Source organism: Falco biarmicus, chromosome 2, assembly GCF_023638135.1.
Source record: "Falco biarmicus isolate bFalBia1 chromosome 2, bFalBia1.pri, whole genome shotgun sequence".
NCBI classification, from domain to species: Eukaryota; Metazoa; Chordata; class Aves; order Falconiformes; family Falconidae; genus Falco; species Falco biarmicus.
This window is the reverse complement of record NC_079289.1, coordinates 81,839,702-81,983,880: the sequence shown is the minus strand read 5'-3', so window position 1 is coordinate 81,983,880 and position 144,179 is coordinate 81,839,702. Positions and strand designations below refer to the sequence as shown.

At 42.4% G+C, this 144,179-nt stretch overlaps 2 protein-coding genes across 5 annotated transcripts; one reads left to right on the top strand and one right to left on the bottom strand.

Moving 5' to 3' along the window:
* The first annotated feature begins 36,981 nt into the window (after positions 1-36,981).
* LOC130145133 (amine oxidase [flavin-containing] A-like) lies at positions 36,982-74,716 on the top strand. The gene is made up of 15 exons (XM_056329694.1): positions 36,982-37,138; positions 48,522-48,616; positions 49,879-50,016; positions 57,509-57,613; positions 58,617-58,708; positions 61,704-61,845; positions 63,679-63,828; positions 65,108-65,267; positions 66,573-66,669; positions 68,219-68,272; positions 69,183-69,240; positions 69,671-69,768; positions 71,230-71,341; positions 72,806-72,868; positions 73,350-74,716. Exons 1-15 carry the CDS (start codon positions 37,093-37,095, stop codon positions 73,503-73,505), a joined length of 1,566 nt encoding a protein of 521 aa, XP_056185669.1. The 5' UTR covers positions 36,982-37,092; the 3' UTR covers positions 73,506-74,716.
* A 9,110-nt stretch (positions 74,717-83,826) lies between these two features.
* LOC130145132 (amine oxidase [flavin-containing] B-like) lies at positions 83,827-139,094 on the bottom strand. Of its 4 annotated transcripts, none has more exons than XM_056329691.1 (16): positions 138,931-139,094; positions 118,941-119,035; positions 117,834-117,971; positions 105,437-105,541; positions 104,604-104,695; positions 101,676-101,817; positions 100,222-100,371; positions 99,419-99,578; positions 97,905-98,001; positions 97,080-97,133; positions 92,792-92,849; positions 91,725-91,822; positions 90,512-90,623; positions 88,827-88,889; positions 88,254-88,414; positions 83,827-85,331 (listed from the first exon to the last, which is right to left on the bottom strand). In XM_056329691.1, exons 1-15 carry the CDS (start codon positions 138,974-138,976, stop codon positions 88,259-88,261), a joined length of 1,566 nt encoding a protein of 521 aa, XP_056185666.1. In that variant the 5' UTR covers positions 138,977-139,094; the 3' UTR covers positions 83,827-85,331; positions 88,254-88,258. The 4 variants fall into 4 exon arrangements, with proteins under 4 accessions (XP_056185666.1, XP_056185667.1, XP_056185665.1 ...); XM_056329692.1 differs by having other exon boundaries at positions 83,827-85,292; XM_056329690.1 differs by having other exon boundaries at positions 83,827-88,414.
* Positions 139,095-144,179: the final 5,085 nt, after the last annotated feature.

Genomic DNA, 144,179 nt, shown 5'->3' with positions numbered 1-144,179 from the left:
AAGCCTTTTTGCTAGAGCTGCTGTTTGTTCAGAGGCTGCTTTGCAGCTCACTGATCAATTCTTGTTTGTTCTGTGTGTGCATACTATAATTTGTACAGGTATCATGCCTTGGTAAAGGTATGATACAGCTCGTGTCAAAATACCAAGAGTATGTGCACATTTACTTGCAGAGTAATGTATGCACAACTATGAGACCTCTTGATTACCATCAGTGTCTGTATGCTGCAAGCATTACTTATCCTTTTATGTTTGTAATTCTGTATGTTCAATGTATAGAACAACTGCGTGCTAACATCTGTTTCACTAACTATCTGTTGATAATTAAGAAAAGTTGAACCTTAAAGTAGTTGTGTGCCTAAACTTCCTTCTTTCCTAAAGAAGAAAACTGTTTAAAAAGGAAATATATTTTAAGATACATTTCTTTGGTGGATTTAAAGATGTGAAAGATTTCCAAGGCTTGGGAAAAGGCTTACAAAACAATAGGCTACCACTGCTCATCCACTGTCTTGTAGATGTTCAGCTTTCTGAAGCCCATAAGTAAATGCATACTTTTTCTCCTTAAGGTAGTGAGTTCAAAGTCATGAAATCAGAATTTGTCACAGTTCATAAACATAAATATCATTGCCATTCACTGTTAATGTTGGCATTTGAACTTTCCATCCATAATTGCATATTTCTGTTTATATATTAGGGAAACATTATTTTGTGGAGTACAGAGAAGATAACTTGCAAGCAGGAAGGAAAGAGGATTCTTCACAGTTCCTGATCTGAGCAGGGTGACTTTCCAGCGATGAAACAGCCTGTAAAAAAACATATCACTGAACAGGCAGGATCAAAAAGCTGGCTCCAACCAGTGAGTCCACCCCTCCCAGCTTCAGCCTTGAACACCACAGAGCTCATGGTTGTGCACACTCAGATTAGAAGAGAAGCTAAAAACATAAAGGACAAGCCCAACTATGCAAGGTAATTAATGCGCAAACTCTTCTTCATTCACACCGACCCCTTGCTGAAAGAAGTGGGACTACTTCAGGTGAAATGTAATTGCTCTAAATGAGCAACTGCTGTAATTTTCCAGCCCTTTCTACACTGCAAAAATAGCCCTGACTATTATACAGATATATAAATGGATTGCTAAGAGTGAAGGGATTCACCAGCAGGGATCTGGTTCTGCAGTAGGAAGCTAGAGGACCTAAAGATATATGTACATGCACTCCTCAGCACCAGTTAGATTTAAGTAAAATCAGTCCCGTGAGTAGGGGCTGTGCTTTAACAAATGGCGTCACTTCTCTACCCTGGGTCCCACCCTGTGAATAATGGAAGAGTTATGGTGGATATGCATAGAGCAGCCTAGCAAAGCATGTTTGCTTTAAAACACTACTATGTCTGTGTGTGTGTGTCCTGCAGAAGCACAGGGATAGCGCACGCTGCAAGTTGAATTCCACACAATAAAAAATGTGCCAGGTAATGCCTAGGTTCCAGCTTACAATAAAGGAGGCGCAGGTTAAGTCCAAGCTCTGGCAGATTCAAGCAAGAGCTTTTCATAGCTGTGTGATCCAAGCCACACAAAGTTAAACTTAAGCACTCAAGCGAGATTCAAGTGATCTCACTGCAGGGAGCAGAACTGTGCTCTCTGACAGAAAGTATAGTAATACAATTCTGGAAAGTTTTCTGTTGCTGGAAGTGTTACAGCTAGCTCTAGTCTACATTTAAAATGCAACTATGCATGCACAGCTACCCATCAGCTGGTTCTCCCCATGGGAAGTAAGGTTTCTGTGCTAACCTGCTTCTTACAATGTGTCAGAGAAGGAGTCTGCATTCATGAGGTCACAGATGCCACGCCAGTACCCATGGTGAAAGGCAGGGGAAGTCCCACATGACCTTATCAGGACTGCAAAGTCAAGAGCCTTGGGTTTCAATCTGTAAAAACTGTGATTCTGAAATATCTAGAATAATTTTTATTATTCTTTCTGGCAGAAAATAAAACCAGAGAAACAGCCTGCAGTGGAGGTTTTTTTCCTTAGGACTTCCTTGTCTACATTTCTGAGGAATGAAAGAGGTGGACTCATCAGTGGGAAAGGCAGACACATCCTAAGGGGGAGAAAGCAGCAAAACAACACATACAAGAGAGGAGAACAAGCATGGAAGCAGAGGTCCAGGTCTCCAAGAAAACCCATCATTAGAGAAGTTGTAGGCTGCAGAACAGGAAGGCTGCATTGCTGATTAAAACACCAGTGCTGCCAAATAAGACCAAATAGCTGTCAGAAGAAGAAATCAAAAGTGTAGCAGCAAGTGACAATGAAACACTTGAGGAGACTTAGGGCCTTGGAAAAGATCCAGTGCTGCATATCAACACCAAAAGAGCCAGAGAGGCATGGAGCAAGGATGCAGAGACTTCTGGGGAGAGAAGAGGAATCATCAGGCAATAAAGCAAGAGGAATCAGGCTGAGCAGTTGGAGAAGAAATGGAAGGTAACCAAAAGAAAGACAAGGTGGAGTGCAGGTCAAAGAAAAAAGTGTTGGCAAACGAAGAGCAGGACACTCTCAGCACAACACTGAACTGGTTCACCAGATTATTACAGACAATGGAGATTGTTTCAAGCCAGGGCTCCTGTCAGATGTTGCTGTAATTTGGGTTAGTCAATCAGCCTAGCCAGGGGCTGCCAGGCATAATATCAGAGTGCAAAGAAAGAGGTTGGATTCATGTTACTGAAATGAAATAAAATTTTAAAAATCCTGCTACAGGGGCTGATTCATTAGAGTAATTTTCCATTAAACAGTCAATATTCTCTGTTAGTTCCTTAGTGTTTTATTAGGCATAAAAATTGGAGACTGAAGAAACATATCAGACTCAGACAGGGAAAGCAAGGTTTACCATCACAGGCATAAAATACCTGCACAGGCTGGAAAAATAGGTAGATCCACCTGCATCTAGGTGTATCATTTAGGTTATCCCATGTGAGTGCTAAAAGTCTTCTATCACATTTAATTTTAAAAGTAATGATAAAAAGCAATGGAAGTATGTGTATACTGCCTTTCTATCTCATCACTTCTATCTCTCACCTTTCTTTGGAGTATGACCTTAGACAGAAAAATAATAACTATTTCATTTTAGAAACATCTGTAATAGACATCAATTTCCACACACACCACACACACACACACACCCCCCCCCAAATGCATTAGGTTTTTAATGGTAAGAGACTCTGGATGACTGAGGAGATACTGGACTTTAACTTTTGAAGAGTGCTAGTAGTATCGAGCCTAATGGCTCTGTAATTTTAGCAGAATACATCCACATGGGTGGGAAATGAAGAAGAGATTTTTTTTATTAAGGAGATGAAATGCAAGGTGTAATCCTACAGCAGATTAAAACTGGAGGTATCAAAGGTATTTCAAATTATCAAATATGGCTGTAGTTTACCACAGGGATACTACCATCATGAATGCAATATATATCAGTGTAATTTCACTGGGAAACTTTTGAGACTTTTAAGCTTTACTTAAATAGTTTTGCTTTCTGTTAAATGCCACTCTTCAGAAGTTAAGCCAAATCTGAATTAATTCCATGAACTTTTCATAGGGGACTGTGGCCTCCACATCAGCGTAAGTGAAAATAACTGACTGTTCACACTATCAGTGTGTTAATGACGGCAGCAGAGCTACTGTTTCATAAGAAGTATTACAAAAATGACATACGCTCCCAAGAACCAAAAAAAGGAGTGAGGAGCTATGCCAAAAGGTTTTGGAATGAGTATTCATATGCTGAGCACTTTCACTGCATAATGGCTTTCCTTCACTGCCAACTTTCATATTTTGATGAAATAGCACTTCATCCTTATTATCTGTGAGATGAGTTTTGTGAGACGTTCATAGGCTGAAGTCTGCAGGCAGAATCATTCAAGATTTTCTGTGGGACTGATTCTGCACCAGGAAAGTTGATGTGAATTTTATTGCTGATTTGTCAGGACATCTAATGCTTTTATCTTAGAAAATGTTCATATGAAACAAAGTTTAAAGTACTTCTGATATTACATTCCATTCTTCTAATATGCTAACAGAAATTAAATGAACCAGTGTTGATATAGGTTTAGATGGTATGGACTGTATAAAATTGGAAGTTCTGAAGAGCAGCCTCCAAGTAGCAGGCAAAAGTAACAACAAGTAGCAACCAAAACTGATCTTTTAAATACATTAATTTTTATCAAAGAAGATTGTGCTGGTAACACACTGGACACTTTTAGAGTATGGGAGGCAAATTGCTGAAGTGTTCCCTGAAAAATATGGAAATGCAAAAGGTCTGACCAATCTGTCCCTCCTTCCCTGCCCAAGAAAAAGTGATAAATAACACTGAGAGTTTCTATACTTTCCTGGTCAGAATGTAGTTTTCAGCTGACACTTTGATGTGATATGCAGATTTTAAAGACAAAATATTTGTCTTTTGATGTAGATTGAATAGTAACTGTAAAATGGGCTATTTCCTATAATTTCAGATGTGCTGTTCCCTTTTGTCATCTAAGTCTGTTCTGCCAATTTCTGGGGAGACAGGCTGAGAAGCCACTCACTGGACTATACAAAATGAGTCAGGATATTGCTCTGTCTTCAGAGATCATCCTTTCTATCACTAAGGTTTGTATTATATTATATTACATTATGTTATATTAAGTTCTCATTTCTGGTGCTGTATCTATTAGAGTGTTATGGGTAAGCTGAAAAAGCACCTGTTTACTGCTGCCAGTGTTTGTGACAATTATTAAAAACACAAATCTCTGCACTTCTGAAACTGCATTTCAAAGGTTCCTGCTGTGCACAAAAAAAGGAGGCTTGTCATGGTGACACAGTGCCGTAGACCAGACCTTGCAATAGGTCCTTGCTACAGCACAGACTACGGGAAGGGCTGGAGGAGCAGTGAGCAGGGCATCAGCCCCGGGCTCCCCCACAACGGTCTGCCTGACAGTGCTTCAGCAGAGTTTCCCTGGGTCCTGCACAGTGTCAGCAGCCCTGACCTCCCCAGCGCTCAGACACCGTGGAAAAAAAGCTAAGTGTCAGCAGCTGACTGGCTCTGGTCACCCTTAAGAAGTCCCTCTGTAGGCCATGGAGATGGGTTTTATCAGCCAGGAGTGTCCATTGGTACTCACCGGCAACCCTCTTACTAGCCTTGATAAATATAGAATAGTGAGTAACTCTAGAGATGCTAGCAGCTTGTATTGAGACTGATTGTGTTTCAATGAGGAAAATTAAATGTTCAGAGTTACTTATTCATTACGTGGAGAACCTTGGTTTGAACCAGGTGCCCATGAGACATTCATTTCACATCCCAAGGTTTCCCAAATACACAGTCTGCTAGTGAAGGCAGTACATGATTAAGGGTCTCTCTCTCTCTAAAAAACCCAAACCAAAACAACAACAACAACAACAACAACAAAAAAAACCAAACCCAAACCAAAACAAAACCGAAACACTCCCCCCTGCCCCCCCCCCCCCAAAAAAAAAACAAACCCACAACCAAAACAGATACAGATCTCACTTTTTATCTTCAGTGCACACACACTTCATGGTCTGACAAAGATGGTCTGAAGAGTTATCAGGTCCTTACACAGCTAAAGGCTTTAAGCATGAAAAACTGAACCTGACTATTTTAACATGGTCCACAGATATCTGCAGTTTTCCAGAAAGCAAGGACCCTAGATACAGTTTTAATAGCTTCCAAAATGGATGCCATCAACAATCCCTGACAGGTTTCCAGTACCAAATACATGTAATTTTACTCACATAAAAGTATACCATTCAAGGAGCTTGTGCCATTTTCTGATGGACATCTATATAGGACCAACCCAGTCTGTTTCATGTGAGCTCTGCAATGGTGTTGAGGAACCAGAGTTCCAGCAACACTACGCATTAGTGTTTCAGATAAAAAAAAGTCCTATTGCAATGAAGAAGAAAGAGATTAGGCAACAAAATCCTTGTAAAACCAGCACATTGTCCATGTGGGGAACTGCAGTGGCAATGGCAGGGTATTTTAGTCTGGGAAGGTAATTTAGACAGTATCAATAATGCTCCTTGCTAATGCAAGCAAATCCCAAGTGACAAAACAAGACTGAATTCGCCCACATCAGAAGCAGGTGCCAATCCATTGACTGCAGGCTCCAAGCCAGCCTACATTTAGCTCGTCTCATCTCTCATAAGACGACGGGGTATTGCTGACAGATCCTTTTATACACCTCTCTTTTTACATGCAGAAGATCCCCCCTTTCCATATACAGGAAAATCCGTATCAAGATCAGCAGACACTGGCCAAGATCTCTGGTTAGTTTGACTTCATTTCCCTGAATCACAGTATAGCACCATAATTAACCCTTCAGTCTGCTGAAACCCAGAGTCACATACTGGGCTTGGTGTCACTCAAACTGGTATCGTAAAGTCAGTCATGGAGAAAAAAACCCTCTAACACTAGATCTGAAGTTTTAGATGGCAGGCATTCTTTATTACAGTGCTGGGAGCACTGGGGGAATGTTTCCTCCGAGCTTGCTCACCAAGTTACTCAAGGGTACACATTATATACAGCAGAGTACTTGCACATTTTAGTGTATTACAGATTCATTTTCATTCACATGCAGGATTGGTAAGAGTTTCTGGCTTCTAATGCAAACTAGAACTCATCCTCTGTTAGCACTACTGAAGTTTTTTACTAACTACACATGGACCCCAAGGGGGGTTGCCCTGTGTCAGGGGGGCTGTTCGAGTCAGAGGTGATGATCTCTCACTGCTGCAATTACCTTTGTCCTACTTTCTACCAACTTTCTGCGGATTGCAACACTTTATCCATTTGTCTCCTCTTGCAGACAGGACTTCCTCGCTTGGAGGCTTCATTCTGCATAACTTAAGATAATGGTGTTCTTTTCACCATCCATTCTTTGCTTCCCATCCTTCCCAAGACTGACTCCCTTGATCAGAAATCCCTTCATTCGCCACCTTTAACAACTTTAGAGACAACTTGGCCTAAACTTTGTGCACAGACTTCTTTAACATACAGCTAAATGCTGTATCAGAGTTTGGTAATTCGAGAGTTTAGACGTCTTGTCCCTTTGCTGAGCCAGCAACCTGCCCTTAACAGACTAGTTTGACAGAACCATCCCAGCAGGCGCCTGTCGGAGCACCGCTTCCTCCTGTGTCTCCCTATTACCTTCAGCTCTCTAAGGCAGGTGTTTCCAGCTTAGTGTTTGTGATCTGTGGAGAGGTTAAAGCAAGCTAATGCAATCTGGTTCCAGTTCAGCAGAGCTTATAAGCACATAGCTTAATTGGATTGGAGTCCCTGGGACTATTACGTTGTGTGTTATTAGCCATGGCTTACATGCTTTGCTAGCTTGGGAAAGTGCTTCCCAATTTTGTAGATCTCTAATAGACAGCAGGACTGTCTAGACAATGCCCAAAATAACTATCATTTTTCAGGAGTTGTTTGGTAGGAGTCTTTCCTCCTCCATGCATTTTGTAATGAGGCTTTGCCTGAATATTGCAGTGAGCCCAAGAACCTGGGGTCTGCAGTCACAGAATTTATGCAAGTCACATCACTGGATCCTGAAGTCCCAAGCTCTGTTAAGAGAAGTTTCAGAGGAGGCTGATTATATAGCTTTTTCAATCAGTCAGCTGTGTTGTGTTCCCTTTTTGCTGCTCCTTATTGCATCACACCACTGAAGTGAACTACTATAAGACTCTGAGAAAAATTGTGTTGCCTATGTATTTTTTATCAGCTGGTCAATAGCTTACTTTTCTTAACCTCACAAGGTCAAGACTGAAGATGGCCAGTCCTTTAGTCAACAGATGTGATCTGCCCAAGAACTGGTCTAAATTTTACCTTCTTTTCAGTTTTCAACTATTTCTTTCATGCATAAAAGATGACAGGGGGCTGGGCAATTGTAGTCATGGAAGAGCAGCTCTTGTACCTTCACAGGACATTCCTTTGTGCTGAGCTTTGAGGTGCCAGGCCTCCCTATCCACTTGTTGAATGCTTTTCATCAGGGATGCCTCAAAAGCACCATGATGCCTACGATGAGGTAGGCAGGTGCTACTACCACATATGTACCTCCAATGAACGTCTAAATTAACGAAGCATAAAAATATCCACAGTTCCTTGAAATCAATCACTGACTTTAATGGTACGAAACCCTAATGTCAGAGTCTTTCCATGGAAAATGAAATTTCTTCCAAGAGAACAGATATTAACATCATAAATTAAAACATACTGAAGACATAAATCTCTGTCAAAGAAACTGATCATAAAGCTGCTCTGCTAGAACACTATCCTGTAAACTGGACAAGAGAGAGATATAGCATTTAGAATTATTAGTTGTAACATTTAAGAAAAGCAGTGCATTTTTCTCTTCTATGTATCATAAATTGAACAAATCAGTGTTCATTCCCTGGTTGTTTGTGCCATTTCAAAAGAGCAGTTGCAATTAAATAACATATGACCTTCTTTTGTCCTTGAAGGAGACTCACATAGTGCTTTGGTGTAATGCAGCTGGGTGCAGCAAATAAAAACTTGTAAGCCATTTATCTGAGCATAATGGTGTTATACTAAACCAAAGAAAACTTCCTCTAACCATGTGTGCCAATGCTGAACACAGGGATCGTGTGGCAACATCAGATGACCCATAACAAAACTCATGCGGTTCACAACAAAAATGGAAGGTAGCAAAAACCTGTGGATATCTTTCTACACTTCAGACATGGTTTCCAATTCATGTTTTTCCCTGGCATTGATCTATCTAAGTCTTTGATGAACATATCCCTGATTTCCCACAGATACAAAAGACTATAAAGCTTAGTTCTTAGGTCAGCACACCATTTGCCTCCCAAAATATAAAAATTAAAGCGTGTAAAAATGACCTGGGGTATGTGCATGGATGTGTGTTTACACAGAGGTGCACTATAGATTGTCAAGTGATTCTTTGCACTAGGATCACACACTAGTAGTTCACTACCTAAACTAGACGGTCAAGCATTTTTTAATGCCTAATTTGGGGGGATGAGGCCACAAAAAAAAGGTAGGAAACAATGTAAGAGTTTGAGAATATATGAATTATAGAAATATAGAAATATAGAAACTAAAATAGGCAACTAAAATAAAATCACATGCTTCTGAACTGATGCAGAAGGGCTGCACTTCCAGGGAGTGTTGTGGAAATGCTATAAGGTTATGGAAATAGGAGAGCTGGCACAGCTGCAGGGAGAAAAGAAATAAAAATGGGTCCCCATGTCAGGCACACACCACATAGATTCAGGCAACCCCTCTTCAAAAGAGAGGGAAGGATTCTACTGTTACATAAAAAAACAAGCCCCAGAGCAGTGAGGTCCCAACCCTGAGTCAGCCAGTTCTTGTCCTAGTACACAGAACAATCAGAAGTGATGAAAAAGATTTGTGAGACTTTGTCTTTAGTTTGCCCTTCTACATCAGGAGAAAAATGTGAATTGCCTCTTATTTAGTGGGTTTTTAGATGGAATTAGCTGAGACTGGAGCTCTTTCCTTGTAAAGACAGAACCATCAAGGGGCAGCTGTCCGTGGAAAAGCAAATGGTTCCCATTGTCTTTCCTGAGGGAATAACAAAATGGGGATAGTTCCGTTTCTCTTTTCTTGCCACAGGAGAGGGGTAAAAAACCCCCATGAAACCCAACAGTAGGGATTCCTAAGTGAAAAAAAGGCACAGCGAAAGTATCATCTGATTTACATTTTATGGCAAATTCTGCATGTTTGAATTTCCAATGAGCTCACGGTGCAGCTGGATGAAACTAATGCAACACGCCTGCTGGGGGCGGCCGGCTCTAAGCAAACCCTGCTGTAAACCAAATAATGCAAAGGGTGTGCAAACCGGGATGCCAGGGGCCCTCGGCGCCGCGGCGGTACAGGAGCATCCTCCTGTCAGCCTCCGGCAGCAAGAGCCGCGGTTGCCATGGGAGCACGGATGCTTTCCATTGCATCGGTACAAAACCCAGTGCTCTGCCCTTACAACCGTGTGGTCCTTTTCTCTGCAAATGCAGGTGACCTGACAGACTTCGGGAGTTTTCCGTGTTTGGTGAAAAGACGGTCGACAGTTAAGCTCTGAAATGATTTTCTGCACGGCTGGATTTTTTTTTTTTTTCTGGGGGGTGGGTGGAGGGGGGGAGAAGTAGGGGCCATGCAGTGTCCTCTGTCATTTCAGCATAACGCTGCATGCAAAGGGCTCTGTAAACAGCCGGCGCTCGATGCCAGGCAGGGACGCACGGAGATGCAGGGGGCGGGCGGCGGAGGCGCGGAGCTGCGGCGGGCAGCCCAGCTCAGCTCAGCGCAACCCAGTCCAGTTCAGCCCAGTCCGGCCCGGCCCGGCCCGGCCCAGCCCAGCCCAGCCCAGCCCCGCTCCCGCTCCAGCCCCGCTCCCGGGTGCGGGGCAGTGGGGAGCTCCCGGCGGCTTTCCCGAGCCGATGCCGCCCTCTCGCGGGCTGCAGGGCCGGGGAGCCGGTGCTGGGGAGATCCAGGCAACCTTATTTCTGTGGAGGAAGAAGAAAAAATTAAAAAAAATCCGGTTACCCCCTGCTCTCCGGGCAAACAGACTTTTCCAAACTCAGGGCACACGCACGTAGACTTAGCAGAAGCAGCACTTTCTTTTTCTTTTTTTCCCCTTCTTTTTCTTTTTCTTTTTTTTTTTTTCCCTCTCTGGTTTTCTTCCTCCATTATACCTTCATTTATGTATTTATAGATCTATTTGTATGCGTCTCCCACCGCTGGGATACATGGGTATCATAACAACTGCTAGCACAGACAGAAAGCTCCGGGCAGAGGCAATCAGCACAGGCAAACCAATTGTGGGTTTGCTGTGTTGTTTAATTAGAGGTCTGCCAAAGCAAACACGCTGTCCTTTCAAATCAAACACACATCAGGCACTGGGTTTCCCAGGCAGCTTGGTGAAGAAAGCACCATGTGTGAGAGCTTTCCCATGACAGTACGTTATCACTGGTTTCAGACACCAAAAAGCCCTGCAAAAGCCGCCCTGCAGACCTGCCTTGCATGCGCTGTTTAGAAATTCTTACGATAAAGAAATTCTCCCTGTGGTAGCAAAGGTCCAAGAAGGAAGGCAATCTGGAGCCAGTCTGAGATTTCAGACTCTGGTTTAAATCATCTGGTCAAAGGTAGATGGTGTCCCTGCCCTGCCAAAGAGTTTTTCTGTTGCCTTAAGCAAGACTCATGTTGCTGGGACTTGACCTGGGTGCCCGAACACCGCTGAGATGCTGATCTGGGGGCCTCGGGTTCTCACTTGGAAAACAGGTAAGATCGTACCTCTCTGCTCTGCTTGCACATACAGGAAAGAGAGAAGACTTGGCTAGTGCAAGACAGGAGATATGAAAACTACTGTCACACAGCTTCAAGCATCACAGACTGAAGCATCTCCAGAAGGAAACACACTGACTACCTGAGCTCTGCCTGCACTGTGCGGCCCTCTCAGGGTCCATAACTGGTGGGTTTGCACTGGAAGGGAGGGTTTATGTCTTCTGAACTCCCTTGGGCAAAGATGATTCATTCCCATTATCTGAGAATCTAGGATAAACATGAACTCCACTCCATTTATTTGTAAGTTGGATGTACATATTCCAACACTGTAACACTGGATGGTCTGAGATGTTTTCAGGTTGCTGTGCTCTGTAGGCATTTCTTGGTTAGCAGTGGGCTCCAGCAACATAAAAGGCTGCAAGCCAGCAGCAACAAGGAAGTCCATGCTTGCACCCCACCTGGCCCCAGACTGCAAGGGGACCAAGGAGCATGGAGCAGCAAGGGGAGTGGATAACACTTTTTCCATTAAATTAAGCTTTCCATGGAAATGGAGTGCAGGAAATCCCAAGACTTCATCTCAACAGGAGATTCTGTTTATTTGCTACGTTATTCATGAAAACTTTGGATCAATGGTGCCCAGCTTTCCAGCTCCCAGCACATCTTTGTGTACCTGGGAGCCTGGCTGCAGTTTGGACACCACAAGGGAACAGCACTGCAAGTTGCTTGTCTTGGAAGGTTTATAGCAAAAAAATATAAGCATTAGTACAAAAGGTCTGGAGGATATAGCCATGGCATCAGAGGGACGTGTAAGCATTTTACACTAAGTGATTTTCCCTGAAATGTGAAGGGTAAGAAGACATCACAGAAACAGCTCCAGTACAAACACTCACTTGCCAGTGTTGAAAACCCTCCACAAGTGTGGAGGCTCTTCCCAGGTCTTTATTGCTTATCATAGGCAATAACAATTTATTTCAGTGTCTTCACTGTTAGGTATAATAGCCAAACAGAGTTATGAAAGACCCGAGCTGACACTCTGGTTGAAATCTATTGCTCTGCCTAATCATTGTATAACTTAGTCACGGCTAAACAACAAATCACCAGTGTGGTTATAAATTGTGTATTTGCATAAATAAATAAACAGGTAGTCTTCTTGCGTGTTCAGCTTTCCCATTGCATAATGTGGTTTCTCTAAGACACTTTTGGGTCCTCCTAAGTATTGCTTCTTAAGCTCCCAATTCTTCAGCAACATCAGGACTGTCAGTTTTTCACCAAGATGAAAGGCACCAACATCTTGTTTTGCTGAGTCTACCGAACTTGGGTGCATTTGGGCTGCATCCATTTTGGAGAAAGGGATCCAAACCACACAGAAGAGGAAAGATTTTGAATGAAAAATAGAAGAGAAGTCCTGGCCATCTATTGCCATGAAATAATCAATTACCCTCCTTTACGAAGTTAGGAAGACTTATCATACTGTTCTGGGCACTGCCCAATCCTGCCTCCGAACTGAAATCTTCCCTACAGCTTTACTGTTCTGCGTGGCTAAAATGCTCCTGCTTTCCAGCCCACTGTGTACATAATTATTGCTATATATTCTCATTCGTAGCACAGTTTGGTATCTTTGGGAAACAAAAGACAACAAATGCATGCAGAATTTGATGATTATCCATAGATTTCATATTTTCTGGATGAATGGACAGAGCAGCAGGATACTAATCACATCTGTATCAACCTTTACATTGTGTTTTCTCCATCTCAGTCTCTTTGGTGTTCATTATTGTTTTCCATTTCTGCTGCTTGATACAGTGAAGTACACTTGGACACTTTGCAGTTCCTTTAATAGGCTCAGTGCAGCAAAGTGCTTTCAGCTCATGCGTGCTTCTGTTGATTTCAGGGAAAGAAAAGCAAAGTTAAGAGTGCCTGCACTAGTGATTGCTGACTCAGTCCTTCATATTTTGCTCCAAATCCTTGTAAGAGTTCATTTACTTGCATTTAATGTAGGTCTGTAACCATCTCCTCCCCTTAAAAATGGTCCTTTGCCACAGCTTGTATCTACAAGTACATGGTTTGTTTTCCCCATCTTCTTTCATACACTCAGTGCCAAGATCTGCACTTTAAACAAAAACACAAAATAACAGGAGAGGAAGGGAGGCGTGGGAGGTCACCATAAGAAAGACAATATGACAAAAGGATGAAAGACTTGGCAGATCTGAATAATTTTTTTTTGGTTGTTTTAAATCTGATCATCATAGCTCTGTTCAGGTATTTGTGTGTGTACTGAACATGTGGTTTACTTTTTCATGTTGTTAATGATATTAAATATAAATTAATAAACCCATCTGAAATAATGAAATTTGGCATTTAAAAGACATCTAATTTAAGTTATTCTATTTCTGTGGACACACTACGGCCCAAGAAAAGGCTCAGTTTGCCTCACTGGTTTAGCAATGGGCTTTTCAAACTGTCTAGTTCTCTGATCTGTGACCTGTTCCAGCTGCTTCAGTGCCTGGGAGCCCTGAGACCCACCAGCCACAAAAGCCCTGCAGAGCTTTAAATCCAAGGTTAAAGAAAGTAAGTGAGGGGGATCGTGGTATTGCCTGATCCATGTTAAAGACATGTTTGTGTGCTGAGCCTCAGACGTATTGAAGGAAATGTAATTCTTTTACACAGCTGAAAATCTCAGTAAGAGATATTTACCAACAAGCTGTTATCTCTAAGGTTCCCTAAATAATTTATTATAAGCAAGTTTTTCTAGACAGCTCTAGGCAGGTGCTGCCTTGGACCTGTGTGATATCCATAGCAAAACCCCAGAAGAAAGCAACGATGGTCTGACTCCTGTAACAAAGGTGTGAGCTCCTACCCTCCTAGCCTCCGCAACATGGGGGCATTAATAGCACACACCAGGACTCTGCAGAGGTTATTGTAATCAAAATACTAAAACAACCGTTTAACCAATCATAGAATCACAGAAGGGTTTGGGTTGGAAGGGACCTCAAAGATTACCTAGTTCCAACCCCTGCCATGGGCAGGGACACCTTCCACTAGACCACGTTGCTCAAAGCCCCATCCAGCCTGGCCTTGAGCGCTGCCAGGGATGGGGCATCCACAGCTGCTCTGGGCAGCCTGTGCCCCTGTCTCACCACCCTCAGAGTGAAGAATATTTTCCTTATATCTAATCTAGATCTACCTTCTTTTAGTTTGGCAAAAGCCAAAAAAAGGCCTCAGGTAGCTTCCTGAGATCACACCGTGGTGATGAACCTCTCCATGGCCAGCCATTTGCTTTACAAATGGCTGTAGGCCTCTTTGCCAGCACACTGTATGGCTCTGATCTTGTTTTAACAGCTTAGCGTGTCTTCTGCTAACACAGATAAAATATCTCACCTTGTTCCTTTCTATTTTAGAAAAAGACTCCACTAGCAACCCTGTCAGATTATGACTTTTCTTGACCTGGCTTATTTTTCCTCTATTTCTACCCATGTACCTGCCACATGTAGTCTGGTTAAAGGAAGACCGAGCCATTCTGGCAAAGTCCAGATTTTTAATTCCAACATAAAAATTTAGAAAACAATGCCAAACAAATTTTACATTAGCTAGCCATGTCTCCTGAGTTCTTGTCACCCTTTAACTCTGTCCTATCTTAATTTCTCCTTTCACAACTCCTTCCATTTGGGGTCAATCATCAAACAAGACCAACTAATCTTCAGTAGATCATCTGCAATAAACATACTAGTGCTCATTTGGCCAATACAAAGCACCTCCACACTTACTGATGCTGACATAATTTTTGTTGGGGTTTCTCGTCATTACATTGCACTCAATCAATTAAACAAGGAATCTTGATTGTTACTTGAGCCACAGTTTGGCTATGGTCTCTGACTTGAATCATCCACATGCGACATACCCACTGAAACAGAGCATCTGTTGTAAATGAAAAGAACAAAAATCACAAAAAAATAGAAAGCCCATAGCATTATGTATCACTCTGAAAGAAACCAAAGACTGAGTGATAAACCTGCCTCTTCTTTGTAGGGATGTCATCTTAAAACACCTTCTTCAGAGGCACATTTTCCAACCCTGGGAGCAGATTTCAATGGAAGTTACTCACATTCTTGCTTTGTCAGGAGCTTACAGGTTCAGGGCAATATTCTCAGCTGGTACCAGTGAGCATCACTTCTCTAGAGCCAGGCCCAGGCAATGACACCTAGATGTGGTCCAGTGGCTCCTCTCAGATGTTTATTTTTTTCCCACTAACTCACTAACCCACTAAAAGCCCATACAGCTTTCTTATCACTATTTGAGAAAGGACAGTATGGGTCCCTCATCTCAGATGTCCTTCGTACTCTTTCCAGTATCTACTGGATATTTCTTCCAGACAGCCCTATCAGGTAGACTTAAACAAGATCCACCAAAGAGAAAATTGTTATCAGAAGTGGAATATTTTATTGATCCCTGCATTCATTTGCCACATAGACATTTGGGCTTTGGGCAAAGACAATCAGAGGTTTTGGCTTCTCCTACATTACTCCCTTTTCTGGTTATCCAAGTCATGCATGAGAAATAGGGGTTAGCAGTACAGTTTTGTGCCTAACGAAGCTTGAAATTATCGGTGGTGTCCACTGGCACATTAATAGTGGACATTGACCCAAATCTCATGCAGTTTAAGCCTTTTTAGTTCAGCAGCTCATTAGCAACCATCAGCATACAGCATGTGGGACATCAGGCGTTCTTCACCACAGCAGTCGGTGAACTTTCTGTGAGCCTGCCAAACCAGTCATCTCAGGGTGTAGCTCTGACAGCACGGGCTGGGGCTGGTCCATGCGTGAGCACAAACCAGAAGAGCTGAGGAGGGGAGGGCGTGCGCAAGAAGATAATCCTGCCTTAATGACAGCATTGCTACGCAGCCATCACTTTTGTCACTGATGAGGGCTACATCTAATCCACATCACCCTGGGCATGTCTTTCCTTAGCCTCTTCTTCTCCCTGGGCTGTCATGAGCTAGTAAGTGACATCCTGGGGTTTGCTGGGTGGGGCGTCAGTGCGGAGGCCCAGCTGGGCTTTCACCCTCAGCAGAGGTGTCCCCCCAGGCTCACAGGTCAGCACAGCCCGATCTGCACGCTCAATGCTGGAGCTAGGAAAATGAGAGGACCCAGCTTTTCTTCAGTTCAACAGCTACGAGAGCAACTATTCGCCGAAGTGTCTCAACAGTGTTGAAGCGTTTGAGGTGTGCATGCCAGCTCATACGTCAGTGCTTTTTCTAAACTCTTCCCTGGGAAGCTCCTTTTCTTCAACCAAGCTCTATGCATCTTGCTGTCCTCCTCCATGAACAACTTGTTCTGTTGGAAATGTAGGACTGCATTTTGTTTCACAGCATACTTATTCTCAGTCAGCTAGGAGCTTGACTTAGCACAGCATCTGGCCGTTCTGCAGCAGTAGACAGTCATACCACAGAGTGTATGTTGGAAAAATGCCCATTTCCAATGCTTATACCTGATAATCCCAAATGGAGCTACTCACACAAAGCAAATATTACCAAGAACCTTAAAACATGAAATGGGACCAGGCTGATTAGACCATGCATGAAATACAGAAATCTGGTCGGTGAAAAGTAGTTCTTTGTTGCCTCCCAAGGGGAGCCACTATCTTCTCTCAGCACCGAAAGCCAAACAGGCAGAAATGACCAGGCAGCTCCCAGTGCATGCCCACAACTCATTCTCCAGACCCTTCTCCTTCCCCTTGCCTCTCTCCATGTGCCTCTTGCACCCTGCCCCAGGCTCTCTGGAGTCTCCTGCTGGAGACCGGCCCTGCCTGGGCCTCCTGCCTGGACCATGCGATTCCCCTGCAAGCAGAAGTGCTGTGGCTCAGGGCCAGAGCCCAGCTCCAGCCCAGCTACCTGCTTCTCATATGCAGTGTTCATGGTCCTGGAGCATCAATTAGTAGGAGTGCACAGATCTCACAGCATCAGCCTACCAGATCCCCAGACAATCTCTAGCAATATTAAACAAGCTGCACGGAGGTTTTCTTAGAGCACGTCCAAGTGCCAAAACAACGTCCAATGTAGAAACAACATTTTTTTTATCTGCAGGAATTAACTATTCAATTAAGACAGAGTGGGGCTGAGTCCATGATGCTGGAGGCTGGTCAGGCCTAACCTTTGAGAGAATATTCTGCTCGGGATGCTGCAGACCATGGGCTAGGTGGGACGCAGGATGAAGAAAGGTCACCAGAGTGGCTTTTGCTGTCCCTGTAGAGGGTTGTCCGGTGGAAGCCTTGAAAATATAGCTTTCCAGAGACTGTTCAAGAGAGGAAAGATCACCAGATCTTTCAAAAGACACAAACACATCCAAAGTTCTTATGGCATCAGAAGTTGTACCATCATTTGAAAGACATGGTGACATTTTGTGTTTCATCACATGTGTTTATCTCATTTGGTTCTGTACAGGAGCTCAGTTGGGAAGGCAGTTTGGTTATGTTAACAGTATAATTTGGGGGGGCGGGGATGGGGAGAAAAAAAGAAGCAAAGAAAAACATCATGTCTTTAAATGTCTAAAATCTTAGTTTGAGTTCAAAGACCAGGAGAGTTGAAGATCCAGTACAGTTCTGGAGGTTTGCTTTTCTGGCAGGCAGCCGGGCATAGAGGAAGATACCAGTGCCTTTACTGAAGTTTCTGATGCTTTCAGAGAATCATACTTTATCTCCTGAACATGTGAAATACAAGACATTGGGTAGCAAAGGCTATTGCAGCAGCAGCGTGTGGCAGCTTTTTAAAAGCCTCGTTATAAAGCCTCATTCCTTAACCATCAGCCAAGGGTTTGCATGCTCCTATGTCAGAGGACATCTCTCACAACTGAGAAGTGACCCATCGGGAAAGCAAATGCCTTGGCTTGTCCAGCCAGCCCATCAGAGGTGGCACGGGGCCTGGCAGCAGCCTGCTCAGCAGCTGGGTACTGCAGGAGGCAGTTCCCCCAAACCTGACTTGCCTTCTTCTCTTGGAGAGGCTTTCCACACAGTTTGGAGGCAGAGTGCTCAGGGCATCCTATGGACTGCCCTCCCATCTGGGACAGCGCCCTCCTTGCTCACAGCCTACTCACCCCTCAACAAGTTGCACCCCTAAGGCTGTTCAAGGAGTCTACTCAGCAGGAGTGGGGATGGTCTAATCCATCCCTGATGCAGTTTGTGAATACACACAGTAACAAAAACCAGCAATCAGAAAAAGCACCCCCAATCAGTCTGACAAAAGGTGTGGGGGCAGGGGAAGAGGCAAAGGGAGGTATCCAAAGGCGTTGGCACCAGAGGAGTCTCACTGTTAGCATGTTGCAAGTGTCTCTGGGAAAAGCAACCGGTTATTATCAGAAGTGGAATATTTTATTGATCCCTGCATTCATTTGCCACATAGACATTTGGGCTTTGGGCAAAGACAATCAGAGGTTTTGGCTTCTCCTACATTACTCCCTTTTCTGGTTATCCAAGTCATGCATGAGAAATAGGGGTTAGCAGTACAGTTTTGTGCCTAACGAAGCTTGAAATTATCGGTGGTGTCCACTGGCGCATTAATAGTGGACATTGACCCAAATCTCATGCAGTTTAAGCCTTTTTAGTTCAGCAGCTCATTAGCAACCATCAGCATACAGCATGTGGGACATCAGGCGTTCTTCACCACAGCAGTCGGTGAACTTTCTGTGCAGCCTGCCAAACCAGTCATCTCAGGGTGTAGCTCTGACAGCACGGGCTGGGGCTGGTCCATGCGTGAGCACAAACCAGAAGAGCTGAGGAGGGGAGGGCGTGCGCAAGAAGATAATCCTGCCTTAATGACAGCATTGCTGCGCAGCCATCACTTTTGTCACTGATGAGGGCTACATCTAATCCACATCACCCTGGGCATGTCTTTCCTTAGCCTCTTCTTCTCCCTGGGCTGTCATGAGCTAGTAAGTGACATCCTGGGGTTTGCTGGGTGGGGAGTCAGTGCAGAGGCCCAGCTGGGCTTTCACCCTCAGCAGAGGTGTCCCCCCAGGCTCACAGGTCAGCACAGCCCAATCTGCACGCTCAATGCTGGAGCTAGGAAAATGAGAGGACCCAGCTTTTCTTCAGTTCAACAGCTACGAGAGCAACTATTTGCCGAAGTGTCTCAACAGTACTGAAGCATTTGAGGTCACTGAGGAGTCACCATGAGTGTCTTGCAAGTGTCTCTGGAAGAGCAGCTGTTAGGGCAGGAACAGGAGGCTGCTGAGGTGCAGGTACAGTGCTTACCCTGCTGATGGGATGTAAGTCCATTACAAATGGCAGACAGGCTACGTAAGCTAAAGGAAACTCTGGTAATTGGGAAGGCAGGGTCAGGAAGCTCCAAGGATGGGAAATTCATCTAAAATATTGCCTTTCCATTTCGTACCTCACAGCCCCCTCCCAGAGAGTGAAATACTCAACCAAAATTAAGTTGCAATGAAAAACATCCTTTGCTTTCCCAGAATGTGTATTTTCTTTTCATTTTACTGCATTTAAAGAGAAGCCACCTGACTCCAAAAACCAGGGCCTATCTTTTACTTTTCCAGAGCTATCCAGCATTAGCATTGCTATGCTTCTACTCTGCATGTCTACCAGCAGGCAGGTGGGGCAATGTCAGGATGTGACTCCTTACCCACCAAGCTGGCAAGTCACATAGTCCAGGATGATCATAGAATCATAGATTCATACAATAGTTTTGGTTGGAAGGGACCTTTCAAGGTCATCTAGTACAACCCCCCTGCAATAAGCAGGGACATCTTCAGCTAGATCAGGTTGCTCAGAGCCCCATCCAACCTGGCCTTGAATGTTTCCAAGGATGACGCATCTACCACCTCTCTGGGCAACCTGCTCCAGTGTTTCAACACCTTCACAGTAAAAAAAATTCTTACTTGTACCTAATCTGAATCCACTGTATGTTAGTTTAAAACCATTACTCCTTGTCTATCACTACAGGCCCTATTAAGTTTGTCCCCAAATGGGGTGGTCAAGTAACCAGAAGCTTGAAAGAAAGAGGTAATGGAGTCCCATCAACCTATGACTGTGTAACTCTCTATTGTCACTCTTTTGGCTTACATACCTTCCTTACTATTAATTAGTGGCTAGGGTTTATCACTGAGGTTTTTATTCATGTTCTGGAAGTGGGACACTGATTCAAGCCATCTATGTTGGACCACAGGCATGTTATTTTTTCTTTGCCTGTGAGATATCTGTAATTCACTATTCAAGGTCTGTTACAAGAAGCACCCATAGCTCCTGATCTTAATTATTTTAATAATAACAAATCTTAATAATAATGATCTATAATTATTTTATAGTTTATTGTTATTAATATTAAAACAGTAATAATTCAAATAATAAAATAATAAAAGTATGGAATAATTAATAAATAGTAAGTTTAACTTAGCCAGCTTATGATTTTAATTCTGAATGTCTACATATAAGCCACTGGTGTCTCAGCTGGGATGGTGGCTGTCACACAAGCACATACCTTGCTGTCTTTCTGTTTCCAGATACAACTGAGGTTGTACACTCCCTTGGGAAATGTCATGATGCAGGCTAAATCTTTGTAATGACAGCCCTTTTCAGTACGTTTAAGAATAAGAAGTCTGTCACATTCCTGCTCGTTGCCATGTTTTCACAATGTCTCAGTTACACGCCACTGAAGTGAAGGAGGTGAACATCATTATTTCAATTAAAAAGTTATGTGAAAGACCAGCAATGTTCTCTGCTGTCAGTAAGATCACCAGCTTCAGAAAGCCTGTTCCACTTCTGTGGCTCTTAATGTCCTGAATTTAAACAGAAGCAAAAGTGAAGCTCCCCCTACCTCTGGGTCACTTTCCCCAGCAGCATTTCTCCGACACCTGGGCCACCACCTCTGTCCTGAATGCTGGAACACCCTGAGGAAGGGACTTTGGTGGCTGTGGCACTTTCCTCCTCAGGTCTATGCATTGATCATGAGGCTGGGGAAGGGAAGTCCTGCAGCTTAGCAGGGTCCAACCCATGGTGACAGCACTTCAGGGGGTAGCATCAGTGTAGGTGAGCATGTCCTTTACCCCAGCCTCATGGCTTCTGAACAGGAATGCGTCATGTTTTGGCCTCCATCATGGTGCTCTGGGAGAGGAGTGTGGAACCTGGCAGGGGTGGCTCGGGCAGGCTCCTGGCCACCAGCGCTGTGGGAGGAGCAGACAAGGGACAAGGAGACAAGTGAACACAGCAATGTATTCAGTGTCCAGGCAGCCTGGGAGCCTGCTCTTGCTGCAGTCCCTGGGAGATAACCTGCCGTTTGTTGTGCCAGCTGTCTCTGTCCCTGCCTGCAAAGCAACACCTGGTTTATACCACATGTCTTATAGTGCTAACATCATGCATTAAGTGTATTTTGCATAACTTATTTGCAAATGTTGTATAAATATTTCACATGTCATCCAGCCTGTGTTTTGGTCTGGAAAGAAAGAAGGAAAGCATTTATTACAGCTAAATGTTAGTACAAGTGCTGTTGGTAAGTGTGGAAGGAGATCTGTATTTCTAATCGTCATAAAACATCTTGTCTCCAGAAGCTTGCTCCTGAGGGTGCCATTAGTTTTTATATAAATCATTATACTTGGACAGAAATCATAATTGCACTACTTGGAAGTGCTGTATTTTTATATCAGCTACCTTGGGCCTGACTATAGAGAAAAAGGAATAAAGAAAACAACCCTCGAAAGCTCAGGATTTCTCTTCTAAGAGCCATGCCAAAAGTTTGGGGTGTTTTCTCAAAGTTTCTACAGCTGTTGGATTCTCCATACAACTGAGATGCAAAGCAAGTACTGCCAATTTTTGTGACTCCACCAAAAATCTTGCAGTTATGAAACTTTGTCTTTACAGCTTTGGATTCCAGGTTCTTAGGATTATATGAAACTCTTGAACTATGCGGTTTTTAAAGAAGCAAGCTTCTGCTGTCCACAGCTGCAGAGAACTGTAGCTGTAACATTGGTATAAGTTAACAATGCAAAAGAAACAGTAGAAATACCTCTTTTCTTTCTGGGTTTTTCCTTTTTTCTAAATCTCAGCACCTAGCAGGGCCTGTATGATAGTGCTTGGACATAGGCCACCCACAATCCTGGAAACTTTGTAAGAATAAGATCATGATTTGGGAGCAACCACTGCCCATGTGGTTCCTTTCTGTCACCTGCTTAACTCTCTGGTCATCAGGCTTTATACATCTCAGCTTTGTCTTTATGGGTAGCTGGAGAAGGACTGCTCAGCCACAGAGAGGTCATGATGTTGTGGATGCCCGATCCCTGGAAGTGTTCAAGCCAGGCTGGATGGGGCTTTGAGCAACCTGGTCTAGTGGAAGGTGTCCCTGCTTGTGGCAGGAGGGTTGGAATTAGATGACCTTTAAGGTCCCTTATAACCCTCTGTGATTTCTCACAGCTTACATATTATCAGATGGGCTGGAATAGTTGGGCAAGGAGAACATCACACCCACAGGCTGTTTGGCTTCAAAAATGCTCCTTAAACCACTTCCATGACGAGAAAGAGTTACGAGAGGATGCAGTCTGAGGAGTGAGGTCTCTGATGGTCACCCTCATCCTCCTCCCCAGCACACAGTGGGACCAAACCCATTGCTTGGAGCCACTAATCCTCTGGAAGGAAAAGTGCATTCTGACTCCTTTAAGACGAGCCATCTTTGTAGTATCTCAGCTTTTATATTCTGTCTTAATTAGATGGAGCATTGCTAGAGATGCATGAAAATGCAAAATAAGTGGGGAGAACTATGGCCTTTATTAGCCTAGGAGGTTGAAATGATCTTAGCCTAGCTTTTTGGAAGCTGGAACAGGTTCAGCATCAGCGTTTCACCCACATGTGCATCAGAGTTGCACATCTGCTTCTGCAACAGGTGCTGTGAGCGTGGCAGCGTGCAGTTGCAGCAATGGCCACAGGCTGCCTTCAAGTCAGGCCAGTTTTAACAGTAGATAAAAGTCTATGCCATGAACTGTGTATGCCAAATGTCACAAGAAAAAGCGTTGCCTTATGGCACTGCATCATTTTAATTACAGCTTTGCATCACCAACTTGATGATTAGGTTTTAGCTCTGCCTATGCCTATGTAATCTTCAGAAATCAGGAAGGTTTAAGAAGCAGATTTTTTTTCTTGCTTGCCTGCTTTTACAGTAGGTGTTGCAGGCACCTACCTGCTATTCATAGAAATGAGAGAAAAGTTCATCAATCTGCTACATTCTCTATACTACAAAAAAGTTCCGCAGCTGCTAACAAAAATTCAGAAATTAGTTACTTTTAGGAAATGAAATTATCAATTAATGTTTAACAGATACTCCAGGATTTTGATGTTTTCTACATTCACACCACCACAGCTGCAATCCTGGACAAGAGAAAAGCATCCTCATTCCTTTTTCTTTTACAGGTGCTTAAAAATATGTGCTGCCTTCTGAAACGGCTTTCTGCTAGATCGCCAGAAAACACATTTGTTAACTACCCAAATATTCTCTTTGTTAATGCATTTGTTTATTTATAATGGGCTTTTCCTTTTCTGAATTAGCATTTTAATTTTTAAAAGCTTTGTCAGCTTCTGGTATAATGTATTGTGGAAGTAATCTTACCATGTAGACTTTTGTTTATTCTAAATTCCTTCAGACTAGTGCTGAGCAGAGGCTAATGTGTGCTTGAGCCTTAAGGATTTTGTGTGTTTATGTGTGTACAAATACATGTATGAACAATAAATTTTACACGCACACAGCTCCTTTGTTACAAGGATCTGGGAACAAGTATGAGATTTTGGCTACAGTCACCACTGCCAAGTGTTTGCTGGAAAATCTCTTGCCTGACAGATTCTGTACTGCAATATTAGCAGGTTGATGGCTGACAACTATCAAAAGGCAGGTAAAACTAGAAGCATGAAAGCACTAAATTTAGGAGCACTAAAAATGAAAGCTGGATAGTTACCTGAGCTGTCCACACATCTCAAACTAAAAACCAGTACGTCTTTATTTATTTAGACAAACTTGGTGATGGGCTCAATAAGAAATTCCCCCGAGGGAGAATATAAAGTCAGCACATCTACCTTGGGGATGATAAAATGGGAAATTTTTCACTTGGGATCTCAGCACTTTCCTTTCCAGTCTCAGCCATGCCAAAGTACTGAAGTACACAAAAATATAGGAAGTAGGAACCCTGATCCTGTCTCTTGAGCTCATGCATCTCATCACTGTACATGCACAACATGACTGTGAACCTGGAGGCAGCATCCCTACATGCTGTGCAGGGACTCATCAGGTCCATGTCATTTCCTTTCCAGTTCTATTTGATGTTGGAAGGAAAGTTTTTATTTTTCGGAAGGATCTTTGTTTTCTTTACAAGAATGTATTTCTATTGCCTACAACTGTCACACGTTTACCTGTACATATAATTCAGGCAGGATAAATTGTGCATGTGAAATACACCCCTCTCTCTATGAACTGTACAGACAGCCTAGATGTCTTCTTGTTAGATGAAATCAGGAGAGATTAATTGATCTCACAGTTACTCTCTCCTTATTTGGCCTGACAATAAGGGATGGTTTTAGTTATGGGTATCCTCGAAATAAATCCACATACAGGTGGCTTGAAACTTTTAGTCCACCTGAGTGCTTAAGCAGAAGTCATGCAAGCAGGTAATCCAACTTCTCCAGGCTTTGGGAGGAGAAGCCAGGCAGCCAGCACCCTGCAGGTCAGCAGCTGGGCTGTTAGCAACTGCGCCATCGCACTTGCTTGCAACCCGTTTTCTTGCCCTTGGCTACTAGACTGTGGCTTTTTTTCCCAGCCAGAGGGAAAGCCCCATGCTAAGCATGGGCTGAAGGCCTGGGACCTCCCTGTGGGGCGTTAATGTGGCACTGGCAGGGGACACAGCTGCTGCAAGGTGCTAGAGACATGGGCAACCAGATTATCACCCCCACAGCACCCCGCAAGCTCTGTCACTGAATAGGTCCAAGTCTGTAGCAAGTTAACTGGGAACAAGCGGCTCAGCTGCCCAGCCAGGCATCCAGGAGGACCAGAAACACCATACCCTGCCTGGGGCGGTGGGTGGGGGGCAAAGCAACAAGGAAGACTGCATCAGTCCTTGCGCCTCGAAGTTGTTCCTCTGCTCAAGTCTCCCAGTGCAGCCTGTCCCTGGATGGCCAGAATGCCCCCTCCTCTCCCCTGGCTGTGGAAGATCACTGCAATGTGTTTCTCAAGACACCAGGTCAGGGCTGCTCCACCCAGATGGCCATTTGCTCTCGGACCATATTAACCTGTCAGCTCCGCGTGTGCACTGATTGCTGACTGCAGCAGGCAGGACAGCCAAAGCTTTTGTATCAAGGATTTTCTACTTTATTGCATAGCACTGAATGATACGTAAAAAAAGACCCCACATGCAGATAATCAATATATTTTACTCCATAAGTATCCGAATTACATGGCAGAATACATGAACAGATACTTTTCTTCTGTGGAAAATAAGATAAAAAGATCTAGCATAGTCCTGATAGGGGAATATTTAATAAATGGGATTATTTCCAATCAGATTAGTCACCAAGGGATCTGAACGTGAGCAGTACACCCCGGACAAACAAGGAGTCTGAGAGATGGCAAGCATGAACTAGAAAAAGAGTAGCTACTGAAATGAAAACAAGCATAGCTCTTCCACAAGGTTGTGGTTCAAATAGGCACAGAAAAACATACAACAAAGTGTTCTGGGGGTCGCTCATGCTAACACCCATGTCCTAGACCCCCCCCCACACACACACTGCAATCGTAGACCTAACACTTTATGGTAATGTTTCTTTCCAGGAATCTCCTGTCAGTAGTCATTCCCTCATCACATAACTGTTTTCTCAGGAAAAAATTTATAACTGGGTATAATCTCTTTAGAAATAAATTTGAAAGCCAGTCAAACTGCAGAGGAAGAAAAATTCTCCCTTCAAAAGCCTCAGTGATTCACCACTGTGTAACCTTCAACACCTGCAAACACAAAACCTCCCGCAGGTAAGAAGTTCAGGCAGATATAAAACCTCACATACAGGAGGTTCCCACAGTTCAGAAAGCGTACCTTCACACTGAAGAGCAAACACATTGAATTGTTTACTGCTGTAGGCTCCTTGTAATAGCTCTGTGACATTCAAGATAATAAAACTAAAATTTGCCAGGAGTCAAAATCCAAAAAGCACCAAATAAGATATATGCTTCCTTAAGCACTGTACAGTTGATACACAGAAATAGTCTTCACACTGAGGCATTGCACCCCACATCACTAGAGGCTAGCAAAGCTGCAGGAACTGGTTTCAGGTGGCTCTGTCATGCAGACAAGAAAAAAAGTACAGAAAGGGAAATTAGGGTACAGAAAAATACCATGAGATCAGTAGTCAGACCACTTGGTAATGGTGTTTGCACCTCCTGCTTGGCTGGGCACTTCAGCCTGTGCTGTCACCCCCAGCCTCTACAACCTGTGCAAGCTTCTTCAGAAGGGGCAGAAAGCAGTCCTTGGAGCCACCAGCTTCCTTCCAGTGCCTTCTCAATGCATTGCAAATGCGCAGGAGAAGGTGCTGTGAATCACTTCTCCCAGCCGGATGCCTCCACTTCCAAACCCTGGTGTAGGCATCGTATCACCCTGGGCTGATGGTGCAGTCCCCTGTCCCTGCTGCCTCCCCTGGGTGGTGGGCAGAGGGTTTCACCATGAAAAGTAGCCCTGGTGGACACTGCTGATGGAGCCATGCCCATGCCTGTCCAGACTAGCATTGGGTGACTGTTCCTCTCCGGCTGTGAACTAAAAGTAAGCGTACACTCCTATGTGTGGTTTTCCCTCAGTCCTCTTTTCACAGGTGTAAGATGGACATCGAACTCATAATGATGCCTGTCTCTTATAACACTGCTCACAAGAATGAAAACCGCTTTACAGTTCTTTAAGAAATACCCCCAAATACCTAGAAAACCTGCACCAATTGCCCTATCTCTTAAACAACTTACTAAGAAGAGACAGCCGGCAAGGCGTTTTTCTAATGACTCAGGAGCACAAGGTACCCTGCAAAGCTTCCTGCTTCCTTGCTCATTTCCAGCTCTATGGATAGATGCACAGCTTCATGGTCTGGTCAGACAGTGACAGCAAGGGCTTTGCCACCCTGACCAGGCACCTGTGCTGGCAGTAAAAGTACTGTACTTGTAGTCTGTGGCAAAGGCGTAAGCAGAATATAAATACAGCTACCTCCCGCTGCTGTAAATTATCCTCACATCTGTGCTCGGCATTTTGGCTCTAGGTAAATCAGCGCCACTGAGGCAGGCAGCGAGCACTCAAGAACAGTTTTCCTGTCCTCCCTCTCTGTTGCCCTGACACTACAAATTGAGCTCTGATTGCTTTGCTCTGCCCGTGCTATACATCACCCCGTGAGGCTCTGCAGACTCGCACTGCTTGCCATGTACAGCCAACCGCAGCAGACCCACATACCTACTGATTAATCGAGAAGGTGTGTGCAGCCAGGCACCTCCGTTTGCCCTCTGGGGCTACCTTGTGAAGGTGGCAGTGACTACTGCTAAAGAGAGCTCTGAGAAACTGCGTAAGGTGCTGTCGATGGAAATCATCACAGGGTACATTCAATTTTTTCTTTTCTTTTACTGGAAGAACATTGCCCGACTTACCTTGACCAGAGATTAATTTCAGGTTTGCTTTTTTTTTAATCTAGAGCCAGGTTAAGACATTTTTTTTCTCTGAAGCAGTCAAAAAGTTTAATATGTTACTAAGTTGCATGAAGCAGAAGTAATCAATAGTATTCTAGAGCATGTTTTGATATCACCAGATAAGTAATAGTGACTATCATAAATACTGCTGAGATAATATAGTTACGCCAGAGGTGAATAAACATTACGAATAATTCTCATGATTTTAACTTTAACCAATTTATTCACAGTTCTTAGTTACAAACTCTGCTAATTAATTTCTTTGGCCAATTTCTAATAATTTATTATCTAAATTTGAGTTATTGCACAAGGCATAAGGATACACTACTAAATGCACTACTACTTAGGAACGAGCATGATGTTGAGATCTCAGATTCTCTATCTGGGTTTGAAAAAAAGGAAAACAGGCAATTAATTTTATTTACTCAATACAAGAATGTGATTCCTTGGGTCACGCTAGAAAGTGTGCTGCAGCTACACGGTAACTTGCAGTCAAGGACTTTCAAGAAAAGAAGAAACGTCACTCTGGAAATTACTTTTTCTCTCCTTCTCAGCTCAGCTGCCAGACAGGGATGGGGAAATGTGCTGTGTGACTGATTTCTACCTGGTGGTATTTGAGGCTGGGTCCAATTGCAAAGTGCCAGGGTCACTGCACAGGGAGAGGAGGGCTGGCAGAAAGGTTGTTCATATCCCAAACCCCGCAGTAAATTTGCTTCTTGGGAGGGGTTCTGATGGTTTTAGGTATTCAGTGAAGTAGCCATTAATCTAGAAAAGAGATGAAGCTCTCCACATGGCTTCAGCTGACTGCATCCCATACAGGATTTGCAGAGGAGAACAGTCTTTATTTCCTTTTGGATGCTTTCTATAGGTTTCCAATGCTGTTTTACCTGATAGACAGTGTGAGGGCATGACAAATTGCTCTGACCTACTTTTAGAAAAGCTTTTTGATATTTTTTGTTGTTGTTGTTGTTGTATCAAAGGCTGGAGTTCAATGGCTAACTGGATTCTTTATTCTGGCTGGTGTTTCTACCATGTTTTTTTTTTACTCTCAGATCAAACCTTATTGCACTTCCTTGGTATTTAACTGTCTCCACTAATGATCTCCACTGATCTCCCCGTATTCCTATAATGGCTGCTGTACTTCTAAAATCCTGTTCAAACTGCAGCCAGGCTTTGTGATCTATAACGAATCCTTGTTCTCTGAATGTACTACCATGTTCAGCTTGTTGTTATCTCTTATACAAGCTTTGATCTAATCTCAAATGATACCAGAAATCCATAAGCTATATACAAACCACTTTTTAATGGAGCTGGTAATTAAAGGAACATTTTGCTAATATCACTGAAAGCGCATTGTAAAACATGACGCATAAAAATTATCTGATAGTGTGACAGTGGTGAAGGGCACAAAGAAAACTTGATAGCAGCAATGACACTTCACAGTATAAATCTGTTTCAGGTGCCTTAAAGAACGTGAGCAAAGTTCAGGTCTTCGCATAAAGTCCTCTCCCCCAGCTGGAGCATACGTTGTGCAATGCCAAAACTCTCCCCTCCAAAGGTCAGAAGGCACTTGCACTCATCTGGTATCTAAAGCCTAAAAAGCAAGCCTGAAAAGTGTGCCTGGGCAAATCAGCAGGAGCTGCTAAACTAAGAATGGGATTAAGTCCATTTAATAAGCCCTCAGAAATACTGTAGTGTAAGTCTGGGACACAGTGACAGAAGAGACCTGAGATGAAGAGGTTGAATGTTAAACCCATGCCTGCTGAGGGGCTGAGCCCAGGAGGAAAGACTCAGAACTTTCTCCTTCTTTCCAGAGGCCAAGCCTGCTCCATCATGGCTGCTCCTTGCTGTCACCTGCATGTCTGCTTGGAGTCTTTTGTGCCTTTTGGCCAAAACTCTTGCAGATATCTCCCACCACCAGCTATTTGGTCAGCTCCTTTTGAACATGACCTCATGCTCTGAACTGCTTGCATGGCCACTTTGCCTCCAGCTTGCTCCTTCTTTTGTGCAATGAAAGCATCATTTGTGCTGCCTAGCAAGGTCTTAACCTGTGAAGATGAAAGGAAGGAGCTCCAGAGGTCTGAGCAGTACCTGAAGTCCTTCTTCTAGGCCTCCTTTGCAGTTTGTCCCATCTACTGACTTCCTATTGGAGCTTATACTGGAGCTGAACAGTGTTAGTAGCATCCTGAAGGGTTTATTTAGTTTAAGCTTGTTGAAATAATTCCAGTGCTTCTTTTATTTGAAAGCAAATGAAGGCATACACATGTATTTGAAATCCTCATTACTACGGTCAGTGAGTATATTTTATCTCATAGTTATTAAAATAAACTCCCTTTATACACAAATGAGTCATGAAGGTAAATTAGAAAGACTTCATGTCTGTCTTAACACTGGCAGTTGAACTAATGCACGTAATTAAAGACAAAGCCTAGTGAGCTAGAGATTAAGAATGAGTTACCAGCATAATCTTTTTAGTTATACATGCTGACTTTAACTTGAATTGCCTCTATTTGTTTTATTAGTGTGAGTCATATATCTGAAGCTGTTTCTTTCACATCTTATGTAAAAAGCCCACACACACAGCGGTGTGTGCTTGCGTTGTAAATTTTTAAAGGTGACAATAATATGTTGTGATCACCTAGCACAGCCCCCAGAAGATGTTTATCAAGAGGTGGTTTGGAATCTGCTGATGCTACTGTGGTGGAACTTAACTAGCTATGACATTACAAAGATATCTAAAAATCATTGCTTGCTTTCAGAAAAGATCTGTATGGGAGAAGGCTAAGTTCTGAGAAAAATGAATCTTGCCGCACTTCAGCTACTTCTTCCTGAAGCGCTGTGTCATGTCTTGTAGTCCCAGGAAGAGAACTCTCCTCTCTCTGCCTATGGCAATGCCACACAACCACTCCTCTGTGCCAGAGCCGCCTGGGCATATCTGACTTCTGGTACATGGAGATATGTGCCTTATTTCACCCACTGATGAGCCTGCCTGCCCAATGGTCATTAATATGATGCTCAAATTTTCAAGATCTACTTCATTAAAAAATATTTGACGATTTTGAGACTTATACAAAGGGGAGCGTTTGACGCTGTTAAAAGATCTGTAGCTGTTTCAGTCAGCCTGCAAAATCATGCAGGGAAGTTACCTTAAAAATGTTTAATGAGGTAATTCAGTTTCCTTCCCAAACTATCTTCTGAATTTTTGCACTCCACATGCAAAAATATGTTGTATTATAAAATGAAATCAAGAGTTGGAAATGTTTCACAACATGAAATTATTGATGGTATTCTACACAGAAAGAAAACATTTACCAAACTCTTTGGTGGCTACAAATACTTAAAAATTTTATTCCATATCTCTGTAGAGTCAAAACAACTTTTGGTGGCCTGCGGTAGCGAGACTTTATCCAGTGAGTATGTAACAGGTTTCTCTGGGGGAACAGAAAACTTCATTGTGTGTAGCTGAAGGCATTCCCCTTTAGGGAGTAAGTCTCAGCTTCTCTTTTATTTTCCTGTTTCCAGGTGTAGAGGAGAACTTTGAAATTTGGATGAATGGTTTAAATATAGTCCAGTAGATTTACCTAGGACATTAAACTCATAGTAGTTGACCTTTTCCTCATGGCTTTAAGAAAACTCCTTACATGCATTTGCTTATTTTCCCCATTCTTATCAAAATTTTCCCAACCCCCAAATGCAGCGCAGTCACATGAATGATGCCTTCTGCATCCAGCACTGCCAAGGGAACCAATGTCTATGGAGTGCTGCAGGGGAGGGAAAGCGAATCAGTAGGTCTAGTGTTGATCGGTCACTGAAGAGCAGAAACCCTGCCAGTGATGGGGGCTGGCTCACAGCACCCCACTCCTCATGTGCCTCTCCACATCCCACTGCCACCATCTTGCACTGAGGACAGGTACCGCACCAGAAGGTCTGTTGGACGCTCAGTAATTGAGGGAGTGGGAAACATGGGTCAAGGAGAGGGTGAACAGTGAGGTTTTATTGCCTGTGTTTATATTTCAGAAGACTCCTGGTTGGGGTTATATGGTAAAATGAACTAATCAAATGTTAATAGCCATGAGTGATGATAACTTGCTTCAAGGTGATTATTCATTGATTAGAGTTTAGTGTGGTGCCTGAAATAGAGCTAGCCAGGAAGCATGAAGTTGCTATAGTTGTTGAAAACACACCAGTAAAAATTAATAGCGATGAATAAAAATGTCACATCCATCTTTGTGTACAAAAGCATTTTTCATACAAGCAAAGACTCTTTCATAATACCAGACTGGTGATTGTTTTCTGATATTTTTGGATACACACCTAAGTAAGAAAGTGGACTTTCTTAGTCAATTAAAATATCCATTAATACTGTACAATACCATTCACAGCTTACCAATTTGATTCTTACCGATTTTTACCAACATGTTGTACAATTTCCTAATGAGTCCCCTGCTGGGACCATTCCAGTTAGTCTAGATAACTACCTACTTGATGGACCAGAGAAAGGCAGAGAGGTTGTATGAACATCCCCTAGGGGACTCAGTGAGGACATGGGATCATGATGGTTTATGTTTAAGATCTATTGTATAGTGTCATGTTTTTAATGCTTCTTGAAATACCTCCAACGGAAGACGGTGAGAAAGATTTGTTCCAAAAGAGGAAAGCATCCAGGGTGCCCTGCAATGGGAGAAGGGCAACCGGTACAACCTGGAGGCATGCAAAATTCCAGCCCAATATCAGGAAAAAAAGGTCCACTGCAAGGGTAGTCAAAGCCTGCAGCCTAGGCAGGTTATGGAATCTCCATCCTTGAATGTATTCAAACTAGACAAGCCCTGGATCTGCCTTGGGCAGGAGGCTGGACTACCCCTTCCTTGCTGTTTGGGAACACGAGTTTTCTCTCTTTCCTCTTTCTAAAAACCCTTGGGGACACTATGATCTGGGGTTGGTTGTTTGGAATTTGTTTCAGAGGAAAGTGCTCTAAAGCCCAAAACATTTTACAGAACATTTCATTTTTATTATACTCATGGTGTACAACATTGTCTATTTCCATGTGTTACATGGTCTTCTATCATTTCCACTACTGATAAAGTTCTGGGGAGTAAAAAAACCCTAACCAACCACTCTGTAAACATCATTAACATTGTAAATTAATTGATGACCCCAGATTTAGCATAAGATAGTCTAAGATACTGATCCAAAATAGAAAACTGTCCTTAGGAAATACACCTACAGCTGAGGTTTGAAGTTACTCCATACCATGCACACTGTTGCCCAAGAAAGGGGCTCCCAACAGAAGTACCGTGTCTGATGTTTGGAAGAGTTTGAGTTATTTTTCAGTTTTTCATATTTCAGCTGGATGTAACCCAGAGTACTAAACATATAATTACCAGAATTAAAATGTGTGTGAATGTAAATTTATGTGAATCAAGCTTTGCAAAAGGCTCTGATACTCTCTGGAAAGCTCATCTTTGTGCCTGCAGAGTAGAGTGCTAATCAACACAGATGATGAGTTAATGGCAAAAATTTCAGCTGGCAGTAACTCTTGAGATGGCATGTTCTAGGATATTTCAGATAAGCTCTGTTGATATCATTAAGATACAAAAATGATATGACTTGAGAGGTCGTTAAGTGGTGGTAATTATGACCTTAGTAATGATAATCAGTCTTCTAGCAATAATGCATTCTTGCCTTACAGCACTTAGGTTCTATTTACCTGTCAAAAGACATTCATAAAACAAATAACTAAAAAATTATACTGTATACATGAACAATAGATAATGTTTTTTTCTTTTGACAAAAACATTTTATTTTACTGCCAGGGTGCTGGGGTTTTTTCTTTTGTGTTCCAGTTTTTGGATGCATTGGCAAAACAGCTAACAGTGAAAACAGGAAGGAATGTAAAACATCTGTGTCTTCCACAATTATTATGACTGATTTTACTCATCATTTGGGGTAGTGATCAGACATAAAATAACACGTAACTGTGACTACTGATGACATGACCTGAGAAGTTTGACTTCCTTACATCAGCAGCTGGCAAAGCTGAAAGCAAAACACTTGTAGTACCATGAAGGACTCGGTGATGACACTTACCTTTGGTTATTTTTCTTCACATCCTTTGATCAAGAAATTGATGCATTTTTGCCCATTCTTGGAGCTACCTGACAATTTTTATTGCTGCTGACACAGCTGTGATCTCAACTGAAAGCCTTGCTCTGGATGTTTCACTGTATTTCTCAGCAACTTTCAGTGCTTTTTTCCTGGTAAATGCAAAAGTCAGTGTCAGTCCTGTGACCTTCTATACCTTCACATTAATGATCACGCACATTCTGCAAGCTCAGCAAATTACTAGTACAACTCATTCACTGAATTATTTTTATTTATTATTTTCTTTATTTTCTGCTGATTTCTAAACATATTTCAAATTTCTTTTTGAAAACATGGTCAAAACATTTAGGAAAGAAGGATCACTCTCAATATGACACACCCCTTCCTTCCTTCCCTGCTTCTTCCATTTTCAGCAAGTCCTCAGCAAGCAAACCCCAATGGACCCAGCTGAGAGGTTAACAAGATCTCCTTGACTATCTCCCATTGGATTCAGCCCATTGTTCTCAAGCAAGGTTTTGGCATCTGCTTGGGCTTTTTCCTAAATCCTCAGTGTCTGCAGGTCTATACAAGTTGAGGCAGAATTATTCTGAAGCCTCTTATTTGTATCATACAGATGGTAAGGGCTTAGCAGTTACGTGGTTCTGACAGCCATTGCTACCCCTGGAGGCTGCTAAGTAGCCCCTTAGATACTATTTCCATCCTTACTTCAAGAGCTGAGGATGCCACAATTTGTACAATTCACACTTCGACATCATCTCCCATGGTTAGAGCTGCTCTAGGTAAAACCACTTCAATTTCCATTGCTCTTTAACAAGCCTGTTGCAGCTTTAAGCACTAGAGATTTTTTGGCAAGCTTATCTACCAGCAAGTTATCTAGAGAGACGCAAGTTTCCTGTTCTTATCACAGAGGATGTTTTTGTTGTTTTCCTCCAAACTTGGCTTCTGGATTATGAGGGAGGTGCTGCCTGGTGAAGCTTTTTATTTGGCAGATTCCCTGTGACCTGCTCACTGAGGCCAGCAGAGCTGTGGGAGCCGGTATCTTTATACACCCTCAAGAGGCAAAGACTTTTTTTCCCCATAAGCACCAATGGCTGGTGGTACATTGCATTTTCTGTTTTGGAATCCATATCGCTCTCACAGTCTTGGACTGTCCCCTTTTTGCTCACTTGCAAGCAGCAGCAATCTTGGTGATAATGAGCTTCTATGTCAGCAGACAATCTCTCAGAGCAGTAGAGATCTTGTTCTTATTATGCTAAAGCACCTGGCACTTGTGTGTCTGCAGCTAGTACAACACACTTGATTAGCACTGCACATGTACTTTACTTTTTTAGAGTACCTGGGTTCATTTTTGAAGAAGGTCCATTATTCTGCCTCTCATATAGTTGCTTAGGGATTTCACAGATGTTTTTGCACTCAGTCATTGCGGTCATAGAACCATAGAATGGTTTGGGTTGGAAGGGATCTTTAAAGGTCCTCTACTCCAGCCCCCCTGCAGTAAGCAGGGACATCTTCAACTAGATGAGGTTGCTTAGAGCCCCATCCAACCTGACCTTGAATGTTTCCAAGGATGACGCATCTACCACATCTTCGGGCAACCTGCTCCAGGGTTTCACCACCCTCATGGTAAAAAAATTCTTATTTACATCTAGTCTGAATCTATCTTTGTTTAGTTTAAAGCCATCACTGCCTGCCCTGTTGCTTAGGCTCTTTTAAAAAGTCTGTCCCCATCCTTCTTATAAGCCCCCTTTAAGTACTGAAAGGCTGCAATAAGATGTCCCCAGAGCCTTCACCTTTCCAGGCTGAACAACCCCAACTCTCTCAGCCTGTCCTCATAGGAGAGGTGCTCCAGTCCTCTGATAATCACTGCACTTGATGATCTTAAAGTTTTCCAACCTAAATGATTCTATGATAATTTTTATGGCTCTCCCCTGAACCCACTTCAACAGGTCCATGTCTTGCTTATTTGGCACAATTAGCACAAATGAAAAGTCTTAATTTTTCCCACTGTAAGAGAGCCAAGGCATTTCCAAGGACACTGAGTGTGTATTATTGCACTCTCATTGAGTTCTTTGGTCCTACCCAGGTATGGCATATGATTGCAGAACTGGGCAACTCTCAGAACTTGTATCAATATTTACACGAAGTAGCATTAGGTTTTTCTGTAATAGTGTGAATCGTAAAGGTCTTCTGTGCTTACTTGGAAGGGGATGGACAGGCTCTCTGTTTTTTCTACTTAGCTTCACAAAGGTGACATTTACACTTTGGCAATAAAAATTGTATGAGCTGTAAAATGCATGAAAAAATCACAACCGCCATGTATTTCAGAGCAGTAATAGCAGCTAAGTACAAACAAAATTGGTATTTTGGCAAGCAGTTATTATCCCAGGCATCATCTCTGGGAAGCTACTTTCATGCAAAGGTTAACCCTTCATTCCCTGGCTCACTGACCAAGTGCAGTTTGATCCTAGTCCAAGGTGAGGCTTGTATACTGCTGCAACCTGTGACACTCCAGCTCCACCGCTCTCCTCCCACACTCGGTGCTAGCAGACTTGCTAAATAATAGCAAATGAAAAGGGGTTGGTGAGCGCAGGCTGGTAGAGCTGCTGCATCCTGCAACCGGCACGCTGTCGCCTCTGTGCCCCCAGCCCTTCCGTCGCACCGGGGACGGGCTGGTGCAAATCCGAGCCGGCACCGAGCCGGGCCCAGGCCAAACGCGCGCTCGGAAGCAGCGTCTGGCGGCGCTTTGTCCCGAGCGGCCCCCGCCGCCCTCCTGCTCCGCCGCGGCCTCGCACCGCCCCGTCGGGCCGCCCCGGGCGTGGGCGGAGGGTCGGGGGCGTGGCGAAGCGAGGCCCCGCCCCCCTCAGAGCGTCCATTGGTGGAGGTGGTGTGGGGTCCCGCCCAGGGGCGGGCCCGGGGCGGGTGGGACGGCGCGGGACGGCGCTGTCCGCCCGTCAGAACCGGGTGGGGGCCGCCGCCGCCGGCACCGGAGGGAGAGAGCGGACGGGACGGGGGGCAGCGACATGGCTGAGAAATACGATGTGGTCGTGGTCGGAGGCGGCATCTCAGGTGGGTCCGGTAGCGGCGCGGCCACCGCGCAGCCGCCGGCCTTCGCCGGGGCATCACCGCAGAGCGGTCCCAGAGCCTGTCCCGCGCTGCGGGGGGCGGCGGGGCCGGGGCGCGCCCGGCTGGGCAGCGCGGGGCCTGGCGCGGCGGGGCCGGCGGCGGCTTGTCCCCGCGGCTGGCCTTGAGGCTCGGGCGGTGGTTCACGAGAGCGCCAGGTCTCCAGGGGCAGCAGACTTGGGGGAAAAACCGGGGGAAGTTATCCGGGTCGGCGGTTTGGGGCGTTTTTGCTGGTGCTGGCGCGGTTTGTGCGGCCGGCCCGTCTGGGGGCTGCGGGAGCACTGGCGGTGTGAGCCCGCAGGTGCTGGAGAGTGCAGGGGTACAGCCTGGGATCTTTGCATCCCAATAAAGACAGGGTTTTGAAGTTCTGGTTTCTTTAGGTTGGCCTTGCAATTGTATTCTTTTGATAAATACTGCAGAAACGTATCTGGAAATAATCTGGAAAAACAGGTTAAATCTTCTTACTATGAGAAGAGCTGTACTACAGCCAGCCAGATGCCCCCAGTGCGATGGACTTATCACACCTTACTAGGAAATACTTCCCCAAATACTCTTCAGATCTACTTTAACACTAGCAAGTGCACTGTGGCCTCTGGTCCTCATGCTTAGAAAAGAGAAGTAATGATTCTTATGGCACCTGATGGTACCTAAGGTGAGAACGTTGCAATGTCAGAGGAAATCTGTATTTGGTTTGTTTATCAGATAAATTCTGTGCTAACAGCTCTGGCCAGGTTTCAGTTTTCAGGGATTCTTTACTTCGCTGGTGATTCAGAAAAGGCGAGTTACGTGACCGATTGACTTCAGTGATACTACAACCAATATTGCTATAGGTAAAACTAGCTTTTATTCAAATTAAGAAGGAATCAGAGTTTCCTTTCTTTAATCTGCAGTGAATGAATGCACAAAACAGCAAATTGTTTACTTAATTACATTATTTTATTTGCTAAAACAACAGGAATTGTTTAAATAATTATTTGTGACAATGTAATTATGTAAATAATCTGTAGTATCACTGAACAGAAGGAAGGAGTTTGAACCTAGTTTTGCTTGCTTTTTAGTTTTACCACATGCCTGGGTATTTTCCTGCTAGCACAAGTCATTTGGTCTTCATTCTTAACGTTCCTGTAATGCACGGAACGTCCTTAGGGAATTACCACCTGTACTGTGTGCAGCTGATGGTGATGTGATCCTAATATGTTTTTTAGGGCTCTGAAAGGCTCTTCTTCCCTTGAAGGTACTTTGCTTCTCTGGCTTTCCAACCTGTAGAAGTGTTTTGGAAAACGCATCAAGCATTTCTAAGTGGTAGCCTCACTAGTACAAGAATCAGTAAGTTACTTCAGAACACTTAGGCCTTGGACTAAAGCCTGGTGTGGAGGCTGAAATGGAGCCAAGCAGGAAACTTCAAGGCGTTACAGTCCCTGAAAATTTGTCAGTGGCATTAGGAAGACAAATAAACATGTCACAGCACTCTTGGGGTACAGGAATGTTTTTCTTGCCAATGGAAACCTTTACGTCAGTGACATAGAAATTGGTGTTTGCCTGTTATGAATTAGAACAGGCATCATTTTAAGAAAGCAGCCTTAGAAAAACTGACAATAAATGCCTTACTTCCTAATTAATCCATCTTTAACATACAGTACCGTTCATAGCTGGGCACTCTAATTCCTATGAGCTCCTGGTTTGTTTTGCTTTTCACACAGCTTCTCTGTGGCTGCTGTTCCTGTACCAATATACCTACACTCAGTTCTGTAAGAGGTTAGACAGTGCTGCTTTCTGGTCTTAAAAAAGTAATCTGTATCTAGAATTTTTCTTCTAGTGAGATAAATAGTAAGACATGCTCCAGTATGGACAGGGTTTCCCTCAACATCTCTATGACACCAGTCTTGACTTGCTGCTGCTTCTTCTCTGAAGATACATTTGCAGTTGCCTCATCTGGTAAGGTCCTCACTCCTCCTACTGTATTTGAAATGCTCACTACAGAATGCTTGCAAGAAAGGATAGGAAACTAGTTCTTTACCAGTAATACATGAAATGTGTGTCAGGTATAAGCAAGGTGCGTATTACGTAGTGTGAGCTTCACAGCAGTGAGATTGTGGCTTTTAAAAATATTTGTACAATATTTGCAAAATGAAGCTCACGTCCTGACTGGCATCTCTGGAGTTATCTGTTCCTCAAAGTGAAGCGTGGTATTGAGAGTCAGTTTCTGTACAATCTAACACACTCTTCTTATCTGTGCTCCTGGCCTCTGCCTGCACATGGCTGTACGTGGTCATTCACAGGGACACAGAATCAACCCTGCCTGTAGGAAGCTGCAGTCTAGGGACGGAGGGAGATTCTGCAAAGAGTGCTTCACAGTGGGGAAGCTCTTGGAAGAGCAGCTCGGCTCTGGTGGCCTCAATCACTGAGATTTTCTTGCTGTACCCCATAGAATCGTGTTCAAACTGTCCAGATTGCATCAGCAAGTACATTTAAGCCCCCACAGAAAGAGCAAGCAGAGCCGGGGCTAGATTCCTCTTTTTCACATGGGCATGTACGTTAAACATGTGAATCATGGCCTGGAAAGGCCCCAGGCACAAGTTTGTATCATTCTTAATGGATAATGCCCCCTGTAATACAGTTAATATTAATTATAACATTTTCTGCTTGAGCATATTAAACAAAATGATGCCTGAAGTTAAATACTTTCCCCATACCCAGAGGGAGTTCTTATTTATATCCCTGGAGTAATGCTCCCATTTTCTATTTATAGAGTTTTCTACAGAACTGAAGAGGGTGTTCTAGGTTGAATTGATTTTGAACTTTTGCTTGTGCATTTTGGTTTAGGCTATGTAATTCCCTCACTTGTTAAACACAGCAAGCTGACAGCACATAATCTGCCATGGATGCATGTCTGATTAATCGGCAGGTTCGTAACTCTGACGTCCCATCAGAGTGTCCTCTGCTGCCTGGGTCAAGGGCAACACTAGTTGAGGACTAGGAGATGTCATCTTCTGTGTGGACTAACTACTACTGTATTGATGGCATGCAAAAGTTGTCCCTTTTATGCAGCAAGTCACTGCCGTACCTCTCCTGACACGCTGTCCCCATCCCAGCTCCATTAACTGCTGTGCATACTAAGGCCATAGTTACAAGGAGATTCAGGTTTTGGTTCCATAGCCCTAGGATGCAGCCTGCACAGGTGCTCTGAGATACAAAGAGGTCCAGGATGCTCAGTCCTCATTCCTTGAGGACTGCTCGATAATGACTGGGCAGCTTTAAGTGCTCTGAGAGTTTTGATAGAAACCTCAGATATTTGAGCTTTTCAGATCTAGAAGATGGCTGCTGCCTATGTGTGACCTGTAGTCCCTCAAAACTTTCTTAACTGACCTTATTGGGACATATTTTCACAACGATAACAAAATGTGCTATGTTGACTCAAAGGCTGCCTCCTTGCCAGATTTCAAGGGGCTGCTAAAACTTCCAAAATAGGAATAAAAAAAAAAAGCCAGGAGTTTTCAAAATTGAAGAATGTTTGTTTCCTAGAGGCCAGCCAGTTGTGACCAAGATTTCCCAGCAACAAAAAATCAGCCTGCAAACCACACCCTGAAAATTCAAGCTTAAATAGTTCATAAATTGGCAAAAAAAGAGCATAAGCAAGATAACCCAAATTTTTTCAGCAGGAAGTTTGGGGTATTTTCATGTGCAAGCCTCATCTTACTTACATGTGATGTTTGGGCACTGGAAGCCAAGTTTATCAAAAGAAAGTATGGAGAATTGAGATTGTTTGTTTACGTAATGCAGACATTTTTGTCTACATGGTGCATAAGATACGGATAAATATGTCCAGAAGCAGGCAAGTCCAAGAAAACTTGTACACAAATATCTTTTGGAGGAAATTTCAACACATCGTGTTACAAGCACAAAGCACAAGGGAAAAACAACACAGCCATAACTGAAACTTACACAGAAGATTATAATTCTTTGATGTGGATAGTTCCAGATAGTTCTCCTCTTCTTTCACATAAAACCCACATTTGTTCTTACCTAGAAACAAGGAGATCTCGTGGCTCAACAAAACAGACACTTTGATTTGCTAGCCACGTGCAGGAAACAGCACTGTTTTCTGTTGCACTTACGAAGGAGTCCAAGGGCCACAAACTGCAGAAGCTGGGATGTAAAAATAGTAGTAATTAGTCTTTATATTGAAATAAAACATACGATACACTATCAAGGCTTTTTTTTTTTTTTTTCCTCTGCATGGAAGAGCATGTTGGCATTTCCTGCTCCACAGTGTGTGATTGGTAACCTTACCCCTTGAGCTACCTACGCATTGACTGTGGTCTCTGAGTGAAAGACTGAATGATGAGGAAATGCAGATTTTCCTTGCTTGCTATAATGGCAGCACAACTTACGTTGTATACTGCTCTGTTTGTTTTGACAGCATGCCAAGCTGCTGGTGGGTGGTAGTGTCAGATAAACTGTCAAATACACAGTTACTCATAGAAGATACAATCAGTCCCACCTGTGTAAAGCTGGAGTCATTTTCAGTAGATTTTTTTTTCAACTGATACTTCTAAATTTACCCAGAATTTGAACTATGGGAATGCAACAGCTGGTTCCTAAAATGTGTCCTGTGTTTTACATCTGCTCTGTGCTGCACCCCAGCTATCCCATTTCTTCCCACTTTCTTTCTGGATCCAACAGGGAAGCTGATAATCCGTGATATTTTCACTTAGTACCAGAAATTCCTAAAGATCATTTTTTGGCATGCAGAAATAAACAGCAATATTTCATAGAGCTCTCCGTTCCCCATGTACTGATAGCAATCTGTCACAATGAGAAAAAATTGGCATCAGGAACAGGACTATCAGAATGCCCTCACATAAAGTGTAATGGTTATTTTATACAATACTTGCAAATAAGCAGAAACACAGTTTTCCATTTACCTCCTTCATAATATGTTCTAATGTTTTGGTGCTAAAGATGCAAAACTTTATGATGTGGGGCATGAGTTTTAAGACACTCCTTTGTGTTATGCTTACTGCTAGATATTCAGTTTTGGCCAAAATATGATTGTGACATGTTCGTTACATAACCAGATGTAGAAATATTGTTATTTTTTTCATCTTTCAATAGTTTTCATGTGTTTTTTTATGGTAAATGCATGATTTATAAACGTTGTCTAACCCAGGGGCTAAGCTAAGTAGTCACAGCTGGTTCTGCTCCTGAATGAAGAATATGTGAGATTTGTTTCTGGCAAAAACACCAACACGAGTCATAGGTTAGGAAATTTAGAGCTCCTAAGAGAGCACTGTAAATCTATGGTTTGTCCTTGAGGAGCAGATTTTGCATCATGCCTCAGGTTTAGGTGAAAGGTGTTGAAAGGTAGGAAAGAGTATGCCTGTTAGCTGGGTAACACCTGAAGTCTTAAGAGCACAAGAAATAGCCAGGTAGTTAGGACAATCTCTAAATATCCTAGCATAACAAAAATGGGCATGGGACAGGCATCATGTGTTTCCTGGGAACACCAGTGCTGATGTTCATGATATTTGTGGCAATGACATTGATCAGAGTTTAGCAGCAACATTTTTTCACGTACTTATTCAGTGGAAGATCACCATTTAGCTAACAGGAATCTATTCTGCATACTGACCCAAACGATTATCTGTAGTTAGAAAATGTGTGCAATTACCTTAGATGTTTGTGTTAACTAGATGGTACCAAACCATTGTTATCTTAACTGGTGCTACACATTTTAATATGTAAGGAGAAGGATGCTGCTGAATTTCTAACCCCATGCTTATACCAATTACCTTTTTTCTGCCTTTGTTTTTGGGGGAAGGTGTTATTCTGGGGAAGAGATGTTCACTGCAATGGGGTTTGGACTTGAAAATTCCAGTGGGTGTGTATGGAGGAGTGGATTCATCCTGAATACAATTCCCTGTTCCTGCCCACTCTGTTTCTCTTAACACGGTCTGTGAGAACTGTCTTTGTACCCTTCAGAACAAGACTTGCATCTGTTGAAAGTGTTTAGACAGTAGTACCATTGAAACCGGTCAGAATGACTTGATCTCAATTGGACAATGTGGTCTGTAATAGAAAATATTTGTCCTCTTTTGGTTGAAATCTTTGCTGAATCAACTGGATTATTCTTGCTAGAGATGAAAAAAGACCTGATGAAAAAGAAATGTAAAACATTTTCCTGAAAATAACAAAATAAATAAATGCAACCTTATTCCCAGTGTCAAGTAATCTACACCAAGGATTTTGAAAGAACATATGCAAAGATAAAATACAATCTTTGACAAACAGGAAGTTAGTGATGTTATGGTAGTAGGCAACGCTGAATAAGAATTGAATGTAGACTTGTGATCCACACTGTGTATTCTTGCTGTTTTGTGCAAATGTAAGGGGCTGTAATTTAATTAATACTTTTTTCTATTTTCAGTGACTATGTAAAATATTAAAATCCTTAGTCTGTGAATGAAAGCAGCTCTTTCATTCTCATCCTTCTTTAAGTTGTTGCCCATTAGTGATTTCTCTGGTCAGTCTGATATAACTGAGTGCTTTTAAGCTATATTTTTAAATTTATTTAAATATCATGGTGTGCACAAAAAATCCAATGAAAAGAAAACCAGGAAGGAGGGAGAAGAAGAAGGAGGTGAGGAAGGGAGATCTTACCCTGTGGTTATGGCAGAAATGTTTTGCATCTCTTAATGACAGGTTAGTGTTTACTTGTCAAAGAAACTTCTAAGCTGAATAATGAAGGCTGATTCTATGTGTGCCATTGCCAGATTTAATTACTCGATTTTGTTTGCAAAAAGTTAAGTTTTCCATCAGTGAAAGAGTAAAAATAATCACAGCATTAGCAAGCTGTTACAATGAGGATATATTGGCAATTGTCTTACTTTACTGATGTACATTGGAATAATGAGCAAAAAAAATGTAAAATTATTCTCCTGCCTAAGTTCTGAAAAATGGAAAGATTTTCCATAAATATTTTTTCTGTATGTTGCTCAATTAAAGCCTGCTAGAACACTACAGTAATGGATTAGTCATCTTTCACAAGATGTAATTATCCCATGCCATGTACTGTAGGTTGGCTTAACAAGGATTTATGTAGGTACGTTGTATTAAGTTGGTTTTGGTAAACTTTCAACCTGATAGTGGATCTATAAAAGGCAAAGAAACTTGTCAGAGAAGCTAGCAAGTAGGCAAACAATGCATATAGAAAACCAGCAGTTACCTTTTCAGTAGTAACAGGTAACTTTCTCTGCTGTTGTTTCGGTATTCTCAGTATGGCACATACATAGTGGCCTCAGTTTGAAAGGTTAATGGTTTCATACTGTCATCGCTCCCCTTCGTGCCCTTGCATGTTTTGGAGATGCTCAGCATGCACCAGGTAAGAAGTGCTGTCTCTTGGAAAGATGCTGGTGGTTTTTGCTTCTGATCATGGTGTTTCAGTGGATCTGTTTGATGTGGATTTACAGAGCCTCGATTTTGAAAAGTAGAATTACTATACTGTCACTACAGAATTACTATCGCATTTCTAGTAAAGTAACTTTTTAAAAACTCCCACCATTTGTGCTACAGACCTCTTACCTGTTCATATGCCTTGTACTAACACTGGTATTGAGGCAACTTGGAATTCTTGTAAATGCTTCCCTGAAAAATATGGAAACATTCCCACATTATGGGGCTCAGCTGGGAATCAAGCTGAGGTCTCCTGAGTCCCAATCTTGTGTACTACTTCTAGAGCTGAACCTTTCTGTCTTGTGAGGTAGAGCCATGTTTTGTTGTCTTTACCATCAGGCTACATGCAAAAATCAGTATCTCTATGTTTCAGCCATGGTGTATGTCTTGTAGTCTGCAGATTGGCATAAATTCATCTTAATTTCTTTCTTTTTTTGTTTTGTTTTGTTTTTTTTTAACTGTGTATCCAGTGTTTTGATGCACTTGAAACTGCTTTGCTTGATAGGATTATGACAATTTTCTGAAATGAAAGCAGCGGCAGTACGTTCTGTGGCAGCAGCAATTCCAAGTCCTTAATAGCACTGCAAAATCAATAGGAGTAGAGCTTTCCTGCATGGCATCTTCACATAGGGGGAGCTTGTTGTGAGATTGCCATAGAAACCCTTCTGGAAGATGTATAAGTCATCTCGCCTTGTTTATTCTCATCTAATAACAAGTGAATTTCTGCAGCCAGATACTTGAAATGAGGCATGGTTTTGGAAGGCTCCTTTCATCTCTCTGAGGCAAGAAATATATTTCTAATTCATAGGATTAGAGCGGTATTGGGAAGGAGTGCGGCCAGTGATTTGGGCTGCTTGGCAGCTTTCCCCCTCAGCTGCGCTGGGAGGAGATGGAGGCGGCCATGGGGCACCGCAGCGGCCTGGGCTGTGGCAGGTGTGTCTGTGCTGCAGTCGTACAGCCGTTCAGGTCTGTTTTAAAATACCTGAGTCTTGGCTGTGGCCCGAGCGGTCACAGCCCAGGGCTCGGTTTGGCCCGGTACAGCATGCTTGCAGGACACCGTGGATATCTGCAATATCCCAGGACTCTGTGGCTGGGGTCAGAGCCCACGCATGGCGGAGGGCCATGGCTCTAGAGCAGCGCTGGTGTTGTGGGAGGCCCTTGTGGTGTGAAGGTCCTGCCCTCTCCCTTGATGGCTCTGGGAAGATGTGGGATGTCCTCTGGGGAAGTGGCAGAGATGCCGGAGAGGAGGTGAGAGGCTCTGCAGCCTGAGGGAGGCTGAGCAGGCAGAGGTGGGGCAAGGAGCTGGGAAGGAGAAGGCCTGGTTCCTTCCTTCTCTCATTCTCAGCCCGTCAATCAAACAGAAATAAATGGTCATTCTCTGATGTCCAGTCCTGTAGAGGGTACTGAGACAGCAACAAAAGTCTTGATAATTCAAGTTATGGAAAAGGTAAAGGGAAAATGTGCAATCTATTTGGAGGTTAATTGTGTGTCAAAAGCATGCAGGCTCCATGACCTGTGGGGTGAAGACGTGCCTGTGGAAACACGTCTATTTGGTGCACTTTGGTCACACCAGAATGGAGCTGAAGAGTTGGGTGCAATAGACAACTACATTGAGATACCTCATGTGTGGGTGTTGTTGCTAGTCCTCCATTTTGAAAGCAAACTCTTTCCGTGCTTTAAACAAATAAATTTGTAGTAACAATCTTTAATCAACATATTTTTGCATTGTTTGTATTTCTGAGTCAGGCTCTCCCAGCTGCCAGTAAGCCATCGCTGTCCCAATGTATCTCTTACCCTTTCCCAGCCTGTGTAGCTCCAAAGCCTGTTCCTGGTTTTTTTGGATCCGTGTCTTAAGGTGACACTCGGGTTAACAATAATGAAACTGAAGCCTGTAAGGCTGGAGTGCAAGAAGTACAGTTTAACAAGTAAACAGGCTAGAGAACCTCAGTCATATTTACCACGTGTTCTTCATCCCTTAGCAGTCCTTCTTCATTTGGATATGGGATATAATTAACCTATAAACAAGTAGTAAGCTTAACTTCCAACCCAGTCCAGTGCAACCATTATTCTTCCTAAACAGCTGTGGTGTGAATATAGCTATCATATACAGCATGAAGTGATGGTTTTACGCACTGAAGGTTTGCATACAATGTTTTTTTCATACCAAGGCAAGATTTTTTGCTGCTTCTTGTTCTATAGAGCAACGCAGAATGTGCTGTGCATTTTTTCAATACTTGTATATCTACAGTAAACTTTCTTACAAAAGAATTTCCCACTTGTGCCCGAGTGATATTTATGCAGAATAGAGAAATTGAACCTTTTATTATCTATATGTAGGAAATTCACTTTTTTTCCTGACAAAACCCACTGTATATTTTGAAAAATCTTTTTTCCTCATATGAAAAATATAAATACTTGTAAGAAAATACTGCAGTTTGTGTTTCCAGTTATAGGCTTGTGTCTTCTATGTTTATGTTGAGGAAGAAGGGAACGCCATCACCGAAAGGATTAAAGCATTAGCTATTAGAAGCCTGTAAAATACTCTCTATAGACTTCCATGCAGGAAAAAAAATGATCAAAAACTACTGAAAGAAGTCGGGTTGATTTATCAGATGTTCACTCCACTGACAAATGGCTTGCATTTTTAAAAATTCGTTTATTAAATTGACAGAATTAAGTATACTTCTGCTCTAGCAGCAATCTAGAGAATATAGTGTAAGGACATAGTTATTTTTAGAGGAGTATGGAAATTGTATATATAACTTTTGTCAATGTAAGTAATTTGAACTTCCTCAGTTCTGGTTTCCAGTGAATGTTGTTCCGCTTCCCCATTAAAAGATTATGCACACAGAAGTTTATGGGCAATTCTGTATTGTCCTCAGAATAAATGAGTACACTTGATGCTGCCCAGAATGATTCCTCTCCTCTGGTCTTTTCAGACCAGACATGCATTCTTTGTAGGCTCATGAACAGTTGTTTTTAATCGCATTTCGAGGTAGTATAATAAACATGAATATAATATTATTATTCCTTACTGCAGGGTATCTTGGAAGTTCTGATCAATAAGGCTGGCTTTTGTATACTCAAGGAGGGGAAACAATGCCAAAGAAACAATGCTTCAGTACCAAATTGGCCTGCAGGCCAATGAGATAATCTGATTTCAAAAACTCTTGATTGCTTTTTACATTTTCAGCTCGCATTTGTCAGAAGCAAAGAGGACTCCTGTCCTGTTGAATTTTCAGTTGTCTCTAGTGCCTCCATCACAAAGTCCCATAATTAGATGATTTTTTCTGAGACCATAATTCCTTTTATAGAGTATCTTCATACTGCCTGTTTGATTGCCATGGTCAGACTCCATTGCTTGAAATGAATCTTGACAGTGTAGCGGCTTTACTTTCTGCATGTGAATGAGGACAATGGATAGCAATAGAGTCGAGAGTTGACGAGTGAGAGAAGTTGGAAGCCTACCTTGCTAGAACATGCCTATTTAGTTTAATATTATCTCTATCACTTCAGCGCTGCAAGCCCCACAAGCTGGGTTCTGCCTTTCTATGGACTGCACAAACGAAGAGTAAGACGCCTGTCCCTTAATAACTGAGATTTTAAATTGCCAGTTGAAGTTTTTAAAATGCCAAAATGCTAACCTGAAGGAGGAAACGTCAGTCTGTGAATGCTATTTATAGAGATGATTATAACATGCAACTCAGCAGCAGCCACGATTTCTGTGGTAAGACACCACGAAAAGTTTTTGACTTCTCTCAGGAATTTTTGAAAACAGTATTGAAATCTCTGATTTTGAAGCTTTGGTTGAGGTTTTGACCATTAACGTGGCTGATTGTTATCACTTGCTTTAAAGCACTTTCTGTTCTAATGGTAGGTTTGTCGGCCGCCAAATTGCTCTCTGAGTCTGGGGTCAGTGTGGTGGTTCTTGAGGCCCGGAACAGAGTTGGAGGAAGGACATTCACTGTCAGGGTAAGTTCTACATGAGATGCTGGACTCTCACTTGTGCTGGTCTACAGTGTGGCAAATACCACTCCTAACTTCAAGAAGGATAAGGAGGACCCTACCCTTTGTCCACGGCAGGATCTACTCTGCCTTCAGCATTCCAGAGGGAAATTATCATCTGAAACCATGAGTATCAAAGCATTTCTCCTCATTCCCATCTCACTTTGCATACTGTAGCAGGTATGATAACTAAGAGCCTATAAGAAGCAGCCTGAGCAGGGCCAGACATCACTACAGCTCAGACATACATTTTAACACAGCTTAAAATTATCTGAAATAACACTCCTGCTTCTCAAAATGGACCTCGTCTTGATTGCCATTAAAAAGAAACTGAAAGAAATGATGAGTCACCTGTGGCGCAGGGTAATGTAATACAGACATCACCTCGGCTTCCCACCCTGGAAGTAAGAGAGGTTTAAATTATGTCAGATGCCATTGCTGGGGAACCACAGATAAACAGTAGTGTTTCAGCAGAAATCATTGTGTGTGAAACATGAAGCATAAACACCATCCTTCTGTGATAGTGAGAATGCCTAGTTTAAAATGCTCACCATAAACAGTGTTAAAAAGAGTTACTGTCTTGGGAAATGAGCCTGCTTGTAATAGTATGCTCCCCTGAAAAGTTTTGCTTTCTTCCTGCTTCCCAAGTGAGAGCGATGCTGGTCTGAGGGGTGTGTGGAGCACCTTTGGAGGCAAGCATGGCTGGGGGCTGCTAACCAGGGCACACCGAGCTAGAGCCAAGGTGTGCCATGCTGGAAAGGAGATTACCCTCCTTGAGTACTGCAGTGCAGTGCTCAGCATCTACAGCATTAAGTCTAGGCAGATATCTACAGAAAGAAAACAAGCCTTGGTGCTGGAGGTGAATTCAACTTAAAAATGTTTTTGCAATGACAAGAAAAGAAACATGAATTCTGAAAAAGCGTGGTTAGACTTAACCAGAGTATTGGTTTGGTTGGATATTTCACCGTATTTTCATGTCTTTTGTGAGACTAAAAAATCAGTACTGAAAATTAGTGAAATTTAAGCAAGAGTTAAACTCAATTGCGTACATGTGCATGGCAGAGTGAAGGCACTGAGTGATCTCTGTGTGTCATGACAGAGCTCAATACTGCCTGCTTTTAAGTCAATTGCAGTGCTAGTCAGTATGGAATAATTTTTTCTACTTCTAGATGCGTGTATTGAGGAGCTTCCTGCACAGCTTCTGATTCCTGTATTCTTTCTTTTGACAGAACAATCAGGTTAATTACGTAGATGTGGGTGGATCATATGTGGGACCTACCCAAAACCGGATTCTCCGACTGGCAAAAGAACTGGGTGTTGAGACCTATAAAGTGAATGTCGAAGGCGATATGATCCATTATAAGGGGGTAAGTACTGCATGTTTCATGTTGAGATACCTAAAGGTATCACTGAGCTTTGGAAATTACTGACAGTCATTGAGTTTCATTTGAAGCTCACTTTCAGTAATCCAGTCAGCACCTGTTTGAAGTGTTGTTATTCTATTTTAACTTACTGGGAGTGGGATCAATGGTTCTCATTTTCTTTTGAAAAGTGTTCAGAAAATAGGACTGACAGCCCTTAAAAAATTTGGAATACATTTGGCACCTGATTATTTTTGAACATATCCTCTAAAGAATTTTTTCCTGAAATTCAGTAAATACTTGTTTGGAAATAAAAGCCAAATTTAATTAAGAAAGAATTAATAATACTGTTGGATACTATTGAATGATGACACCGGACAACAGTATCATGGGACTAGTCTGGGAATAGTATAATGTATTTACCCCACTTACATAACTGGATTCACATGAGATCCCTCCCAATAACGTAGCATGGGATTACTTACAAATGGATCTCTGGAAGCTGGGTGTTTAATTTGAGACTCGCTGAGATTCCCTCACTAGCTAATGGTGAGAAACAAGCCCCTCCCAAAGCTTGCTGTAAGCTTCATGTCTGAGATGTGTCTGGGGCAGCGGGAGTCCCAGTGGCCCCTCTTTGAGTAGGTACTGGTGTAGCTAAAGTGAACTAGAATTGAACCTGTCTTCAGAGCAGATATCCAGCCCTTGTCTTAGATCTTTAGCCCATGACTTCTTATTCAAGTCCTAGTCAGGACCTACTGCCAAAACCAGTGCAGAGGAAGAGTGGTAGGAAGAGGGACAAAGGCCTAAGATTCATAGGTATGGGGTACAATCTCATATCTATCTCCATAACTCACAACCTACTTTCTTTCCAAAGATCACTGCTTCTTAATCTTTTTAATACTCCTTAGTTTTGGTACTCCCCAGACTCTGGCACAACAAGGCTTGAAGCCTGTGTGAGTCAGAGTTGGCATACTTGATAGAGGCAAGGCTATGTGATGGATCTGGTTTCATTTCTGTTATCTTCCCAGGTTTTCTTCCAAGAATTGGAGCAATGTGTTCACATTGCAAAGTTTTATCATTGGGTTCTGTAACCTCTCTTTACTGGGCAGATTCATGCCATAGTCATAAAATAGTCACATCTGAAATAATTGCATAGCCACTCCATAATAGTAGAAAAGTTATTTTACACTACCTGGTATAAAACTGGTGTAGTTCTACAGCAAGAGGGCTGGGCTGATTTGTACCAGCTGAGTGTTTGGAGCTCTCTATTTAATTTAAGCTCAGACATGGATCTCTTAGCATCCTAAAAGGCACTGATCTTCGGTATGTTAAATAAAAGGCTCTAATGGGTTACATGAATTTGAGCCCTTAATCCATTTTGACACTGAAACTGCAGCTTTTTTTTGTCCCACATTACATTATGCATGTCCTTGCTAATAAGCATGTAATTTTGTAAGATTTCTTTGAAGTGAAAGCATGTTTCTAAGCAGGAGGCAGCATTACAAGCTGTTCTGCTGGATCACAGGCTATGGATCCATCAATCCTAGGTTTGGCATTGTGGTCCTGCTGAGCTAACCAGGGTCCTCAAGGGAGCCGTAGTTGTTGGACCAGGGTGGCAGTAAAGGGGCTTTAAGATCTCCCAGCATGGACAGACTTAAGCACTGGATAAATAATAATAATGCCTTTCCTCCAGTAGGTCTTATGTCTCCCACATCTTTTTCCCATGAATTGCAGGCTTTTTGTTTTCTTTCCCTAAGGTTTTCCACAGCTGCTTCTCCTTACACTTTCCTTGAGGCATTGTGTAGTCACCATGCCCTTTGTTTTAGGGATCTGTTGTTGGAAGGCTTTCTTGCATCCCACTTCTAGAACAAACCTATTGAAAACCCTCTGTTCAGTCCTGGCTCTTGTCTGGGTTGGTGGGTGCTCGGGGCCCTTAGGGCTTGTACATTTTACCTAACTGCTGCGCACTGTTATTACAGTGTGATGGTGAGCTGGCCAAGTTGGGATTTGTGCTCTCCTGGCTATAGATGTGCCCCTCATATTCAATAAAGATTCTTCAGGAACCTGCACGTTTGTGGTGTTTCCTAAGTGATAGAAAATGTTTTAGCAAAGAGGTGATTTGGTATTAAAGGATCATTGCCCCAGAAATTAAATATTAATCTGAAAGATGGTTGTGTTGAGCTTCTTGGGCTAATATGCTGTCAGCCGTGGGCTAGCTGCTGCCTTTCAAGTTTGAAAAGTATGTCTAAAACTTTTGTCCTTGTGTCTTATCTGCTGTTTCTGTCGGCTGATGGCTGTTGGGGAGCATGTAGCTGGGGCCAGACAGGAAGGTCTTTTCCCAAGGGCATTTCTCCAAAGTCTGCAACACTGTGTGGTTTTGTCAGAGGCGAGAGGGAAGGGATTTTGAGGAATGACTAGACACAACTTTAGATTTTATTGTGACAGTCCTTTGACTTTATATAATCTCCAGCATCCTCAGATTAACAGATTTTTGGGTTTTTGTTTACCATACTAATCAGTTCAGTTTTGCTCTTTCTGAAGATTTCCAGAATACTGCTTGGATTGAGTTAGGAGAAAGTGAGGAAATGGTTTATCCTAGCAGCAGAAGCAACCAAGGGAAAGTGGAAATCCCCAGAGGGATTTCATGAGTTTCTCTGCTCTGACGGGAATTTTTCCCATATGTCTGTGGAAAAATTCCATGTACTGCAAGCTTTAAAAACCATGTTGCTGCATGTGGGCAGGTTTCCTTTATAGTTACGGTTTATTTGAAAAATCCAAATATGTAACTGTTGTTTATTTTTGCTTGTTCATTCTTTCCCATCAGTTAGCATGGTAACATGGACTGCTTTGATATCAATCAGGAATTTGTATCCTTTCATTGTAAATCTGTACCTTCAAACTGAAGATCCTGTAACCCGGACTTTCTTTCCAGCCAAATTGTTCTGTGGCTACTGTCCCATAATTCATCAAGAATGCTTTAGGATTGAGAAAAGGCAGATGTTCTGGAGAGTACCTTCCCAAAAGAGGTGGATAGCTTTAACTTTTACAGAAGTCCTTGAAGGTCACACTGTGCTCTGTTTTCACCTTCTTTTTAGTAGAAGACCCCAGAAGGTAAAGGCATTAGAGCTTTGGTGTGGTATTAATCTTGTGTAACTGCAGTCCTCTAATATCTGGTAGCAGCACCCAGCTCCAGTATATATACATAACATCATTAAATAAGGACTGATATTGCTTATTTGTTTGCTTATGATTTTCAGAGCAAGGTAACACTTGACAAAAGATGAGTGTTTCTATGCAATGCTTCACATTGGCCATCTAGTCTTTTCTTTCCCTTATCTAGCCTTAAGATTGAGAGGTGAGGGCTCAGCAAGTAAGTCTGTGCAGATTGCTGTAAATCTGCAGTTCAGACACAGGAATCGCAGGCAGTACAAGGCGCTGCAATGCTTGCAAGGCTAGACCTGCTGGAGATCCTGAGTAATGAAGGATGCCCCACCTGAGGGCTCACACCATAGGGAACTGCTGCTCTACCTGTGTGCCCTGTACATGGCCCAAGGGCAATAGCAGTCGCTGCTCTGGGGCACAAGGGATGCCTCTCCCGACATGTAGCTTGTCCACAGCACAGCAGGCAGGAGCTAGACTCACCTTTCTCAAGACTGGCAAAGCTGTCTGCTTCTCTTACACAAACTGGAACTTGGGGTGGTGTCACAGCTGGGGTGGCTGGGGCTTAAATCCTGTAGTTACAGCTACAAGCCACAGGGTAGCCCTGGGCAGGGAAAAGACAGACCTGGCACAGCACATCTCTGCTGCCTTTTTTCTAACCACTGAGGTATGGTGCTTGGGGTTATTGTTTCCTTTGGATTGATGGGGAGTAGCTAATCTAGGCGGGCAGCAGGACTCAAATCTGAGGTCTGCTGAAAAGTGTTTGACACACCATGAAATGAAAAAAATAATTAGATAAACTCTGTGGGTCAGTCAAGCAGCCTTATGTTAGCATGACAACACAGCCAGTAGGTTATTTGCCTTTCAGTTAAGAAAAGAGTAGTTCTCAAAATAATACACCCAGAATACTATAAGCTTCTTTAAAAATGGAATATTGCAAGACCTTGTGGGTTTGCAGTGAGCTCATCTGTGAAAAATGCAGCCAGAGCTCCTCTGCCTAGTAGGGAGACAAAATTAAAAACAAATTAATAACTTACCAGCCCCAGGTGGCCTAGATTTATTCCCTGCTGTGGAGACACTTGTGCAAGAGAGAGTTGAAAACCTGGTGTGGCTAAAGCTGTTTGGCTCACACTCTCTGGTGGGCAGTGGGAATTTATCTCCTTGAATTTGTTAGAATTGGGCTTTCCTCTGATCAGCTCCCACCTCTTACAGGCCCAGCCCCCCGGCACAAGGGATTAGTGGGTCTGTGAACTATTTCAGGCTCTCTGAATTCAGTCTCCACTTCTTCCAGGTCTGTTAGTACTGTTGTATTTTTCCAGATTTTCCTGCCCTTGGTCTCCAGTCTTACTGAGGCTGGTTTTTTTGCATGCAGAGGAGAGCAACAAGTAATGCAGCTTGAGACTGGTAATCATCAATTGGCATTTCATAGTTCTCAAGGGATAAAATATGTTTTCTCATTGATCTTCCTTGGCCATGCCACTGACCAAGATGTGGAGGTGGTAACATTTTCAGATCAGTAATGAAAAGGGTTTTTTTCAAATAGCAGATAAGTGAGTATCCAATGTGATACATGTCATACCAGTGGCCAAGATTGTGAGATTTTTTGATCAGTCCTCAGCAGTTTGTGTCATGTTGTTCTAGAGCTAGTATAGAGGTGGAAAAGTTGGAGGAAAATATTAGGTAGCCAGGCAGTGGGCAAGTTCTCTCACCAATGGCCATATCTGCAGCAATCAGGATAGTTGGGGAGTTTCTCAGCCGGCAGCTGTTGAACACAGTAGAGTTAACGCTGGGTGCTGGAAAAGCTGTTTTGGCACAGACCTTGTCATAGAATTTCTGAGAGAGACTTTCCTTCACCTGTTGTTTCTAGCAATATAAGGAATAGGTTTGGCTGAAAACAAGAGGGGAGGAGCCTTAGAAGTTACTGTTTTGACTTTCTTTCTGAAGAAATGCTTCTTTTTTTGAGTTGAGCCAACGATAGGAGAGGTGCTTCCAAGTTTCACCACTGAGTACAAGTGCCGTCGCTTATCAAAAAACCTGTTGAAAATGGGTGTCACTGAAGAGTGAAAAACTGGGAAGTTTTTGCTGCTACTCCTGAAAGGCAGGCTTATCTTTTCCTTTTGTCCCCTTGCAGTATTGACGTGATGGAACTGCAGTAATAACTTCACCTGTTGTTGGGTGACCTGACAGCATCGCACCTCACCTCTGCTTAAGGGCGAGATTATGGTGTTGTAAAGCACATAACTTGTGCAAAAGACCCATTGATAGCACCTGCATTCCCAACCAGAATAAAAAGTCTAGCAATGAATGAACTTTGAAGGATCAGTGTTTGATCTTTTTGAAAAACAAAACTCTGTGCAGTAGGAAGAAAATGATAAGCAATATATTACTGCTTTGTATCAGGATTGCCTTGTTTGATACAGCATTGGTTTATGACAGTAAAAGCTGTAGCATGCAGTATATCCCTTTGCATGTGTTTTTTGGTCCTCTTTTCTGTGGCTGAACACACAGTGGCAGCGAGAAGCTGTGCTCAAGGAAAAGGAAGAGGCAGTGTTGTGCAGAGGATTCCCTTGCTGGTAGTTCATAGGAGCATTTTCTCTGCTTCTGCCATGGCAGAAGCATGTTTTGCATACACATGTGCACCTGGAGAAGGCTGGAGCAGCATCTCCAGCCCACCTTCCTCCAACATAACTCTCTAAAACAGAATGAAATGGAGATAAAAGAGAGAGAAAAAAGTATGTGGTACACAAGATTAAGATTACGTACCCAGAAATCCAGAGGTAACCAACCACATCCAGAGTCATTCTGCTGACTTGAAAACGCAGTGTTTGTTGGAATTTTAAAAAAGATCTCAAGATGAACTAAGTGCTGAGTTTGCAACCTTGTGCTTTGCTTGGCCCAGAGCAGAGGTTACAGTGTCTAAGCTGAACAGGAGAGTATGTTTGCACCTGCCCTGACTGAAGATGGTGGGGAGGTACAGCACAGTGGGCCATGGGCCCAGAGGGATGCTGAAGCTGGGGCACCGCTGCAGCCATCCTCTGGGGAGAGAGGGAACAAGTGGTGTTGGCTGTAGCAAGACTTATGTCCCATACCATGTGCCATTGTTTCCTCCATTGTACCTGTCCTGGGGTGACAAAAATTGACCAAAATGTGGGAGTTTGAATTTTTTACTGCTTTTTCAAAGTCTGAAAGCTCACTATGGTCTTGAGTTTCATCCTGCACCTTTCATCTTTGTTACAACCTTTCCACAAAAACGTTCTGATGAATATCAGAAATCCATATGTATTTACAGAGAGAGAGAGAGAGAGTTATCAGTGGGGAAGACTGATAAATTATCTCTCGCCAAGTGTGGGGAAGGCACATGTGGTTCCTGCTTTGCGTCTCCCTGTCCCTGGGTCACCATCTCATGCATTTGCAGCACTGCAGCCTCTCACTTGGTCTGTGACTCCCACCTGCTAGGTGTGATGGGCTGGCATGGTATACATGGCACTGAAAAGCATGTTGCGCACTGCTTAGCACCTCAGCTCCTAACTGTCATGGTCCAGTGTGTTCGCTGCATCCTACCACGTGACCTCATGCAAACTTCTGACACACCTGGAAGAGCAAACATTAAAGAGGTTCAAAGCTATTTAATAAGAGAAAATGCTGCCTGCTCATTCGTTCCTCTTTCAGATTAAAGTTATCACAAAGAACCAGGTGCTATTAGATTGTTTTGCTTATTATTATATCACAGGATTATCTGAAACAGTCCATGTTCCTCTTGCACCTGTGTGTCATACATATTGTAAGTGCTGGTACCATTTTTGCAAGTGTACAACATTTTTCTTCCTGCAGCCAAAAACTTTCTTCTTGGCAATTTTTTTTTTTTTTAGGCTAGGTTTCTCCCAAGGTACTTGACGTAATAAAGAGGTGTGTTTGCTTTTAAACCTGTGCAGCTTTTAGGATGCACATTTCAGCAAGCAGGCAAAGATTAGATTCATTCATATGTAATAATGAAGAATGCTTAGGAAAAAGGAATATTACCTCCTTGGCCATTGCTTGAGTCTCCTTAGCCCAGAATGTGACAACCTGCTTAGAACAAATGTACCCCTCCCCATCCCCTCTGAATAAAAAAATGTATTATTGTCCTTTTTAATGTCAGTTCAGCTGCTTTTCCCCCTCATATTTAGCTTCATGCATTCCATTGCTTACAGGCATATTCATTTTAGAAAAAAGCAGGAGGGGGGGGGGGGGAGGCTAAGTCTTTTGGGGCAAAAGGTCAACCATGTGAATTTTGTGTTCTTGAGTAATGAAGATATGCTGTGTTGTGTTTCAGTTGCTTATGTTCTTATATGTATTTTAGGGAAAGTCACGCTCTTTCACAGGTATTTCCCCTTCAACATGGAATCCCTTCGTTTATCTGGATTACAATAACTTCTGGAGGACTATGGACAAGCTAGGAAAAGAGGTAGGCTGTGTAAATTGCATCTGTTTCTGCAATGCTGATGTCACCATGTGTAAATCTGGTTTTGTTTTGCTTCTGGCAGGCTTTTTTATTGCTTCTTTAACATTAAAAAATAAGAAACTTCTATCAGGAAAGGTATCTATGTTGCCCACAAACTATCGGGAATAACAGAACTTCCTTACTGAGAGGGAGTTGGTCCAGGTGACCTCTAAAGGTCCTTTCCAACCCAAACCATTCTATGAGAGGATACAAAAAGATCTGGAGGTGTCTAAGATACCTGAAAAAAATGAGACTGAACTTGGTGTCTTTCAAATTTTTATCAGTTGCCTTACAATCTGGCTACAAACCAGGGTACCTACCGTATAATAACCTTCAAGCATAACTAACTGTATTCCTGCAAAGTTTATTGGGTTTATGTGGTTTTATAGAATCAAATCCATGCATGATACTAGACATTTTTTTTGTCGAACAATACATGCTTTTTAAAGATTCAAATATACAGTAGCATCCTCACATGTCATGGTACTTACATGCAATGGATTATTATTAAGAATTTAACTGTGTAAAAATAATGTAATAGTATCTAGACATTTTTGCTCCCTCTGTAGTTAATGGAGAGATACAGGGGCCTTCGGATGCCCATCTCGGAACTGACTGAATCTCTGACTAGGGAAAGAACTTTTCCCTCAGCTGTTAGAGGACACAGAGGCAACTGAATTAGAATAGAAACCTCACTTCTGGACAACCAAAGGCCAGATGAGTCCCAACATAAGGATATAGTTCATTGGTCAGACAAAGACAGATTTGGTGGTCACAGTAGAATTCATGCCCAAAGGTGTGAACAGATAATATTCAATTCAGTGAATTTATTCCAAATTTACAGCCATATTCAGGGGACAAAAGCAACTCCTGGCCGACAGCAATCAGTTCTGTGCTACTAGCTAGCTGTGAGTGGGCAATGATAGAGTCCTGAATAATTTATTGAATATTTTGCCTCTGTCTCCAGATTCCTCTTGAAGCACCATGGGACGCTCCGCATGCTGAGGAATGGGACAAAATGACCATGAAAGAGCTGATAGATAAGATATGCTGGACCAAGTACATAACTCTTTCTTCACTTTGAAATCCAGCTGCAGAATGATAGTGGCTCCCTGGAAAATTCTGGGGTACAGCTGGGGTACAGGCAGTGCGAGAACAGGAGGTATTTGAGATGACGCTGGTCTTTGTGACGGGCTGTTGTCAGGCGGTGGGCGAGGGCCTGTGGAGGATAAGGTGGTACAGCAGAGCTTGGGCTGGTTGGCAGATGGGTTTAAAGTTGCTGGGGAAACCTGGGGTTTGCCTCGGCAGAACCATGCACGCAGGAATGACAGCATGGGTTCTTCCCACTGTGCTCTCACTTCACTCAGTTGAAGAGCATCTGCCTTTGTGTTTAGGAAAAGCAACATGCAGATAAAATCGGGCTTTGTAGGCATGAGTAAAGGTCACTTGCAGGCACAGAAATGGAGCCAGAAGGAGGTGAAGGGACTTTCCCAGATCCACGGCAGGTTAGGAGCTGAGTGAAGTCCTCTGACTCTTGTCTGTGTCCGCTCCTGCGCAGTTACCATGTGTCTGCTTTTACTGTGTGAGCTGAATCGCATGTACAACAGAGCAGGCAGGTGCCGCTGGCAGACCAGAGAGCATCACACCGTGCCAGAGAGCAGCAGCTTTCCAGTGGTTGCTCAATGGATGGGGCAGCGTGAGACCCAAGGAGGAGTAATGAGCAGCTGTTGGCTCTGGAAACGGGAGAAGTTCAAATGCTGCTGCTTGTTTAAGCAGTAGTGCCTGCTGGGCCTCCGAAACCCTTGGAGGGAAACATGGCAGCTGAGGCAGCCTTTCTTCTTGCCTTTCACCTCCCTGGCTGGTTTGTGCCTGAGCCCAGTCGGGTGCTCTGTGTCTGTCCCAGCACGCCTGTTGCTGCCCTTGCTCAGCTCTGCCCATTGCAGTGCACCCTCCCTCTGCTCCTGGGAAGCTGTCTTTGAATGCCAGCCAGCTCTCCTAGGCCTCTTTGCCCTACAGGGTAGTTTCCCATGAAATGCTGCCAAGCCAGGTCCTTGAGGAAGATAAAATCTGCTCTTCCAAAATCCAGGGCTGCAGTGCTGTGCTTTGTCTTACTCCTCTCAAGATCTTAAACTCCACAGTCTCACGGCCACTGCAGCCAAGGCTGCCCTTCACCTTTTCATCACCCAACAGGTCTTCATTGTTTGTGAGTAGCAGGTCCAGCAGAGCATCAACTCTAACTAGTAGGAAGAGAACCCGAGGTCTGGTATCACCTAGAAAATTGCCAGTGTGTTTTATGTCTACAAGGGACCACACTGTACAAATAAAAAAAGAAACAATATTCAATATGAGGTGACAACACCTGGAAATACTCTTCCTTTCTTTTTTCAATTAGTTCTCTTTGTAAGGCAGAGAGAAGTGTGCTTATACGAGCATTTGTGTCCCCACTTGCTGTGATGGCCCCTGTGGTACTCTGCAATGCTCTCCTCCCTTGCAGTCAGCGTCTCTTATTTGTGCGGCAGTGCCATTTGCTCTTTCATTCTGACTGTGGTTTAGCCCTGTGCCTGCAGCTTCCTGACCAAAATTTTCTATTTGAAATTTATTTTGCTGGCTTAAATCTTGCTACAGCTCCATGTGATACATGCCATTTGTACTGTGTGGTACAGCTGTTTGGACTTTATCCCTCTGTGGAACTGCAGCTTTCTTTATCATTAGTTTTATGAGCCGTTTGCCTGCAAACTCGGATACTTTGAACTACCTTTTCTGTTGCAAGTGCACTGGCTCTTCCTCTTCTAGTTTTTACTGTTCCTCTTAGTCAGGGAGATGGTGGAGTATAAACAGAACTGGGTTTATAGTGGTCTCTCCTGTAACATGCTTCTCTGCAAGACTGCTTCTATTGTCACTGGTTTTGTGGCACTCCAGTTTTAATGGATGTGCTCAGCTGAAACATGTTCAAAAACTCAGTAAAAAGCTGTTTTAGATCTTCAGGCCAACCCAGATCTTTCTACGCATAGTTAAAAAACATACTGCACTGAACAGAAAAGCTGTTCTGCAGCGTTTTCTATATGACTTTGGTCAAGATTATAAAAGATTTGTTTGTCATGTGTCACAGATCAGCATCTACTGACCCTGGAGACTTCACATTCCTCAGGCCTGAACCCGCTGCAGTAGTGTAGTATCGTGGTGCTTTCAGGACTGTGGCAGAGGGTTCTTGTGTGCAGGATGTTTTCATATCCTGGCTAATGAAATAGAAGTGACTGGACTTCATACCCAGGGAAATGAGGTTATAAAAGTTTATAAGTTACAAGGTTCCTTCCTTTAGCAGGTAATTATAAATTAATGTTGTTTTATAAAACTTCATTCAAGTCAAAGACCTTTCATCTTCTTTGCAAAATGATCTCAATTCTCCTAGCAATCTGTAGCCACAAGTGAAAGAAATGGGAATAGCCAGGTCCTCGTTTCCTGCTGCTGTAACTCAGTTTACGTTCAGAGGGCTTACTGTGGTAGAAAGCTGACCCTCTCCTCATGTTTACAGCAATGATTGCCAATTTGGTTTCTCTGGGTTATTTACCATGTCTGATTCTTGGTTTCACGAAAGGTCTGTGCAGGGGGTGAGAGATGGTGAATGTCTTGGCCATGTGGCTGACAGAGTCCCTTGGGGTCTATCAGACCTTGGAAGTTATGTGTCCAATGAGCTCCCCATGGAGGAGAAATGCAGAAGTTTCACTAATTGGTTACCAAATGCATTCTCCTGTTGAGAAAAATACTTTGTTATGATACAAGGAATAGCAGCTGGGAAGCTATTTAAAAAAATAACTAAGGTGAAATCAGTGGGATTTGAAACTGAGTGGGTAAATTATTTGGGAGGGAGGGAAGTGCTGATATAAACTCATTGAATCAGTCTCACTACAAAATAAAAAATGAGATCAATATAAATCATCTTGGCTTTTCTGACTTTAGGAAAGCAGCCCTTATCGAGAATAACAAAGAAAATCCTGAAAGCAGTCAGGAAGTCATGTTTACTTACTACCTGTTTCTGTTCCTGTTTCTCATGCAGAGCTGCTAGAGAATTTGCCACCTTATTTGTGAATATCAACGTCACATCCGAGCCTCATGAAGTCTCTGCTCTCTGGTTCCTGTGGTATGTGAGGCAGTGTGGGGGCACAGCCAGGATTTTCTCCATCACCAATGGGGGCCAGGTACAAAATGTCTCATATTCTTCCTCCTCTCTTGGAACCATAAAGAGCAAGTGTGTTGTGCTCGTCAAAGGCCTGCAGTTAGTGAAGAGAGGAAGAAATACCAAGTGCATGTGGCACCAGAAACAGTTGTGTTCTCATGGGGTGGAACAGCCCTCCCAGCTAGCTCTGTACAATGAGGAATTTTATTAGCTAGGCTTTGAGATAAATTGGGGCAATTGAATCAGTTGTTTTTTCCTGCGTTCACATCAGCACAGTCCTTTTGTTGCTGTTTTGTTGTTTCTTGGCCAGTCTGTTTTCTGTGGGTTACTTAGCACTTCTGAATTTTTTAATGAGTTCAAAGCAAGTGTACTTCAGAGTGAAATAACTTTTTTTGGCATTAGAACCTCTAATGGCAAGAGTTGGAAATAGATAGCAAAAGGCCTGTCCTTCTTGGGACAGCTCACATGGCAGCATGTTTTCTGAGCTACTTTAGACTGTTTCAGGTCATGGCTGCCTGCAGAACATCATGGTTTATGTTATTGTTCTGGATGAAGTTTCAGAAAAGGGGAGAGGGGGCAGTCAAAGTAATTTGGATGTGGTATGTTGGCACCCTTTACTAGCCTCCTACCTCAGTTAACATGGCCTCAGGAAGCATGCATAGCATTTTAGACCTAACCTACTAACAGCAAAAGTGGAGACAGTACCGCACCCTTCCAACTGTGGGGGATAGGGAGGCTGTAGGAGAAGCTGCTTGGAGAGATGCAGCCTCCATTAACGTCTGTCCATTGGGGTAAGAGTAGACAACTGTGTGTCAGAAAGGATGTAAATAGAACTAATGCTGCCCTGAGGCAGGAGCAAGACCTCAGAGCATTCCTCCTCAGGAGCACCTCAGCCACGTTTGCTGTCCCATGTCAGCAACTGCTAGATGTTGCAGCAGGAATTAAAAATAAAACTAATCCTAAGTTACATGTAACTAAACAAGACATGTGGAGAGGGGAAAGCTAGCCTGGGAAGAGCACTTTGTTTTCTTTCTGCCTGGATGGGGCAAGCTGTCTTGCTTTCTACCATCCTTCCCACTCCCCCCAGTCAAAATCATTTGGGCAAAAATGCTAAAGGTTGCTGACTTAGCAGCCATGATGAGTCTTGTAAGACTTCCTCAGGCAGTATTTCAGTCTTTCAGCACAAAGAGACTCTGTGAATCCTTTCCTCCCTGCCAGTACCAGCATCTTCTACGTGAAAGTGAGCCGCTTGATGTAGCGCTGGTGGCCGGTAGATAAAAGAGGGTTAGTGCTTCCCCTGAGCCTCTGCACAGGCATTGCAAGGAAATATGTGTCACAGGTTGTGCTTTTTTCCAGACAGCAATATCTTCGTGTCTTCCCAGGGACAGATAAAGCTCATTGCCTGCTGCACTCGAGGCCAGACCCAGTTAAAAAGATCAGTCTTGCTTCTGAGCTGGTGCAGGCTTTCCCTGTACAGGTGCAAGCTGGTGCCTTTGTCACACATGAGGGTGTCGGTAGCACAGTGATGGATAAAATACTCAAAACCTCTTTTTAATGAACCAATATGTTTATGCTAGCTAGCATACCTGTATTATAGATGTTTGTTCACTAGGCTTCAAGAGTCTTCAAGCCAGCTAATTGAGGAAACCATTCCAAAAGTGGTTTAGGCAGCAATCCTCACTGAGGGTCAGGTTTATGGCTTTGCTCTTCTGAAAGTCTGGGACTCTTTATGCACCCTTAGGACTTGCTGGTTTGGCCTGGAGTTTCTTGATTATGAGCAGAAGTCATATTCAGTGTCATTGTGTGTGATTAATGCTGGTGATTTTTTTGTGTTTCTTTTCTGTTTGTTTTGTAGGAGAGGAAGTTTAAAGGGGGTTCTGGTCAGATATCGGAGAAAATAATGGAGCGCCTTGAAGGCAGAGTTAAACTGGAGAGACCTGTGGTCCTTATTGATCAGACAGGTGATAATGTCATTGTGGAGACTCTAAACCATGAGATATATGAGGTAATTTGATCAGAATAGAAGTAGAGTATGCATTTGGTGGGGGAATATATCTGCTGTAGCTCTTAGCCAGATGTAATCAGGAAGTACCCATTTGTGTGTGTCTATTTCTCAGACTACACTGATGCTCTGTGAAACCTGCTTTACAGATTTATTTATGACTGGGTCTCTTCTTGGTATTCTGCTAGTTAGTTTCTGTCATTACTCTGCTTTTTCTGCCCTAACTTTTCCTGTGATTATATATTTTTACATATTAGTTCTGCATTGAGACCATTTCAAAGAAAGGAAAGTAATGTTCCTGTTCATACCTAAGTTTGTGGTTTGCAGAACAAAAAGAAAAAAAGAAAAAAAAAAAAGACATTTCAAATGCCTTTAGTAAGATTTTGCCTCTGCACAGTGGTGCTGTGAAATGCTCCATCAGTACATGACTACCCACGGTGGCACCCATGGAGTGGCAGCTCCCTTCTGCACACACAGCCCAGCCTGCCACGGGGGTTTGTGCAGGACCATCATGGTCTGCAAAACCCCTGTCTCACAGGTGGCAGTGTTTGGAGGGTATTTAGAGAAAGATAGCAGAAAAGGAAGGGGGTGTTTGACAGAGAAGCTGGTCTAAGGATGTCCTGGAGAAGGGACCCTTCTCTCCCTCCCCCAGGGATTTTTAAACCCTGGCTTCTCCCTCCATGCTGCATGAGTGACAGCCAAGTCAGAGGAGGCTGTCTTCCTGCACTCAGTGGCCCCATCAGTGTGAGAGCACCTGAGAGCAGCATCATCTATTGTAATACACTGTTACCCTGAGCCCTGAAACCAAGCATCCTTCATCGCTCCAGTCAGAAACAGGACCTGCAGGATGGATGGAGCATGTTCAGGAAAGCTGAAATTACCATCAGTGTTGCTTGTCCTGAAGTAGTATCCTGTGAACGTGCATGACTTTTTTTAACAGCTTATAATTTTGAAAAATGTGGGTCGTGTTTTCCTGGGGATGATAAAAGGCAGTTTTACCTATGCTAGATCATCTATCTTGCCCCATTTCCCCACCTGCCTCCATCCAAGTATCAGCTCTGGTCCTGTAGTATCTGGAAAGCTGTCAAGCATCATCTAACCACAAAACAACATGTTTTTCCCAGATCCTTTTTCTGAAGTGGCAGATTTATTTTGGTCACCTGGAAATACCTGTGTGGGAAAGCTGTTAACAACTAATAAGGGTGTCTTTCAAACATGTCCTGTAGGGCAAGCTCATTGAGAGGCAGCGCCTTGTCTGTACTGACTGTGGTTTGTGTTTCAGGGCAAGTATGTGATCAGTGCTATCCCTCCGATCCTGACAACGAAGATTCATTACAAACCAGCACTACCTCCAAAGAGAAACCAGTTAATTCAGCGTTTGCCTATGGGGTGTGTCATAAAATGCATGGTGTACTACAGGGAAGCCTTCTGGCAGAGGAAGGGTATGTGGGGAAAGTGAAGGACTTGGGAGCCCCATGCGACATGAGTTTTGAAGCTCTGCTATCTGTCAGTCAGGGAATAAATCTAAGGCAGGGTTAAATGTGCAAACCACAAACTGAAACGCACAGAAAAGTGAAAGGTAAAGCTCCTTAGAAAAGAGAGCTCTTCCTCCAAGCTTGGGTGCACACCTTGTCCCAAACATGAGTCTGGACCCAAATAGGATCCCAAATCTCATTGTTGCTAGCTGAGAAGGGATGACAGAGAACAAGCAAGGTTTCTCTGGGAAGCACTGCTGAAACTAATGCACAGAAGCAGTGACCTTGCAGCAGCAGGTCCCCACTTCTCCCTGCCAGGGACAGAGTTAGGGCAGACAGAGAGAATTTATAGCAGATGACAAGGAGAGCTTAAGGTGTAAGCAAGACCTTGCCCTGTTTTTAATCCTCTGATCTACAGACTTGATATCTCAGAGTACTGGGAAAAGTAGCTTAGGTTTTTGTTTAACTCCGGATATTTTTTCTATGTGTTACAACATCATGTGTTTCTCAGCTTTAACTGATACTATTTCCAGAACAGTTTGTATGAACAGATTAGTTTCCACTTCCTATGAAACAATACTGAGAGTTGCACTGGGTGAGAGTATTTCTTAATCAAAAGAATATTATTTTGTATGTTTCAGGGCATAAACCAGCCCTTGGGATTAGAAGAAAATGTAGGCAGGTTTATGCGTTGTTATCTATATGAGATTTTTTTGCGTGTTCATCTGAAACATGTACTGTTGTGATACTAGATTAGACAGCCTGTGTTTCTGCCACTTTGCTGTTATGGGACACTATTCCTGACAGTCTTGTCATCAGCAAAATGAATACAGGGTGTAAATCTGAGCCCGCACTGACCAGATGTAATTACACTGGGTTTTGTTGCTGCTGTTGTTGTTTTGGCCGAAGTAACTCATGGAATGAACCATCATAGTTCTTGCTACATCCATTTATTTTTAATGTTTATCCCCCCTAAATAGAAAGCCAAAGAGACTTGCAATAATCCACAGAATTTCCTTGCTAAATAATAATGGAATTTAAATATGACTTGTGTAAGTCTGTGTATAAGATCTCCCAGAGTCAGAGGGAAGAGAGGAAAGAGGCTGTTACAAAAACACTTCAGACATGTAGGCGTTATTGGTAATGAAGGAGTTTCTGTATAGTTCCTTTTGTGGATAATTTTATTTACTCATTACTGGCAGAAAGAATGGTCATCAACAAGTTTCTCTGAAATAATTTTGTTTCCTCTCACCCCCCACCCCGCTGCCTTAGGTTATTGTGGTTCCTTCCTCATTGAGGATGAAGAGTCTCCAATTGGAATAACCATAGATGACACGAAACCTGATGGATCTTTCCCTGCCATTATGGGGTGAAGAGCTTCTAGCCTATACTTACAAATGTTTATTTCTTTTTGTCTGAAGGAGTGGGAGGAGGAGGAAGAGGGGACATGGCCAGGTTATATCAGTGGGGACCACTCCCACAGTCTTCACAGATGGAGGAGAGCACTTCTGACAAGCCTTTCGTGCCTCTCTAGTCCGTATAAGCTTTCAGATTAAGTATCTGCTACAGATATCCCAATGCAAAGGAGATGCTTGGGAAGGAGTTCCTGAATTCAGCTGTAGTTCATTTTAAGCATTCAGTTAATGGTTTTTTGCTGTGTAATGGATTTAGAAATAAATCCTTTTCTTGAGTAGCTTTGTGAGCCTGTGTTCAGCTTATGTTGGACCTTGTATTTAGTGCCTGGGCCAAAATGAAAATGCAGTTGTCCAAGAAATCCTCATTTGCCTCCTCTCCCCACGGACCCGAGGCAGAGCAATGAACATCACCTGGTGGCTGAGTGGGGCAAGCAGCCATGCAGTGAAGAAATCAGGCTTCTGAAGAAACTGCCAAGTAAAAAAGTTGTAGTTTGGACAAACAGATAGGAAAATATGTAACAGCATTGACTGGCTTTTAGAATAGGTTAAGCCAATATGAACAAACAGTATTTACTAAAGCTTCCACTGGTGACACTGCCAAAAAATGGCCAATATAAATATCAGGTAACTACTTCTTAAGTATCTGGCAAGGAAAGCTTGCCACTTCTACTGAACTGTACATGTTTATGGCATGTTCGAGGCTTAAAAACTTCTGTGACCTGAGAGCAGTAAGCCTCCTCCAAACCGCATATGGCAAACAGGCTTCTCCTTTCTCCTTGTGAATTGATGCAACTTTCTGAAAGAGTGCAGGAACATACTTCATCCCCCGGGTATCTCCACTAAGGTCAGATTAACTAATTGCCAAATCTGTTTCCTTCAAGCTGAATAAGTATTCACCCCGGTTCTTACAGGACTGGTCCATGACGCTGTGCAGTGCTTGTCAGAGCAGCAGGCTCCTGTCACTTATTGACACCAAATGACGTGGGCAGTGGTACAGCCAGCTGTCTGCAAGACTTCAAAAGCTCAGGAAAACTCAAGGTCTCAGTCCTTTTGAATAAGACCTAGGTGTAAGAGGGTAGGCAGTGCAGGGTACTTTGCTGGATGCTGTCATCTCTCTGCCCACTTTGGGTGTGACTTTGCTCTCCTGAGTCAGTGGGGATGGAGAGAGAGTTCATTCCCACAGAGCAAAGTGAGGCCAGCGCTGGCAGCTTTGAAAATGCGCTTGCAATCTGCAGCTTCCTCATCTGGTAGCTGCCAGGCAGTCCTCTCTGCCTGCCCGCTGGGAATGCATGCACTGCCTTTCAGCTGACTCCCCAGGGTACCCTGCACAGGCCTTTTCACCCATGTGACCTGTAATGAGGTATGATGAAAAAATGTCAAGCCCATTACGTACCGGTGAAGTGATCTGCCTGTCTTTTTTTAGAGTAATTTCAAGTAAGAGCATGCAAATCAGCTGGGGTGCTGACACTGCATGATATTTATATGCTATATTTTCCTTTTCAGTTTCATCCTTACCAGAAAGGCCATTAAACTGGCCCATCTCAATAAGGAAGAGAGGTAAGAGTTCAGAAACTGTGAATATTTCAGAAGCCAGTCAGTTCTCTGGGATGCTTCCCCACAGGAATGTGTGTGAATATGTGTGTGCGGGTGCATGCGTACACATGCACAGTGCAACTACCAATACTGGAAATTGGGGCAAAAATTGAGCTTTTAGTATAAACAGGCCAAGACACTAATGCTAATATCCACCCAGCTGTGGATATTTCTGAGTTTCCGGGTCCTGCCCGCTCTTCCGTGTTATGACAGACTTACCAGCTCTGTGTCTCTGTGTGGACTGAGAAGATTTTCCAAAGACGTTCCCAGACTGCATCACCACTAAATGATGCTTCACCCCAGGGATATAGGGAGCGCTGACATGCCTAGTTTTGGATGTCCTTCACATTCAGACTGGGTGATAAAATTTTTAAATCTCTACATTTTCAACAATATGATTTCACCATTAGTCTGTGAAATGAACAAACAGGACTTTCTAAATGAGATTTTTGGTACGCATGCAAGTGAAAGAGGAGTTCTGCTTAGGAATGTGAGCGGTTTTCTCTCATATTTTGGTCTCAGCTATAGCAAATCTGTAGGGATTTCATTGATTTATGTTGCTTCTCTTCTAGTCTTACACCAGTGAACAAGAGAATGAATTGGCTTTGCTTCCTAAAATAACAAAGATTTAGTTTTTTTAGAGCTCGTTGCCAAAATCAACCTTCATCTCCATTCCCTGGTCCATCTTGGATGTCACATTTGTGCATCAACATTTGAAATATATATGTTAACAACTTAAAATGAGACTTAAAAACAAAGCCAAGCACAACTTTATTTCCAATGTATTGCAATAAATGTGATTTTTTTAATAAAAGCAGTAAGTGAGAGGTGTTTTTCCACCTTTTTTTTCCTGACTGATCTTATTTTCCTATAGGAAGAAGAAGATCTGTGAGGCATATGCCAAAGCAATGGGGATGGAAGAGGCTTTACATGTAAGAAATGAATGCCTGTTTTCACCTCTGTTGTACAGTAATGTTGCTTCTTTGTTCTGGAGGATGAAGCTGAAATTCCTGGTACCTAAAATGTGTACCTAAACCTGCATGTTGTGCCATACAGTCTGTAGTCCCAAGGGGAGTGCAGCAGCATCTAGTACAGGAAGAAAAGAGCTGCCAGTCTCACTGTTTACAAGAACAGAGAAGGGAGTACATGGTTTAATTTGTCCTGTCATTTCCCCATGGGAGGCCAGTGCTTCTGTAAAATGCAAAGATTTGTTTTGTGCAGATGAATAGCATTAGCTAGATGAAACGGCACTCCTTTGACAGGTATCCTTAGCTTGTTTTTTCCCTCTTCAAAGGAAATGGATTCTTTATTTCCAATTTCTCTGCCACTGTTTCACTCTCTAATATTTGCTGATACTTACAGCCAGTGCATTATGAAGAAAAGAACTGGAGCATGGAGCAATATTCAGGAGGTTGCTACACAGCCTACTTCCCACCAGGCATAATGTATTCTTACGGAAGGTAAGACAGAGAATGCTTTGCTCTCTAATACACATTTCTTAGCTTGTGTACGATGATATACCTTATGCAACAAACTTAACGGTATATGTAGCATATTGGGGGAAATCCAACCCTCCTTCCACTCCCCTACTCCCCACCTAACAAGGATCTTGCTATTGACTTTAATAAGAGCAGATTTTCTCTTGTGACTTTCAAGGAAACAAAACACAGTCACAAAGGACCCATTAGAGCCACGAAACCTTTCCCCACTAGGTTACTTACAATATTTGCCACTATGCAGTATTTGCAATAGATCACTTTAAAGCTAAGACCTTGAGGGCACACATCTTGGACAGATGAAGAGTCCTTGTCTGACTGTGTAGGTGGAGCATCAGGTTCTGGTGAAGCTGGTTGAGTCGCATCTGGAGGGGAAGGCACAAAACCCTTATATGAAAACTCATTTGCTTCTCCCACCCAGCAAAGCCTCCCATGCTCTCCCCACGCATAACTGCTGTATTCCTAAAGGAACATGTTAGATGATACTGATTAATACTAGGTATAGCACTGAAAAGTGTGTGGAAGGCACGGTTCAGCACATAATGGGAACAACCAGACAAATCTTGTATCCATAGCCAAAGACCAGACAAACCATGTAGCACATCACAGTGTGAGCTCCTGAGCATGTCCATCATGGAGTTACACCCTGCCTCCGTGCCAAGACGCGTGTGGGAAGAAGTCACCTCGTGCACTGGCTTGTCTGTTGTAATTTATCTGAACACTTGGGTACTGATCAGTGAGGCCTCTGGCCTGGGGAGGCTGGTGTCAGGCAGACAGGGAGAACCTAACGGGGGGTTAGATGGGAGCCCTTAGAGCAAGCATCTCTCTCTGTGGGAAAGGGAGCTCCTTGCCTGTGGCTGGGTTGACCGGTATGCTTGTGCAGCTTTGCACAGCTGAAGGGCTGGCTTATGTGACCCTACAGGGTGAATGCAGCTCCCTGAATGCTGAGGCTTTCAGCTGCTCTCCCCTTTTGGCAGGACTGGCAGTCAGGCAAGTCCAGCCCCCGAGTAGAAGCTGGTATTAGTGACCTATCACTGCAAAAATGTCATTCACATCCTATTGTAATGGCAGGATAACAACAAAGCTGCCATGCGGAAGACATAAATCTATCAGCTGCCCTGCATTTCTGGAGGCTGTTAGGATTATCCCTTATCCCAGCACTAAAATAAGGCTCATGTTATTTTGCACAGAAGCTGGGCACTGATTTATGCCTTAGATTTTCTCTGTCTCAGATCTTGAGTTTTGTGTACAGAAGCAAGTAGGTGGTCCTGTGGGTACAGTTCATGGCACCATACTCTCCAGCCCAGGTTTGTAGGAATTCTGCAGAACTGAAGTTGAGTGCCCCGTCAAAATCCGTAAGTTGCTTTCAGAAGGATCATCGCCTTCCTGTTACTTGTCATCTGACGTTCTCCATTTATTTTGAAGGATCATTCGGCAGCCCATTGACAGAATCTACTTTGCTGGCACAGAGACAGCTACCCAATGGAGTGGATACATGGAGGGGGCCGTACAGGCAGGAGAGAGAGCAGCCAGAGAGGTACAGACTGTTGGTTTGCTTTCAACGCCTCTATTAAAAGGCTAAAAAGGTTTAAGTACAGCTTGGAGAGTCTGATTTTGTGCATCACACCCTGTAATTGTGCAGAGGTTCCTAGAATTGATGGGGAAGAATCCCCGAAAAGGATGTGAGCCATAGCCTTCTTTTTTTTAATTAACTTTACTCAGTTTGCTATTGAATAAAGTGAAACCAAAAATCTCACCTGAGTCAGAACGTTACGCGGTGTGTCTCTGCACTGGAGACTTAAAATGCAGCTCATGCCATATACCTCAGGTCTAGAGGAAAAAACCTCCAACCTGATGCTGCCTTTAGATATACTACCACAGCTTCTAACAAATTAATTGCTGTAGGTTTTAAAAGCCATTTAAGTCATTACAAATGCTCACAGCTATTTCCTATGCAGCAATCTGGAAATCTGAGCGTTGTTCTTATTTTTGATGTATCCCTTCTGCTTCTTCTTTTACGAGGGAGTGCTGTTAGCTCAGCTTTATGAATTCATAATGGTTGGCTCTGATAATGTCTGAATCTCCTCAGAATGACACATTTGGACTGGATTCCCAGTCACAGTGAAATCCCTTTACAACAGTCTGGAGGGAGGGAAAAAAGCCATTAAAGGGTGTACATTACAGTTACAACTACTGTATGGCAGGGCCACAGAGTTGTTATTTAAGAGAAAATCAGCCCTTTGCTTCCATTTGACAGAATGTCATACTCACCTTATAATTCTCATTACCTGCTGTGTTTCATATCGCCTAATTTTTCTTTCTCCATGCCTGTGAGCAGTAGTTACAAAGACAGTGAGCTGTCTCTTCTGGAGACAGTCGTTTGCCCCTGAGAACCTCCATGATTCTTGCACTCAGTTTATTCACAAGAAAAATCTTTAATGAGCTTTGTACTGCCAAATACTGAATAGCCAAGAGATAACTTTGTCATTGTATGCTTTGAAAGACCTAGAGTTGTATTTCTCCTTTTTCTAGTTTGTGATCCAAGCAGCATCACTCCTAACAGACTTTGTGTCCTGAGTGTGTGGTGGTAACCTCACCTTGCTATTTCTCCAGCTGTCATGTGAAAAAGCATTTTCACTTGTACTCAGAAAAAAAATTAAAATAAACATCTAGAGAAGCTGTAGTTTTTGTGGATTCCTGAGTGAAGTCCTACTTTTTACAAATGATTCTGTGAAACTGTCCTTGCTTAAAACACTGGTTAGGCACAGGACTGTTTGATGACCAGCTGTCATATATTTACACAAACTACCAAAACTGCCTCCATCTCTCTTTTTTAATATTAGCAGAGAGATCATTGTACATTTTCTGGTTTACTTTCAGCTAGTCATAGTTGTGCCTTTTTTAAATGTCACCTTGCTCTGACTCGCTCTGCTCTTCCAAAATGGAAAGTAGTGTGGGTTTTAATTTTTTCTCACGTGGTACAAATAATTTGTTTTCCTAGATACTGTACAGGATGGGGAGGATCTCAGAGAATGAAATTTGGATGCCAGAGCCGGAGTCAAAGGTAAGCCAGACTTTCTTGTCACACAGTCAGGCTGAAGCTCCTGCTTCAGTAATTCCTATGGAGCTGCCCCCAGGTGAGGTTTGGGTTACGTCACATGCTGATGGTATTAATTGTTTTGACTTGTCCAAGGAATATTGTTGCCCCTGTCTGAGGAGTGGATGGCCGAGAGCCAGGGACAAAGAACTCGGAGCCTGAGGGACTGCAAAATGCAGGAAATAATCCTAGTTCTGCCCATTCCCAAATCATGGTCTTAAGCCAAATATAACCTCCTTCCAGTCACAAGCAACTCCACCTTCACTGTCCTGTAGCTGTTCAGGATGACAGAAAATACATTTCACAGCCATGACCCTCCACCCCCATGCTCCAGTCTGGTCCTCAGGAGAAACCTGTGATCTCCCCAGCCTAGTGGGGCACATTTGCTGCCTCCCCTCTCATGCAGTGAGGGAAACTCTATAGCAGTACCATCTCCTTTCTCCCCCAGGATGTCCCAGCCCGACCATTCACCACCAGCTTCTGGGAGAGGAACCTGCCCTCCGCACCAGGATTGCTGTGCCTGCTTAGCTCTGCCATCTTCTTCACCTCTGTGGCTGCTGCAGGGCTGTTTGCCTGTAAAAAGGGACAGCTAATTCGAAACTAGCGGGGACCACATGTCTGGTGGAAGCTGCATACTCCCTCTTCTTCCCTTTTACCAGATGATTGTTGGTTTTGGAGAGAAGTGCCACGGACAGCAGGAAAGGGCAAAAGTCATTGTTCTTGTGATTTTTCTTTTTAGTACCATAATTAATGCATCAAATCTACTGCAGCTGCTACCAGCTAAACAGAAATAAATCAACTGTGGGCACATTTTTCTAATTTCCCTTTCCTTTTTCCATCTGTTTTGATTGGACATGATCATATCGATGGTGCATTCCTAATACAGACAAGGCAAAATGCAGATCACACCTTTCCCAAAAGGCAGAGAGGCCTTGGAGAATGTATTTGTTTCTACTCACTGCTTTATTTTTTACCACACAAGATAATAAATGCCCTTATGTATTCACTTCAGTTAGCAGCTCAGAATATCTGAGGTTATTCCCATAACATCCCTGCTGCACGGAAGAGATTACCGTGCCAATCAGATGTAGAATTGCCAAATTAATTTTCAGATGCGTTTGATTAATTATTAATCATTGCAATGTGAAACTTAACCACGAGCTGGATGAAAAGAGGTAATTAGCACGAAGCAGCTCACTAAATGGTGAGAGAGGAAGCACGAGTGGACTTTATTCTGCCCGCTACCGAGCAAACATCTGTGATTCCCTGTTCTGCAGGGTGCCTTCGCCAGCACAGCACGGCCACGGCGCAGCTCTCGGTTACTTCCTGGCCCAAGAGCATCTGATCCAGCCAAGCCGTTTGCTGTTAAACCAGAGTGAAATGAATTAGCAAAGTTAAATCCCTTCTGACTTGCAGCAGGTGCTAGCTGTTATTTTCCAAATGGCAGCAGCTTCCTGGCTCCCTGTCAATTTGCTGCCCCTCATTTTGCTTGTGATCTGCACCGCCAATTCCTCCAATAAGGAGAAATATATTTGGGGCTTGAATTACTGCCTTGTAGATTACAGTAATTGGGTGCATCTGCCTGTTCCACTCTTATTATGTACATGATACACTTAAAATAATCACTTTAGTGTTGAACGAAGTCTGGAATATATGTTTCACAACGTACCATCATTATGCAGTCTTTTTGCCATGAAATGTGAGCATTGTATGTGTCCATGAACTCAACTGTCAATCAACATGGGTGAAATGTGCCTTTCCATAGTCCTGAAACCTTGGTAAGAGGAGCTCTTCTATAAACTTTTCTTGAGATTCTTTCTCGTGTTACTTTTGTGAGTTTGTGGAAGGTGATGTTTCTCTAGCGTGTGAAGTCACTAGGCGCAGCACATGCAGCAGCCACCGAACCCTTGCTTTGCTTGATACGATCCATATGTATACACCAACAGAAACACCTACATACCCAGGATGACGTCGCTCCTGGCCTCTACTTCAACCACATTCGTATGCACACAACAAGTGCAGGCCAGTCTCAGCCTAGGTGCTGGTGGGCTGCAAACCAGAAGCTGTTTCCAGAGGGAAGGGGTGCTTCAGGTGGCCCCTTGTCATCAGATGTGAGCAGGTGCTCATGGTGCCAGTGTTAAGCACTGCACAGGAAAGGTTGTACTGATGGTACATGTCTCCTGAGCTACTTTGTTCATTGTTCATTGATCCCCATTCTGTGTGGGGATCAGCCAGCCACTACCAGTTTCTCTGGCAGAAAAAAAGCCTGAACAGATTATTTATAAGGTGACCATCTACATTTTAAGCTTCAACTTTCCCATCTACCTTCAACTTACACATGCACTTCAAATTACCCTCACTAGAAAGGAGAGAATAGTCTCAGTAGGAAACAGCAATGCTGGGTTTTAAATACATTGAACTGTAGTATTATATGCTTGTTTAAAGGATTTTTGACACATCATTTGACAAGTTGGTTTAGCATCCAGCTTAGGAACATTTTAAGAGGGAGAAAAGGGACTGACATGAATTGCTGTTTGACTTGAGGGCTCCCTGTCGAATATGTTCCCCCCAGCTCCAGCCACTACCAGGCTGGGATTCCTGTGCACCAGGACTACCCCTTGCATGCAGCCTGGCACAGCCCCAATGCCTGCCTGAGGGCTTGGGGAGGGAGCACGGGCTTGCTCCTGAGAAGCCTTTTGTGGTGTGAAATGGTTCTGTTACGTGCTTCCCCCCGGGGATATTTTCACTGCCTGAAAAACACTGTCCATATCTACTCAAAAATATTTATCCGCGTATTTGTGGCTATTGGAACGATTCATTTTTGTGCTGACTTTAAACTTGACATCTGAATTTCACAGCTTTTGTGTGTGCACACAAAAGAGACCCCAAATCATCTGGAATACACCTGTGAGCCAACACCATCCAGCTTCACTCTTCACCTTACCCACGCACTTCTACTGTAATTTGTTTGGGTTTTGAACTGCAAGTTCGTTTCAGCTGAACCAGTCCCAAACAGGGCCAGGTACAATGTTCCCTGTTTTGAGAGAAAAAGCACATCTCGCTGCTGTGGGATTGGTAAGCACAAATGAAATGAAAGAGGTTGGTTGAAATCAGCATTTCTGAAACTTCTGCAGCTCCCTGGCACCACACTGCTGCCGAGAAAGGGCAGCGTTTGTCGGAGATTATAGACCAGTTTCCATCCTGCTTTAATGCCCTTTCTGACAATCAGAACAATTTCCCTGTTTAAACATTAAACATTTAGCTTAAATATTAAACAGCCAGGCATCTTTCTTAAACCAATTTTGAAACAGAATGGGACCGAGTTTATCACCGCTGACAACTCTCCGAGTGAGCTGCTGCTGTTATTAAAACCGTGAGGCTCAAACCCTGTGGAAACACCTCTTTCTGCTGGGGACCAAGTGGAGTCCTCAGCCAGGCTGTGGGGTGGGAAAGCCTGCTGTGACTTCCCTAACCAGGGGTGCTCGGTGCCCCAGTTTTTGAAGGAAGAGCCCTGCACTCCCCTGGGGGAGGTGGGAGATGCTCTGTCCTCTCAAAGTAAGGGATGAGAAGGGAAAGGCCAAGGTCCACACCAAGTCCATCAGCACCAGGTGGGAACTGAATTGCATTGACATGCCTGTGAAATGGGAAAGCCTCAGGTGAAAAGGATGCTGTTTGATGTGTGGAAATAAAGCGAAGACCAGAGCAAACACTGGCAGAAGGAGTAGTGGAGGGGAAGGAGAGAAAAAAAATCAAGACTAATCCTCCATACTAGCAGCAAAATAAGATGCACCACGGAGCAGATAGATCAGGTGGTCTGAAATAAGCAAGCGGAGATGATGCCTGTGAGAGAACCTGCTTCTTTTTAAATTAAGTTGCTGGTTGTGCTTACAGATACCACAGCAGCTGTGCCCAGCCCCTCAGCATGTCACATAATCAGCCTTTTAACACCTTTGAGAGCCACAGAAATCGGCATTGGGGATGGGAAAGCACCTGTAAGCATCTCATGCTTCCCACCACCTTTCTGCCCCATTCCCTTCACCTGCAGCTGCTGCGTGTGCAGCGTGGCACGGCAGCCCCCACCCTGGATGTCAACAACCAGCCCCATGGGGACAGTCACCCTGAAACAGGCCAGGCTGTTGGGCCACCAGGAGCTGGATGGGCAGAAGGTGCAAGAGGAATGCTGCTGACTGGCTTCTTTGCTGCATCACCCCAACAAGGCTTTCCTTCCCTCATCACCTACTGCCATGCAACCTCCAAAATGCCCAGCACGCAACCTCCAAAACGCCCAGCATGGGAACTGACAACCCAAACCTCTCTGGCTGGAAACCCACCATATGAGAGTGCTGAGAAAGGGCCACGGTCACGAGGGTGAAGAGCTGGGTTGCAGGGGCTGCACGCTTTGACACCAGAGCACGTGAACATCCCCCAGGTCAGGCAGCATCTCTCCAGCCGTGCTCCTTGCTCAGGGCAAGGGGGAGAGCTCTGACCGCGTTCATGTGGGGTGCTAAAGGTGTACCCAGCCTCAAAATCCACTCGGGGCGAGCAAGTGGCTGCAGCCTGTGCTTGGGCTCTTCAACAGTCATTCACCAGCAATACTTTGCAGTTCACATTTGATCCAGCCCCCTGTTTCACACTTGATCTCTTTTCCCAGGATCAAAGATACCCCCAAAACACTGGCACAAATTAGCATTACGTATTTGAATAAAATACCACCCAGGGGGATGTGCCAACAGTCTGATGGGCTGTAAACTGCAGGTTTACCACCAGGCAGTTCCTTCATTCCATTGACCAGGTTCTGCTGCCTGGCAGCAAGGGCTTTCCCCAGCCAGAAACCATGCAGGGAACAAGCTGGGGACTGGTCTTACGTTCTCTGCACAGAGCTCAGCTCCCAGTTCAGCATCAAGAAATAGAAAAATGGACAAATCCAGAGAGTCTTCTTCTGTGGAAACATGATTTTAGTCTGTTCTTTTTCTTTTAGGTCGTTTCTCTTCCATGGAGCAGTTGGAAACAGTTTTGTTTTGCAGATGTTCCCTGCAACAGTTGCTTTCCACACACACATAGAGAAAGCAAATTTCATCCTGGTGAAAATCCAGAAGGAGAAATTAAACGTGCTCTTTGTCTGTGAACTGTAACTTTTTCTTTTCCCACTCAGCTCCTGCCCTTGGTAATACATGCTTCGGGCTCCAGCTGCAACTCCTGTTCTGCTCTTTATTTGTAGTGCTTGGCTTCCCAGTTTCTGTTCCCTGTTTCTTGCTCTGTTTGGGGTTTTTTTTGGCCTCATCTTACACAGCAGAGACAGAACAACGCAGGACACATCGAAGGAGCAGGGAAAAAAGTTGCCCAAGCAAAAGCACATTCCTTACAAGAGGAAAGGGAAGCTTTAGCAGAGCGGTGCTGGCAGCTTGCTGGGTGCCAGAGGTCAGCAGTGCCTCCCAGCTGCCCATCTCCTCTTCCAGGGGTTCCAGGAGAGATGTGATGTGCCCCGACCTATAACCCTGAATGGATCAGACAGGGCTGTGAGCTTGTGCTGCCTATGACCTTAACAAGCATAAGACAATATAAGGCACATGTCCTTTGCGATCTCTACCTTCCCACTATTACTCTTTCTCCATGCAATGTAACTGCTAGCTCCACTGCCTCTCAGGCAACGAGAAGACAGCTTCCACCCAAGATGGAGTTGAAAATGAAGCAAAGGACGTTATTACTGCTTGTGCTGGCATTTGAACTTTCACGATCAGACCATTCACTTGAAAACTCCTTGGACCATTTTCATCAAAACATCAGTTAAATCGCAGATGTCTGACCCAAGTACAAAAGCCAGAGCCACTTGCGGGGCTACTACTGTGGGCAGACACCAGCTGCAGACAGCTGTGCTGGAGCATGGCCGGCTGCCTGTTTGCACAGCAGCATGGCACAGCGGGCTCAAGGCTGAGATAAAGGCTGCCATCTTCCGGCTATGTAACAGCAGTATTTCATCACCTCACAAACAAAAATGTGGCAGAAGCTTAACATTTTGATTTGCAGAAAGGTCTCAGTGGGTATTTCTGCACTGGTGCTTACCAGTCCTGTTGGGTACCCAAAATATCAAACTCTGGAATGGAAATACACTAAAAGAAAGGGATGCAAGTCCCCAGCTTCAAGCCCCCGTTCTCACCCATCTCCAAGCTCAGATATGTCATGCTGGAAGAAGCAAAGGCACGCTCCATCCCTGCAGCTTCCATCCCTGCAGCCTCTGTAGCCAGTCCCTGGCAGAAATCAGGGCAATGAAATGGCTGCTGCACCACCCCTCTACTGGCACCCCAAGACTTCTTCCGAAGGGCAGCATGAAGGAGCTGGAAATCTATGAGTACAGGTCCTAAATGCACCTGAACACTCGCCTCCTCTGAGAAGGGGCTTTCTTTGGAGGCAGTTTGCTTTACAGAGATAAATAGAGGTGATGGCTCAAATATGAAAAAAAACCAAACAAACCAAAAAACTCTGAAAAAGCACTTCAGCCAAATGCCAGCTCGTAAAGGAATTATTGGGAAATAACATAGTTTCTAATTTAGTTTAATATTTTTGTTCCACTTCAGGCTGAATTGGCAAGTGGAGGCTGGAGTAACATCTCCCCTTGATTTTGATTAAGTGCAAGCATGCATTTCAATTGTTTTAAGATAATGACTGCACAGCCCGATGGGATATATCACTGCCTCAAACCTGGAATAGAAGTTTCCACATCTGAAATTATAATGTAATTTCTGCTAAATGCAACGCTGCTGTGCAAAGTGTTTTCTTTACAACTTGGAGCATATGCAAATTGGGAGTGAACAGCCTGAGAGCTGACACGGATGCCTCAGTGCATTATTAATACACTTCCTTTTCTTCCCTCCTTCCCATCCAAGCATCAGAGCATAGTCGAGTGCAGTGTTCAGTCCCATTAGACGATCGTTCAGGAGCACACTGAGTCATTTGACAAACCCAATTAGCCAAAGGCTGGTGTTTCTGCTGGGTACTGCTTCCTCGAGCACTTCATCAACAAGTCTTTGCTGCCACAGGGAAATGGCACTCAATGAGACCCCCCCCAAGTTTACTACTGGGGTTCAACGACATTATGCGCTTGGGCAGGTCTGTGTTGGCTCATACCCGTTCTGCTGCAGGTCAGATGAATGGATCACTTAGATTTGGATGAGGTTTCCCATCCCCACTCCCCCACCTCCAAGTTTTGGGATTGGGTGGATGGAGTCTACAGAGCCTGTAGATGCCAGAGTAAATGGATCTGGATGGATACTGATGATTTTGTTAGAGCTGTTCTGCTAAGGAGGGACTGTAAAAATGGCTAACAGAAAATACCCTGTGCACATAAATAAAACCAGCCCTGAGTGAAAGCTAATAATCTTTTACTTCTAAATTAGAAAAAGTATCTCTTACATTCTGTCAAAACACAGAGTGAGGCTGTCTTTGACCTACAATGGATGTAAAAACTCAAAAACTTTCTTTGCCTCTTTCAGCAAGACCAGGAAGAGTGGGAAACTGGGATGAACCAGCATGGCACTGGGTAAAGACGCAGTGGACAAGACCCTTAGTGTGCGTTTCACAGCTTATCACAGCTATTCAAAATTAATTTTTGAGCTTTTTCTAGCCTAACTTCAGAATAGCTTGTTGCTACTGACTGTACAAATCATGCAGGCTAAAGTCAGCTCACAAACCCTCTTACTCAGGTGTTGGTTTTTTTACAGCTTAACTTGGCACTCAGCTGCTAACTGAAGGCTTTTCTAGCAGACACCGCTAATATTCTGACTAGCATACCATGACTTTGTTTTTCCTTCCAATGACCAACAAAACCACTATAGCCTGCCTGCATAAAGGACAGCTATCTATTAATATATTGCATGTGCAGCTGCCTATTAACATGCAATTTATTAACTTGCATCATATTAGATTCACAGGGCCTGCATTATCCCTGTTTGCACTTCTCCAGAGCTAAATACCCCAAGGAAGCATTTAAGTACCTAACTGCCATCAGCAGTGGGTGGGAGGGAGAAGCTGCCCAGTTCGGTACCCAAAGAGTGCCTGTGCCACCTGTGCAGGGCTGGTTTAGGACACATGGCCTCTGGAAGAGCTGCCACCTTTTGGAACAGCAGCTGGATGCTGGACAAGGTGCCCTCAGACACCTGAAAGGCACAAGGCAACCAACTATGCTTTGGCTCCTGAATTGCTCTCTAGGTGGGTAAATACCACACGCCCTTTGAAAACACCTAACCTGGCTATTAATGTCTTTGCAGAACAACTGAAACACATGTGTTAGATATGAGTTAATCCCATGTATATGAAACATATAACTGAGGTACTGAAGTTAGAAGCTGCGTCAGTTTAGGTGTCCTCCCACGCAGACAGCGAGAGAGGACGTGTCTGTGGGGCTCCTTCCAGTCCTGCACGGACAGAACCACTAGGCGAGGAGCCCCTCTCTCCCCGCTCACCATGCAGAGAAGGACCAGCCTGACAAAAACTCTGTCTGGGCAGCCCTGTTGACAGAAGCACCTCAAATGAGGTGGCAAAAACTTGGGCCTTAATGCGTTGGTCTAAATTAAGCAGAAAGCCCCCCCTTGCTTCCTTCCAGTAGCTACCAAACTGTACCTTGGTTCTGCAAAATCTGAGGCCAGTTTTGCCTTTCATTCTCAGATGCTTGGCAGTCCTGGGTTAACGGTTGGACTTCATGATCTTAAAGGTCTTTTCCAGCCTAAATGATTCTATGATTCTGTGCTTTTTTTTTTTTTTTTTTTTTTCTGAGGCAATGCTACAGGCCCAAGGGGAATTTATCCTGCCTTGAGCCAGAAGGAAAACTCATCAGTCCCTCAAGCATTTTGGGATTTGCTTCAGATGAGTAGATCAGTATGATTATACAAGGTGAGAGGAAAAAATGATCCTCAGTTCTCATACTGGAAGTGAGTTTTGTATGATTTAGTCATATAATGTGCAAGTATATCCTACCCTCTGCTAAACAATGAGTGGGACTTCTAATTTTTTTCCTCAGGAAATCATATTAATGTTTTCTATACAAAATATGCATTTCTCCTGTATTTATCTGTCCAAATTAATTTTCTGTACACTGGACTGCTGAAAATAATGAAGCGCCCCTGTCTGACGTAGTCTCTTTGACATGCACACTGAAAGCTTTGTAAATAAATAAATAAATAAATAGATAAATAAAAATACCGCTATTTCAGTGCCTCCTCTGAGATGCCACAGGATATGTATGAACAAAGGGTTAAAGAGGAAGTTCAAATCTGACCCAGGGCAGTGATGTTTAAGAGTCATAACCATTTGTGAGCTGCTTTGAGGGCCTGTGAAATGCATTGCTGCTTCTGATACGTTTCTAGGGGACGGATGCTTTATAGAGCATGGAAAGGATTAGTTGAGGGTATTTGCTTTCATGGTGTTTATGCTCTTTTATAACTTGTAAGTAATACTGAAAGTTAAGCTTATACAAAGAGCACCGCATGCTTTTGACGTGTTTTTCACATGGATGGTTATGCTTTTCCAAGTATTCATAGACTACGGTTTTGTGAAACACAGGTCCCTTCCCAAGGCTAAATTTGTTCTTTGGTTACATTCTCTCTCTAGCACTAACACCAAGCTGCCAGATGAAATTAAGCCAGTGATTTTTGCCTCTTTTCTTTCATTTTTTTTTTATGTTTACACCACATATTATTTGGTATAAAATCTGTTTCTTGCCATGTTCAGTTACAGCCGCATGCCACCTGCCCTTGGCTCTTATGAGCAGCTATAAAACATGTCCCTGCCCATACGTATTCTGGTAAACAAGATGCTGTAAGAGGTATGTTTATGATGGGAGCACTCCAAATCTAAAACAATAAAAAATAAGTCTTAAGTGTAAGGCAGTTCGCTATCTGTATGTGAAGTACTGAGGTCTGAGCAACAGGTCCTGAGCCAAAGCTGACCTCTAGATGAACCTGCCAACCAAACATTTTTTTTCTATAGATATATATATAATCCAATCATTACCAAATATGCATGATCATTAGTGAAAGATGTAGCTCAGATAGAATTTAATCATTAGCAAAGACACAGTGCGTCCTTCCTTGCTTAGAGGCAGGTAGTCAAGGCTATGAAACCAGGCATGTGGCCTTGTTTGCAAACTGGTAGATAAAATGAAGTAGATAAGGAAGATTCCCTTGGTTCCTCCCTGAGCCCTGGCCAGGCTTCAGTGGGATCTAAGCGGAGTGTGAAACCAGACGTGTCCGTGTTTGAAATTAGGTGAGCTTGTTTATTCAACAGTATAAAAGCTGGACCTTCTTACAGCGACTTTGGAAACCTCACCTACGAGTGGACGTACCGCACAGGGCCTCCAGCTGCCGGGAAAGGCTCTCCAGATCCCCGCTGTGACCGGGGCTCCCCAGCCACTGCAGACCTGGACATGGTAAAGTATTAAGGCAATTGGTGATGTATCTTTCTTAACCCCTATAGTCTGTCATATGTAGCAGTGATTAGGCACATTACCTTGCCTTGTTTTATTCTTGCTGTATTCTTTCACTTAATATTTATTTCACTTAACTATTCTATTGCTTTAAATGTAAGTAAAGATAAATACACTTCTTTAACTAGGCATCTGTTTCCTTTGTGCTGACCCCATCTATGGGCAAAACAATATGTTAGGAAGAATTATTACCAAATGTGGTTTGATTTTTTTTGGTGTTTGTTTTTTGGTTTTGGTTGAGGGTTTTTTTTGGTGCTTTGGGGCTTTTTTGGGGGATTGATTGTTTTTTGTATCCTTCTCTCCTTCTTTACAGAGCTTTCTTTACTGAGAAAAGCTGAACATACCTCACTGGCTTCAGTATGAAATGCAAAATGTTGTGTTACTAAGTAATACTCACCATCACAACCAAGTCAAAAGGGGCTTCCACAAAAGAAAAGCCTCAAACAGTAAATGTGACATGACAATATTTATTGATTCTAATTAAGGTTAAAAAAAGTTCACAGCTGTCAGATAAAAATATCTGCAGAGCCTATTGAAAAGGGAGCTTAAGAAGGAAACCAAGGGAGACAGTCACCACAGAGGCACTTGAGAAAATGCTACAGTTATAAAAGGCACAAAATCATCACATACACAGCATATATATTCCTGCAAAGTGAGGTCACTCTTTTTTTCCAAAACACAGAGGCAGGCATCACTGAACACTGACCTGTACATGACCACAGTAGACACGCTATAAGCAGCAGTCTATGACAACTTTAAACGATTTGACTGTAGAGATACTTTGAAAGCAAGACTGCTTTGGTCATCCCATTATTATCTCTATTGAAGATTAGACTGTAAGATCAAGATGATCTTAAGGTTGCAGAGATGGGAGAGGGAACGTTAGTCCATTTAAACACAGGTCAGGTTTATTTGTGAGCATTTGTAATCTGTGATTTAAGTGGGTTTGCTTCTTGTAAGAGAGCAGTGGCTGATCTGTTGTCATTTAATCCTGGCTCCCTTTTGCATCCAAGTGGTTTAGAGGACATACTTCTTCCTCAAAAATATTTTCACGTCTCAAAAAATAAAAAAAATTAACATTTCTGCACTTCTGTCTACCTCAGTGAAAGAACAGTCCCACTGAGGATACAGGAAGATTATTTTAATAGAGGCCTTTAGCTTCTCCTCCACACCTTAGGTTCCAGTGATTGGCAATGCTAAGACATATATTCAATTGTGATTAATGTTTTTGTTGTATTGACAGCAGATGTACTGTTTGGAATCAAGATCTGCACTGAGGAAAAAATGCACAAGTTAAAGGAAAGACAAGGGGCTGCCTCAGGTTGCTCACTTCCTTGTAATCGTTAAGTAGTTTATACAATTAGCTTTCAAGTACTTTGGTTAACACAGATTTTCATGCCATGACCCAACATCCTTTGCAATACACAGTTGCTATCACCACAGTATACAAGCAAGTAGACCTCTTTATTTTGCAAAGTCTGAAGAGCCTTACAAAATATGCATGATAACACAGATCAGTTCATAAGAGACAATTATTTCCATGGTTGTTCCTATAATACATTTTACGAAGCTGTTAAACTGCTGGAATTTCCATGATAGCAGATTTCTCATCAAAACTTTTTCATTTATTAAGACTATAGCACAATGGGTTACCCGTTAAACCAGACTTCATTCCTCTATTTGAAGGGCTGGCACGAAGGAATTTTAAAAATGTAAGCCACTGCTAACAGTTCCCTTTACCCATGGGAAGCAACTTGATTCTCTACCTACATCAATTTTTCTACCACACTGGCATCCACATACACAAAGTGCCACATATTCCATTTATGTGGAAGATGTCAAGAAAACAGCAGCAAATCCTTCTTTTTAGTCCCGTAGTGGTGATAAACTCCACAGCATAATCATAGCAAGACACGGCTGTAAAGACAAAGAGAGCATTCCTAATGCTTTGGCAGTCTGGAAGGAAGAAGACAAGAGACTTTTGAGTGCTAATACAGATGTTGCAATTCAAAACTCCCAGCTCCATCAGATTTGGCTAGAAATCTCAGGGGATCCAAAGTTAATTTGAGATTTCAAGTTGCACTTACTTATAGTTACGGCAGAATAACATGAGAAATGCTTTGTGCATTTGGGGTTTTTTTTCCTGTTTTTGTTTCATTCTGAAACCAAAAAAAATTTATAAAGACTTTTTTTTTTTTTTTTTCCCAATTGCTTCATCTCATGAAAAGCTTTGGATATGATTCAGTTCAGTTCTAGCTACATCCAACTTCTGTTTTGCCTTGGATTTTCTGCCCCTGCGGCACACAACATATTCTTGTTAGACTGGGAAAGACCTCTTCCAGATTCAGGAGCAAAGAACTACACACATTTTTGACATGAATAAAACCAATTTATCCTCATTAGTCTCATGGATCTGCTCCCCTTTAGACCTGGAGAATATTTCTAGGGCAGAAGCAGGACTTGAATTCCAACAGTTTTGGCAGAGAAATCATCTGCAAATGCAGATATGTTAAGTATGTATTCACCATCTAGCACTTACAAATATTGGGCCAAGACTTTAAAAATGTCTCCCCAAATTTAGGTTTGACTGTTTATTTGTGGCCTGAGAATTGTCTGAGTTGCAAAAGCTCTGAACTTACATAGTTCCCATTCAGCTTTCGGTTCCTAATTCATTTAGTAAATAAATCACACAGAGAGAAAGCCACACAGAAACACTCTGTGGCAGGTAAATGTCCCAGCCAATTAGTGCTCTATGTGATACAATGAGAAAGGCCATATGTACACTGTTGCACTGTTCTTCTGACTTAAAAGATCTTTATGTCTGAAAAGTTCCCCTATGCATTTTAAAAAGCTGTTATGAGGATATGCATTTGTGATAAAATCCAAGCTGCTGCTGCTACAAGATTTTTAACTGGCACATTGAGCTAAAAAGAATGAAACCTAAGGGTCAGAAATGGATGCACTGCTCACAAATATAACGGCTTTATAAGTAGTTCAGTGGATTTCCATGGGACTATTTGGAGAATGAAGTACTACTCCACACAAGCAAGATCAGATGCTAGCCCAAAAACGTCTGCCTGAGACTGGTGATACAGTTCCTCTACCGTCTGCTCACACTAGTTGCTGAATATATTATTATACTTCTCTCCATGGCCTTTTACTGCAATATAATTTTTCTACATATACATTGGCTGGTTGAAGAGAGAAGTGCAGCAAACAGGCTCAGAATAATTCCAGACATCTCAAACTTCACGTTCTCAGTTATACCCTTGTCTTCCTGTCTGGTGCTGCGCAGATGTAAACCAGCAGAACTACCTGGACAAGGTACCATCATGTTGACAGGTAGGCACCTAAGGTTTTGGTGGTAGGGGGTGTGTGTCTTTTTTTTTAATTTTATTTTCTTCTCTATCTCTCTCTCTCTCTTTTTTTTTTTTTTTTTTTTTTAATACATTCTTTGAAAGCTACCAAGCTAGGGTGGGCAGAAGCATTTGCATGTGACTATACTATCCATGGTTCTCTTTCATTTCTCTATCATTTAGATCCTTGATTGGTTACCAAAAGTGCACAGTCAGTACAACACAGCACAGCAGGAAGAAGTGGAAGTGCTAATCCCATCAATATGGTTTCTAGGACAGACTGCAGCTCTGAATCAGCTAAGCTGCATTCAGCATGAAGTGGTTGGGGAGCAGTTAAGTTGAGTTTTCTTCTCAGTTTAACGCTATCGCTATGTTTTTGAGCCCACTGTGCCCTACCAAGCAAGTGACAGCTTCAAGGTGTTCAAAGTATGAATTTAAGTAAATGAAAGAAAGGAAGGAGATAAGAAAAAAAAAATATGTAAGAGTTTTTTTATGGACAGCTTTACAACTTCCTGGGGTAGGCAGAGGTTAATTTGTTCTCTTGCTATCTTGCAGTAACTTAAGGAGTTAAAAGAGGACCTTGGAGGCAAAGAAATATCAGACTGGGTGTAAAAGGTGTGAAAGGCTCTATCTGTACATTAGCACAAGGTTCCCTGTTCACACTCAGGTCCAACAGCCTGAGCTGCCACACTCCTGTACCTATCAGCTATAGTCTGGAGCCTGCCACATTTCTAGGCAGGGGAGATCTGATCCCACACAGGGACTGATGCGACTGGGACGTGCGAGCTCTGCTGCTCCAGGCAAGTGTGAACACAGCTGGGGAGCCTGAAGCTCAACCACATTGCCAAAGGCAGGAAAAACATTGTCCTTTAACTCACCGTAGGACAAATATACCACTGGAAATATCAGCCACCTATAGCCACACTTGCAATAGTAGTATGGATAAATCTAGCCTGACTTGTCCCTTAAGTGTCACCTGGGCTCTGGACATTTGGGTGAAAAATAAAAACACTAAAAAGATCCTTACCAGTAATTTGCATGAACTATTTAATTATTTTTTTACACTATTGATTTCTTCTCTCAGTCTACTACACAGGAAGACAGAAATTCTTTGTTTATAACTAGAGATGGAAGTGCCTGTGAAGACTTGGGAGTTCAGGGTCTGGTTCAGATAGTGTAAAAACAACTGCAAATCTCACCAGAACAGGCTTGGTATTTTGTCATTTCTGGTCTGAGACCTGGATAAAAACCTCAAGGTAATAACACTTGGCAGGGTATCCTAGAAATTCACCAACCAAAAAGTTACTGCTAGAAGTAGGCCTGGATGCAAGGGGTTCTTTTTCACTATGGATCCCCTTCCTTCATCCCTCCCCTCCAGCCTCTCCTCTCTATTATTTTCTCTCTTCCCCAGCCCTGATCTGAATTTGGAAACAGAGAAGTGCATGCCAAAAAAAAAACCTAAAAAAAAACCCTAAAAAAAAAGGAAAGAAAACCACTCAAATGTGAGGCTTTGCATTGGCACCTTTTTCAGTTTCGAACTAGAAGTCCCTTTTTGTAAGCAAATAACCCAGCCACAGCCACAGAGGTGAAGAATGTGGAAAATCCAATCAGCTTTAGCAGTCCCGGCACAGATGGCAAGTTCCTCTCCCAGAAGGTTGTAGTGATGGGCAAAGCTGGAACATCCTGCAGGGAGAGCATCCATTATGAACATAACACTTGTGAGAAGCAGGATGTAAATCAAGAGAGTTTTGCAGCAGAAACGGAACCGAGTTGAAACAGTTCACATTATCAGGAAGGACAGTGTATCAAAATTTTCTTCTCAGTTAAAGGGAAGAAGAGACACGGAAAGGATTCATAGCCCAGCTAAAAAGTGCAATCCTTTCTAATCCCATGTTACAGAGTTGTCAGATGGGTGCCCCCTCTGGGTTTTGATCCGTTCCTGTTCATGGAAGGGCAGTTTTGGGGAGTAAAGGAAAGTTTGAAAGTTTATTGTGGCTTTTATTAAGTGAACTTAAATAAAAACAGCCAACAAAATTTTATCTCACCAGCAAAACCATAGGAAAAAAATATCCATTTAATCTACAGAAAGACTTACAACAGATTCAGGTTCTGGCTTCCAAATTTCACTGTCTGGGATTTTCCTCATAGCAAACAGTATCTGAAAATAAATAACATTCTCTAGTAAGTACCATTCATTCTTTGAAAGGGAAAAAAAAGCTGGCTTCATTTTGTTTTAAAATGGCATGATGAAGATAACAACCGAACACATAAATTGCTGTGTATTCAAATGTTAAAAGAAAACTCAATGGTTATACAACTTATTTCTGGGGAGGCCTGGTATTTAATAAGACACTGCTCCTAGTGGAAAATAGAAACAGTAACAGGAAAACCGCTCTATGCCTAGTTAGTCCATGCAAGATATTGGAACTTAACTGGTCCCATGGGAACCTGGTAATATGAGTATGACAGAGTTACGTATACACTCATGGCAAAGTGAGGTGTGCGTAAACCAGCTACTGCATAGGCGAGCCATATAGCCACAAGTAGCTGGTTTTGCTAATTTTACCGTGATGTCGGAAGAGGAACAGAATCCTGTAAGTGATGACAGACCACCACTTTCAACCAGAGAAAAGCAAGACTAAAAAGAAAACCTTCACAATGGAAAAGTAACTGTTCAAAGTATCAAAGATACTTGAGATCAGTAGGATAGCAAAAATTATCTGAAAAGAGTCATGAAAGACAGTAAGATTAACTTCTACAGTAAAATAAAACTGAGGTGCTGATATTGTTTTTCCTGTACTAGGCACTTGCAGATTTAAGATTTTCTGTCTTTTACGATGAGCTTTTATTCTAGACAAGATTCCGGGACCCCACCAACTTTTCAATACAGGAACGTGAGAAACACCCTTGCACTAGATTTTAAACATATTTTCCTTTCACAAGTAAACGAGGAAAGGAAAGCATCAAAATTTTTACCAGTCAACCTCCCTTGCCAACTTCCCTGCTGAGGCCTATGAAGGTTCTGCTGCAATGTCCCTGCATTAGAGAGGCTCTGCAGGTTTTCTGGAACAGGTTACGTATAACCTCCAAAAATGGGACAGTTGATCTCTGTCTTTTGGGGCAGGTGTAGGGGCTACACAAACTCTCCAGATCCCTTCCAGGCCAATTTCTGTTCAATTACTGTAGATTTTAGCCACTAGGTTCCCTCCAGCTCATAAAACAGATGGAACTTCTTTTGCTGCTTCATAAACTGCAATATTCCTGGAAATACATGAGGAATTGGCATTTTTTCAGAAGGAAAATATTTTAAGTCATTGTTTAATGACTTTACATAAGGCTGTCTCAACGGCATATCACTGTGTCAATGGTATTGTTGGAAAGAGTTGAGGAAGAGACTAGCTTGGTGTGTAGAGCTGCAGAACTGAGCTGTTCCTAGTGAGGCTAATGGCCGTGATCTCTCAGTATGATGACTAACAAAGTGCCCATTTGGGGGGAAAAAATACTAGGTGAGAATGTGGGATTTCCGTTAAAGAAGAAAGGATTTAGATCCTGGAAACAGAGAAGAGTTTGACGAAATAGAGAGCCCTTACTAAGCATTCCAAATCTAAGTGCAAAACCATCATCCTTTTTGAAGTCTATCCCCTTTGCAGGGATTTACATCCAGATTTCAGAATGCCTGAAGCTATCAACACTCAGTTCCCATTTCACCTCCAACCAGAACATCTTTCATTTTCCATCGGATATTTGACAGTGCCACCTGTTTTGGGCTTGAATCCATACCTCTCTGGCTGCTCTTTCTCCAGCCTGCACGGCCCCCTCCATGTATCCACTCCACTCTGTGGCTGTCTCTGTGCCAGCAAAATAGATTCTGCCAATGGGCTGCCGAATGATCCTGGAGGGGGAGACAAGCACTAAGTCACATCAGCCATATCAGCAAAGAGAACTGAAATCCTTGGGTTAATAGTAGAATAAAAATTTTAAATAACAGTGAGCACATAAAGATAGTAATTCCTGGTAAGTTCAGCTGGAAAGGTTGTCTGCATTGCATTTCATTTCTTACAGTAAACACAACAGTGTTCATATTTACTAAACATTTACACTGCTCACAGGTGTAAAAGACAATTCATTTGAGATGAGATTTATTCTGTCTCATGATTTCAGTTAGTGCCATAAATACCCATGCTAGACATTACTGGCACAGTGTAGCATTCTGAAGTACATCCCCACGATATCTAAAGTAACAAGCAAATAATAATAAAAAAAAGTTGTTTTACTCTATTTTTGCCAGAATTTGCAATAAATACCATTAAAATTACTTTAAATACTAAGGCTTCCATATGCTCTTCAGTACAACTGCTTTATTGCTCTAAGTTCTTTTTAAATTGGGAAAACTTATACTTTAAAAGTAAGGCTATGCCACCACATTAAGAACTATGTATCTGAATCCAATCACCAGTTGGACCAGTAAGCCTTTTTCTCTTTGGTAAATCTTGTTTTCATGCAAAAATAATTATGTCAGAGACGACTGTGTACAATGGCACACTGATTACTATATTAAGCCTTGACTGCTAAACAGAAAGGAACAGTCCAAAGAAATCACTCATCACTGTCAATGTTGGCAAGAATTAATTCACTGCCAGTATTTATAAAATACCAACTAAAGATGTGCTGGAAACGGTAACGCCAATCTCAAATACCCAAAGCTAGTTTTGTAAACAGATTGTGAAAGCTTCCCCAGCTCCCTTCCGAGAACCTGCTCGGCTGTATTCACCAAATAACAAACGTGAATAAAACCCCCTAATGATACTGTACTCATCCATCAAAAAACCCAACCAAGACAAGTGGAAGGTTATGATACTGGCTTAAAATGTTCCCCAGTGATCTTAAAGGTATAAAGAAAACAGTGACAGAGGATTTATGAACCTTTCTGAGAATATTTATTAACTTGGTCTTATCTTACCACTTCGAAGCCCACTATAAATAGACATTGTACCTTCCATACTGAGTCATTATGCCTGGTGGGAAGTAGGCTGTGTAGCAGCCCCCAGAATACTGCTCTTCACACCAGTTCTTCTCTTCATAATGCACTGGCTGTAAAACAGATATTAATCCACTCAAGGAAAGGACAAAGTCCTGAAGAAGCTAATAAAAGAACTAAGGAGACAGCAGAGAAGAACAGCTTATGGTTTGTTGCATGTCAACACCTGACAAAATGAGCACATTTAACAAGTCTCTTAATGCAACATGGATCTGGCACAATAAGCCTTTAGTTTTAGATGCTGCTAGCTATTCTTAAAAAGACCTAGCTAATCTGGCCACTGTAGAACATAATCCTCTTAATCTATCAATGTAAATTTATGCTCTGAGCCATGTAAAGCAATATTAACCTCTGGTATACACATGTATAATGCTTGTAATATATGCATTGGATACAAATATATACTGTTAAAAATGCAAAGCATGGCACTTGCATGGTTCTGTCTACAATATCATGTTTAAAATGATGTAATCTCGAGACTGGTGTCTACAACATTTAAACCATGTAAAATTGCCGTTAAAGGGTAAATGGCATTGATCACATACACTAAGTGTGAGATCACACAAATCCTATCAGGTATTTACCATTACAGGGAAAAGGCGGCAAGGAAAATGCAAAAACACCCCAACACATTCAGCAATGGATCTTAGCAACTAGTAAGAGAGAAGAAACATCATGATCAACATAGCCTGAGGGGGAAAGGCAAGCCTGTCACATTTGAAAACAGCTGAGGTTTATGGTGGTAAGCACTGTGAATGCTACCCATGAAGCTGTACAAGAACATACCTGCCTTTTAAATGTTTCGGAAGCTCATTCTTATCCTCACTGTCAAGCACAGCCCAAGACTTACCATAATTCTCTCCACTCCTCTAGAAAGGGCAGCAAGCGCTCCCATAGAGGTACCTTTTCCAAAAACACTACACAGTGCTGTGCCACAGCACTGCTGAATTCCAGTTTCATTCTGCCCTTCCCAAGCTCAGCAAGTCTGACAAGAGATGCAATGGTTTTGATTTCGTGCTTACATGTAAAGCTTCCTCTGATCCCAGAACCTTTGCGTAGAGCTCACACAGCCTCGTCTTCCTGCAAGAGAAGAGCAACAGAAGATTTCTGTGTGAGGAAAGGAGAAAACAAGCCACCTCTAGTATGTCCTAGTTCCAAGAGAACAAGGAGCAGTATCTGCTTGAACTTCAGGTTCCAGCTTTTTGAGATGTGTCTTAATTAGTCAGCCTCTGGGTCACTAGAAATAAACTCCTGTGCTGTGTAAGTGCTGGTTTTACCAGCATTTATGCAAGTTGTTCCCTGAAGATACCTCTAGCAGCCCAAATCCATACATTATCTGAAGGTTCTCCAGACTGTCAGGAAAGAAAAGTAGTAAGTCATAGCAATTTTTTGTCTTGTCACATAGACTAACTTACGGTTTGTTCCTACAAAGATGCAGGTGTTGATAGACTGAGGCTCTCAGGGAATCGGTACTTTATTTCTGTATCTATAAAATTTCCTCCTGTTTCAGTTTATGAGTCTATAAATCCATGAATATACCTCATTCTGTAGCAAACCCCAAGTGCAAGTAAGTTTCTTCCTACGAGTCTTACTGTTTACTGTTAGCTGCACACCAATTCCCAAACACAAGATCAAAATGAAATAATAATTAACAACTGTGAAAAACAAACATCCAAACACAACACTGGAAAGGTGTTTACTTCCAGAAGCAAATCCTGTGCTTCACAGAAAGCCATGCTGGGCACAGAAATAAACCAGTCCCAGCTCTGTAACTGTATGGGCTACGCTTGCAGCTATGTAAGTATACAAGGAAACCGTACCCGTACTGCTGTATGAAGCAACCCAACTATACAGGAGCCCAGCTAAACCCATGAGCAGCTGGACTCAAAGAATGCTACAGAAAGGGGATGAGCACAAAAAAAAAAAAAATAATAAGGAAACCTGAAGGGCCTTGAAGAAGGTGCCCTCCTGTGCAGGTTGGGGCTTGAGCAAGAAAGTGAAGGCTGCTACAGTTCAGGAAGAGCCATGGGGTGATTTTGCTGCTGGCACATATCAAGCCCAGAAGCAGCAGAGAGGACAGAAGCAGCCCCTTCCTTGTGCCCTGGGGCAGAGGACAAGGGTCACCCTGCTTGAGAAGCAGAAATGCATGGTGACACAGTGACTCAGAGGAGGACTGCAGGATCTATCTACGAACATCCTCTCTGCAGTCAGAATCCAGCCACAGCCATAACAAAAGGGAACATTTCTTCCATATCTCTCTCTCTGTCTCTCCCTAAGTGAGGTGACCACTGTGCCCCGCAGACCACCAGCACCTACCCAGTATCTGAACAGAATAAAGCAATTTTCAAAGCATGATCCAGCAAAGCCTCTGCTGAGGTCTGCCCACCACCTCTCACAAATGCCCACCGGCTCCTGATTTCAGGGCAGGTCAGCACCACAGAGCTCCACAAGGAAGTGGGTTATCACCTTGGGACCTATCTGCTTTTGCTCCTCCCAGCACCACGACAGGGATGAGAAGGACCCCTCTAGAGGTGCCTGTGCCCTGCCTTTTCTTCACATGTGACTTGCAGACCCTCCAGGGAGCCTGGAAATGGCATACCAGAGGCTGGTAGGAATTCTCATGTACGGCCAACTGCAGGGCTCCAAGGAGGTGCAAGTTCACTGCTGTTTGCTAACTACATTGCAAACAGATAAAAGTTAGTTTAATATAACCATGCAGAAGAAAATATTAAGCTTCAAGTCAAGGGCATCTTCAGACTCTTCAGAAATTTCAACCTTGGAAGGAATTATTTATCAATAATAAGGTATTATTTGTCAGGAAAAAAAAAATCACAGAAAAGCAGTTTCTAAAGGATTGAATTGTACCAACAGTAATTTATCACCGAGGATATTCCCACAGTAAGAGCAACCCTTGCAGATGTGCTGGTCTCTCTGCAACATCTGCACTTTTTGTCCTTGAATAGTTTAAATAAATGCATATTTATGGATTGATGGTTAACGCTAGCATTGAACATATGAAGTACACAGCAAGTAAAATCCTTATTTCTTGTCTTTGGAGTCAGCTGTGAAATTGCCACCAGCACTAGATAAAAGGAATGTGACGTCTGGAGCTACCTAGGTAAGGTCCTGTTAAGAGTTGCACTGTGCCCTGAGTGGAAGAAGTGCACATGCAGACACTCAACCCTTTTCCCTGGTTTCTTATTCCATGGCAGCATGTGATGCCATCACCTTCATTGCACAGCTGTGAAAGGTAGGGCACAATCTAACCACTGTAATTACTCATTGGCACCTTGGAAGACGAGCTGGACGGCAGCAGTGAGTTTTATTCTCTTCAGTCTGGCTTAGGCTGTAAAATGGTTTCCATCCCCTCCCACAACTGCTGTTCCCAGCCATGATTTAGGACAGCTGCCATGGACTCTACATCCTGTTCTTCATATGCAAGGATTACCGAAAACCTTACCCTGTCATCAATGCAATAAAGGGAGAGTCCAGCTTGTGTTGATAGGCAAGCACAGCACCTCAGCGAGATGCACTCTCTGTAGGGTGCCACAAGAAGCCTGTCCGCAGAAGAGATCCCTCCCTGCATAGTCCCCATCTAAACAACACAAACTGGTTGCACCCTGAGGGTACACCGGGAGAAGGTCCAGGTTTGCACTCTGCCTTCTGAACTCCAATTTCTACTGGAAGGAGACTTGTGCTCACGTACAGCAGATGAGTTGCAGCGCAGCCCAGTGGGTTCCTGCCTCAGCTGCTTGTAGCCAGGACTACAGAAGCCAGAAAGCTACCCCTGCAACAGGGTACCTCTGCTAGGTACCCATGTAAGTATATTTCATAACCATTCTTTACTAAAGCAAAGTCCTCCTAGTCTATGGTTTGTTCCCTGAAAGACAAGAGTTCAAAATCCTTTTGTTTAAAACTTGGCTGTAAGCAGCAGCAAGGTTAGATAATTGTGCTAATGCTTCTAAAGCACACAGGAAAGCAACCTTTCCTTCATGGGACTTTGCAAGCAGCCAGGACAGCCCTTCATTTCACAGAAGCAGCAACTGTTCTCAAAACTGCAAACGCTTAGTTGTATCCAGTGTATTGACGCAGAGTGTAAGACATCATCTGGTGTTTAATGATATTAAATCGATGGTTTAAAATACTGGGCACACTGGATTTCAGAATACCTACACTACCACTATTGTCAGTCACCTGCTTGGGGTCTATCTCAAAGCCTGAGTGCTGAGGAGAAGGCTGCCTTGTCCATTCCTGCCAAAATTAAAAGTATTCTGCAGTATCAGGCTGTCATTTCAAAAGACTGGGACATTGACAGCCCCACTTACACCCATTATCCACAGACTGCTAGACTACCTGCAAACCTAATCCGAGATGACTACATCTTCTCTAGTTAGACTAGCTAGTACTGGAAAAATGTTTACTTGGACACCGTATTTCTTGTGGCATGTTTTAAAAACAAATGCATTTTCTCCATGTCAAAATGAGGCTCTCATACCCACACTCTTTACTTGTAGCTTTAATTTGGTCAGATACTGTGAATCAGTGTGATGGAAAAAACTCATTACTTTGTAAATTCTATTTTAGTAATAAACCAAAGAGCTGTACTGTATGCAGAGATTTGTTTCAAGAAGACAGTAAAAAAGACTTTCATCTGTGCCTGAAGGACATTTTTTCCCCCCATAACTAAAGGTGGAGAGCTGGAGGCAGCTTTTTGACCCCTTCGTGATGCTGGGGTCTTGTTCATGGCAGCTACAGCAGCCTCAAGGTTCCACTAAGTTACAAATACTGAAAGGATCCTCCAGGGTGATTAGAAAAAAAAAAAAAATAAAAATCAAGCATAGTGGCCAAACCTGTCTTTTCCAACAAGCTTTCAAAGAGCTCAGTGCAGTTGCAGGAAGCCAGCGAAATAGCAGGGCAGGGCAGTGGTGGTGGTGTCAGGGGTGAGGCTAGCACTGGACCCTTCCCAGTGAGGGCAGCAGAATATCTACACTACTTTCGTATTCAGCAGCTTAAAGCAGTTCTTTTGCTAGAGCCATATAAGCAGAGCAGCTCTGCTGGAAAATGAGAACCAGGACCACAGAGTTTCCCAAGGGCAGGGGCTACCTGCCACATCTGCTGCTGGTTTGTGGGAACCCTGTGGGGCCTTCATCCAAAAACAAGCAATACCTTCTTCCTTAAAGTGACATGTCTGCAAACTGTCACAAGGTTACAGACACATTCCTTCAAATCGGGGCATTTTTTTCCTGCTCTGGTCATTTGTAACAAGATTTTGATGCAGATTCCATGCAGATCTCCAGTGTTTGTGCTTACCTTTCTTCTTTTGTGAGACCTGTCAGCCTTCTACATTTCCGAGCAAGAATGAAGCTGTAGGAAGACCACAAACAATTTACTTCCATTATGTTACTACATTATTTAAAATGCCAGTACCCTATGATGGGATGCTGCAATTCATAATATTAGCTTTTGGGTCTCCATCCAAAATACCCATTTCACCTCGCTGTACAATGTTATTTGCTTTGCCGGCTGCTTGAAGGACTCACTGTGGAAGGAATTACTCTGAGATTCAGGCTAGAATATTTGTATGAGCTGTTTCCCAATGACCTTAATTTTACACAGCAGTGGGTGCAGGCATATAGCAACAAGAGATGAAGCCTGGGATTGAAGTGGAAATTATCATTTAATAAACTTTCTAAGACTGATCATGCTTTCTGGCTGTTTAAAGAAACAGAACCAAACAAACTATAATACTAGAAAACAATTTTTCACTTAAAGAACTGAAAGATTTGGGGGAGGTAAAATATTTGGAGAAAATTTTACATTTCTGCAACAACCCCTTTTTTTCTTCTCCTTCCTTTCCTCTTCTCCAGTTTTGCCACAGAAAAAGGCCAAAGGTGACAGTTAGAAAAAGAAGAAAAACAGAATTTAATTTTTTAAACTAGCGATTAAATCATAGAGATAACTTTTTTTGAAAGAAAAAATCATAGAATATATTCACCACACACTGAGAAACTCAACCCTTTTAAAGTATTAAAAAATTACTATTTTAAAGTGTCTCCCTTCAAAAGTAGCAGGTTCAATTGTTGCCTCTAAAACAAAATAAAAAGGCATTAACTAGACACTTTCTTTGTCTCTTACCCTATTATGGCAGGAAAGCTGCCATCAGGCTTAGTATCATCAAGTGTTAAACCAATTGCAGCATCCTCATCTTCAATGATCATGGTACCACAATACCCTGTTAAGCACAAAGTGTAAAAGAAGTTAGGATCCAGGTAACCAAACGCTGGAACAAGCTTCCAAGGAGTTGTGAAATACTCAGAACTTGAATGGAAAAGCCCTAAACAACCCGACCTAAATTCACCTTGCTTTGAGCAAGGCATGAGACTAGATGACGTCCGGAGGTCCCTCCCAATCTCTGTCATTCTCTGATTCTGATTCTAATACAGGGAGAAATGAAAACAAAGGAAAACAAAATAACCAAGTGACCCACATCAAGTAACAAAGATTAGCACACAGCTCCCTTGCTGATCTGCAAGGCGGTGTAGTGTGGTGTTGCCTTGAGTCAAAGAAGTGCTAGATGATCTCCAGAAGGGAAAGTTTAGATCTGAGATGTGCTGAAAATCAACAATACTTTTCAAGCATCTTTAAAACAGAAAGTCAGTAAATGAATCTCCTATTGTTGAATTCATGATAGAAAAATAAATTATTCTGTAACCCAGTTAGCAAGGTAATTATTAATTGCACTGAAACAGATTGCTCTCAGATTCTGAAGATGTTCAAGCGCCACTACAACAGTTGTTTCCATATATGACATTAATGTTCATACATTGTTTTGAAAACACAGTTATTCTTACAAGAAGGGTTTGGAGAAAATAAATTGTTCTTAAAAGAAGAACAATGGTGTTAGCAAAGCACAGTATGCATACTAGTGGTTCTATCAGGAAATGGGAGTCACCTCTTGCCAACCCATCCCAAACCAAATAGCCAGAATATGCCAAGATACAAAAGTCTTAAAATCATTCACAAAGATGAAGGATGGATGACATTTGTACACAAATGCAGATGTGGACTCATAAACCAGTGATGAGAAATGGGTGCTATTACACTGCACTTTGTCTTAGATTTGGTACGTTCTAAAAGACAGCTGAGGAATCATGATGGAAGTATTCAGCATGTAAAGAGAGTTCAGGATGACTGGCTCAGATGGGGATCTCTATGTGAGGACACCTTAAATTAATCCTGCCCAGTGCATGCAGAAGGCAGAATTTCTACAGGCTGATAACCAATGGTATAAAACCTCTTTCCATCACACATCACTTGTACCTTTACATTACTGTACAAGTGGGAGAGACTCATCTCATACCCAGGTGCCACTAAAAGAAAAGGAAAGGATAACAAAGAACAACCAAGGCAATAAGCAACAGGAATGAGTTATCCCTTCATGCCAACCTCCTTCTTTTTATTCCCCCATCCACCCTCTCTTCCCAATCGATCTCTCAAGTTTCTCAAACAAGGGATGGCAAAAATGGCATAGAAGTGTATGAAGTCTCCTTCTAAGGTCCTGCATACTCTAAACTCAAAGTCTGCTCCGTTACCATGTACCCTCTTTCCCCTCTCAGTCACTACTATTCCTTTAAAAAAAAATGTAATACCCTTCTTCCTCCAGAAAGTTTCCTTATAGTACACAATGCACTTGATGACCGAACCCATGGGAATTCGGTTGATGAGCTGGTTTCTCATTGGGGGCAAAGGTGGGTTGAAATGAATCTTCAAACCAAGAGCTGGGGGAATGGCACTGATCACATATTTGCCCTGGAAAAGAAATTATACATAAGCCAATATATTATCCACTACTTCATTCTAAACATACTGCTCTAATGATCTTGGCAGACACCTGGGCAGGCTGCAAGGCGTATCTTCTGAAGCAATTTTGGCATTTAGCATAAGAATTGCAAAACTGAACCCTCACAAAATCTTGCTTGTTAAACAACAAACAAACATTATATAAACAGCCATCTGTTTGAATGATGGGCAGCTGCTCTTTCTCCAATGTTTCAAAAAAAGCACTATGTTTTAAGAGTCCATTGGTCTCCCTTCCATCTGGACTCCTTTGTTACAACTTGGAAGCAAAGCCTGCAATGTTTTTCACAGAAAATCTATTACTAAGCTGCATTTTTTTTTACCTTACAGTTACCCTCTAATTTGGAAGGTAACTGAACACAAAGATGAGACACTAGCAAAGGAAGAGTTTGAATTTACACTTTGCTTTTCAGGCATCACTTTAAAGCTCTATCATTGCTATTTCTTTGACACAATCAGGAAGTGTGACTTCCTCTCAGTCAGTTAAATCTGCTGCATTTTTGTACAGGATTTTGGAGATGTCGAAAAGGAAAAGCTAAAGTTTTTCTAGCTATCCCAGCACTAACAGTTGCTTAAATGTTAAAGGTTTCAGTACCTCATATAATTCATGATCTAATGTTTCCACTATGACACTTTCACCCAACTGGTCGATGTGGACAACTGGCTTCCTCAGCTTCACTCGGCTTCCCAGGCGCTCCATTATTTTCTCACTTATCTGGCCAGAGCCCCCAACAAACTTCCTCTCCTGAAACACAGAAAACAACTCAGCAAAGCAGATTCAGCAGACTGGCACTTGTGAAGGGTGTATCATGAAAAACATTTTGCTTGGCATCGAAAACAAACCCCATTCTTCCCATTGTTATCAAAACATTTTTGGGAAGTTTGGCAATCTCACCAGGAAAACACATCCGTGTTATTTTCTCTTTCGGTGAGCTCCTCAGGTACTTCCCATTTTTGACCACCAGCCAAAACTAGAAGTATCAGCAACTCCATGAGAAAATCCCTTCTCACGTGGTCTCCAAATGGATTTGACAGGCCTGTGTGAATCAGCAAGACTTCTGAAAAGTGCTTAAACTTTTCAGCCCTTCTCTGAGTTCACTCTTACCCCTGCGGAGGTCTGTGTATCAGAGGTAGGACCCCTGATCCTCACAATAAATAACAAGGTATAATGACGTAGCTCACTCCAAAAATATCTCCTGCAGTATATAATTTGACTTAATTTAAACTCAAATTACCTCTAACGTAATACAGAACTCAAACAATATTTTATTAAACATATTTGCAGTTACATTATCTATCATTGTTGATTATATATGAATATTTATGCATTTTAACATGTTTTAATGAATTTGTAATTTTAAGTATTATTTATTATTAAATAATTTGCATTTCCAAAAATACAATTGTTTCTCATACAATTAGTAAATTTTGCATTTCTCAAGTAGAAGATCATTAGGAGCGTCTTTACTTCCTTGAAATGCAAAAGCAGCACTAATGCACCAGATTTCAAACTTTTCAAAGGAGTATCCTATTTAAGCAGGGGTGTTCAATTTCTTCAGAATTATTTTAAAATCTTAAGAATTGTAATCCTTGGAAGCTTGCATCTTTAGGAACCCAGCTCTGGGCTATATTTTCAGTATTAATGTGGAGCACTCTACAGATTTGTGCAGCTAATATTGACATCTCCATTAAGTGCTTCCAAAGTGGTAAGGCTTGCTTCAGCCTCATGACAGAAATAAGCATAAGTAAAACCTTATTTTGTCAGCATGGATAGGCAAAGTACATGTTCTAAACAGAGCCCAAAAGGAAGCCAGAGTCGGGATACAAATCTGCTGATCCCGGGGCCAATGCCTTCAGCACAGGAACAGCCTTCAACACTACTTTGCAACATCCAGATTAATGTGTAAATGAATAGAACTAGTTATCAATGTGCTACTGGCTCAAAATCATGGATGGCTCAGTTTGCCCTCTGAACTAAAATAAACAAGCAAAAGAATGAAATCAAGACAAGGCCTGTCACAAGCCGCAGAAGGTGATGGCTGACAGTACCTGTCCTCCATTGGTCGTTGAGAATATCCTTGCTGTCCCACCACACTGCTTCACATACCACAAAAACCAAAGGGCAGAGACCTCGTGGGGTTCAGAAGTGACATCCACATTCACAAACAGAGTTGCAAAACTCTTGGCAGCACTGCAACAAAGACAAGAAAGTGAGTTAATTTAAAAACTGAAGAAGGGTGACAAGATTGTTTTTGAGTAGGGGAGAGACTGTCTTTGGCAACCTCTTCTTTCACTGTGGGCAAAGGATTTCTTAATTTCAGTTGAAGTAGGAAACTATCAATTCCCTTTATGCAACATTTTTCAAGTAACCCTACAAAAAACTGCTAATCAAGCACTACTGTATTCCAACTGAATTAGGGCTTCAGGAGACACAAGAGCCCATGAAGGCTTTTGTCATTCTATGTTACTAATACAATTTGCTTGTCACCCTAGATTCAGAGCACCTGCTAAATGCCTGCCCCTCAAGCACACAGCACAAAGATTATTCAACAGTTGTCATAAAAAAAGTTAGTGAACTTTTCTAAGCTAATTATCTAAGCTCTCTGGGTTAGTCAGCATCCTCTCACTGCCTGTTCCTCTGCTGTGCTCAGGGAGGGTGCTGCAGATGGAACACAAAAAGGAAAGAAATGCAAGTAGGAAGCCAGAAGCAAAGAAACAGCATATACACATTCATGCAAAAGTCTGGCAAGAAAGGGGAAAGGATACTTTTGGTTCCTCAACTCAGTATTTTAAATAGTGTTCTGGCAGCCAATGGTGATGAACACAGAACTGAAAAAGTGGCCTGTGTCTGAAAAAGGATCATTGCTTTATGAACTCTGGTTGGTGCTTTCACAACAGTTCTACTGAAAATCACTGTATAAACCTATACAAGATTCTGGGGTGCACTAGGACAGAGTTAATTAAGGCTCAGGGAAACATTCCTCCTGTTAGAAGTAAATACTTCCTCTGCCCTCACTCTGAGGAGGAATTTAAAGGGACATAGACAGGACCAGGAGACGCTCTGCTTAACTGCATTGTGATTGACAGGGTCTGAGATTCTATAGGCATTTCATATGCAAGGCATCAGGCAATCAATAACTTCCAAAGCCAGTGCAGAATTGACTTAGTTGCTTCTTTCTTTCTGCAGTCTTTGAACTTTCCAAAAAACAATACCCCCCAAAAAAAACCAAAACACCCACCCCACCCCCTCAGAAATAAGATTTCAAACAGCTGTAGTTCTATATAGAAAAAAGGCATCCTCTGTCCTTTCTAAAAATGCAAAGTCCCACTGAAGTAAAAAGCTGACCCATTTTCTGAAATATGGGTGCATTCTGGCTTCATCCTCGACAGACAAAAATAATACAGAAAATATGTATCATTTTTTGTCTGTATAAACACATACTGTAAAACATGATCAGTTCTGAAAGATATTTTGTCTAATGGGAGAATTACTGCATGCATTTATTAATATTTCATAAGCAGAAGCTATTAGATGGTGGTTAAATTCTCCTAGTTTCTGCCACCTCTCATTGCTTTTCAGCATTTCTGTTCCCCAGTTTTTCCTGGGATTTTACCTAGAAATGGCAGTATGATTTCAACCAAGAGCACTTGGGGTATTTCCAGCCTGCAACTCTAGCCAAAAGCAAATTGGTACAGTCTGTTAGATGGCAGGAAATAGTAGAAGATTACCCTTCTGGATCATTACCTTCCAGGCTGGGAAGTTTCTATGGCATGTTACCTACATCTTGAACAAACTGAGCAAATCAAGCTGAGATGCACATACAAAATCTGAAAAGCATCTTGGAATTAAGGGAGGCTGACAGTTATGCCAATATTCAGGTAAAATGTCAAGTCTTATTCCATCAGAGTTTGAAAAAAATCACTGTAGTCCATGAGCTATCAGACCCTGAATGACTACTGATGTGTGGCGTTTTGCTAACTTGTATAGTTCCTTACCAAATCAGAGATTCAGATGGCCAGCAAAACTAAAAGCGTACATTTCTATCTGGTTTTACTAAATATGGACAGTGATACAAATGACAAAGGCTTTCTATATGCTTTTATGCAATTGTCACTCTTGTTAAAGCAAAACAACCAGAAGATTAAAAGATTTTGGACAAGAGCCTACTGTCCATTAACAATGATGATGTTTCTCTCTAGAGGCTGGCTGAAGCTGTAAAAATGCCTCTGTTGAGGACAGTGTCAGCTTGAGTGGGTGCTAGCAGGCTTCTGCACCAAGCTCGTGCAGGTTCACGGCAGCCGTGTGTCAGGTGCTTAGCAATTCTGAAGAGGTTGCTGTAGAAATTGAATTGATTTACAGCGAGGCAGAATTAATGATTTTTTTCTTCAGCGCGAAGAAAACCAATCAAACCGTCGTTGAATGGCAAGTAAAGAAAAACTGCTTTGATATATACATAAAAACAGGAAGCATTTTCAGTTTCCCTAGTTGGTATATGGTACAGCAGTTAGACAATAGAATGATAGGTGTTAAAGTGATTTAGTGCTATTTCAAGACAAACGTTATTTTTATAGCAATTTGGTAAAATCAGCTGGTCCAGCACAGAATAAATGTGTGTTGTTCCATCAAGTTCGATTCAAAAACCTGCTGTAGCCAGAGCATTCCTCTCTTAAAGGTTAGCCACACAGTAAAGAGAAAAAAAGTGCACGTTACAGATGAAGGTACTACCCATATCCCTCCCCAAATACATTTTCCTTTTATCTTTATTCTAGTCTAAAAAGTTAGGGAAATAAAACAGAATCTACTGTGTGTGCTGACATGTGTTGTGGTCCATTATTACAAGATTTTATCACCCCATTTCTTTAAAAAGGCTGTATTCTAGTGGTAGTTATATCTGTTTACACAGCAGTAACACTTACTTGGAGCTCTAAGGTATATGAAATATAAGCTATTATATTTTCTATCAAAGCGTTTCTTACTTTGTCCAGCAAGTTTTATCTATGAAATCTTGCATAGTCATTTTGTCCCATTCTTCTGCATGTGGAGCCTTCCATGGAGCTTCACTGGGAATCTAAGGAGACATAAAAGAGTATTCATCATCAAATGAATGAGTAGCATAAGAAAGAGACAACAAACACAATCTCATCTTTACATGGTAATTCAGCCTGCAAATTCCCGGCAGGTAATATAGTGAACTTAACAGAGGATGCTTTTAGGGGTTTTTGTTGTTTGTTTGCTTGTTTTAAGATTTATTTATTTATTTTTTATTAGGAGATTTAGAGAATAATTTTAGAGTTATGAACTTTGCCTAGAAAGGCAAACTACAGTGCTGGGGAATGTCTCTCCCATTCGTCTATGCAAGTAACGGCAACCTCTTCCCAAAGCCCAGTAGCTCAGTCAATGAAAACATACGCTACTGGTAACAAAGTAAAATGGGCAAGTTGAAGATGAGGGCAGAAATGGGCATACATTTGAGGTCTACAAGCCTTTTAAACTATTACTTACCCAATCGTCAGGCAAAGTGCTAAAAATCACATGCATAAATCCTAATGTTCATATATTCAGAAAAGCAAAGGTATGACCGCAGGCAGCTTCAGCAGCATGGCCTTCAGTAGAGCCTGCAAGGATGCCACTTATACACACACTCTGACCACCAGTGCACACCAAAATGCATGGCACGATGCTGCTCTTGCCAGTACCAGGTTTGTTCAAACTACAGTAGCTTTGTCTGCATCTTAGCCCCATCTTCACTCTGCCCCTCATGGAGGTAAAGCTGAGCTGAGACAGTCAGCTACAATTGCTCGTGCCATACCTCCTTTCCCATTTCATCCATGGTCCTCCATAAGTTGTTGTAGTCCAGGTAGGCCAACGGATTCCACATAGGAGGAAATGGACCTTTAAAGGGGTAAGACTTACCCTACAAGATGAGAAACAAAAACATAATCAAAACTAAACTCCCCCATAAATCATGGCTTCTATGCATGGGAAGCTGCACCAAATAGTTAAGTGTTCACTGGAAGGAAGTACAAATTTAATCAATACATGTTAACAGCCTCTGACAGATTGTGTCTGTGTGCACACGCAGAATAAGAGGCAGTGGGCACAAACTGAAACATGGGAGGTTCTTTCTGAACATCAAGATATACTTTTTCACTATGAGGGTGACCAAGCACTGGCACAGGTTGCTCAGGGAGTTTGTAGAGTCTCCACCCTTGGAGATACTCAAAAGCTGCCTGGACACGGTCCTGGGCAACCAGCTCTAGGTGACCCTGCTTGAGCACGGTGTTTGAACATGATGACCTCCAGAGGTCCCATCCAGCCTCAACCATTCTGTAATCCTGTTATTCCGTATGTGCAACTGAAGCGTGATGCACAGTTGATTTAAGTCAGTTGTGTGCAGAACTGATACTGCTTTGTATCTTCAAAGCTTTATACTGGGCACTTCTGCAGTAGAGTCACTAAGATCAGACCAAAAAAGTGAGATGGAACAGCACCGCACAACTGAGATGAAAAACTTGCTATTTGTTACTGAAAAAACCCATATGTTACATTTTTTTCTCCTAAATGTTCATGAAAAGACTGAACTGTTAATTTTATTTAGTGGGCTTTTTTTTCTTTCAAAATCAGACAAAAGCAGCTGTGATGAGCTTTACTACACACTAAAATCATAGCTCAGAGACCTTCCTGGAAAAAAAAAAATGGTTTCTGATAACATAAAAATCCCCAGCCCTACAGAAAATGTAGCATTTACTATTAATGACTCATTCTTCCTATCCAACACCTTAGCCATAAATTCCAGAAACCAATAGTGTGACCAATACAAATGTTATAATTACATCGTTACATACTTAATACTTAAATGTTACATATCTCTATCTCCACTACTAGATATTCAGAAAGTCTAGCTTAATTATGAGTACAAGCCAACAGGTAATTTTAGAGCTATTTTATTCACATGGGATCTTTCTGGCTGACTATATGGATGGCAGCATAACAGTTTTTAAAATTCAGGGAAAAATGCTCATTAGCATTATGTGGTTACTCATTTTTTCACAGTGTATTCTGGACTCCATAAAATAGATAAACAATACAGGCCATATTGTGTGCCACATCTGATTTTTCAAAACTTACATTAAATTATGTATTTAAGCGGGCAGTGCATCAGCATGACTGTCAGTTGGTGGAAGTACTAAATTCTAATAGATATTTGACTCAACGCCACACCGATTCATCACTAAAAAAATATTTACACTAGCTTAAAAAGAAATACTGCATCAAGATTTAATTATTGAACCAGATATAACAACAACATTGTGTCTTGCTGAGGAGAAGTATGCAAATACCACTTACAGAAAGGAGTGGCAGGCTTGATCTGATTTAGCCTCCTTATTAATAATGTGAAGGAAGGGACAGAGATTGTATTATTCAAATACGCAGCTGTTTACAAGCACCAGAAGGGACAGTAAAAGGGCACAAAGGGATCCTGAAAGAGTAAAAACTCAGTCCAGAAAAAACATAATGAGATATAACCTAGGAAAATGCCGGCTAACAACTTCGAGGAATTCTAATTCAGAGAGAGAGATACTTCAAAAGCAGTAAGACCAAAAATCAAACATAAGGAAAAGAATAAGAGAAAATTAGTTTACAAAAAAAATCCCAGCAGGTTAGAAAAAGTGAAGAAACAACTGCTTTTTCAGCTAGTATTTGTACAAATGCAGAACTCTAATAGAAACCTTGTCAGAAACAACAAGGTAATGAAAGTTAGAAAGTAAAGTGTGGGAGGAAAGGATTTCATTCTTTGGTACATGGACATATGAAGAAGTAGCTGCAAAACTACAATTTCATTTTGCAGTGCTTTTGAGGATAGATTATGGTTTGTAAAATGCCAAACATCAAATTTTAAGAAGTTTTCAAACAGCAGTTTTGTCAGAGCCAGAGTAGATGTCCAGTCACTCCATGAACCAGAGGCACCAAGGCTGAAAACCTAGCGTCTTCAGTTTAAGAATGGACATCACAGCACACGTTCACATACTCCAGAAAATAGAGGATTGGTTTTGGTTTTGGGTTTTTGTCTGTTTGGTTTTGTTTTGTTTTCATTCAGCATGGAACAAAAGTGCATTTCTACAGCTCTTGTGCTCAACCATACTAAATACATTAAACTGGAATCAGGAAAACACATACCCCTGTAGATGGAGATTAACTCAGCAAGTTCCATTAGAAACATTGGTCCTGACACAGACGTTTGGGTACTATCAGGGAGTCTCTCAATATGAAATTAATTTGAACTGGGGCATACCTTCATACTCTGCTGCCAAAGGGCTATGAATGAAAAGCAAATGCTCTCAGACTCAGTACCTTCCTACCCCAGCTAGTAACATCCGAACCATGTTGGTAATTACCTCTTAGCCTTTTTGGGCACATTAAAATTTTGTAACGAACTCCAATGGCAGCAAGAAGTCAGTTCTACTGTGCCGCCTTCTGAACACTGGAGCCACCCTTCACTACTCTGAACACCATCTCGGTATTCCAATGACCAAGCATATCAGTTCGGTTTTAATTACCTCGCATTTCCCAGATTTAGGTTTATAAAAACACATATACTGCTGTGCTCAAAAAAACAGGACAGTATCAGACTTGTTTATTCCAATAATTGATTTTGTTCTGAGCTTCCTGCTCTGCCAGAGGCAGTCCTGAGTTATCCCCTCTGAGTTAACTCAAGTCTTATGAATTCCCTGTAGTGCTTCCTCATGAGTGCACAGCTAAGAGACACAGAAAACATGTCTTCGTTTCAGTATTCTTCTATTTCACTGCATTTGAACAGCTGAAAGGGAAATCTTAGGTATGTCTCTTGTGCAGAAATCTGGGATGACAAGTCCCATAAAGCATAAGAACAAACTTCAATCTGGAAAAATCAAAACAATCATCAAAAGTTAGGAGTCTCCTCTGAAAGTTACTTTCAAGAGCTCCTAAGACTTTACCTAAGGCCTGATCCTTACTTCCTACATAGACAAAACTCCAGGAGCTGTCAGCGTTTTGTTTGAGAAGAGACTGCAAGACTAGGCTTTACACAGAAACAAAAATAGCAGTGCTACAGAAAGACTACACATAGCTCTGAGCAGTCTCCAACAAAATTAAACGTTTCAGCTCTACTTCTGATGAACTTGCACTTATGCAAATACAACCACCTTTTTGATGTTTAGGCAAAATTTGCCTATTTCCATCATATTGTTGGGAATAGCATTCTCCATTACTTCCTGGTTCTTTAAAATCTCTAAAGAAGAACACAACACAGATGAAAAATATGCCCCAAGATGCTCAAAATATTTCCTTTTCAAATATTGTTATACCAAAATCAGAGTAGTACAAAAGCAGCAATAATAACCACCTCTTCTGATCATGTGACATATTTTCAACACTAGTATATAAGGCTCAGAAGTATTTCTTACCTTTTTTTCTTTTTAAGGGCTTAACTGTACTTAATACAGACACATACATTTTTTAGAAACCATTTCATGATGCCACTTGCAATGCTTCCAAAGACAGAACACCAGCATCAGCAGTTAGAGGTCTACCTGCTATTGTATGGGTCACTTGCTGCTTACAAAGGCTGTTGCCGCAGTATGGGCTACAGCATACTGAAGAAGCTGAAACTATAGGGAGGAAACTCATGCAAGCCAGCTGTCTCAGGAATAAACAAACAGGGAAATGAGAAATCCAGTGTTTCTCACAAATATTACAATTCCCAGTAGATTTTCTCATCCATCTGTTTCACGTCAACCAATGTTTGGCTCAGTTATACTGGACCCATGTAATATAAGTAGTACAGAAATAAACTTTCTGCATACATCAGCTCTGTTTCAGGTCAAATAGTTGACATTAGAAGTGGGTTATTACAGGGAGAAAAAACCCCACAGCATGGCAACTGAGTATCAGTAGCCCCTTGAACATCAGCCCCAGCATCCGGGAGGGCATAGGGACTGGATCCCACACACTTTCTCCTGTCAGAGTGAGTAGATGATTAGCTGAGAAAGGACATACTCTGCCAGGAAATACCACCAGTACCTCAATGCAGAGTAGGATCTCAGGAGAAAGTCTGCTTTTGCAGGCACAAGGCAACTTCATGCTCCCCTAAACACTACGTACCAAGGCAGTGCCTGAGTGGGATGCAATACTGTGAATTGAAGCCCCTGGTGCCAATGATCCATGCATTTTTTATAGCACAGTATAAACATCTTATAAATACAGTCAGCTTTCATTGGAAGAAACAAGATGGTATGGTGCATTCTCTGCATCGCTGCATGAGCACAGATACTCCCTCAGCTAAATCGTCTAAACCTTGGAGTAACTGATGCTAACTTCACCAAGATGTCACTCTGCATGTTAATTCACAGTTACATAGGTTTATAGGCACATAGTGCCCTCTGCTGAATCACGGCACTGGTACCTCACGCATGCCTTGGTCTCTCAACTTAAAAACCTAGTGTCATTCATGTAAAGCACAGAAATGTTAAGATACAAAGATGTGAGAAGGAAAATAAGAAACAGAAAAGCATCACTTCAGGCTGTAACTCTGTACCTGTCTCTGACACTCAGCTTTTCATCTGCTGCCCTGTGGGAAACTATCCTTTCAGTTTGGTTTGTGGGAGTGGTTTTTGGTTTTGTTTTAACCCATAGCATCTAACAATATGTGTCTTTGGGGCTAAGCCTCTTGTGTAATCATAGTTCTCAATAAAACACAGCAACTAGCTGGACCAAGATGAGAGGTATACAGGACTACTTGGAAAACTGTAACAGTGTTGAACTTCATTAAAGTTCCCTTCTTTGAGAACTGTTCAGGAGCTCACATGCTCAGCTGTTTACAATACTGCCAGATATCCTACAGGTAAAAAGATATACAGCTTAGAATATATAAACGCAGCACAAGAAAACCTGGATAATTAATGGTGCAAAGCTACAATATTAAGTCACACCAAAATATCCTCCAAATATCTTTCAATATCTAATTTGAGATTATCAGCCATGGATGCCAGAGTGTTTTGCGAAATTTGGTCAGCAAAAGTAATTCCATTTTAAGTGTAGCACAGCTAGACATATTGGCTTGAAACATGCATCCTGAAAAGGAAAGAAGATAATTGGGAACAATATTATAGGAATGATGTCCATCTTCACTCTGACATATCAGCCATGCAATCCCTTGAATACTTGTCTTTCCTGAAAAAAAAAAAGGCAGAATGAGAAGAAAAAAGCCAACACTGAAGCGATTTAGAAAGGGAAATTGAGGATCTGTTCTGAATTTAAAAGTGAATATAACTATTTGTTCCAATCAGCTGAGAAAAGTTAACTGAGTCTCCTTCCTACTAGAATGGGATTTTTTTTTGGTTTGGACACTAAACCCATCTTTCCAAAAAGCATTTTGGTGTCTTGTGAAACACAGATTTATAGGGATTTTGTTTCTAAACACTCTTTGAAACCAGGCCTGCATGTGGCTTTCAACACCTAAATTAAACCTACCAACAAAGCGGATAAAATCAAGAGAAAACTTCTCAGTACTTCTAGAATTAGTCTTAAAAAAACCTTCCTTCCACTCCTAAAAGCAGGTAAATGGGCAAAAATTAATGGGAACAGGAGAAAAGAGGAGTTTCATTTGGGAGAAAGACATTAAATGAGCATGTGCTCCTAACATTTCTGAACATATGCTCAGCACACATGCTCTCTCACAACTAAACTACTGCCTTTAAAGCAAGAGTAACACTGGCCTCACTAGTTTTGTTTCTGAGATACTCCAGGTTATTAAATTTCTTGCCTAAAACCAGTGAAACCTCACATAAAATTTTACAGACGTGTGAAACCCAGTATGCTCAGCCAGATGTTCCTGTATGAAATACACATTTCTTTAATTGTTTTTCTGTAGACCTCAATCAACTTCTCAAGGGAAACCAAAATTGGTTCTTACAATCAGATACAATTGCTTGTCTCCCAGCAGCCTGAATTAAAGAAGCTAGGTGGGAGCATAGCTCCTTTTCCTTATCTCCAAGGGAACAGACCCTGGAGTCTGGGAGAGTTAAGACTGAGGAAGTTTCTTTCCATTCGGATTTAATTAAGAAATGCATACTTTATTTCCAGTTCATTTCTCTTACCGCTTTCATCCTCGTGCTACCATTAGGTCACAGCTGCCAGTCTTCCAGTCAATCTGCTTGATCCATAAACATACCTTGGAAGATCTTGCTTTACAATCTCCTTTGACAGAGATCACTTTGCAGATTTGCTGTATATAATCTTGCTTCTTTTAGGCTGCTGTAATATAAATATTATCTATCTTTTTTTTAATTAAAAAGGCCTAATTATGAACTTCCTTCTTGCAATTACTGCCAGGCGGCTAGCACAAAAAAGGAAAGATGCCCATTTATTTACAGGGCAGGTTCAATGAGACTGAATCATGACCAGCCTTTCCTACACTCCTGCCAATGACTGCTCTTCATTCACAGCAAGGACATCCTTTGTGGGAGTCTGGAAGATGCCATCACCAGCCTCAGCCTATTCAATCCTCAGACTCGCTTTTGAGGCTACCAGCAAATTTGATTAATGATGCAGCATCTTGTGACAGGAATGCCCACATCCTCAAATCTAGTAAAGAGTTAAAATAACACAGATGTGCATTCCAGTAATAACACCTACCAAGGCCCTGTAGTAACTTAACATCTTTGAATTTACTTGGCTTCCTTTTCAAGACACCAGATGCCCAGCTTCTAAAAGATTCAGAAGTATTCTTCTCAGTTCCCCAAGGTCTTGCTTACAAATTGTCAGCAAAAAGGGGAAAAAACAAAAGATGTGATGTCGTTTTGCCTTGCTTAAACTGATGGCAACTGAGAGTCTCACAGACTTTCCATTCTCTGACTGCACTCTAATTAAGATATACAATGAAAAATGAAAGCATTTTTACCTAGTTTTCCAAAGATCCCTTTAAAGCTCATAGGCTCTATACTGCAGACTATGACAGGAGATACTGTCCTTGGATTTCCAGAGAACAGGACAAAAGCTTAAATAAGGCACATTGTTTAGCTTCAGCACACATATCACTGATATTACAGAAGAAACACCACTCAGTTCTATAACTTTAGATACAGCAGTCACTTATCCAGCTGCTAATTAAATCCCAATACAACATGACCATCACATTTTTTATTCATAAACAAGACCACATCTAACTGCATTTTAATAAGCACAATAGTGCTGAAAATTAATGACACCCAAGAGGGCTGAAGAATTTTTTTTTTTTCTGCAGATCTGTTGTAGATCAGTATGTAACCTGGTGACATTAGCACAGGTTTATGGTCCTAGTCAAAAGTACTGCATATGTAAGACTAAATATTCACCCTGTTGCAGACAGGGTTCACATTGGTGTTCTTCCCAAAGATGCCAAATGTACATACTTGTATGAAAGTGATGCTAAACTTGAAGAGGGCAGGACATGCATTCAGACACCTCTAGCAAGAGCTGCTGACAGATGAGTATGAGGAAACTCCACCCTCTTACAGGGAACTTAATTGAGGCAAAGAGGTATTGGCAAGTTGCTGTCAAGAACCTGTCCAGTGACTTGGGAGGGCTTGCTTCATGTGTCACCCAGCATTTTATCCTCTGGATGCGCGCAAAAGACAGACCCCTCCAGGTATATGCAATGCCAAGTGTTCCTTTTGGTACTAAGGAAACAACTAGCAGGACTTAATTCAATTATAGCCACATGAGGATTGTTTCAGGTGTAACACACTGTCAAAATAGCCAGCTACTTAAGCCAGCTGTTAGCGTTATCCGCTGGCTGCAGAGACAACACAGAGATTAAGAGGAGTAAGTGTCACTACCACTTTCTAGCAACTATGCTATAATCTGGGGAATTCCAGGAAGGATCACAGTATTATCCCATAGCAAGTTCTGGTGGAAAAAACATCTAGAAAAAATTACAAGGAGCAATAATGGCAGTGGGGGGACATCTACCAAAGACTAATGATGCTATTTTGACAAACAAGCTTTGTTGGTCTAACGTAGCCAGTAAGGAGTCTTGTTGCCATTCTCTGTTGCCAGGTTTTCATGCAAGCTCTGCATCAACAAAAATGGGATCAGAGGATGTTCAGATGGTACCACAGCAGGACAAAGAGTAGATCATCCTTACTGTATATGAAGGAATCAAGTTCTGAAAATATTAATTTGGCAAACCAGTCATACAAAGAGATGTTTCTTCACACAGGTTTAGGGTAGCAGAGTAAACCAATTCCACAGTTATCTTACTTGGCAAAGGAGCCTGTGTTACACTTGATAACATTGGTAGATTTGTGTTTTACAATGCAGGAAGTTTGCACAGCTATTGGGACAGCACAAAAGTGAAGGGCAAACTGAATTAATGAAGAAAATATGTTGATAATTAAACCTTCACAATAACTGACATGTTTTCATATTTCAAGACTTGTTTCCAGGGACTGTTAGATGGCAAAGGTAAACATTACCTGGACTTTATGTACTTTGGTTTCTTTTCTAAAACAAAAGCTGTCATTTTGGTGAGGAAAATAAACATACTGCAAATTTACCTATCTAAGGCAAGGTCCTGAATCCTCTCTTGGGCAGCTAAGGAAAAGTCTTATTTTAAAAGTGTTTTACATCTGCCTACCAGTCCAATGGGAAGACTGTTAGATGATGACTTCTCAGATAGTTCTGCTTTTGCTTCTTAAATTTGGATTTATGAACCTAACTTCAGTTATGCTATTGAAAAGCAGTGGTGTTTGAAGCAGCAGTTTGCCTACCAAATGCTACTTGCATAGCTAGACTAATTTTTCAGCTAAAGCTGATGAACAAGTATTTACACAAGTGAAAAGAACATATTGATGTCCTTTCAAAGACCATGAAAAAGGGTGCTTAACAAGTGGAAGGAAAGAAAAAAAAATGTAGGGCAAGATGTAGGGCAAGAAATATAATTTTGACTTTCTGTGAAAATATCACACACAATATAAGTGAGACCAAGAATAATCTCACAATAGAACCTGACATTAAAAAAGATTAAAAGGGAAAAAACCACACAACCCAATCATGCTGGTAAAGCCTAATTAGCAGAGACCCACCCAGAGATCAACAAAACGCATTCTTTTCATTTTGTAGTACAAAGAAGCTGCATATATTATTTGTATTAAAAAGCCTCTAAAATGAATTTAATTAACTATGAAAGGCTTGATTTTGCCTTTGGAAATATGTAAAACCAGCAGCTGATTTTACAAGATGCACTGTGATGCCTAATTGTGTAGTGAGAGCAGAATTAAAACCTTTAGGTTTCATTGCCTCTCTGGGTTCAGATAATTTTGTGGTCCAGAATTTAATTGCATTTGGCCACAGTCACAAAGCTTCAGTCAGTGTGTGGATTCAAATCCACACAGGGGTGACAGACCTTTGTATATTTTGGAATCTAGTTTGCACACTATGACTTGAGAGCACCACTTAGATTGTAGGGAGCACACGAGAGCATTGTCCATTTGCAGGGAAAGCATGGGCAAGCCACATGGCTGAAAGTTTGAGACCTGTAAGGAATGTATTACAGATACATGAAACGTAGAAGGCTGAAGATTATTACGCTGGTTTGGCCACACAACATTGCATATGTTAGACATATGTGCCCATGCTGCAATTATTTAACTGTGAGTAATTCTTCAACAATGTTAATACTTTTTCACAGTTGTATAAACACAAAACCAAAAAAGAAATGAAAGATTTAAAACAAATGAAACTAGGAGATTCAAAGGAGGTGCCACTGACTGTGGAACATCTCGTCTCTTTACCTCCTGCTTGGCTACCAGGGAGTCCTGGCACACACTTCTCTCCCTCATCTCCTCAGGAGCTCTCCTACAGGCAGTCACATTGGGAGCCTGAGACCACAAACTGCCTAAATCCAACCTGCAGGCTCCTAGCCTGCCTTGGGAGCAACTCACCCAGCAGGTGGGATCTCTCTGCTTGGAGACATTCAATGCTTGACTGGGAAGGGCCCCAAGCAACCTGACCTAACTATGAGGTAAACTCTTCTCCAAGCCCACAGCAGAGTAGGAGCCTCCAAGGGTCCCTGCCAGAGCCACTTTTGCCATGGCACTATGCCTTACACAGAGCCAATCTCACACATGCCTGTCAGCACTCAGACCAAGACACCTGCTCGCATCAAATTGCCATGGATGCTTCATTGCCCAGCATATGTAAGTGCATAACCTGTCATCTGTGAGCATCTCTGTAGGTCTTAGCACAGGCACATGAGTGCTGGAGCAATCCCAGGCCCTCAGCCTCCCTCACAGCTCCCCCAGGATCTGTTTGCACAGATGCTGGCCTTAACCAAAGTAGCAAGCACCCTGTATCTCCAGGCTTGGATGGCTTGAATGACTCCAGGAGCAGAGTGGCTTCACCCAGCTCTGGATTTCTGGATACAAGTCACACTACTGTATAGATTCCCGGGACTTGTGTCCTAATGCCTTAGTGTCCCAATTCAAGGCCCTTTCTACACCCAACATACAGACAAAGCCAAGGCATGCCCCTCTCCAGCAGCCTGGGTTACAGCCCTGAATGCCAGCAAGTTTCCTCCCTGGGTAGGGAGGAAAGCTTAGAACCTTGACTAATACCAGCACTCCCCATCCTGGGCCAAAAAGTATCCACAGATGATGGCAAAAAGCTATGTGCAACCTCTGACACTTCATGCAGTAAGACACTTGTGGTCAAGAGAAAGACAGACTGTCCTTGACAAAAGCCCAAACTTTTACTTTTGTGCCATTTGTTTTCCTCACTCTAAAAGCCTATTGGAAAACAATAGGCTATTTCAACCTGCATAGTATTACCAATATCTCCTCACAAGCTTGGTTCCTAGAGATCCTAAAAGAAAATAGGGTCTAGCTCACCAAATAAGCAGCCACTTATTTGTGGTTAATAAGCTAACAATAGATCAGGCCAACATGTCAGCTTCAGCTTTGGCTTCAGTGACTTCTGGCAGCATTCTGGAATGTCTCCATGCTAGGCCAGCAAGGTTGTCCTGCGAGCTGGTCATCCTGAATGGCCACGTCACTTGTCTTCTAACATTAAGGTTTCCCCTCATGGCATGACCTCCTATTGCTGTTGAGGAGACTCTGAAGGCTAAATAGTGTGAACAAGCAGAACGTTTTGCTTTGAGGATGACGACAGAGGCACATGAAAGAGAACAGTGTGGATGTACCCACCAGTTCTGCCACAGCAGAAGTAACTGTGGACAGTCACCACAGCAAATCCCTTTGAGAACATACTTTCTTAGAACAATTGTGTTCTAAAAATGAGTGGAAAAAATATTGGAAAATATATGACAGAACACCTTTTCTCTATTGCTGTTTTTAAATCTGTCAATGTTTTCTTTAACCTTTGATCAAGCACAAACTACTGTCTCACTAGTATTTTGCCAGTCATTGCACAATGGCTTTTCATAAGCATATAATGAAACTCAATGTTATTTTCCTCAGGACTAATATAAAAATTTTCCCTTCTGTGGGAGTGCAACACTGCTCTATATCAGAAGAGGAGAAAGGATGCTCTTTTGGAGAAAGCATATTACGAATACTAAGAATATGCGAGCTTTTTAACAGCTTTGCCATAGCTGTCCTGTTTCAGATTGCGAACAGATAGTTTAGATCTGCCTCCACCAGAATGGCTCCCAGAGCCTTTCACAACGACTATTACAATGCCTTTTGCTACTCTGCATGTTAGCTTTCTCATCAGCAAAACCAGACTTAACTCTCATGTTCTTTCAGTTAGGATAATAATTGTCACTGGTTAGGAAGTCCTTCCCGAAAAAAATTTCAGCCTGATGGAAGATACTTCTAGGACTTCTGAAAGGGAGTTTTAGACACTTTGGGCAGTGTATATGAGAGCTGACCTGTACGAAAGCATTTACATTGTTTGTAAACAATGAAGCTTTTTGAGAGCTTTTAAATAAGAGCTCAGACCTGAACCAAGGCATCAGCTAACAGGAGGCACCTACAGGGTACACATGTAGACGTGCATGCATACAGTAATCTGTAGGAGTTCTTCATTACCAACATACATATTTTCCTCCCAGAAACTCAAATAATGCATATTTAAACAGGCACACTCCACTGTAGCATGAATGGAAAACAATGAGAAAGGAGATCACTACAACTTGCCTGTCTACAGCAGCACACCTGAGAGCATCTTACCTTGACATGATGTATCAGGTGCTCGTCTTCATTCACTTTATACGTCTCTATTCCTAACTCTTTAGATAACCGCAGGAGACGATTTTGTGTTGGCCCCACATACGCTCCTCCAAGATCCACATACTTAACTTGATTATTCTAGTTTATCATAAACAACACACAAGGGGGTGGGGGGGGTGGGGAGAAGGATTAAAAAAATATAAGCCTTATGTAAATAGCACACAAGTTAAAAGAGCAATTCAGATTAATTCTTTGCAATTCAGATTAATTCTTTAAATGAAACACTACCAAAACATTTTGGCCAAGATTCCTTCCCCCATGGAAAATTTCAGTTCTTTGGCAAAGTTCTCGGCAATTACTGAAAATCTCAGATAAGGAATTCATAACTATCTTAGCTGGCCTGTTGTTACATTACAGCCTGAACAAACACAAAAGGAGAGAGCCTGACAGGCACAGAGAGAAGGCCAGAGACATCCGTGCAGCTCTTGCTCAGTCGAGCACCTCACCAATGACTAGTTCAAAACAGACTGTACTAGGAAGTAGCACAGGTAAGGTTTTCTGATGGACAAACTGGGAGGGGGTCTCCCAGGTCCAGGCAGGGCAGAAGGTAACAGATTGAAAGGAGACATGCTGGTTCTAGTTCCCAGCCCTCCCTGCCATTCCTCTAGCCTGTGTCACTCCTCACAGGGCTTGTTATGGTTCAGCTCAAGGCTATGGTTGGCCTTATAGCTGTTTTTTCATAGACATTTCTCCTGTGTCTCTCCCCAGGAAATTATTTGGAAACTTAACTAATCATGTTCTCCTTCCCAGAGGAAAGGACTGATGAGTCCAGAGCCTGCAGATAACACGGAAATATTCTCTGCCCACCATCATGCCAGTCTTTCCCTACTCTTGCTGGTTACAATATCAAGAAATTTCCCACCTGCTAGTGCTCTAGAAATTTTCCCAGAAGTGGGTCCTCTAGCAGGAAAGATAAATAAATATATTTATGTACACTACTCATATAGTATGTGTATACTATACACCATACACGTGTATAATTATACATATGTATAGTATATACTGTATGTACGTATAGGTAGTATAAATGGGTTTGGAGATAATTACCCTTACAGTGAAAGTTCTTCCACCAACCCTGTCATTGGCTTCCAGCAACACCACATTCAAGCCTGACTCAGTCAGCAGTTTGGCTGCAGAGAGACCTAAAAGATAACAAGAAAAACAAGGAATATTTCCATATATGCGCTGCATGGCTTTTGTGACTTGATGTGTAAACACTTACGTAGGTATCCATCCAAATCCTGAATTTTTCATTGAAATACTTTGCCAGGGGGGTAAGGCAGAATTACAAAAACCACAGTAATCATGAAATGGAACTGAAGCCACATATTAAAACAGTCTGTGGTCAAATTTTATATGTACTGAGCATCTTTTGCACTCCATGCTCAGCTCTTCTGATGCATAAGCCAGCATTTGTAATGATAGTCATCGAGTAAGGCAGAGAACTTGGGCTTTCTGTTTTCTAGCATCAGCATGTCTTCTTTTGTAACCCCCCCCCCAAAAAAAAAAAAAAAAAAGAGAAGTGAAGTTTTATTAGGACTGTCCTAAATTTCAAAAGTTTTCCTGTAGCTTGTTGTATGTGTCTGCTTTCCAGTTTGAATATTTTGAAGCACATTAGCAAAGTTCCCACAAAGCCAGGTCACAGGTTTCTTCTGAAGAACATATGGTCTGACTCAGAAGAGACAAAATGTGTGCTTGTGTGTGGCAACAAGAAGAGAAAAATATGGCTAAGTCTACCCCAAAAAATTGTTTCATCCCTCAGCTATTTTCTTCATAATACTTTTATTTCCATCTTGCAATTCTTTTAAGATGAGACACCAAGAGAGGGAACAATGAGAATACAGAAGGGAACATATAATTTTAGTTCCGATGCCCTAAATCCTTGATTGCAGAGAAAAATATTAACATCAGGCCCTGCAGCAAGTGTGTCAAGCTGCTATAGGAATGAAGAGAACAAGAAAGGGTGCACAACACAAAGGGAATACAGCCCACAACCTCTCAACTTCTTAAGATCACCTCTGCCTTTTACTTCAGCACACGAACTGAGATTTGTATAAACTGGGGTTCTTACTTTGGCCACATGTGAGTGAATTTCTAGAGGGACAACAAAGTGTTATATTCTAGAGGGTTGTGTCATCTTCTTGAACTGCTAGGATGTGTTGGATAAAGTTCAGCACAGGCCAAGCAAGAAGCCTGTGGTGGGATGACCTTGGCTGGACACCAGGTGCCCACCAATCCACTCTATCACTCCTCTCCTCAGCAGAATGGCGAGGGAGAAAATAAGATGAAGAAAAAAAACCCCAAAGTTTGTGGGACAAGATAAAGACACTTTAACGAAAGCAGCAGCAGCAAAAATGGTGCACACGGTAGCAAAAGAAAACAAAATAAGTTATTCTCTACTTCCCATCAGCAGGTGACGTTCAGCCGCTTCCCAGGACACAGGGCTTCAGCACACATAGTGGTTGCTCCAGAAGACAAATGTCGTAAATAACAAATGCCCACCCCCCCCTTCCTCCTTTCTCTTAGCTTTTATATCTGAGCAGATGTCATATGGCATGGGAATATCCTGTTGGTCCGTTTGGATCAGCTGTCCTGGCTATGTTGCCTCCCAAGAACTTGCCCACCCCCGGCCTACTGGTGAGTCACAGGGAATGTTGGAGAGCCAGGCCTGACGCTGTGCTGGCACCGCTCAGCAGCAGCCAAACCACTGGTGTGTTATCACCACCTTCCTAGTTACCAACACAAGCACAGCACCGTGAGCGCTGCTGTGGGGCTCAGCCAGGGCCATTACAAAGCCATATACACATCATAGTTCAGCTATCCTTTCTGGCTCTCTGCCTTGTTGCCATCAGAAAGCAATCAGTTTCTTCTCGGTGCCCTAGTACATGCAGTTTTTGAGAAGGATTTGTCCAAGCAGACTGTTCCAAGCATAAGGCAGCCATGGAAGAAATGGCAAAAGTGCTGGCAGGAAAAACAGATGGCCAGAGCTAGCATGGCAGGACTAAATATAATGATAATGAAGAAAATACAGCACCCCTGGATAGGGAAAGAATATTAATGAGAGCTACTAAAGGTGCTACAGAACATCCTGGTCATCAACTAGCGGCTTGGGAGTAGGAGAACCAGGTCCTGTTCCCAGCAGTGCAGTGGACCTGCTGCACTATGCTGGTTAAATCACTTAAGCTTTTTGTTTCCTTATCTGTAAAAAAAAAAGAAACAACGATATAGACCTATCTGTCTAAAGGATCTGACATTGTCTGAAGAAAAGCAGATGTTTCCATTAAAAGATCATACTGTCCTGCTTTTATTTCTAGTTTCATGGGCTTATTTATCTTGGGTTTTCACATGAGTGTTAGTGAGAAAACCAGTAATGACACTGATAAATGTCTTTCCATACTTCCTTATTGAGGAAATTATATTGCAAAAACATCTGGCTGGATCAGTGGCCTTAACTACACTCACAAATATTTGAAGATACCAAGGAAGAACAAAATACAGAAAACAGTTATGGTATGCAAACACAAACCAGTCCTTCAAAAAACTTGCCAAAAGAGGTTGGGTCCTGAAGGAAAAATAGTCCACAAAACTCCTAAATAAATCTAGCTTACCAGTTTGTTTCTTTTTTAAAAAAGTTGCTCTTCAAAAAAGATAAATGTTTCAGTACTTGGGATTGGATCAACAGTAGTTATTAATAATTTAGAGAATGAATGCATAATCTGAAGGATGTTGTCACTGCAGGCTTCTGTTGTCTTATGCTAACAGGTACTGACTAATCAATTAATAATACTCAGTTACCAACACTGATTAAGGAATATGAAATTTGACTTGCTTTATTAAAATCTAATGAATAAACATTTCAGTACAGCTGGGAACAAAGGCAGTTTAATTCCCAAGAGCTGAGCAGACAGAGAAGCTTGTGAAAGGATAGCTCTCTAGACTCAGATGAAATGCAGCTGATTCACAGCGATCAGCCCAGATACCACCTCCTTGTTTCCTTATGCACCTTTCATCCACCCTATTGCACCTATGTACTATTTACTCCCTACTGTTTGTTTTGGAGCAGGTGCCACTATTTTTTCTTCCCATACATTCACAGATGTACCTGTTAAAGACAGGTAACAGTTTACCATTTCCTGATGCAAATAAAAAAAATCCAAACAGTGTTGAGGGGAGGATCAGGCTCATTACTATCTCGCTGCCATCCTCCAGCAGCTCAGATCTCTGCAGAGGGAGGGATGTGTCCTTGGGGTTTGACCCTATAGTGGAAACCGTGCAGTCCACAGGGCTCCCAAACTAAGCACTTATTGACCACTTCTTTTCAAGAGCTAGTGGTCCACCCCCTTCTTTCACCTACATGACAGCTCTGTTCTGGTCCAAAGTTTGTTGGAGAAATTATGCAGATAATTGCTGACAAAGGCAGGAAACACAGTCAACCTCTAGCTCCTCCCCTTCCTCACCACAAACGTGTAACTGGTGAAAAAGGTGGAAGAAGCAAAGGCAGAGTCTCAGGAGGGTCAGATGGCACAGTGAAGAACCAGATTAAGTCTTACAGCACGCACAGTACAGGATAAGGCAAGACTGCTGTCACAGATACCACATTACAGTGCAGTATTGACAGGTGAGAATGATGCTATTTTTGGTATCTCACAAATTTGGAATCACAGTACTGCCACATCACCCCATAACTGTTCCCTGGAGCTGGACTCAAGACCCCAAATGGGCTCTTGAACTGTTACTATAATAACAGCAAGAGGACTCGGTGCTGCACAAGGAGAGCTCTGAGCCAAAGTGATACAAAGGCAGATAAGGTGCCAGGAACAGCAACAAAAACATATTGAAATGGGAATGAATACTAGCACATGAATATTGGGGCACAAGGTCGAGGTTTGCTTTTCAAAAACCAAAAATTGTTGCAGGAAACTTCTACAAACCACAGCTGCTTTTCTAGGCAAGAGTCACAGCAGCCTCTCTGTGCTTAATACTCCAATTGCTGCAAGCAGAGCAGGCACAAAACCTGTGAAGCAAAACCTGGAAAAACCTATCATACATGATATAAGATCTCTTCTTGAGAAGTGCAACCCTTCACAAGTTTCACATTTCAGCACTGCCTACGGTTTACCTCTTTGATCTCTTGCACATCACTAACAAAAGGCAGATCTTTAATATTGCCCCCATTCCTCACAAAAGAGGCAAACAGGCACATTCAAATACAAAGTTCATCCAAAAATGTGACTGATGCTGTTATGCTCCCACTTTGTGCACGATATTTTGCCACCCAGTGGCACCTTCCCCTCCTCCCAAGAAGCATTTCAACAGAATTAGATCTGAATTGCAATATAAGGGCTCAACCACTTTTGCCACCACTTCACAGAGGACAGTAATTGGGTCCAGTTTCCACTGCAGGTCAGCTTTCTTCAAGGAGCAACAGAGCGCCAAATATATATGGCAGAAAACATATGGTTAAGCAGCCTCAACTGCAGTTCTGCTCAGAGAACTGATAGGCAGATAATTAATGCAAACAAAGAAGCAAAGATGATTGGTCTTATTTGAATCCCCTGACTGAAAATACCATTGTGCTTAGAGGAAAGCCGGCAAGACTTCATCCGTCACCATAGCAACCTGGTACCCAAGCACTGCCACTCGGAGATACTGGTGAGAGATTGTCTCCCCCGGAATTTCACAATGCAACTTCAAACCACAAAAAACATTTCTCCATCGTGCAGCACTGCATTCACACAGATATTACTCAAATGTAATAATCACACTAATTATTACACTTCACCTTCAGTTTATTATTTCATCTTCAGTTCCAGCTTCTTTCCTCTGATACCTCTGTACCTGCTACACATCTTAAATCGCACCATCTGATTAAACAGCTTCATTATAACCTCACTTCCTAACATTAACAGCTTTCTTATATTAAGAGAACAGCTAATTAAGAATATATTTTTTTTAAAACGGTAAAATCTTAAATTTCTGTGCGAGGGCAGAATCCAAGCACATGTTTGGAATATAAGGGCAGAATCCAAACACGCATTTGGACTGAGAAATGTGACAAGTCATGTTTTTCATCTGACCCCCACATACTATGGACTACAATGAAGCCCTACAATCAAACACATCTGACTACCTAAAAAAACATTTTAAAGTAATTTTTTTTAAATCTGATTTAAATTTTGTAACACCACTCTTGATTTTGCCTGGAATCATCAAATTTACTGAAATACCCCTTTTACCTTAGCATTTCTGCAAAATTTTCACCAGAAAGGATATGATTGGAAGTTGTACCTCTGATACATGTCCAAATGACACTTGTGTCTTTTTCCATTTAGGTTTTGGGTGTTTTGGTTTTTTTTTTCCGTAGAACACTTCTGTCATTCTCTGGACAGCTAGGCAGCCAATACACAACAGCAAGGCCACCAACAAGATTTTATTTCTTCCTTGGGCTACACCCAATTCCCTTACAGCATATGAGGGACAGGGCAGGTAGCCTGGAGGGCTTTAGGTTATAAAGCTGTAAATAAAGTTTATTTCTGAAGGCGTTCCTGCAGTACTTTCTCTGTAATATTCACTACTTTATCATGTTCCGCCTATATTTATTATCTCCTTCCTCAGAAAAAAAAAATCTCTTCTCTACATATGTAATTATAAAAATAATCTACAAATTCTAAACTCTAATTCATGCAGGGAACAAAGAAAGAGCCTGTAAGCCACTGCCATTCATTTACTAGTGTCTAACAGGGCTGTCAAAAAATTTGTTTATCACCTTAAAAATTTCTCTCTGAAACTAAAATTGTAAGTTGAGCAGAAATAAAGGCTGCCATCGTATTGTACTAACTTGCAGGTCTTATTGTAGAACTTCCATGTCTCATACCTATATTTCCTCAGATCTGTAAAATTTGCTGATTTTTCTCTCTCCTCCTTTGTATTTTTTTATTTTGACACCAAAAGTATGTTTACAAAGTACTGCCCAGGGGAGTTTTAACATTTATAACAGATGTCAGACACTTGGGCTCTGCACACAAGTATGGGCTGTATGTGTAGATTAGAAACATCCAACACTTAAAATAGGCAAGAAGCTTATATACCTTTATACCTTTGTTGTGCTTCCACAACTTGGATATACATGTGTGAACAAGCTCTACACTGGCTCGGTTAACTGCTGACAGCATCCCCCTTGACATCATGTGTTTGAGCAGTGGCTAACACCTGGTTTTCCCAGTGTATTTGCAGGTAACACCTGCACTGCAAAGTCATCCTCCAGGCAGTCAGCTGAAGGCTCAAGCAAGTCTGCATGAGAAAGGGCTGCCATAACATACCTTGTAAATAAAGGCAAAACTGACGAGTTTCTTGAGGACTTTTTCCTGGCTTTCAACTGTTCAGCTACATCTAAATAACTGTCTGCCAAGATGTCAAGTAACAGCTGCTTCTTCACCCAGAGCCAGTGGGCAGAGCAGCCCGCAGCACCCGAGCCTGAGCCTGAGCACCCTGATGGGATCCAGGGCAGTAAACAAACACAGCATGAGGCTCAACAGGAGGGATCTGTGACAAAATGTACCTTGGAAATGGCATCATACTTTGCCGCAGAACAAGCACAGCCTTGAGGTCAATGGACAAACTGTGGCATGTAAAAATGTTTCACAAGACTGATAGCAAGAAAAGGAAACATACCATATAAACAAATAAGAGCTGAGTTCAGGGTCACTAAAGTAAATGAACTCAAGTATTTCTTAACATAATTATTAAAAATATTAGTCAGACCACCTTTGTCCATGGACATTTAATATTTTGAAGCTGTTATTTTAGAAATGTCAGGATTTATATTATTATTATTCTTGATCGGGAGACTAAGTCTCATTTTGACCAGAGGGGCCAGGAATTTAATTTCTTTTCTTAATGAAAGTGGTGAGTCGCACAAAAATCACAAAACCTGAACTAGCTGAAATGTTAAGAAAAACCAGCAAACCTGTAAAAAAAACTATAAAAAGTTACAGAAGCTTGTATCCCTGTGGGATCACATGGGAAATACAATTTCCCTCACTATTAGATTTCTTTATACGGCAGCCTTACCTACCATCTCTGATGCTCAGAAATACATACAAAATGCATACAGCAAATAAATTAAGTTTGGCCAAAACTGATGTACTGTACCCAGTGAAACAAAATCCATCAACCCCTTTGTTACTGATCAACACAGCTGCAGCATTTGACCTAGGGCAACAGGAAGAAATAGAGGAATATGCCCCAAGCAGTTGAGAGAAATTGTGGGGGAAGCAAAAAACCATTCCTTTGACCAGGAATACTTTCTGGGTAAGTTCCTAGTATCTAAAAATCGAATCAGTTAAGATCCAGTGGAAGAATCCTGTTTGCTGTTGCTTAGACCTAATTACACTAAAATTCAAATAAAACCCCTCTTTGTTTATACTCGGGGTTCTCTGACTTCCTTTTAAGAGATGTCCCAAAACCACCATGTTCAGTGCCACTGGTGTAATACTGTTTGTATGCCACTGCGACACTGAAGGGATGGAGGGCAGAACAGAGAAGAGGCATGTTCTTATCTGCAGCTAGGCAGCCATTTTGCACCAGTAGGTTTTCTCCTTCAAGTCTTCTAAAGTTTCTCTATTGCATTACTGTGTTAGAAACTGCAGTTTAATAGCATTGCTTTTGTTTGTGTTGGCTGCTCTAATGAACACAATCCAATTACTGCTTTTCCACTGAGAGATTGAATCTGGCGCTGGTTACCTTTACTTCTGTCACTCATCATTAGCCAGCTAAAATGTTTTAATTGAAATAATGGCTTGAGACAATAACGCTTGTAAGGCATTACAGATAAGGATTGTAAGCAAAATAAAAAAACCAAAGCAACAAATAAAAAAGCAAAACCAACATTGGCCCAGGGTCTGGGTGACTTAAGGTGATACAGGCATTTTTTGTAATTTTCATCATGTTATAGAAAGGTCAAGGGATTTTGCTCTTGTGAAGAATACTATCCCTTTATAAACTCGTGAGCATGATACAGAATTGTAATGGGAGCACCGCAACAGAGATAGCTAAAAGCACACTGCCTGAAACTCAGTTCACATCAGGCTGGCACACTGCTATCAAAAATGGTGAGCATGAACAGTGGTCAGTTTTCCTGCTTCACTGATTTCTTAGTCCTCTGCAAGACAAGGTACACAGCATGCAGACTGCTCCAAGAGTTGTCTAGGTGACGATACTTCTGAAAAGCACAGGGCTACAAACCTGAGATACCGCAACCTGACAGTACCTCTTGTTAACTTGGCCCCACACCTACATCCATATGCTTTCAGGGTGAAGGTAACCTTTTAACTTCTCTAATTTGGGCAACCTTTACACAGGTACTTTAGATATCTGACTCAATTTCATGGAAGAAAGTACAAAAAATATCATTCAGAATCTAAAAACATGGTAGAGCTGGGTGTCTGTACATTGTCACTCTTGGATATCCTCAATGTCTTACCTTCACGTGCTGAATAGTACAGTGCAAGGTATCAAAGCAACTCTTTTTTGATACAAGTATTTTGACCATGGGGGGAAATACTCTCCGTTCTTAAGCTGTTTCACTGTGCAGCAATGAGTGTGATTAAAATTAATATCACTCACCTACAACATTCAAGAACTTAAAAAATAATAAAACAATACAATTACCATTTCACAAACCCCCAGGAACAAAAAAAAAGACATTATCGATCTGCCTATCTGCTTAAAACGTACATTTACGTAAAATATTTGTACAAAGGACATAACATTTCTGCCTAGGATACAGTGCTCTATGAGCAAATATAATTTATTTCGGTTAGCCTTTCATTGTCTAGCCAAGGCAATGAGTTTTGCTGTCTGAGCACTGGTTCTGTAACCTTGTCACTGAGGTCAGTATGAGCATCCCCATGAGTTAATGTGACTTTATGTAAGCATAAACTCTAGTCCCAACTTCCTGTGATCTCTTCACCCTGGCAGTGCTCTTAGATGATTCATCCGTGGTGCAGGGAGCAGTATTTATTAAACAGAGTTCTTAAAACCAACATTAAAAACATTCAGTCTACATTTGCCCCAGGCATCGTACCTGGTTAAGTGATACAGAGCCTGGCCAGCTACAAGCAAGACAAGCAAAGTGGTGGTGCCTTAAGCTCAAGCCCTGCCAAGCATGGCATGAAGACAGCTTTTTGTGTTTGAGTGGAAACCCAGCACCTCCAGTGCAGTGGTGCCCAGGCTCAAGTGCTGAAGCCACAGCTGCTCTGTCCTTGCCCAGGGCTTCCCTTTAGTTTCCATTGCATTTTTACATTTGACATTTCCAGTGAAACTTGAGATTGACAAAACTGGGGACTCCAGCATTTCAAAGGATGAGAATTTCTAATATCAATAATTTTCCCAGCATTCTGTTCATTTTATGGACTTGTCAGGTCTTACACATGGAGCAGTACACCCATTCAGTGCCCACCTCACACTTCGAAAGCAAGAGTCAGGAGCCTGTTTCTAGGCTTCAATCAGGTAAAAAAACCCAAACAAAATAAACAAAAATCCCCCAATCAAACACCACCACCACCACCCCGCATTCTGCATATCCTTTTGTTATCATCTGTACTGCAGTATTATCTCACACTTTCAATCGCGGGGCCTCCCTTGGCTTAGGTCATCCCTTTCTGCTAGTTCGTAACCCAGCTGCCTAAAACCACAACAGACAGAGGGAAGAAACTAAGGAGATAAAGAGGACTGAGGAGGCAGCGGTACAACAAACATACCATAGCACTGAACAAAGCTTAGCACAATGAACTGGCTGAGGCAATATATGGGTAATTTACTAAAAGCATCCTTTTAGGCATTACTATTATGAAGACATATACAAGCAAATAAAATACCAGTCAGATTCATTCTGAAAAAGTTTTGCCTTCCATATACAGCAATGTGGGGGAAAAAAGACAAAGCTAGGTCTGGAAAATTTTGCAAAATTATGCAACAGTTGCCTCAGAAGAGAATTGCTTATTTGTTTTGCTGTCTTGCATGTTCTCCAGCAAGGAATTCATTTTTCAGTTGCCCAAGAAAAGTAAATGCTCAAAATACATAATTAGATAGAAGATGTGAACTCAAAAAATAAACACACTATAATTCTCATATCTTGATGTTAAAAAGTAACACGATTTTCCAGATTTCTCAGTATCTACTAGCGTTCACCTAGAGAAGGTAATTTCTCATGGCAGCTAGCAAAGCCCTCAGCAGAGCCACCATGCCTTCATTCCATGGCTATCCATTTTGTTTCACGTTTTCCTTGATCTTCAGCTAACTATTTTTAACAGCTAACCCAGCTGCACCTAATAATTATGGATTTATATTGGACATATCTCAGTGTCACTCAAATACCCACCAAGCCATGCACCAGTGACCCTCTGGAAATTCCTATCATCGTCATGGCACACATATACAAGTAGGTAAGCACACACATGCACACACAGGCTAGACACTACTAGCTTGAAAAGTGTACAAGGATTTGTGAACATTTTATCTATTTGAGTAACTGAAAAACAAAGATGAAACCCAGCATTTCCCAGCATCCTGTATAATCACTTTACATGCCAGCCAGCTCTTTGCTGATAGCCCAAACAGACCACTTCATTTCTTGATGGCCAGCTCAGAATGAGCCATTCCCTGGCTGAGATACCAAAGGCTGAGAACATAGATGTGATTCAGAGAAGGCCAAAAGGGAGCTACTGAATAAGATTTTCAAGTGACTACAAGTGACTATCTTCCCTCCATCTCTAAGTGCAGGCAGGAGAAAGCTTGAGCCAAACAGCTCATAAAAACATCAGCATTATGAAAGAAAAAAATTCTACCATTAGATTTATACTGTTCTGATATGTGTGGGGGAAAAAAAGGCAAAGGAAGCATAAAGGAAGAGAGAAGTACCTAAGATGTAAAATAAAAGAATCTACACTCTTTCCTTTCCTCATTTGTGCTCACTATTTAGCTTAACTCACTGATTCAACCTCTGGCCAAGCTAGCCTCAAAAAAAATTAACTTATATTGGAAAAGAAGAGGTGTCTTGCTCCAATATTTAATGCATTCAAACACAGATCTATCACTCAAGCAAACAGGGTGCAAGTTTATATGCAAGCTACCCAGGAATCATGACGCATAGTATGAACCGGTTGTTCAGTCGGCTGTTGCTGTGTGCAGTCAGCCAGACAGCATTCAATGTTTTATATATGAATTATACCATCAAGATAAAGACCAGCTGGCTGGGAGGCAGGAGGCTATACAGGCATCTCTCTGCCCCACCCCCTTCACTCCCAGCTGAGTTATATCGTGGAAACTGAAAACCATGAAGCTGAATAGTACAAAGTAAGATGAACAAGTTTCAAATGAATTAAAACTTCATGGAACTCTTTAACCACCTGAAACATGCTGAACACTGGTTGCCACCATAACCTAATTCTTGTAAACTGCAAGATGCCAGAGGCTGTAATGAACCACAGCCAGGCTCTTCAGTGTTAAGCCAGTGTTAAGAATTAGCACATCTATGATATATTTTGCCATACACACCAGTTACCAGAAGTAGTGCAGGAGGTCTCACACTTTCTAGACTGGACAGCCCTTTCTTCTGGGAATGGTCTGCGCTTTGTGTTGCCCCGTCCTGTCCCCTGCTCTCCTTTCTTCTACACAAGCACACATAGACCCCCTATGAAAATCCTGATGCCCATCATTTCCTTGAGCAGTTCCTTGCTCTCCATCCATAGCTGCTACTGCTCCTGATACCATCAAGAACCCATCCCACCTTAAACTGAGTCCATCCAGCCGAGTCCCATCGGGCTGTGAATGGCATGGGGACAGCAGCCCCACATGCTTGCTAGTGAGGTGGGAACATCAGTCTGGCAATAGGGGCAGCATGAAGAAGGACATTGGAGAGAAGAGATGCGGGACAAGAAAAAGAAGCATTGAATTCCCTTGGGCAGCTTTGTCCCTGAAAATATTTCACGCTCTCTTTGGAAGCCTGGTCTTCCCATAAATAATATTATCACCATTTCTTACGTCAATGAAATTCCTCTGTGGCTTGACAGGCACTTTCCAGCATCTTCTTTTTTGCTGACTTATCCAGAACTCAGGGTCTCCACAACGATGAAGACCATTCCTCTTTCTATTCCCTTACAGAACTCCAGCCCCAAATATTGGTCATAATAATGGTTTGTGGAATAAATGAAGTTCCTAAGGGACTTCACAGTGACATTACTTTTAAGCAAGTTGTTTGAACAGAAGACTAACAAGACAGAAAAGGCTGTGCAAAAATACAAGTGCATAGGTGGGTTATTTAAAAGAATGCCAGACATTCATGGTTAAAATACCAACACTGACCAGTGAAATCAGCAAAACCAACCTTTAAACAAGGATCATACAATGTAACAAAATATAAATCTTAGATACAAATCAGTCCATAAGGAAATAAAGCTAGTGAATTACATGAACGATCACATTTTGACAAACCATCTCACAAGGCAGCAAGAACCTTAATACCTGACATAAGTTTACAAGGATGAAAGAGGTTATCAGCCCAGAAAGAAAATAATGTTAAGTTCAAAAATGGCTGCGTAAAAATTAAATTATTGAAACTGTAATGAGAGGAGTGGAATTTCCTCAAGAAATTGAAGGCGCTGGCTGAAGCTCTGGAGTCCTCAGTACAGGAAAGACATAGAACTGTTAGAGCAGCTCCAGAGGAGGCCACAAATATGACCAGAGGGCTGGAGCACCTCTCCTGTGAGGAGAAGCTGAGAGGGCTGTGGTTGTTCAGCCTGAAGAATAGAAGACTCTGGGGAGATCTTACTGCAGCCTTTCAATACTTAAAGAGGGTCTGTAAGAAAGATGAAGACAAACTTTTAAGCAGGGCCTGTCACAACAGGGCAAGGGGTAATGGTTTTAAACTAAAGGAGGGCAGATTCAGATTAGCTATAAGGAAGAAATTTTTTATGATGAAGGTGCTGAAACACTGGAGCAGGCTGCCCAAAGAGGTGGTAGACGCCCCATGCCTGGAAACACTCCAGGCCAGGTTGGATGGGGCTCTGAGCAACCTGATCTAGGTGAAGATGTCCCTGCTTATTGCAGGAAGGTTGGACTTGATGACCTTTAAGGGTCTCTTCCAACCAAAACCATTCTATGACTCTATGAATGATGACTGATTTCAGAAACATAACTGAGAGCTTTGCAAGTGCATCAAGACAGTCTCTGTAAAGGAAAACCAAAAGAAGGTCCTCAATCCGCTATGGCATTGCTCAGCAAACTTTTGTAACTATGGTAAACTTCACCATTGTATCAGTGCACTCTGCGAAGTAGCTGCTATCGAACTGACACAAAACACAAAGGCAAGCGAGTCCTGTTCTGGGAAGGGGCAGTGAGACAATATGGCTTTTTATCTTTAAGTGACAGAACTACTTAACTACAGTTGTCAGTTCTGCTACAGAGAAGGAAACTGCGCCAGTGGGAAACGTGCCAAAATTATCCAGATTGTTTACATACAGAATAGTAACTTCTGAAGAATAAAAGCCTTCTCAACTGACTAAATTATGAATAAGGCCTAATTCATTGTCATTAACTGTGGTGTAAGACATGTAAGTACAGAGCAAACTTGGTTTATGATACTACAAGCAGCACTGGAAGTTTACCTGTGGGACTATCAGCTCACATTGCTCAGGCTGCCTGCTTAGGCAGTACAAACATGCCTACTTCACTTTTTGCCACAGTTCTCCACCTTTTGATAATACCACCCCCACTCACCAGCTGTGCTTAAATCCTTACATCCTCCTGAGATCATGTTAGACAGCCCAAACACTCCCAGGACGGAGCCAGGGCAGCAGGCTGCTCCTCACAGCCCCTGCAACTGCAGGCACTGCTATTTGACCTGGACTCACGTCACTGTGTCATTTGACATCTTACTGTTTGCTGGAGACTGACCCTGAGGTTACTCGCTACAGGGGAGGAAGCATGCTGAATTATGTGTCTTCAAAATTACTCCTGTCCTTAACAGCGCCAAGGAGTAAAATGAGGAAATCAAAATTCAAAAGTACACAGAATGTGATCTTTTGGTAATCTCTTGATGCTACAAGAAAATTAAAGAAAGAAAAAACTACACAAGACAGAGGATGCAGGTGTACATCTGCTGTGAGGATGACCAAGTAAACTATTTTTAACTGTGTCATCATGGAAGAAGAGCACAAAATTGAAATGCTTACTCCTTCCATGTTACTACCTTTGAACTGCAAAGCCAAAAATATCCCAAGACAGGAAGTTTGCAGTGTCTATGTTAATATACAGTGCAGAATAGCAAATCTGCAGAGTAAAACAGTTGTATTCTGAATACCCAGTATCCATACTATATACATTAAAGGGGCTTTATTTCAGAGTAGCTCTTGTATGACCCTACAGGCTGAATCCCCATTAGGGATTGAAGCTCAAAAGGTGAGCTCATAGAGCATGTCTTCCCATTTGGTTTTATGCAAAAAGGAATCCAACGAGTATGCTCTAAGCCTGCTCTGTGGTGCACACTATAAAGCAGTAAGTAGCATCAATCAGATTTGCTCAAGGTACACACTTGATCTGACCAATACATTAATGCAGATGAATACGTACCACCACCAGCAGCGTGATTAGGTTCTAGTCAAGTGCTAGACTAGACTGACAAATCTACCCAATTAAAAGCACCACTGAGGCTCTTTGTCCAAGTAAACAATGCACTGAACTTTCTTACATAGTACTTTCAGCCTCTCCTGTCTCTACTGTTGCTGTCAAAAGAAGATGCAATTCAGCAGTAAAAATAAGAAGATCCTGTGGACTTACATAAACTGCTACACACAAACTTGGGCTCTCCACCAGTTATTTCCATAATAGCTACCCAGGAATCCCTTGCCCAAATTTTTGCTATCCTAACTGACCTTTTTTGCTCTTTCCAGGGTGGTTTTCACATTTTTCTGAACAGACTGAATGAACTTTCCCTAATAGCACCCTTTCATAATGATCAATTAAGCTAATGGAAAAGCTCTGAACCTTGGCAGATGAGATAGCTCCTGCAGGTAGACTGGAAAGCTTCTTATCAAATCAACTTTCAGACCAATCAGGAGGCATCAGTCAGTAAATTAAAAGTGCTGTCCCTGCTGCCTAGGCTACCAAACTGTTTCACAACATTATGCAGTTGCTTTCTGTCGTGTTTACTGTATATTGCCTTTTTTTTTTTTTGTGAAAAAAATATCTAGAAATCAGATGGGAGGTTCCACCTAACTGCCTCATACTCCTTCACAGTAGCCATGAGAATAGTTGAACACAAAAGGAAGAACCTCCTGATGGCAGATACAGAGACATATGACTGAAAATGTGAGCTAGGAGCTTCATCATGTCAACTGACAGGGAAGTGCCCTGGATTACCTTTGCTGCAGTGCATCTCAGAGAGGGTGGTATCCCTCGGAAAGGGTCACAGTCCTTCCACAGACACATCCACTCCATTTCACACATTCACAACTATTTAATCCATGCCCTCATTTTGTTTTGATCTGGGTTTTTACCTCTCCAAATGGGCATCTAGTATAGGAATCCTAGGCTAGTAACGTTCTCCAAAAATAGTGTCTCATTTGGTAAACTATCTTTTCAAAGGAGGACTATTATGACATTGTATATTACTACCACAGAGCAAAACTAAACAAGTTACTAGCAAAGATTACGCACCTCATGTATACTTTTCTTACAACATATTCCAGTTTTGTTTTGAAAAATAATTTTGCCCTCTGCTTCAGTCTATTTTAAAACAGATTGAACATCTTCAGATAATAGCCCCCAAAATACCTAACTTGGTTTTGTTTGTTCTGTTTTATTTTGGTTTTAAAGTAATTTGAAACTGGCTCACAGATGCAGTGAGCACTACTGTAATTATACAGCATATTAGGTCGTCTCATACAAATACAAAGCAAGGCTTAAGAAAAAAAGTACAGAGCACAGTGGCATCTCAATAACAGAAGAACAGGTATCTAAATATTTTAAGAACCTAATGTCTGAATAGAAATATTTTATCTTACAGTAGGCCACTAAGTATACTTCAAATAACATTCACCCTAATTAAGAAAAAGCTTCACCTTTCAGGGAAAAAAAATATCTGAATTTGATTGTAAAATCTGTGCAACAGAAATGTAAGAGAAACATTTTCTTAAGTAAGACTGGCATAACATTAGGATAAAATCTGATAACTTCTTTGAAAACAAAAAAAGGGAAGAGGTCCTCATGGCAAAAGCAGGGACAGGAAGGCACTTTTGAAAACACATGGAGAGTTTTAAAATAAACCTCCAAACAGATTCCAAGATTTGATTTTAAGAAAATCATTGGTGTCTCAACTAAGAAGATAAGCAAGCTTGATGACACAACCTCATAGTTTTCTCATAGTCTTTTCCGTCCTCATGATTAAGGAGCCCTTCAAAGAGAAAGAGACAGTTCTGAGCAAACAGAAGAACCTGTCATGATGCAAGTTCCAGCTCTATGAGGACCTGTTATGTTTCTGATCTAAATATTCTTTCATACCAGGCATACTACACACTGTGTGTGGCTAAGTGTTTTCATATACACATTTTTAAGTTGGGAAATTTTCTTTTAAAATATTCCTTTTTAATCTATACCATTCACAAAAATTTGAAGGCCAGCAGGTTGAGGGAGGTTATCCTCACCCTCTACTCTGCCCTGGTGAGGCCACATCTGGAGTGCTGTGTCCAGTTCTGTCCTCCCCAGTTCAGGAGAGACAGGGAACTACTGGAGAGGGTCTGGTGGAGGGCTACAAAGATGATTAGGGGAACGGAGCATCTCCCTTACAAGGAAAGGCTGAGAGAGCTGGACCTGTTTAGCCTGCAGAAGCGAAGACTGAGAGGGGATCTTATCAATGTCTACAAATATTTTAAGGCCAAGTGTCAAGAGGATGGAGTCAGGCTCTTTTCAGCAGTACCCAGTGACAGCACAAGGGACAATGGGCACAAACTGAAACACAAGAAGTTCCATCTGAATATGTGGAAAAACTTCTTTACCTTGAGGGTGGCAGAGCACTGGAACAGACTGTCCTGAGAGGCTGTAGAGTCTCCTTCTCTGGGGACATTCCAAACCCTTCTGGACATGATTCTGTGAACCTGTTCTAGGAGAACCCGCTTCAGCAGGGGGTTAGTCTAGATGATCTCCAGAGGTCCCTTCCAACTCTGGCCTTTCCGTGATTCTGTGACTTCAGCAGAAGTTTCACCCATAAAACAGAATCTACTCCTTAGTAAATCCTCCTGTTCCTCAAAGGTCTTCAATTAGCATCAACTGTACTGAGATGATCTGAAATCTTCAGAGAAGCCACAGACTTTTCTTGTAGACTTGAAATAAATTAATGAAGACTAAATTTGAGTAGATTTTCATTACATAACACTTAAATTAGCCAGTTCTTTAGGTTTATTCTTTGCTTTTCAGCAAACCTGCAATAAAGGACACTGAAAATGATTCAGCAAAGTAATTAACTTTAGATAAAACATCAGCCCCTTCAGAGGAGAACAGTGACTTCCAGGGTTGTGAAGGACTCTGCACTGCTATTCCATTATCAGGTTTTTTTACTCTTTAAATTTTAGACCCTACTAATCAAATCTGTGTAAAATGACAGGCAGAACTGCTGCCAAAGAGGCTCAGAATACTGCAAAGGGACAGCTTGCATTAACCTAAATAAATAGAAAAGAGAAAGCTGAGTGGCATCTCTGCAACCTGTTTGTTCACGTTCTCACATCAGCCCAACAACTTTTTTTTTTTCTGCTTTGCTTGCACTGTAGCAGCTAACTTGAGCACACCTGAACACTACCAGAGATTTCCACTGGCGCACAGCTGTGCACCAGCTGATGCCTTCCTCACCTAAAGGCAGTAACAGTACAGTCTCAGGTGGCTCAAAAACAGTGACTTTTTGAAGGAACGCACATCAAATCTGGAGCAATAACAAACCTCCAAGGAGCAACCCATTTTAAAAATCACATGGTTCATTCTCCAGTGGACAGAAGACGTCTCTGTAGCAGTTTGGCATTTAAGCAGCTTTCAATCAGAGCAAGGAGATAGAAAACCATAGTTTCACCACCTGACTGCAAGGTCAATGATTTACAGAGAAGTGTGCAGGCAGAAGACAGAGGTGGATCAGGAGTGGTAACTAGTAGCTAAACGGAAGTGACTGAAGAAATGTGCTTACTCATTAATAATTTTTGTGCACATGTATTTTTCCAGCCTCTGTGTGAGGGCAGGAGAAAAGTTGCTACAGCATGAAACCAAAGTGCTTTAGCGAAGATCTGGTGTAAAAAGAAGTAAATAGAAAAATGGTTCCTTACACCCCCTGCCACTTGCTGCTGTCTGCAGGTAGCAAAGAGTGAAGCATACCATATGGCACAGCACTGCTTCTCTGTTCCGACTGCTCTTTCAAAAAAACCTGTGTGGGCTGTGCAGGCCTGCCATGAAAATATTCCCATGGCAACCATGAAAAACAAGGGTATATTAAAAGCTGTTACACTAACCCATTCAACAGAGGAAATGTAGCACTACGGCCATACAAAAATACCACACTGGAAATGTTTCGGTTTAGAAGGCATGAATAGTTACCACTGGTTAATCTTCTGTAATTGACTTCCACTGTGAGACATGGTCTCAGTCAAAAACTAGCCATACCACTGGGTTCAGAATCAACTGTGCAGTATAGAAAAGCAATGGTTAATTTTTGCTAATCTCATAAACATACTTGAAACATTCAATTATTCGGCAGTTTATCAGAGAATCATCCTTAGGAAATAATGCCAATGATTTTGTTCACTGCATTTTGTATATCATTCAAATTGCACACCTTAATATAATGGTTAAGCAGACATCTAGAATTATATATAAAAAATAGTTGAAATTAAAAGCCATGTAAAAAAAGGATGAATAAATTCATGTTTTGTAACACATCTCGAGTAATTTGTTTGCAGCTTGGCCAAAGATATTACTTGGATCTGTGGATGTATGCATACTTATTATGCACTGAGGAGATTAACATACAGCACAGGAGCTATCACACTGCATAACTCCCAATGCTAACAGGCTAAAAAGCAACTGTTTTGATATGTCAATGTCAAAGACACAGGAAAAAAATTATCTACTGGCCATACACAATTTATTTGGCATGTGTGTCTGAAAAAAATGCATGAGAGAGAGAGATTCACTCTGGGCAGGCACAGAGGTCTTCTAGCCAGGATTAGGTTAAAAGAGCAGATGGCCACTCCATGCAGGATGGCTTACAGGCTGCTGTCCATTCCTGCTGGACTGATCATGCTCTCAAATCCACACCTGTCTGAGTGAGGAACTAGAAACTTACTGAACAACACAACTCATTTCAGGCATTTTTCCTTTAAGCGTCTACCTGTTCTAAACAGACGACACCCCAAGATTTAAATTAGTCCTATATGACTGTGACCAAGGGCCTCTGCACAACAGCTGTGGGTCAGCGCAGCCACAGCACGTACAGCTTCACCTGCCCAAAACTTCCAGGGTCTCCAGTAAGGATTACACAGGCTCAGGGGATGCTGGGGCTGGACAGTGGAAGAACCAGAAAAATAAAAAAAATAATAAATGAATAAAATAAAAATTATCGAAATGAAAAAAATAAAATTAATAAAATAAAGATTAAGAAAATGCTGCCTGCACCATGCGGCATTCAGCCTGAATTATGGGGACCGGACTCGGCCAGCTCCGCCGAGCGGGTCGGGACGCGCTCGCACCTCGGGCTTCCCGGAGAAGGGCCGCCCCGGCCGGGGAGGAGGCGAGCACCGGCCCCGCCGCCGCCGCGATGCTCCGTCCGCCACGCCGGGACCGCCGCCCTCCCCCGGCCGGCCCGACCGGCCGCTCTGCGGGGCACCCGCGGCGACGGCGCCCGAGCAGGCTGCGCCCCGGGTGCCGCCACCCGCCCGGCGATGGGTCGCCGCAGGCTCGGCGCCTCAGGGGCTGACAGGACCCCCCCGCCCCGGGCCGCCGGACCCACCTGAGATGCCACCCCCGACCACGACCACATCGTAGCTCTCGGTCATGGCTCTGCCCCCGCACCGGCCACTCGCTGCCTCCCGCGGCGGCTCTGGGCTGGCTCCGGCGTCGCCCAGGCGGACCCCACCTCGCCCCGCCCCGCCTCGCCGATGGACGCCACTTCCCGCCGCGTCATGCGCGGCCGAGGGCTGGCGGCGTCGCGTCCCGCCGCGCACCGGGGGCTGCGCCGGGCCCGCCGGGGGGGGGGGGCCGCCCGGGGCGTGGAGCGAAGGGGTCCTGCTGAGGGACCGCTGACACTCCGGACATGGGTGACCCCTCGCACCGGCCTCACTCACCCAGGCGAGAGCCACAGGTGTTGCTGTTTTCACTCCTGCCTCCCGGAGGGTCTGGAGGGGCAGCATGGCCCTGGCTGAGGAGCGCAGTCCCCGAGGTGCTGCAGCCACGGGCTCACCATCCTCCGCTCCCCAAAAGCCATGGGAATGTTGGAGCCTGTTTCTGCACCCTCTGCAGCCACCCAGAGGGGACCTTTTGCTGCCAGGGCTGGTGGTACGGACTTTGGAAGACCAGTTAGTGCTTTTCTTGCATGTCGCTCAAAATGAGCTGCGCCTTGTGCCAATACAGTTCATGATGCTCCATGGTGGCATGCATCAGTGCTCCTCCAGATCAGCCTCCACACAGAGTGGTCTGCTGTGAGCCCCAAGAGACACACACATAGGGAAAAGGACTGGCTCATCCAGAAGCAACAGTGTCATCAAATTCACCCAGAGCCTTTAGGCTGGTCCCCTACACACCTAAACGGTGTTTTCTGTTGCTTCGGTTTCTGCTTTACCATGGGGTTGTCTCCAGGATAACTGGCTTTGGGGATGGTCAAAGCATGCAAACGTTCCGTCAGGCCTATCTGTACAGATCACACCAGGAGTCATGTCAATCACACCTGAACTTCCACACTCAGCAGGCTCAAGGCAGAAGGCACCCAGCTCCAAGACTCCTCCGAGCCAAAGACACTTGTTCAGTCTGTGTCATTCTCCAGTTCCTGGAGCCACACATCGAAAGAAGCAGGACATGAGAGTCTGGACAGGATTCCCTGTCCCTCTTCCATAATACCTAAAGCGGTAGTTTATGGTGTACAGACACAGGGGCAGCTGTGATGGGAGTCACAAATATTGATGACAGTAGGTGCAGTCCTGCCTTTTGGGGGAGAATGGGAGGGAAGAAAATGTAGGGGTCAGGAAGCAGAATAAAAATAGGTCTAGATCAACTGTTTGGAAAGCTAATGATCATTCATGAAACCATCCTTTTACTTCTGTGAACAGTTCTTTCTCTGTGCGGTTCCTTGTGTCCTGCCTAGGCATTGTGTGGCACTGTGCTGGCGGACATGGGCCAAACAGTGCCAGGAGGTGTGCTAGCAAACAGAATTGTCCTCCTCTACTCAGCACTGGTGAGACCACACCTCAAATACTGTGTTCAGTTTTGGGCCCCTCGCTACATGAAAAACATTGAGGTGCTGGAGCTTGTCCAGAGAAGGGCAACGAAGCTGATAGTTTAGAGAACAAGGCTTGTGAGGAGCACCTGAGGGAACTGGGGTTGTTTAGCCTGATGAAAAGGAGACTGAGGGGAGACCTTCTTACTCCCTAAAATTACCTCTAAGGAGGTTGTAGCGAGGTGTGTGTTGGTCTCTTCTCCCAAGTAACAAGCGATAGGACAAGAAGAAACGGCCTCAAGCTGCACCAGAAGAGGTTTAGATTGGATATTAGGAAAAAATTCTTCACTGAAAGGGTTGTCATGCACTAGAACAGGCTGCCCAGGGAAGTGGTAGAGTCAGCATTCCTGGAATTTTTTTAAAAACATGTAGGTGTGTCATTTAGGGACATGGTTTGGTGGTGGACTTGGCAGTGCTGTGTTTACAGTTGGACTCAATGATCTTAAAGGTCTTTTCCAACCCAAACAATTCTATGATCAAAGGGCACTACCTGAGCTTGTGTCCTGGACATGCTTAGTTTGCTAGGACACCTCCATCCTCAGTCTCATGCACAGTGGATGATACTTTGTGGGCACTAAATTTGATGTCCAGTGCTAATGCTTTAGCATCTTCTTGACACCCCAGGATGAAATACCCATTACCTTAAAACTATACTGTCTATTGGTTACGTTATATTTTCCACAGAATTCTGGAATGGTTTGGGATGGAAGAGACTTTTAAAAATCATCTAGTCCAACCCCACCTGCCATAGGCAGGAACATCTTTCACTAGATCAGGTTGCTCAAAGCCCCATCCAACCTGACCTTGAACATTTCCAATGAACAACTTCGCTGGGCAACCTGTTCCAGTGTTTCAGCACCCTCACCATAAAAAAAATTCTTCCAAAAAAAATAATTTCCATATGCTTCCACTGCACTTTCCTCCCTATTTCTGCTTCATCTCTTATTACCTAAAGATGTGCTCTCCATACTTCTCCTGCCCTGTGTTTAATCCCTTTTCCAGCCCTCTTCACCTGAATATCTCCTCTACTTGTATCTTACCCACTGTTTCTCCAGGGTGTGTGCTGATAGACAGGTGAAGTCCAGCCTTTAGGATGAAAGCCCCTCAAAATCTGAAGAACTAGTGAACTAAACCCCATGATTTCACCGTAAGGGGAAGGTTAAAATAAGGATTAATTTAAAAAAAAATCCTAGAGGAAGAGCAATATTTAGCTGAAAATCGTTTATCACTGTTTCAATATCTGAAGTATGACATTTGCATTTGATTTACCTGATATCTTTATTACTTTGTGACTATTAGATTAATAATTGCAGCAGTGATACCCATAAAACATGTGCAGCACCTACCTTTTATGGGGATGCGATTCCTCCATGATAATGAGTATTTTCTGTTTTGGCTGGAAGAAGGCATGCCAGAGGGGCAAGGGATGTCAGAGTGCTAGGGACTGAGCCATCATCTGGGGGTCAGGAGGAAGCCAGGTCACTTCTTGCAATATACAAGGAAATCCATTACAAATGAAGGGCACTGCTGCTTTTTATATGCTTAGCAGAATGCTACATTAATATTTCTGAGGTTCAGGCTGGTTGCTGGTAAAAGGAGAGATCAGGGTAGATAGGGAGAGAAGAAAAAGGAGTAAAAGAGGAAGGGGAGAGGGCAGTGGCCCTGATTAATTTGCCTCTTTGTGCACATTTTTTTCATTCACTTTCAATTTTCTGAATGTGACAAATCAGCCAATATACTTCAGAACTTGAACTGAATTTCTTTCCAACAATGCTGGTCCTAAGAAGTAGTTAGCTAGTACACATAATCCTTTTGATGAGGTAAGCAATAAGCTGCACTGCCATACGTAATGTGTTTAAAGTCTAGGATACTCTATTGTAGACAAGATTTCAGTCTCATTTCATCACTGTGGTTATGAATATCATGACTGCAGTTAGGTGCTGTATCTGGAACTGCAGTTCCAGATAGTTTTAGACATTCAATTCTATTTTGTGCTGGTGAAATCTGTTTTGATAAAACTAATCTTTTGCTTTAAAAATTATGAAAATTTGTGGAAAAAAAATTATTGCCCCATACCTTATTTTTCTCTATTTCTCTTTTTCCTCATCTGAGGTGTGTTCAAGGTCCTTGCCTAGCTGCTTGCTTACCCTTTTTGTGCACTTATAGATGTGATGTCTTCATTGTTAAGGTCATGTATTTATCAGCTTCTTAGAAAAGAAAGCAGTCTAATGAAACCATCTACATTTTTACTTTGATTATTGCATTTGTACCTGGAAGATATGTGAAGACAAGAAACCTTTGCCTCATTGAAAGTGTCATAAATATTTCCCTCTTAGAACAGGTTTTCTGAGTGGTTCTTGCCCTGCTTGAAGCAATGGTACATGATTGATCATTTACAGGGAGAAATTCCATATCTTTGAGATAAGTGGTTAATGGAGAAGAGAGAAGGAAGTCTTTCCACATAATCTGAATAAAAATTTATTGGGAGGCTGATGAGGCTGAATTAATAGATGATGACATTTTTTAGTTTCTGCTCAGAAATACATATTCTTACTCTGATTAAAAGAATCTCTGATTCAAGGATGGTTAAATCAAACTCCAAGATCTCTTCCTACTGTGAGACATGCAGTTATCAAGTGGCTGTCAGAAATAATAGTTGTAGAGATTATTTCAAACCCCATATGAAACATTGAAAGGTAGGGGAGGCTATTCTGAAAGCAGAAGTCTGTAATTTTATTTGGGCTTTTGTCAAGGGTAGCTATGGCTACATCTGTGTACTTAATGCCAAGTGCTGCAGATTCCTGATGTCCACAATATGTAATACGTATTCCTGGGATTCTTCTGGTTCCTGTTGTCCTTCTGTGCCTCTAAGAAATATATATTTTTTATTTTTTTTTTTAATGTGAGTGTTTGAAACAGAGGGCTGTATTGCCTGCAATTAAGGTTATGTGGTGCATGCCCTAGAGTCACATGAAGGTCCATGGGAGTGTTTGAAGGTGCAAAGCCCTCAAAGGGCTGCTGCTGCAATACAACAGAGCAAGCATCTGTGTCATTAAGTCTGGTTTTCTGTCATCATGGGCACACTATATAATCCTTCTAATGAATAAATCTAGCGCTCTCTAGAGCAGGCTAAAACTCTCCCAGAGCCAGGTTGGTACTTTTTCCTTCCTCTCTCCCACAGTAAGTCTGTTTCAGAGGTTCATTTTTTAATCTCAGTAGCTTCTCCTTCCAAAATGTTTACACCATGATGCATTTAAACAGATAACATATTCCCCTTTCTGCTGTTCTGTTTACAGTGTTGATGCTTATCAGGCACTTTAGTACCCTCATTTGCTGATCCTAATAGCTCTTTTATACACCTGTCTCAGTCCAGAAGTATCTATCTTCAACATATATGACCAGAATGCTATACATAATCCTAATAAAGCCTCTTTAATGGCAGAAAGGGACCTACAGGAAAGCTGGAGAGGGACTTTTTACAAGGGCATGTAGTGATAGGGCAAATGGTTTTAAGATGAAAGAGGATAGATTTAGATTAGAAATTTGGAAGAATTTTTTTATGATGAGGATGGTGAAACACTGGAACAGGTTGCCCAGAGAAGTTGTGGAGGCCCCATCACTGGAAGTGTTCAAGGTCAGGTTGGATGGGGCTTTGAGCAACCTGATCAAGTGGAAGGTGTCCCTGCCTATGGCAGGTGGGGTTGGAACTAGATGATCTTTAAGGTCCCTTCCAACCCAAACCATTCTATGATAAAGATTTGTTTTGTCTG

Excerpts from the sequence above, each read along its gene's own strand:
- LOC130145133 (XM_056329694.1), top strand. The coding sequence starts at position 37,093 with ATGGCTGAGAAATACGATGTGGTCGTGGTCGGAGGCGGCATCTCAG. Across the intron at positions 57,614-58,616 it reads TGGACAAGCTAGGAAAAGAG|ATTCCTCTTGAAGCACCATG; the intron begins GTAGGCTGTGTA and ends CTCTGTCTCCAG. Across the intron at positions 69,769-71,229 it reads ATAATGTATTCTTACGGAAG|GATCATTCGGCAGCCCATTG; the intron begins GTAAGACAGAGA and ends TTTATTTTGAAG.
- LOC130145132 (XM_056329690.1), bottom strand. The coding sequence starts at position 138,976 with ATGACCGAGAGCTACGATGTGGTCGTGGTCGGGGGTGGCATCTCAG. Across the intron at positions 99,579-100,221 it reads TAGATCATGAATTATATGAG|GGCAAATATGTGATCAGTGC; the intron begins GTACTGAAACCT and ends TTTCTTTTCCAG. Across the intron at positions 88,415-88,826 it reads AGCCAGAACCTGAATCTGTT|GATGTTCCAGCTTTGCCCAT; the intron begins GTAAGTCTTTCT and ends CTCTCCCTGCAG.